Below are 144179 nucleotides of genomic sequence, written 5' to 3' on the forward strand. Positions count from 1 at the left end.
AAGGTAACCGAGAAAGTTCTGTCGCTTTTTCGCCCACAACCTTCGAACATCGATATGTCACCTAAGACGTACCTGGAAGAATACAAATAGTCCCATCAGCATCGACAACCTTTTGCCATCGTTCTGGAAGGACATGGATTCCATCGCGGTAGAACAGCTGATAATCGGATCGTACAATGTCCGGGGAGTATGGCGGATGCAGTAGTTTCCCATCCAAGGCATAGAATGGTGTCCCGGGTCATCCTAGCCTCGTTGGGCTTAGAGTTGTCCTGTAACAGGAGGACCCTTTTGCGATTCAGAAGGGCTGGCTCCAGAGTTTTGAATTGTTCTTGAATACAAACCAACTGCTGACACTACACAATTGCATTGATGTTCTCACTAGCTGGTATCAGTTCCCGATGCACGATGCCACGAGCATTTCACCAAACACACAGGAGGACCTTCTTTTGGTGCAGTGCTGGTTTCGGTTGTTTTTGAACCGGTACATGGGATGCTAACCAATAATGACGGCGCCGTGGAGCTTCGTACCGGACCCACTTCTCATCATATGTCAACACCCTGTCCAGAAATGACTCCTTCCTGAGACAAGACAACAAAGAAACACAGGCATCCGCTCGCGTTGCCTTCTGGCTCGGATTCAATCATGTGGAACCCATCGATCCAACTTGTAGTGCTTCCCAAGTTGATGGAGGTGCTGCGGAACGATTTCTTCACTCACACTGAATTGTAATCTTAGTTCCTCACATGTCTGGCCACTGTTCGCCTTAATGGTTGCCTGAAGATCATTTTGTACATGTGTTGGTCTTCCGGCACGTGGCGCGTCTTCCAGTGTTTCATCAACGTCTTTAAATTTGTTAAACCACCGTTGCACTGTCTGCGTAGTCACGACACCCTAACCAAAGGCCTGGAAAAGTCCCTTGCTATAGCGGCGTTTGACCCCAGTTTGAACTCATACAGCATACGTATCTTAGGGTTCTCTGTGGAGGTCTCATGTTCACTCTGTCCTTATGCAAGTTCACTGTGTAACTGAATTGCCACAATCAGGTAGTATGTTGGGTATATCCACACCAACAACTGACCTTCGCCTTATCTCCATTCGCATTCAACTCACGGTGCGAGGGCCAACTGAACCCAGACCTCCACAAAAAGCGATAGAACTTTCTTGGTTACCTTTATAATATTAAAGTTTCAAAAACTTCGCCGAGTAACTTTCAAATACTGGAGGTTGCTGAAAGTCGAATAAATATGACGCTTACTATACGATGGCTTTTAGCGTCCATGTACAAATATATATTTGAGGTTTATTTTGTTAGACATGTGCCTATTAAAATAACTCGCATGTTATGATGGGGAAAGAATCTTGACATTTTTGCTATCATGGTTCCTAAATGGTTAAATAATTTTTCCATTCGAAACTTTGTGTACCTATCGGCTATACGTATAGTTCCAGAAAGTTGGAAATATAATAATAGGAAAGTTTTCCATATTATTTTGGTTAACTTATCTTTATGCTTTGATTACGGAAATCAAGCGATCACACAAGAGATAGCCTCTATTATTAGTAACTTTTTCTACTTGATGTTAATCACAATGAAAACTGTGATACATGGGAAATGCACAAAGAGTAGTCTCCCTTTATAATTACAAATGGAGGGGTAGATTGGTACAGAGCAGTGAGGGCACATTGGTCCGTACCAATCCACCCCACATGCATGTGTACTAATGTGCTCCAACCGAACTTCAGAAACATTAATTCCTATAACTGAAAAATTACTCCACGCAGGGCAATTGAACATAAATGAAATTATTTGTAACGAATTACACTTTCATTCAACATATATAAGTTTTCAAAAATTCAGTGGTTATTGTGAATATAAGCTTACAAAGACATAAGTGAAAACTTACTTTTGCTCTAAGAAATCAAGTTTTTCTCTGTACAGAGACAAGAACACTGCGTCCATCCATCACCTGTGCCTCACGATGTCCGTTTGTCACCAATGTTGCCAACACCAAACTGTTGTCCATTTACCTCTTCACAGTGAAAAAATATCTACCTCGTACATATGTGCCCCGTGTACCAATGTCCCCCCTCTCCCCTATAGTGTAGCCAAACCCAAACTATCACTTAACTCAGTATAATGTGCTTATTCCGTAAAAAAAAAAAAAAAAAAAAAAAAAAAAAAACGAAAACGCGATTTAGGAGCCGTTCAAATTTAGGAGCCGTGACGATAAGCTAGATCAACAGATTTTATGAGCATATTTTCGTATAAATGCTTTCTTTATAAATGGTTAATCCTAGAAGATATATTTTCAAAATGAATTTTATCTATAAACTAATTAATAAAATCTTTAAATGTGTTAGAATGAAGATACATTATCCAAATCAACATTATCTGCGAATTCTCTTATAACATTTTTTGACAATTCTGAATATTCACAAACTTCTTTTCCAATTAATTTTATTTGCAAATTGTCTAATAAAATATTTTGATAATTGCTTCCATGATATGATTTTCCAATTGACTATGTGTTATATTTACGTTGAACCACTGCTCTTCAGAGTGATTCTAATATTTCATGTGGCAAATCCATAATATACCTACAAAGAATATGGTCTATAATACAGGTATATTCTTTTATTAGCTTTTTTAATTAAACAAATGATCTAACATAATAAAAATTCTAAAATTAATTATATTTTCATTATTATAATCGTAACAACTTAAATTATCACATACACAATCAAATACAGCTTGAATAAGTAATACTTGTTTAGTACATAACGTATTAAACGCAATTCTTGTAAATTCTGAGTGTAAACATAACTTAAATTCATATTTATATATTTAAAAAAAACAATTTTTTTTAAAACATTCTCTATAATATGCATGGAAAGACATTGTGATTTAATACATGATAACCTTAACTAATTCATGAAGATCTTAAACTATTAGCAGCATAATGACAGAGGCAAATATTGTTAGAAGAAAAACAAATACTATCAAAAGAACAAAAATGATGGTAAAAGAAAGATATATACCAGAATCAAATTGGGAAAGTAAAAGTGAAATTGAATCCACCAATGAAATAACGGCCATGATGAGCTAGATTTTGAAGTGCATTTATGCTTAAAAACAAAGCAGATTTATATTGAATTATTATTTATTTTGATGGGATGTTCTCCTGGAAATCTTATTGTTAATACAACGCGTTAACAAACGTAACTCTTCAGAGGGTCATATGAATATTAATTCTAGTATTAGAAAACGAAATGCATAAATGAGTTATATTAGTAGTAGCGTTAGAAAAGAAAATACGTAGAAAAATGAGATCAGATCAAATAATCAAAGTGGAAAACAAGAAGATAATGAGAAGTTTAAGTAAATATACTGTAGTTGAATGTAAAACATGTGTATAGAAAAGGAGGTAAAAGGTTATTTCCGATTAAAGAGCTGAACTGATTGATCGTACTAAACAATATGAAGACGAAGAAAACAAATTAACACTTAGGCAATCATTACCGTTTAAACAAGATGGATTCTTTACACGTAAAATAGCAAGAGAATTATCAAAATTAAAATCAAAACATCAAAATGTTATTTCTATATAAAGAACAAATTTTTGAAGAGCCCAAAGTGAATGCTGAAACATTATCAATAAAAGTAAAACGTACAAAAATCGCATTTAAATCAAGGTAAGAAACATGGAGATTCAAAACGGGCCATAACAAATCAGAAGATCGCCAGAACACAGAAAACAACATCAACTTATCACCAAAACAAATTACAACAGATTACAACTCCGCTTAAAGAAATATAGTTCGTTAAAAGCTATTTTATTGAGTTATCAATATAAGAAAGGAAAATAAATTCAAAACATTTACTTTAATACTGAAAATCGAGAAATATATCAGTCAACTGATTTAAAAGTAGTAGTTAAAATTATGAAAGAAGCATTAAATACAAGAATGAATGAGTCCCAAGTTAGAGGCTCTGTCTGGACTATTATGAATATTAACTTCTTACACCTAGTAATTGTTAAGTATGCGCCATATAAAGATCATACATAGAACTACCAAAACAAATAATGAATAAAAAAGCTGCTATTAATACAAAAAGATAATGAAAAATATTTCTTATATTCAATATATAGAGCTTCATATTCTGTCATAAAATCTCATGCATATCGAGTACTTAAAAGCGATTAAGAATTTAACAACTTACAAGATGAATTAAAATATACACATTTTGCTGTAAAATTATAATATATTGCAAAATTGATAAAAACACGATATATCCACTGATGGTTACGCATATGACAAAGATATTCTATATATCACACGCAAAAGAAGAAAACAATCATGTTAATTTATTATATTTGGTCTAGGAATTAATTCGTGCGGGTGGACAAGAGATGGCGCAACGAACGGAGCGTTCCACAGTTCCGTGTATCCACACATGTGTTGCGAACCCCTGTCATCGCGTATCGTTCGTAGTATAGGGCAGTGGATTAAAGCGTTAACAACACCAGTTTGTAGTTAAGTGAACATGGCGCAATTTGTGCCTGATAAAGTGTTTTTGCGGGGTGTCCTGCTGCATTACTTTAACATGCAGAAAAGTGCGACTGAAAGTCATCGTATTTTGGTGGAAGTCTATGGTGACCATGCTCTAGCTGAGCGAACGTGTCAGAAGTGGTTTGCACGGTTTAGAAGTGGTGATTTCGGCTTGGCAGACCAAGAGCGAGCTGGACAGCCAAAAAAATTTCAAGACGAAGAATTGACAGCATTGCTCGAGCAGGATTCGTGTCAAACGCAGGAACAACTTGCAGCAGCATTAGGCGTTGATCAAACAACAGTCTCCAAACGCTTGAAAGCCATGGGAATGATTCAAAAGATGTCACATTGGGTTCCACATGAATTGAAAGACAGAGACGTTGAAAGACGAAAAACCATTTGCGAATTGCTGCTTCAACGACAGAGCAGAAAGGGGTTTCTGCATCGAATTATTACGGGTGATGAGAAGTGGATCCATTACGAGAACCCTAAACGAAAAAAGGCCTGGGTGAAACCAGGTGAACCAGGTCCATCACAACCAAAACGAGATATTCACTGTGCAAAGGTTATGCTGTGCATATGGTGGGATATGAAAGGTGTGGTGTACTATGAGCTGCTGCAACCGGGTGAAACTATGAATGGAGAACGTTATCGACGACAATTAATGCGTTTGAAGCAAGCTCTGGCCAGAACACGACCAGAATGGGAGAACAGACATGATAAACTTATTGTTCAACATGATAACGCTCGCCCACATGTCGCAAAACCGGTCAAAAGCTATTTAGAAAATGTCGGATGGGAAGTTTTACCCCACCCGCCGTATTCACCAGACGTTGCTCCTTCGGACTACTACTTGTTCGATTGCATGAACAACGATTTGATTGGACAGCGGTTTACTTCTTCAGAAGATATCGAAACATGGGTCTCTGACTGGATCGCTTCCAAGGATGAGGACTTCTTTCGCCACGGAATCCGTACATTGCCTGACAGATGGGCGAAAGTGGTGGCTAGCGATGGACAATATTTTTCTTAAGGTATTTATGTATTTTGTGTTTGTACTACAGCTTCAATGTGTGCGTACCAACCGCACGAATTAATTCCTAGACCAAATATATTAAAGAAATAATAAGTCATATTACTGTTGGATTAAAAGTTTGATCAGATTAGTTTTCCCTCAATTAAGTAAACAGAGGGAAAATACCTATGCAATAGGTGTTCATTCTAGATTCACTCACAAAATGCATTAGGTAAACATGAGGATCAAATAAGTAAGTAAAAATTGAAATGCCAGAAAAAGATACGTTAAATTTAAAAACTATCAATATACAATGAAACTTGATCATGATCAAGTTAAACATCATGATCATATAAGAGAATGGTCTGTTGCTCCCGTTTCTAATATTTGGAATTTAAAAGTTGAGTCTTAAACTTTGTACCAGTTATAATACATAACTTGACAGGATGTGACTCTTATTTGTTTATAAAAGAACGTGATTGTAAGAAACAGTAGATCTAATATCTAATAATGAAGAACAATAAATATATTATTCAGTAAATGTGTAGGGACTATCAAATTAAAATTTATAAATTAATTTAGATTAATGGCTTCTAGTATAGAAGGTTGTCATAAGACTTTACAACATAATAAGTGGTTCATACATAACATTTCTATCCTGATCAAGAAAAATATAAACTCGTAATAAGAAAAGATATTTATCCATACGATTATCTTGATGATTGGATTACATTTTTAAAAAACAATTACTACCAAAGGAACAACTCTTCAAAAAGCTTAGAAACAGAAATTAGTGATAAAGATTATGAATATGGAAAGATTTGTAATAAATTTAAGGTCAAAAATCCTGGACAATATCATGACTTATGTTTAAAGACAAATGTGCTATTAACATATGTATTCGAATATTTTAGAGAAATGGGTATATAAGTTTATGGACTTGATCCTGGTTGGTAGACGACCGCTCCAGATATAGTAATCTTTAAAATGATAAATATAGAATTAGAACTGTTAAATGATTATGATATGATATTAATGATTAAGAAAGAATAAGAGAAAGAACTTAGTAGCTACATGTGAACAAGATCAAAATATTTATTTAATAAATCAGTCTCTGGGAGTATGTCGATTTTAGATTTGTCAAAATATTTAATGTATGAATTCCATTGTAATGTGATGGAACAGAGATAAAAGGACAAAATAGAAATATGCTATACAGACACTAGTAGTTATATTTATTATATTCAAACGAAAAATTTGTACGAAAATATGAAAATTTCTATTAATTACTTTTGGATATTGAGGATAATTAATTATTGCGGATAAGTGATTATCCTCTAAATAATATATATGAACTACCTCAAATAAATAAAAAAATATGCTGAAATGAAAGATGAAATTGGAGAAACAATTATTGAAGAGTTTGTCGGATTAACATAATAAAAATGTACTCAATTAAAGCTCAACAGACCGTTCAAACAAATAAAAAAATTAAAAGTAAATTTGATAAAGAAAAAATATAAAAAGCGAAAGTGTTAAGAAAAATGTAGTAGTATACAAAGAGCTCACATTTAACGAATGTAAATACTGTTTGTTCAATCAAAAAGAATATAAGATGAATTTAATTAGCTTTTAATTAAACTGAATTTAATGAAGTTGCAGTGAGGTCATTATAAAATAGGACAAAAATAAATGTTACGTGTAATATCAAAATTATCTACTTAAAATAACTAAATTAAGAATTTTGTTAAGGATTTAATCCGAAAATCTTATAATCATTCATAATTTAATCTAACTTAATATCATATAATTTCTCGCAGTATTTTCGTAAAATATGTTTATGTAATTTTATACATAAATTCACTTAAAAATAGGTTTTGGGGAAGTTTGGCCCAGTGCAACAAAGTTGTATATACTCCCATGCCAAACTTTAGAGAAATATATCAGTCAGGGGGCGGGCCGACAATCCTGGCCTCTGGTTCCAACAACCGTAGGTCCTAAGCTATAGACCAGAGCACAAAAGTGACCTCAATTGCGTCCTTATTACTGGTGAGAACATCACGCACACGCACGCACGCACACACACATACACAACCATTCTACACACAAAACAAATCACTAGTAAACATTTCTTATATACTATGTGACAAATGCAGAAATATATAGATACTTATCAATTTGATGGAAACAGCTGATAAAGTGCAACTTACCAGAATAATATGGCGTTGGATCACTTTTGATTCTCAGAAAGCTCTGATGAGACATGGAATCATAGCAAGTCCTGAACGGTAGCAAGTGGAATTTCACCAATTCTACGTGCAATAGATCAGTCAGTTTCGTAAGAGAGGGTAGAGGAGAAAATCTGCACCGGATTCGTGCCTCCAAAAGCCCACATATGTTCAATTATGTTCAAACTCGGAGGTTTGGAGGGCCAGGGGAGGTGGTCAACTTCATTATGATGTTCCTCAAACCATGCCGCAACAGCTCCAGTTGTGTCAATGAGCACATTGTCATCCTCGAACACGCCATAATTTCCAGGAAACATCTCGAATATACAATGCTAATGGTTCCCTAGAATAGCAACATAATCATAGGTAGTGATGTGATCCGTAAGCGCCAGTACAGACCCCTTTGAAAACTAAGCTGTAGCAGACCACTGCATCAAGAGAGACCGCCATGTTTCACGGTTGGGTGGAGACACTACGAATTATACGCTTGAGCAACCACCATACATAAACACGATCCGTGATTTGAAATAAGGTTACGATGACTCATACGACTATGCCACACATTTCCATACATCATCAGTTCATGATATATGTCGCGGCACCATTGGCGCCATGCTAAAGCGTTGTAATCTCAAAGCTGTTATTTCACGTGTGAGACTTGATCCCGTATGTTGATGTCACGTAACTTAGGGCAGACTGTGATTATTGACAGAGGCTGTGGGAGGTACTACTTGAATTCTTCCGTCATTATCCTGCAAGAAACAGTTTTCTTAGAACTTGTCATTGTGTACTCCTTGTACTATAGGCACATGATGATTGGGCAGTAAATGGCAACTGTTTATATCAGGTAGTAGAAAAAGTGTTGAGTCTTCTGCATACAAAATAACTTCAGTGTCTCACAGCTTAAGACATAGGAGTCGTAGCGGGTGGGGCTTAACTTCATTTGACAGCTGGTAGTTGGAGCGCGCGAAAAGTGTTAAAATTCTTATAATCAGACGTAAGGTATTGCGCCATGAATACGAGTGAGCCTTCTGCATAACTGGGCTACATTTTACAATTTTAATTCGAAAAGGTACATATGCCCGATCAGAGCTGTGAACACATTTATACTGTTTATGAGCAAAATACGTTATCAAAAGCAACATCCAAAAAATGGTTCAATTGTTTTCGTTGGAAATTTGTATATCCAAGAAGCTTCAATAGTTGGCGGTCAATAGTTCAATACTTCTAGCAGTTGGTGACCAATCACAGGGAAAGTCGACCAAAAGGGTATGTAACCAATCGTGGCGTCGCCAGGGAACTAAACAGTGTTAAACGATTAAGGGAAAACCGAGTACAAAAAGAAGCTCGGCGTTTGGGTGTCATGTGATCTAGCTCAAAAACATATACTCGGTCGAATTTCTATCTGCGAATCTCTATTAAAACGTATCAAACACGAACAATTTCTGAAGGGTTGATCACGAGTGATAAAAAATTGGTACCCTCCGACAACCATGTGCGAGAAAGATCGTGCTCGAAGCGAAAACAAGGTCGACAGGTTGTGTCAAAGGGAGGTTTGGAGGGATTGGAAAGGCAGCGTGCATCACGAGCTGCTTCCGCCTTTCAGAACGATAGAATCAGATTTGTACTGTAGTACAAGTGTATCAAGCTAGTAAAGAGAAACGGCCGGAACTGGTTAACAATACGCATGTCACATACGACAGTAACAACGTCAGACTACATACAACTTTAATACTCACCGGAATTTGAGAGAATTTGGCCCTGGGGTTTTTAATGTGTCCATCGTACGACCCGAACTTAGCACCGTCAGACTATCATTTGTTTTAGTCTCTACACAACTCCCTGAATGGTTTTAAGTTAGTTTCAAAAGAGACATATGAAAGTCGCTTGCATTTTTTTTTTTTTTTTTTACCAGATACCACAGTTCTATAGCGACGAAACTATGGTGTTGTCGTCAAAGTGTTAATCGTGATCGAATAGAAGATCGTCGAACAAAAGATATCATATACAGTTCGATGTTATTTTCAAATCACAATAAACGTATTCTCAATTTTGACTTCCGAAGGCTCAATACTGTTCAGACAACCTGATATCACATTCAACATACCACTTAAAAAATTGGACATGAATTCAAGATGGCGAACAACGATTTCATTTGGCCAAAAACTTAATTCCCAGCTACAATGATTATTTCAGTAATTTTCCAATTATGTCTCATTATCAAATTGTGTCTGATAGTTGACAAATTCCATAGCACTAGTTAGAGGTCATCTGCAAACATTTTGCAATAATGTTTGATGTAGTCTATCTACGTAAAATGTCAAAATTACGAAGTGTTTATTTTATTTACTATTTTTTGTATTTTCTTTTCTTAATTGTTTCTTTTTCAGCTAACTCAAATAATACTGACTTATAAAATAATAAAAGAATTTTCCAAAAAATACATTTCGAGAGAAGAAGAACACACTGAAGATGATGAAGAGATGAATGGAGACGATGACAGCAAAGAGGAACAGAAATAACTAAAGAATTGATTGGACCAGAGGACGTAATTGGCGATTATGATTAAAGGAACGTAATACAGAATAAATATTTAGAGATCTAAGTGCAGACTTTTTAGTCTCTAATAATCTAAAAATGTATGTTAGTATTTTGAACCTGAATAAAATTTAAAAATCACTACACTAAACTGTCTTGCTACCATTTTGTAAAACTGATGTATGAATCGTGCAATAATTTAGAGTAATTTCCGAAATAAGTATTAAATACTATCATAAAATGTATATATTTTTCCAAAACTTCCTCCAAAAGAAACTTGTTTCATTACTAAACTATTATTTTAGAAAGAAGTAAATTATACCATGTTGTAGTTACCAATAGAATATTTATACAGGGTGTCTCAAAAGTCTCCCGACATAGGATAACTGTTATTATCAGAGTTACAATAAAATGTACGGGGGGAAACCGTCTTCAAATATGTTTTCAATCTAAAATGAATGTTTTTTTTTTTAATCGGACGAGCCGTTTGGACGTATACTCTTTATGCGCTCAATGTTAAATGAAATTGCAACGTTGCCATTTACCTGGACCCACAACATAAGTGAATGAAGTTACTGTTTGAAGTGGGGGCTGGTCATCTATACGTTAGCGTAAAAGACATAACTTCGTTCCTAACTGCCGTACCATCAAAGTCGACCTTTATTCTGGACAGTTATAGAAGACGTATGATGCACTCCACCCACAAATATTCGGCATCGATGACCTGAAAGTGTGTCCTGCTGCAAAAGGATAACGCAAAAACAAATTTGACTCGAAAATCAAAGAAAAATTCAGGACCTTGATCGTATCGAACTGACGCCACATCCGGTGTATAATCCTGACTTTTCTTCTTCGAATTACTAACTGTTTCAGTCCGTGGCGCACTTCCTGAAATCACGATCCTTCACCAGTCACGAGCTATACCCTCCATTCCAAAAGAAACCGAACTTTTGAAAACAAACAGTACCACTAGTGCCATCTGTTGTAATATTTTACCGGTAGATGGCGTAGTCCCTCATTGACAACTGGTATAAATGTCATGACATTTGGATGCACGGCAACAAAGTTATTGCGTTTCAACTGTCAGTGTGTTGTGTACATCGGTCGGAAAATGAGTTTCAAACAGCGAGCTGCAATTGAGTTTTGTGTTAAACTGGGTAAAACTTTTAGTGAAACGCACCAAATGCTACAAAATGCATATGGTGATGAGTGTCTATCCCGTACGCAAGTTTACGAGTGGTTCAGGCGATTCAAATCGGGTAGAGAGACGCTGGATGATGACGAAAGATCAGGCCGTCCCAGAACCGGATTATCGGAAGAAAACATCGAAAAAGTGCGTGAATTCATCAAACATAACAAAAAATCGTCGGTGAAAGTTATTGAAATGGAATTAGGCATTCCTCAAACAACCGCATACCGCATTTTGACCGAAGTTTTGGGCCTTAAGAAGGTTAATTCGCGGTTCGTACCACACAAACTCACCGAAGACCAAAAAGTTGATCGAATTGCGCATTGCAAAGACATCGTTAAAAGTGCTCGGCAGGATCGAAACTTCTTGAAATCGATTGTAACTGGTGACGAGACGTGGTGTTTTGAATATGAGCCCGAAACAAAGCGGCAAAGTGCTGAATGGAGAGCGCCGGATGAAGAACACCCAAAAAAAGTCGCTTGGTGAAGTCAAAAGTTAAGGTGATGCTGATTTGTTTTTACGATTCAAAAGGAATTATCCACAAAGAATTGTTCAGCCCGGCCAGACAGACACTGGAGAGTTTTACTTGGGCGTCATGAAGCGTTTGCTGGCAAGAATTCGTCGTATTCGGCCCGAATATCGCGAAATCGGCAGTTGGACTCTTTTGGACGATAATGCACCATCACATCGTTCGCGACTTGTAACTGAATTTTTGGTCAAAAATCACATTATTCGGTTGCATCATCCGCCCTATTCACCAGATCTCGCTCCGTGCGATTTCTATCTGTTCCCGAAACTGCATTTGGCGATGAAAGGAAAGTGGCACGCATCGATTGATGCCATTGAGAAGGCGACGACCGCCGTCCTAAAGACCATTCCAATAAAGGACATGGAGAAGTCGTTTGACAACTTGTTGGAGCGTGCAAATATGTGTATCGATGCAGAAGGGGAATACATTGATTAATAAAAATGATTTGTTCCAAAATGTACATTGCTTTTTTTTTTTTAAACGTTCGGTTTCTTTTGGAATGGAGGGTGTATAAACAGCATGATTCGCTTATTTGCCTCTAATGACAAGACTAATGGGGTTTCGATATGGAATCGAGGAACTGATAGGAAGCTTCATGCAGTCAGTCCATCACGAGGAACTATACATTGAATGTTAACCTGCTTTCTTTGTATTGTAATAAGTATAGGTATGTTGAGCATCACGAAATTGGAAGGCTTATGACTCATCTTTCTTTGAACGAAATAGTGATGCATGTTTGGAAAAAGCTCATCCAAATAAAACTTTTTTTTTTTTTTTACTAAAAATAAATTGACCATTACACTATATGAAAAGATAGAGCTTCATGTCTAGGTTCATGCTTCATCTAGTCAGCAAAAGTTTTTGGTGGCCCTACCTCAAGGCCCAGAGGTGCTTAGGACCAATCTCTGTAAATCATGATAGCGCTATATCTTCATCAAACCTCAAATTTTGGGAAGAATGCATAGGACCACCCCCTTATATTTTGAAAATTTCCAAAATTTGGTATGGTAGTATAGGACCGGATGTACCTCTGTAGGTTTAGGTGGCCCATCTCTTTCCCTTTTAGGTAAAAATGCCACAAATGTAAATTCGAAGGCTTTTGACCTAATATATTTTTTTTGATGAGGCTTTATTAGGTCATATGGCAATATGATTTAGTACGGGGTTTATTCTTTTTCATCGGACATGGGTACATCGACACACCCCTCCTAAATTTCGAGAAGGGAATATAGAATCACTCCTTAAATTTAGGAATTGGCAGAAAACAAAATTTAACAAATATTCTATAGAATTTGAAAGTGAGAATGAAATCTTTGAATTTAACGTCCCGCGCCTATAGAATTTGAATATAACCTCTGTAAATTTGGATGATCTTACCTATCCGTTTCTTTGGGTAAAAATTGACAGAATATTCATATTGTCATGTATTCACCAGATAGTAAAGTATTGACCTAATTCATCTCTGATGAGTCTTTAATACTTGTATGGTTGAGTACAGGGGTCTAATCTCCCATAGGACATGACTACACAGATGATCCTTTCTCAAAATTTGAGCTAGTCTTAAATTTTGGAAGAGATGTTGGCCCACCTCAAATTTAGAAATTATCAAAAAGTAAAAAAATTGGTAAATATTCTCCAGGATGGGGGGCGCGGAGGCTCAGTGGTAGAGCGTTCACCTCCGGTGCTTGGGGTCCCAGCTCGCGCCGTGTGGACTTTGTGGTGGACAAACACCGTGCTCGTGGGTTTTCTCGGGGTTCTCCCGTTTCCTCCCACTTTCTTCATTCCACCATTTCACTCATTTCTCATTATCACCGTCTCCTTTAGCCTAACCGGCATAACTGTGGGACGTTAAACTTAAAGATTTCATTATTCTCCAGGATGCAAACATATAATTCTGTAAATCCTTCTATAATTAAGAAATATCAATACTATACGTAAGTAACACAGGAATTTTTAATTTTGATGGAAAATTTAAATTAATATGAGGCGGAATTTTGAATATAGTACCTCAAGTTTCACTGACACTTTGATTTTTGAGTACTACTGTACAGTAAGTGCAGGCTCTAACCATCAGAATACATGTCTGCTTTGTGTCGTTTTGATCACTGGTATCTTATGACATTTTTTACAGTGAAAATACTAAACGTGTTTCCCTTTGGTAACTCAAACGCAGTAACGTAGCGTGAAGTTTTGAAATGGGTAGGTTGAAATTAGATTCGTAGCTAGAGGGTGGCTAGGAGGGGCCCAGTCCGCTCAAACTTGCACTTGTTTGTTGTATGTATAAATGAGTGTAAAGCGAATTCAAGTTACCCAATCTACCTCCCCCCCACACACACACACAAAACGATCCCGCTCTTATTAAAACGAACACGTCTTATTGTTCTAACTACGGACCTGGCTGTAATGCTTGATAGAAAAATGCTGATTCATGCAATATGTTCATCACATAATGCAAGAAATATTATAAGAGTGGTTCTGCTTCATACTCTCCTTATATATTCGGTTCCAATTTATTAGACAGTCAACAGATTACTAAAAAATTCCAATCAATTATTTAAAGAATGTAACAAATGAAGTAATAAGAATTTCATATACTGTTTCAAAGAAACAAATAAAACCGGATATATGGCTATATTAATTGTAAATTCCCGAAATCATACACACAAATTGAACTACTTCATCCACAACAACACATATCAGCATACTACTGGAAAACAGTGGAGCAGCAGCTCACAGTTAATTGATGATTTTTACAGAAAAGACTACTTTTAGATTGAAAGTATGATTTAAAAAAAGAAAAAAAAACTACACCTCATCTGAGTATAGTATCGATCAGTATCGATCTTCGAAAAACTTACGGATAGCAACGCCAACGTAAAAAATACAACAAGCAATTATAACTGCTATGTTAATTATCACCAACTAAAATGCAAATTTTACGCTGTGATAACGCAAACCAGTACGCAATAAGGTCCCTGATATATTAATACTATTCATAACAACATAACATTTTTATTCTCTCTCTCTCTTTTTGGACAAAACTTGTTACTGAATGCGAGCTTCTAAATTTTTCGTAGTCTCTGTTCTGTAGTTTCTTACAAGACCGCGTCCTGTCGATTTTGTTTCCCCAAATATCCGAAAGGCTAGCCTTTCGTCACCATTCGTCCACTTTCGTCGCATCGTGTTGATTTGTGTATTGCTTAAATAGTTGGTCTGCTGAGGGTGGCGGGAAAGTGATTGTCACCGCCCCATTCCTCTAATTCCATGAGAAAAGCGGAAGGCTAGCGGCCGATAGCCTTCAATGCGTTCTTGCAGAAACTTCGCTTCAACTCGCTTGATGTTTAAGCAGCGTTTTATAAAATAAATCCATTTTAATAAAATTAATTGTATCAATGTCCAAAAGCAACATGTCAGACTGATGTATAAATAAATAGATAGGCTAAGCCTTATAGCCTTAATGGACACTACGTACCTGCTCAAACGGGATATTTATATATCAATTGATTTACTCCCGAATTTTATAAAGTATGCGAAGTAAGTTTTAATTTTTCAAGCGCTTAAGTAACTATTTAAAAAAAAAAACTCGGCTATATTAGTGTTTGTTATTTTTTTTTTACATTATTCTTCAAACTTTTAACACATTTTGGTAACAATATTTTTTGTAACACATTATTTCTCTTAATTTCTAAAGAAAATTTAAGATAAGGTAAAACTGAACCCCATCTTCTGAAAATGGAGTTAAAATTTTAATTTAACGTTCATGGTTATTATCTTTAGGGTAAAGAGGATGGATGAATAATAAGAGAGAATGATTATGAAAGAATTGGTGGAATGATAATGTGGGAGAAAAACGGGAGATCTTTGGGAAAACCGATGAAGATGATGGTCCACCACAAACTTACCAGCGACCTCTTGCACCATATGTCAACGCTGTACCACTAAGCTATACCGTGCCCTCTTAGCTATTTGCTTGTGTATGTCGCAAATCGACAACGGTGCTAGAGGTTGGACAGCAATGCCATTGCTTAGAAACAATTTGGTTAGCATAAATAGGTAGGGAAAATTAAAGTATTTATATATCCTATAGCGTCCATTACCAAATATAGATAAGGAAAATCTTATAGTTTACAATATTTATAAGACGTTTTACGTTAAAAAAAAATTCTACTGGTTTCTTTTGTTATCATAATTAAAGCCCGGAATTAATGGCAAAATGCCATAAGTGCCATTATTGCAGTTTTCATGGTATTTTCAGGAAAAGTGCAATTTCACAATTTAGAAGCAATTTGTTGCCATTGTCACAGGTTTTCTCTTCCACTGCTCTTTATTTACTCATGAATGACAGCATACAGATCTGAGTCGCTCTTATCTGGTCAAGCGATCCCGGTGTCTGATGATAACTGGTCTATTCCCGTTGGAATGTGAGAAGTGGAGGGGCGGGAATGCTAGTGCCTATTCAGTTCTTGGAATTTTGAAGCAGTGTTCGGTTCTTGGAATGACAAACGAAGATGCTTACTTTCAAGAAGTAGCCAAGTGGACAGTTATTGTGAATCTTAGGCGTGCGTGATACAGAACTGGTATTTATGTGCGTTTCAGTATTTCAAGATGCCGAAAGTTGCTCTTTCTAGGCAACAGAAGTTGGAAAAATTTGTAACTTCAGGCGTACTGTGTCTTCAACAGATGGTTCTGTACTGTTTTGTAAGTTATGTGAAACTGTTGTTTCCGCTGAAAGCGTTATTTTGTAACACACCATATATGCACTGCAAAACACAATTCTGCAAGGACACGCAAATCAGTTGGTGAAAAGTTCAGAATATTCTTGGAACAGTTACGAATCCCGCTTCACGTACTAACAATTTTGTGAATGATCTGTGTGAAGCTCTAATTAACGCGGACATTCCTTTATGGAAGTTAGAAAATGTTTCTTTTAGAAATTTTCTCGAGAAATACACAAAACAAAAAGTTTCAAGTGAATCATCTTTGAGAAAGACTAACGTTGATAGCGCGTACAGCAGAACTATTGACGATATCCGTAAAAGTGTTGCTGACAGAAATATATGGATTTCAATTGAGGAAATTTGCGATATTCTAGGATGTTCCATTGCCAACGTTATGGGAGGGAAAGAAGGCACACAAACATTTTTGATTGCATCAGAAGTTCTGGAAAAAGTAAATGGCACACCAATTGCACAGGTTTTTACAAAATCGCTGAGTGTTCTGTGGCCAGAATGTGTAAAATACGATAAAGTCCTTGTTTTTGTCAGAGACGGAGCTGCATACATGAAAAGTGCAGTAAAAGCCCTTAAGCTTCTATTCCCACGTATGCTGCACGCCACCTGTCTGGTACACGCGCTACATAGAATTGCAGGGGAAGTTCGTTCTCATTTTCCTGACGTTAACCTTCTTGTGTCAAATGTGAAAAAGGTATTTCTGAAAGCTCCCTCGCGAACAAGTGCGTTTCGCGAATTAGCCCCTGAACTTCCGCTTCCATCACAGCCTGTCTTAACGAGATGGGGTACATGGATTACAGCTGTTTTCTATTATGCTAATAACTTTGAATCCATCAAAAGAATCATTGATACTTTTGATGAGGATGATGCGTCTTCAATTAAGGTTGCTCGAAGTTTGCTTAAGAAGAATTCCTTCATTGCAACACATTTTGCAAAGTTACCAGATGCTATTGCCAAGCTTGAAAAAAAGAACAGACTCTCGCTAGTTCTCTGAAAATCTTCAATGATACTCTCAACGATCTGAGTGTTGTACCTGGTAACAAGGGCGAGTATATTCGGCGTGTGATCGTGTTGTAAGTGCTAATCCAGATTTGGGAAAATTGAAGGACATCGCTAGTGTTATGGAAGGTGATGCTGATACAACTGTTGAGTGACATGGATCCTTCCCAAATTACATGTTTCAAGTATGCTCCAGTGACATCTGTAGATGTGGGATCATTTTCACATCTAACGCGATTTTTTTTCTGACGGGAAACAAAGTCTTTCCTTTGAAAATCTTAAAAAGATGTTAATAATTTCAGAGAACAAAAATGTGAAAAACTTTTCGTAAGTGAAAATGAACTGCCAGTGTAGTGTAAAATGACTTCATTTTAGTATTTCTTGTGTTTTGAATGTTTGTGCTAATGTAACCGCGTGTGAATAAAATGTGATAATTATCGTTTCATTGTTACTACTGAAGAATGGTGAATGAATTGTTAGATGTCGTCCCTCCACGGGTTGCACAAGTTTATAGAATTTTAAGTGGTAAGTACAAAGTGCAAAATGAAACTTTTAGTTCGAATAGTAAACAAATTATAGCCTATTATAGCTTTTACATATGTTAGTATCTATTTTTCCCCAAAGTTCGTGATTGCTTGTTTATTTTATTTTGCCATTTTTGGGTGTTTATTTTGCAATTTTGCCAGTCATTTTCGGGCTTTTATTTCGCCATTAATTCCAGGCTTTAATCATAATTTGTAAGAAGTATCAATATACTCCACTTCTACTCAAAATTATTTTGTCGAGCATGAACCTCTTAGATTAAATTAATTCCCTAATAATGAAAGGCGCGTAAGAGCGACTTTAAAACCATAATATACATGAATATCAGCGACGATGCGTTATTTTTGCAAACATCAACATGTTGCCTCCGCTACTTAACAAACAAACAAACAAAAAAAAAGTAATACATTGAATAAAATGTTTGTCTTCTATTTTCTGAAAGACTAATTACTATATGAGACATTATTCAAATTAAACACTTGATTTTTTTGGTAAAAAAATTATTTTTATTATTATTTGTAACAAAAATACTTCAATTTGAAACTATATATTTAAAAAAGAAACCATTAGCTTATAGTACAAAATCTGCTCTGTATAATTATATAAATTGTATTTACGGTTATTGAATCTAGATTTGTAAGATGCATCTGAAATTCTAGATATCACATACATTTTAGTCAGGTCGATGGATGCAAAAATTGCTCGTATGATGATAAAAGAATGAAACGTGGTACAAATGTTCCAAATACTATTCTGAACATTTGTAGATGTGGAGCCATCATGAAATGTATATACCATAGCAACGGTTGCTAGACAACATAATTTCCTTAACAACCGTCACTGTTACTTGTATTTAACATTATTTCTTATTATATTCGTTCCTTTCTGTCCCTGTTGTTTATTAAATACTAGTATAATCATTTTCAGATGTGAGCAACCATTGTGAAATGTATATACCATAGCAATGGTTCCTAGACAACATGATTTCCCTATCAACCGTAACTATTACCTGTATTTAACGTGTATTTCTTATTATACTTTCCTTTCAGCTGTCCTTGTTGTTTATTTCTGAACATTTTCAGATGTGAGCCACCATTGTGATATAATAGGAACGGTTGCTAGACAACATCATTTCCCTTCCAACCATAACTATTACCTATATTTAATGTGTATTTCTTATTATAAACTTCCTTTCCAGCTGTCATTAATGTTTATTAAATATCATTCTAAACATTTTCAGATGTGAGCTACCATTGTGATGTATATATAATAGCATCGGTTGCTAGACAACATTATTTCCTTACCAACCATCACTATTACCTGTATTTAACGTGTATTTCTTATATTTCCCTTTCAGCTGTCCCCGTTGTTTATTTCTGAACATTTTCAGATGTGAGCCACCATTGTGATGAGTATATATAATAGCAACCGTTGCTAGACAACATAATTTCCCTAGCAACCATAACTATTACCTGTATTTAACGTGTATTTCTTATTATATACAGTGGAGTCTCGTTAATTCGAACTTGGATAATTCGAACAGAAGTCCATTCCCCTTGAAAACTGCATTGAAACCAATAGTAAAAAATCGTGAATAAATCGAACTTTTGAATCTATGTTTTGGATAAGTCGAAGTAAATACAGTTGAAAATTTTTAATGTTGGACAGATGTAAACAGAGAAATACAGTTTTAACGTGTTTTCAGTTATCCAGATGCATCCATAGGGAAGAGTAATACAAAAGATAAATAGAAAATCTATGTAATGATAAAGATGAAGGTGAGTTGGGGAAGAAGTAAAGATAGAGAACGTGTGCCAATTCATCTTGTTTCAGAATTGGTTGAAAATTTAAGATGCATTATTGATAAAATCAACCAACTGTTATTAATATCGTATTCCACGCAATACATGAAATTCGAGATTTATTGACCGTGCAAAAACAATCAAAATTAAGCTAATGAGGTTTTCGACTTCTTAAAAGTGAGAACAGACTATTCAAATTGTTATTGGTGTTTAATTGTTTAAGCTATTCAGTGTATGTTGTAGTGTTGTACGTAAATATATTTTCCATTGCACACGTAGTTTGAATTATGTGAAGTCAATGTCGTTTGTTAGTTTGCCGTATTCGATCACGCAAATAATAAGCTGCAAGCTGCTTTAAAGGCAAAGTCTACACCATATGAATATGTTTCTGATGCACAGTACTTTCGTTTGTTTGCTGTTATATATGTGCAAATGAATCTTGTTGGATAATTCGAATTTTGGATAATTCGAAGTTTTTTCGTGTCTCCTTGGACTTCGAATTAAAAAGTGTCCACTGTACTTCCCTTTCAGCTGTCCCTGTTGTTTATTTCTGAACATTTTCAGATGTGAGCCACCATTATGAAATGTATATACCATAGCAACGGTTGCTAGACAACATAATTTCCTTACCAACCATCACTATTACCTGTATTTTTACGTGTATTTCTTATATATATTTTCCTTTCAGCTGTCCCTGTTGTTTATTTCTGAACATTTTTAGATGTGAGCCACCATTGTGAAATGTCTATACCATAGCAACGGTTGCTAGACAACATAATTTCCCTAGCAACCATAAATATTACCTGTATTTACGTGTATTTCTTATTATATATTTCCCTTTCAGCTGTCCTTGTTGTTTATTTCTGAACATTTTCAGATGTGAGCCACCATTATGAAATGTATATACGATTGCAACGGTTGCTAGACAACATCATTTTCCTAGCAATTATAAGTATTACCTGTATTTAACGTGTATTTCTTATTATATGCTTCCCTTTCAGCTGTCCCTGTTGTTTATTTCCGAACATTTTCAGATGTGAATCACCATTGTGAAATGTATATACCATAGCAACGGTTACTAGACAATATAATTTCCCAAGCAACCGTAACTATTACCTGCATTTAACATGTATTTCTTGTTATATATTTCCCTTTCAGCTGTCCTTCTTGTTTATTTCTGAACATTTTCAGATGTGAGCCACCATTGTGAAATGTATATACCATAGCAACGGTTGCTAGACAATATACAAGGGATGGATAAAAAGTAATGGCACAGTTGTTATAATTTATAATTGACTGTATTAGAAGGGAAAATACGTTCTACATTTCTTCAATGTAATCACCCCCCATGTCCACAACCTTCTGAAACACGTATGGAAGGCGCCGTACTCCGTCAGTACGTTGTTCTCTGGCTATGTCTCGCAGCGACCGCCCTACGGCATTGAGGATGGCCTGTCTGGTGTTGTATCGTTGTCCGCAAAGTGGTTGCTTCATCTTGGAAAACAGGTCATAATCGCACGGACTCATATCCGGCGAATATGGTGGATGTTCCAGAATCTCCCTGATTGGGGTCCGTGCCAAAAGATCAGGTCGCTTTCTCCGAAGTGCGGGACGCAGATGGTGTTGCAAGAACGTGCAGTAATATGGCGCATTCACAGTCTGCCCTGCTGGTACAGCATGGTGCAGGATAACCCCTTGGACATCATACGCCACTATCAACATCACCTTCACTCCTCCCTGACTAGGGCGCACAGTCTTTGGCCGAGGGGAACTGGGATGCTTCCATTCGTTGGATTGGCGCTTCAAACATGGTTCGTAGGATCGAACCCAGGTTTCATCACTGGTAACGATCCTGCTCAAGAAATTGTCACCCTCCCTTTGGTGGCGGTCCAGCAATTCTTGTGCAAGTGCATATCGGTACCATTTCTGCACCTCGGTAATGACATGTGGAACCCAACGTGCTGCAATTTTGCGAAAACCCAAGATGTCGTTCAAAATGTGAAGCACAGTTTTATGGCACACCCCAACCTCTGCCGATAACTCACGCGCAGTCCACCGTCTATCCACGTCCAGCAAGGATGCAAGGAGCTGAATTGTCATGTTGTCCACTGGAGGTCGTCCAGAACGTTGGAGATCTTCCACGTTCTGTCTGACTTCACGAAACACTTTAACTCATCGAGCTACGGTGTGGTATGGCAACGCTGCATCACCAGACTTCCCGCAGTCTCTGAAAACATTCTAGTGCACTACGACCACGTGCCACTTCAATTTTGATTTACGAACGCTGTTCATCTTTAGTGAACATTGTGTTTAGAGCGCTTCCACTCGCGATACCAATTTGACGCCACTGCTCTCGTTGACTGAGTGACTCAACAGCGTTCCCACTCACCTAAGTTCCTCAACTGAGATTGTCTTCTCCGGTGCTGCCACCTCGCGGTTCTCCGTCACTAGACTGGCGCGTGCCGGCAGGGTTGCCAGTACTTTTTATCCAACCTATGTAATTTCCCAAGCAACCATAACTATTACCTGTATTTAACGTGTATTTCTTATTATATATTTCCCTTTCAGTTGTCCTTGTTGTTTATTTCTAAACATTTTCAGATGTGAGCCACCATTGTGAAATGTCTATACCATAGCAACGGTTGCTAGACAATATAATTTCCCAAGCAACCATAACTATTACGTGTATTTCTTATTATATATTTCCCTTTCAGTGGTCCTTGTTGTTTATTTCTAAACATTTTCAGATGTGAGCCACCATTGTGAAATGTATATACGATAGCAACGGTTCCTAGACAATATAATTTCCCTAGCAACCATAACTATTACCTGCACTTAACGTGTATTTCTTATTATATACTTCCCTTTCAGCTGTCCCTGTTGTTTATTTCTGAACATTTTCAGATGTGAACCACCTTTGTGAAATGTATATACCATAACAACGGTGTTAAACATAATTTCCTTAGCAACCATCACTATTTCAACCATTATTTGTATTTATTGTGTTTTTCTTATATACTTTCCTTTCAGTTATAATTGGTCTTTAAACGCTGACACTTTCTATTGTTTTTAATTTTTTATTATTATTATTTACAGGTGACTAGCGTATAGAACTTATAGACCAAGATTCAAAATGGCAACTGACTGGTCGAAATGTGCCCTATGTCAACTTGACAGCAAAGAACCACTGACATGCCCTAGTGATACAGGTTACAAAACTATAGCAGAGAACATTCTTCACTTTAATGAGCTTCAGTTCATGCCAATCCAAGTAGATATAACACGATTGAACTATGGTAACGGTATTGAGTGCACATTCAAGGAACAAAAAGCTAAGTGGCATAAATCGTGTTATTTGTTTGTTATAATTCTCGGGGGACTTCCTACAGAGATGACATGCTACAAAATGTTGGGTCGTTGGTTGGAAGGTAGTGGCTGGATAGAAGCTCTCCAAGCAGCAGAACTTGCTACTCCTGGCATTGTGGAATCATTTCTCAAAGCATCCCACGTTAGACATACCCGACATGCACATCAAGTTACTGCATGTGCACTGTATGTACTGTTGAGGAAGGCATATGATTTGTATGTACATCGAAACCATCCCTGACGGTCCGGCAGAGAGTTTTAATACTTGGTGTATACAGCAGAAGAATGAACATCCACAGTTCCTGTACTGGTACACAAATCTCGAACTGGAATTACTTGTGTTGGCATTTGTACGTTCATTGCGTACGGGTAACTTCAAATTGTATACAGATACACTAACTGAACTGACACCTTGGTTCTTTAGCGTGAATCATACGAATTATGCTCGTTGGATGGCAGTTCATGTGAGAGACATGTGCAGCCTTGACAGTACCCATCCTGATGTTACTAAAGAGTTCCAAGAAGGTAAGTTTGTAGTGGCTAAGTCCCAGAGAAAATTTTCTCTCATTGCTATTGATCAGTCATGAGCAAAATAACGGGCTCGTGAAGGAAGATGGGGAATAATTGGTTTGACACAGGATTCCGACGCTATTTTACGATGGGCAGTAGCAGGCCCACAACTTATCCGTGTTATTTCTGAATTGGAAATATCCATGGTAGGAAAAACACAATGTGTTCACGTACGAAACCATGAGCAAAATGAGTCTACCCAAAAGTTATATGCTACGCAGGTGAATGCACTGGTCAATGTGATAAAGGGCATGGGGAATCCATTTGAAGAAGAAAGCCAGGATCTCCTGAGATTGCATTCGAAAGATGTAATGAGCCAGCGGTCAATTGAGTGCCTTAGAACAAACACCAAGCATATAACAGGTAAGATTACGAGGAACAAAGTGGTGCTATTCAATGAAGACTCATATAACTCAAAAGTAGCAGGAGCGAAGATGAGCCTTCTCAAAAGTGAGTCATCTTTATTTGCAAGACTGTATATTACATGCCAGAGAAGAGACAGTGACTTGGACAATTTCTTCAGACATGAAAACCATCCATTTCCGCCACCTCTCTCTTCCTATGGCCAATTACGTTTGGGAAAAAAGTAGGATCTTGTGGCCTGTCTTGAACATCATGCACAGAATATTTGCAATGTAAGACCAGAGACTGATGTGAGCATTGTAGATGGTACTGTACTTGTGAACATTCTTAGACCTGAAGGATGCAAGACGTTTGGTGACTACGCTGCAAAGGTATTTGTTCCACATATAAAAAAGGAACAAGATAAGTTTCGACATGTAGATATTGTCTGGGATCAATACTTTGACAGCAGTCTCAAGACAGACTAGAGAAAATCGTGTTAAAGGTAGTGGTCAACGGAGATGTGCAGAGGCATCAAGCCCCATACCAAAGAACTGGCAGCAGTTTCTTCGCTTGAACAGAAACAAGACCGACCTGTTTAAGTTTCTTAACAACGAACTAATGGCAAGTGCATCAGTTGAGCAGCATCTTGTTGTCATCGATGGAGACAAAGTGTGTTGCATACCTGAACGAGACACGACCAACATTGCACCCTGCAATCACGAGGAAGAAGATTCAAGGATCATAGTGCACGTTGCTGATGCTGTCACTCACAGATTTTACAAGATCATCGTTCGCACTGTGGATACTGATGTAATTGTTCTGGTGGTATCAGTTGTACAACAGTTAGAAAAAATAGAACTGTGGATTGCTTTCGGTACTGGCAAGGACTTTCATTACATTCCAAGTCATGAGATATGTGCGTCACTTGGCCTATGAAAATCCTTGGCTCTTCCGGTGTTTCATGCCTTCACAGGCAGTGATACCGTGTCCCACTTTGCCCAAGTTGGAAAGAAGTCTGTGTGGAAAGTGTGGGAGGCACATGAATTTACAAGCACGTTATATGAGTTGCACAGTGCACCTGAGCATATATCTGATGAGACCGAAGCTTCCCTGGAGTACTTCACTATCTTGCTCTATGATAAAACAGCAACTTGTACCTCAATCAACGAAATAAGAAAGCTTTTATTCATACGTAAAGGTCGCGAGATGTCATTCCTTCCTCCCACGAAAGCTGCCTTAAAACAAGACATCAGGAGGGCAGTACTACAAGGTAGACATTATTGGGGATGCTGTACTCTACCATATCGTCCTTTGCCCTCTCCCGCAGACTCGGGTTGGACTTGTCCAGAACAGTGGAGGCCCTTGTGGACAAACTTACCAGAAGCAAGTGAATCCTGTCCAGAGTTACTACAATGCAGATGCAGGAACAGATGTATAGACGGTAAATGTGTACGAGCACATCTGAATTGTACCATCTTATGCAAATGTAGGGGAGAGTGTGACAATACGTGAAGTTTTTGTGGAGGTATGAAAAATGGTTGAATGAGGACAGATCATAATTGTTATATGAGAGGAACATAGTTTTGTATTCGATGTATATCTTGTTGCTTTCTTTATTTTGTTGTGTAGAAGATTTCAAGATTAAAAAGGAACACAAAAAAGACATGGAAAGATTCTAAATATTGAAGAGTGGCGAAAGAGCGTCGTTAACAATTTTACCTCCAAATAAAAACATCAACAGTGTAATATCATTTGGATTTAAAATATATTATAACATTTGAATTTAGACATTCAAGTTTATATGAATGAGCGACAAAAATGTGAATTAAATTACTAGTTTATATTCCTAGCAACTAAAAATGTCTTCTATTGGTTTACTCATGACATTAAAAATATACTTGCAGTAAGTTATGATGTTCTGCAACATAGCATTATCCTTTCCAGATTTAGTACTTAGGCTGAATGACAGTTATTTCTCAGATAATTTTCTATTAGCAACTATCGCTAAACAACATGCTGTATCCAATGGCTCCACCACTGAAAATAATAAGTATATACTGAAGAATCATTGTGCCAACTTTCGTGCTTTTATCACTAATATATAGGGTGGCGCACGAAATGATCCACCATTTGTTTTCTTTTTATCGTTTCACGGGAACAAGAAATCGCAATGTACTATTTAGAGCAGTAGCAGTACAGTTTGGAGAAACAGTTGAAGAAGAAATTGATACCTAACTCACCCTGCCGCCGCTAGAGGGCTAGTTGTCAAGATGGCTGACAAGAGCAGACTGACCACAGAGCAGCGCTCAACAATCTTAGTTTTGTTCCATGAATCAAAAGTGTTATTGTTGCTCAAAGACGGTTTCGAGAGAGGTTTAATACCCGATGGGCTCCCTCCAACAAAATCATCAACAGACTGTATGAAAACTTTCAGAGGGAAGGAACAATATTGGAGCCAAAGCGTCCTCGACACAAGCCTGTGTGTTCGCCTCAGAATATTGAAGCTGTTAGAGTTGCAATGCAGAGGAGTCCCGGGAAGTCGACAAGGCAGCAGTACAACTTGGCATATCAAGCCGTTCGGTTCAACGAATTCTGAAGAGTGATCTCCATTTTTATTCATACAAGATGACCGTTGTGCAACGACTCACAAATGATCACAAGCAGCAGAGATTAGTGTTCACGCAATGGGCAAAGGGTAAACAACGAATCCTTCACAACGTTTGGTTTTCTGACGAGGAGCATTTCCATTTGGACGGAGTGGTCAACAAACAAAATGTGCGTTTTTGGGCCAATAAAAATCCACGGTTGATTCATGAAAAACAACACCACGCTCCCAGGATTACAGTATGGGTTGTAATTTCCAGTCATGGACTGACTGGGCCATTCTTCTTCGAAGAAACAGTAAACAGTGAGCGGTACTTGACTATGCTCTGGAATAACTTTGTCCCGCAGTTGCTTGCTACTGCTTTGCCCATCAACACGCAGTGGTTCATGCAAGATGGAACCAAACCGCACACACTGCGAATGTTGTCTTGGATTTCTTACACGAAATTTTTCACATGCGCGCTATTTCTGATCGGTTTCCAGGCCGGATTCATGCTGGACAATCTTGGCCACCTCAAAGTCCTGATCTTAACCCATGGGATTACTTTCTGTGGGGATATTTGAAGGAAACGATTTTTCCGAAACATCCCAACAATTTGGTAGAGCTCAGACGACTTCTTGTTCAGGCTTGCAGTGAAATTGATGGAAAACATATGTCGTCGAGTAGTGAATAACCTCAGTGTTCGATTAAATGCAGTTCAGATCAACAATGGCGGTCACATTGAACATGTTTTGAATTAGAACATTTCTCCACAGTACACTCTTTCTTGTGACGTGCATTTCCTTCTGTTCTGATTGTGAATAAAGATTTTATTTAAAAAGAAAATGGTGGATCATTTCGTGCGCCACCCTGTATATATATATATCCATTCTTCTCTTTAACTGATAAATTACTTTTATTTTAATTTAATATTGTACTACATTATAGCATGATATAAGCATATCTTACTAATACAGAACAAGTATCGTTCCAAGAAACTAAATCAATTTTAAATCAATTTACCTTAATAGAAGTCATGTAACATCACTAACAATAGCACATTTTTCATCAAAATTGAAGTAGGAGCATTTGTGAAATACCTTCAGAAATATCACAACTATCTTTGTTTTAAACCGAAATTAAAATTTCAGTGGTTCAAAGCAAACTGAATGAAGAAGAAAATTAAGAGTTAAGAAGTATCTAACATTGAAATCAAAATTTATTACAGCGGCACGTCGATTTTGTATTTAGAATCATAAAAATAAATAAATAAACTTTCATAGTAACATTTAGCTTAATATTAACTGTGGTTATTCAAATATACGTACATAATATTTCTATGAGTACGTCAATTTAGTAGCAGAAAACAATTACTTTATTAGTAACAGCTTAATTATATTATAAACTATACAGATACACCAATATTAAACAACATTTTATTAATTATTATTATGTTCTCACTTATTTATATATAGCATTATACAGTGGAGTCTCGTTAATTCGAAATATTGGATAATTCGAACAGGAGTCCATTCCCCTTGAAAACTGTATTGAAAACAATAGTAAAAAATCGTGGATAAATCGAACTTTTGAACCTATGTTTTGGATAATTCGAAGTAGATACAGTTGAAAATTTTTAATGTTGGACAGATGTAAACAGAGAAATACAGTTTTAACGTGTTTTCAGTTATCCAGATGCAGCCATAGGGAAGAGTAATACAAAAGATAAATAGAAAATCTATGTAATGATAAAGATGAAGGTGAGTTGGGGAAGAAGTAAAGATAGAGAACGTGTGCCAATCTCATCTTGTTTCAGAATTGGTTGAAAATTTAAGATAAATTTTTGATAAAGTCAACCAAATGTTATTAATATCGTATTACACCCAATACATGAAATTCAAGATTCATTGACCGTACAAAAACAATCGAAATTAAGCAAATGAGGTTTATTTCTTAAAAGTGAGAACAGAATATTCAAATTGTTACTGGTGTTGATTTGTTTGGGCTATTCAATGTATGTTGTAGTGTTGTACGTAAATATATTTTCCATTGTACACGTAGTTTGAATTATGTGGAGTCAATGTCGTTGTTAGTTTGCGGTATTCGATCACGCAAATAATAAGCTGCTTTAAAGGTAATGTCTACACCATATGAATATGTTTTTGATGCACAGTACTTCGGTTTGTTTGTTGTTATATATGTGAAAATGAATGTTGTTGGATAATTCGAAGTTTTTTCGCGTCCCCTTGGACTTCGAATTAAAAAGTCTACTGTAATATATTTGGACTTCTAGACCACAGTCCTTACACATTTACAGATTGTACTTTATTCTGTAAGTTCATTTTATTTTAGACAATGGTCATCAATTTGTCTAATCTAATTTGCATTATACAATTTCTGGAGAGGGAAACATACTTTGTAAGAAACATAGTTATTATACAGTAATCTTTACTAATGCAGCAGACCAGGCTATGCTAGATTACAAGAAGACTACGGTACGTGTACTGTATTATAACTATTATTATAAAGCATGTTTCCCTCTCCACGCTCATTAAAAGCCCATTAAGAAACACCAGATTACTGGATAGGCACAACTAGTGAACGGCCGGATAGTAGCGAGTTTACTGTATATTGAAAATGTGGTGATACACTGTAACAGATATTGTTACTTCGTACTTTAAGTTTTCTTTGAAAAATAAATTAAGACTAAAACTTCCTTCAGTTAGTGAACAGGTCTTCTCGGGCTAGCAGCCAGGTAAATGCTGTTATATCTTGCGACGTTTCGAGGCAGCATTTACCTGGCTGCTAGCCCGAGAAGACCTGTTCACAATACGTCGCCAGGAAAGCTTCAATAGATACTTTCCTTCTGTTTGTTAGGAACTAAGCGAAATTCACATTCAGGCATTCGCCCCGAATAACAGGAAAAGGATTATTAAGGATTGCCAGCAGTGAGAACTATTCTATTACATATACTTTGCTTACTACATAAGTTATGTAATTTTTTCTTAAATCGTTATGAAACGTCAATGTATAACAGGCAAGTACCTTCCTTAAAGAAATAATTATGAGTTTTAGGAGTCAATATTTATTATTATTATTATTATTAATTTATTCTCATTACGTAACACTTTCATCAAATCACAGAGTAAATGTTATACTTCGAAATTCTACCATGTTCCCATGTTTTGTTTATGACAAAATGCCAGTAATTTTACGAACATTTTCAGGAACTTATTTTTAATTTACAAGGATTAAGTTTCAAAATACTGAATTAGTGCAAGATACGTATACAGAAATATAATAAAAATAATGTAAGTAAGAGTAAAGTAATTACTTCAACAATGTGTCTTTGGGAGAAATTAGTATCTAGTTGTAATTTCTTACGTTAACAGAACTTTAACTTACAAACCACAATGATTATTTTTCCATGCCTTAGTGAGCAACACATTTCTGACAAGTAAAGTTGTTCATCTTGATGATGGAACCATAGCCTGACATTCTGCTTCACTGCATTGTCAGAATCAAAATGGAAGTCCTCTCAGGTGTTTCATAAGTTCGGAAAAAGATTGAAATCTGATGGAGTCAGATCTTTATTGTTTGGAAGATGAAGTGTAACAGAGTAATCAAGGCGCTGCATCTTCTCTGTTGTTGTTGCAGTAGTGTGAGGGCGAGGTTTTTTACTTTTTTTTTCTGAATGAGAGGCTTGAGAAGCTTTATTTGTGGACGAACTCGTTGAATCCGTGCTTTCAGTTTTTTTGAGAATATTACAGTACTGATCATAACTGATGGTAGTATCCTGAGCATGCCCGGATTGGCCCGCCCAGACAGGGGCCACATCAAAAGGTAGCCAAATGAAAATTTTAATAGAGAGAGGTCAGGAGGAAGAGAAACAAATGTGGAAAACGTGTGCGACAACTAACATTCTTGTGAACAGTCACGGCAAGGTCACAGCGGCAATCTGCATACATCAAGCTCTTTGAGGGTTTCATTAAAATTCTGTTGCGACTCACGTCCCCTTAAAGTAAGAATGGGCTATGCCAGCTTCAGTCTCATGTCGATGCAAGCAAAGCAATAGTGAAATCCAATACGCTTCCTATTACGAAATATAAAAGGGAGCTGAAAGTATAATGGCCTCACAATACAATTCTTGAGAGTTTAGTTTCTTGACCCAGTAAAAATAATAATTTGAAACCGAACAGAACGAGATCTGAAATTACTTTCGTTATTTATGATATCACAGCGTCGCGCCGTCACCTCTATAACAAGATCCCATGCTTTTGGCATTGTTGAGTCACCCATGAATGTTTACTTTCATCTTTCAGTTGCTGCCAATTTTATCAGCCAAAAAGTCGTGCCGCGGTCAGTTATTCAAAGTCTGTAAGGTAGTGTATGTCCTTATTGTGTTGTTTCGAAAATTACCATGGAACGGAGGTTAGTGCTATTGTAACGAGTGAATTATAAATTTGGACTTCTTGAATCTACAGGATTGATAAGTGAAAAAATATTAAATTCTTTGTACGTAGGTATTTCTTTTAAATAAATCTGTGGCTGCTGTTGAATCCGACTTCACGGTTTTGTTGTGTATTTATATATTGCTATTACAGTAAAAACTGGATATACACATAAATTTGGAATAAATTTACGTAAATCGAAATGAAAATTCATTACACCACTTTCTGGTAGCAGTATTAAGATTTACAAATGATAATTTCTTTCTTGTTCTTTTACCACATCGCATCCGTAGTCGGTAATTCCATTACGACACCCTGTAGGCATTCCACCCAATGTGCGTACTTGACATAGTTCGTGGACCACAAGCGCTTACCGATATTCATGTACTTACGAGAAGATTTTGTCATGCTTGTTCCGGGGGTATATTCCTCCCCTCCCCCCCGAAAAGTACTTCGGGCTACGTGCAGGGAGCGCTGTTTTGCAGCTTATCATATCCTTTGTTCATGAATACCGAAGCCGCCCGTGCTGACTTTAAATTAATTTGCTTGTAGTTCTTTATCAACAAATTACAAATTTCAGCCATCTTAAGGCGAGATTCTATATATCTATATCTATCTATATATATGCTAATGATTACTGTCTGTGTTGTTTTTATAAATATCATTACATATATATCCTGATTCTATACTATGATCTTTATGATATATTGTACGGTGTGGATACTAAAGAAATGTGTGCTTTATCTAAGATAATAGTGTGCTTTTATTGTGGGAAAACAGTGGGCAATTGGGGTAGTGGTGGTTCGGGAGGATTGAGAATTCGGGGCCAACACAATATGTCACCCGCCGGGGCCAATTAGTAGCCAAACCAGCCCTGATCCTGAGACAGGACTTTCACATGCACTATACCATGAACGTCCTAGAAGATTGTCAATATGACTTCGCCTATCGATGCTACAACCTTTTAAACTGTTCGATGCAGGCGATCCTTTTGTGACATATACCATGGAGGAGCTCTTGTTTATAGGGTCTAAATGTATACTCAAATTTCATCACCTGTGACAATGTTCGAAAACTCATTGTTTTCACATTCATGAGCAACTGTTTGCCACTGCCCATTCTGGTCTGTTTCATAGCAGTCACACACTATGCACAAACTTTTCAGTACCCCAGATCTGCGAATATCGCCTGCACTTCGTCCCGTGATATGCCATTCATCATGGCAGGTTCTGCTGTTTGATGAACTTGTTTTTTTGAATCAGTTCATCAACCTTTTGAGATGTTTTTCATCCGCTGCAGTGCGTGGCTCCCACTTCGTTGTTTGTCAACCAAGGCAACGTTCGCTCCTATGGGTTTTTCTGTACGACCACAAACAGCCCAATGTCTTACCGTAGTTATGTGTACACAGTCCTCTCCACTGGTCTAGTGGCTAGCGCGTGTCTCTAGTCCCAGGTTCGATTTCCGGAGAAAGAGCACAAAAACTTAATTTAACAACCATTCACTTTTTTTAATCATCCGTTTCCTTTAGCTTAAAGGGAATAACAGTGGGACGTTTTAAATAAATAAATAAATAAATAAGTTTTACTTTACAATCCGTCGCGTAAACAACCGTCATTCCCCGTTGCATATCAATAGGCGGGAGACACTTTTGCTGTGTGAAATTCGTTCATAGCACGCTATTTAAGTCACACTGACATAGTATTGTTGCATGCCACCATATTTCTTGCTAAGCTCTTTGAAAGCAGTGATAAGCAATTTGGAACTAGCAACATGCCAAGAGAAAAGTATTAATACAGTGGGATGGTGCTCAGAATCAATTTTAATCGTTTAATCCTAGAAAACAAATGAGAGCCATTAGTTTTCAGCATGGCTTCGTACTTGTAAACATCATTGTGGCAAAGTCGTTCATTAAATTAGCCTTTGTTAGACGGATGTATGCTACCGATAACTGTTTACGAGGGCTGTCTAAAAAGTATCCGACCTTTGGCCAGAAAAATAGTTGCGAATACCTGACAGATTTGAGACCCTAATCCCCTTCAAAGTAGGCCCCTTGTGCTTCCACACACTTAGCCCACCGATCCTTCCACTGCTGGAAACACCGCTGGAAGTCTTCTTTTGGAATGTTGTTCAGCTCCGTCGTCGTGTTCCGCATTATGTCTTCTCTACTCTCAAAACGGGATCCCTTCAGAGGCGTCTTCAATTTTGGAAACAACCAGAAGTCACAAGGAGCCAGGTCTGGAGAGTAGGGAGGTTGGCGAACGGTTGTAATTCCATGTTTGGCTAAGAACGTGTGGATCAATTGGGATGAATGTGCTGGGGCGTTGTCATGATGGACGTGCCAGTTCTTCGCTGTCCACATGTCTGGTCTTTTGCGCCGGACTGCGTCACGGAGTCGCCTGAGAACATCTTGATAGTACTCCTTTGTCACTGTTTGTCCTTCCGGTGCGTACTCGTGATGCACAATTCCACGGGCATCGAAGAAAACAGTCAGCAACACCTTGATTTTGCTTCGCACCTGCCGCGCTTTCTTCGGCCTTGGAGAATCGGGATGCTTCCATTGAGACGATTGTTGTTTTGTTTCTGGGTCGTACCCGTACACCCATGACTCATCTCCAGTTATCACGGAATTCAGATACCCAGGATCAGTGTTGGTGGTGTCCAGAAGGTCCTGTGCAACGTCAAAACGGGTGTCTTTTTGTTCCTGAGACAACAACTTGGGTACAAATTTAGCAGCCAAGACGCAGCTCATGTTCAAATCGTCACGCAAAATTTCATGTGCAGAATCTTTACTCACTCCAACATCTTCTGCAATCTCCCGCACTGTCAAACGGCGATCTGCCATCACCAAATTTCGCACCCGCTCAACAACAGCTGCATTCCGAGCAGTTTGGGGCCTGCCGCTACGCTGCTTACTCTCGACTGATGTGCGGCCATCTTTGAATCGGTTGAACCATTGTTAATTTGTGTTACACCCATCGCATCTTCTCCAAACACCTGCTGAATCTTACGAATTGTTTGGCTTTGAGAATCACCCAGCCTTTGACAGAATTTGATGCAGTATCTTTGCTCAATTCGTTCAGTCATCTTGCGAGAAACACTAAATCCGACGAACACTACCAACAGCACCTCACTTCGCGACCACCAGCTCACGACTGGCACACGCGAACGCGGTGAAAAAATTCAAGCATGCGCATTAAGGTTCCTCCTTCCACCGTGCACGGTGGCGCCGCCTGAGAATCACTACTTTGCGTGGAAAAAATTAAGGTCGGATACTTTTTAGACAGGCCTCGTACACAAAAACAATAAATAAATAAATAAATAAATAAATAAATAAATAAATAAACGGAGGCATTACTTTTTAGTATGTCTTCGTAAATAAAAGCCTGCCTTTAAACTTAAATGTCAGAATATCTTTCAAATTACTTGACTTCTCCACAAAATATCATTCATAATTCTATCTCATACAAAGTCAAAACCTATATTATTTACATATGCATAACACTTCTTTACTTTAACTTGTATCCGCATACTCGGAGTAGGATTCCCATCCCAGAGTTCCATATTTACACTAAACAAAACAATACTTACGCCACTTGATCGTATTTTACAATGAACAAAATGACAGATGAACGTGTATAGCTTTTCTTTGACAAAATCTTGAGTTCACGCCTGTGCATATTACTTCATACCTCTTACACGAAGAAGACGAAATTTTAAATCAAGAAGACAATTGAGTCATGTCTCTCAAATCAAGTAGATAATTGTAAGATAATCGGTATTCAATTTCTTCAAAGTCTTAATACAATCCTCCTCTTACTTTCTCTGATGATCTGCTACGAACGGAATTATTCACTTTTACTTTGACATTTAATTAAGGACAATTGAGGCAGCTTTACAGTTGAAAGGTAAATAAATAAAATAACTAGAATTAAAGTCTTCATAAGCATTATAAAGAATAAGGAAAGATTTACATTTCAATTTTTCTCCGCAAATCCTTTATCATAATTCTGTACATTTTTCCATATTTCAAAGGGTCTCTGAAGTAGGAACATTTTCAAACCAGTTATACATTTTGACGTGAACGTTCAACAGTATTATATTTATTTTCTGATTAATTTAAACGTCCGCCATAACTATCAATTGCAAGAAACTGATTTTCGGGGACCTCTCACTATCACTTCTAGATTGCAAATAAATACAGCGTATAATACAAGCTGCATTGATGGATTAATCAAAGGAATAGAATCAGTTCATTCTTTACTTAACGCCTTATAAACAATGAAAGCAAAAATATTATTTTCTTGAAAGAAGTATCCATTAGTGTACAGCGTCTTGAATATATCCATTACTTATACATAATAAAATTATATTACTATTTGATTAATTATTGCCATTTTTTTCTCTCTATTATAAGAATCAAACAAACATTAAAGAAATAAATACTGAAACCATTATTGAGATTTCAAAGATACGAAATTCATTCCTTATTTTCATCATATTTTGCTCAGCAATCTCAAGTACTTAACAAGTTTAACATTTTGTCTTGCACTAGCGTCTGAAACTGACTCTCGTACTACTAACAGTTTACACAGAAGAAATTATTTCACAGTCTTTAATGTTAGGCATACTGGTAAATGATCAGTCAAATTAGTTAAAGCTGTTACTGCACAATAACCCATGATTTCTGTTTCCGCTGAATCTCTATACAGAATTCGATCCACACGCCTCCTTCCACCATATGGCTTTGGTTTAACGTGGCCCTCACGGTCAGGTTTTGCCAAAGAGGTTACTAAATCCCATGTGTGCATCTAAAAGAAAAATCGAATTTGTTACGTTATCATGCCAGTAATATTTCGATCGAAATTGGACATAGAATCCAATTACTAATTTCCCATATATGCGACTGAAATGGCTAATAAACACCAGACAATGAAATACTTTTCTAATCGTACTCTTCGTCTATATCTACACATATTCAAAACAGTCTCCCTAGCAAAACTTAAGGCGAATCAAGTCAATTTGCTGACTGTTATAAACCGAATAACTTGTTAAATATCATCAATAGACATTTCAGTCATCAGCAAATTTTCTACAGGTCAAATAATGATTAAAATGGCTGGAAGATGAAACCAGTAATAGTGCCGATCGTCAACGATTGACATTCCATACTCATGTTTCAACATGCATGAAGAAAGAAAAAACTTTTCATTAATTCAAAAAACGAGATAATCATATACTACAAGATGGCAGGCTCTGATGGAAATGCAATTTATCGTATACAACAAGTGCACTATAACATAGTCACGAATATCCATGACGCCAGCTATGGCAGTGTTCGATGTATCTCACCTAATTGATGTCCTTAGCTTCCCTTGCAGAAGGCTCCGTTGAAGAACTAACATGATCTTGTTCCATTCCTCTTTCACAGGTTTCTAGAGTTAACTTCAGTTATCACACGCCTCTTTCCCAAAACTCTTTTAAGTAGCCCAAATCTAAGGAGCCCACCGGACTTGCGTCTGAAAACTTTATAGGTATCTTGTTGAAAGGTATGACCTGTATTCTAGTAGCATTCTCCATATCCTGGTAAAATGTGTCAATTTTGAGGTGTGTGATGAACCTTTGTCTTCATGGATGTGGACCATGTATATGTAGTTCCAGTATATTTCTGATAGCTCATGTTCGTAGATCGGCCTGAGGATCTCCCCTTGATAGTACTGCGAGTTGATTTTGCTGTTTTCCATCCTGCGAATCTTCGGTTTGCCTCGGTGACAAATGCCAGTACCCACCCAAGAACCCTTTCGGGAAAGCTTCTGCATGCTCGGATCAACTTCTTGACCCGCCTCGCGTTTTGTCTCTTTACATGATGATTCATGATTTGCCACAGTCGAAAACTACATCCGCCTCATCAGAAGTAGTGAGGCAATGTCATCTTTGGTTTGTTAGGTACCACCAGATACATATTTATATATTGTACCCCTGTGCTCTAATTAATTTGCCGCCCTCTCCCGAAAACGACCAGTTTTTGGGATCGCTGAGATGAATAGGGACAGTACTAATTTAATTCAACTTCAAGGTCATACTCCAATTTCCAGGGAGGGGGCGAGATTTTAAAAGTAATCGAAAACGACAGATATTAGTGTTGAATTCAAATTCATAGTTTTCGAGGTCGCTGAGTTTAACGGTATCAGTTTTCATGAAGTTCAAGTTTACCCTCGCCCCTTGGGATGGGGATGGGGAAGGATGACTTTTTAAAAATACTCAGATAAGCTAGCTACTAGCGCTTGCACGGGACTCTATGGGTTGCTAGTTTTAAATATTACTTTATTGTGAATCTTAAAAATAATTTCAAAATTTTACCGCCCCCTAAATTCTGCCGCCCTGTGCTTGAGCACAGAGCAGCACTTACTTAAATAGGGCCTGGGTACTGCTCGTAGATCTTCCGAATGTCAGACTTGCATTCTCTGGGAGTTCAGTGGTAGAGTGCTCACCTTCCCTGAAGAATCCAAATGGTGGTCCCAAGAATTATTGTACTTCTAGGCTTCTCAAACAGCACCTTTCACCACATCAAACTGTTTCTGGAAAGCCTCCAAGCAGGAGTGGAACAGTATACTCCTGGTACAGCTACAAAGAAGTTTGGTGCAATGGAAACTGCGATGTTGTATGATGATCCATACCAGTGATTATCACATCAAGCATGATCGATGGTGGCGGGATGGAATATCTTAGATAAAAAACAACTTCAATGTATTCGAATGGAAATGGATCAGACTTTGTAAATGCAATCTATCGCAGTTTCTAAATGTGAAAATTTTAATTTCATAGATAGTTAATTTAAAGCATAACTATACTATAGATGTTCTTCATTATTAAAAAATAGTAACTGAATGAGAAGAACAATTTTAGTTTTTTACTATAAACATTGGTACACACAGCATTCGTCCAGAAAAATAATGAAAAATTTCTAAGAAAATAATTTCCAGAAATCCAAGATACGGCCATCCAAATAGTTATATCAGTAGTTTATAATTGCATTGTAAATAATATGGGCCAGTGTTACATTTATGAAACAATAACGCATAAAGATGCAATGACAAATCTAGGTAGAAATCATTCCCCGCAAAGATCTTGTAGGAGTACACAAACGTTCTTATCGAAATATGACAATTAGCATTTGAAGTCAAAGATAGCAGAAGTATGAGACTAACTTTCTGGTAGTTATATGTTTTACTTTACAGAGCAAGGTGGCTTTCGTAGAGGAAGAGGAATCAGAGACCAAATCTGCAGTATGCGCTTGATAATAGTAAAATCATCAAGAGAACCCCGGAAAAGCATACACATTTGTCTTATTGATAATATCACAGTATTTGACTGTGTAGATCATGATGAACTGTAGGAAGCTCTTCAAGAAATAGAAATACCAGAGCATTTGATTTGTCTACTCAAGAACTTGTACTCTGCCCAAGAAGCTACAGTGAGAACTAGTTTAAGATTGAAAAAGGAATCTGACAAGGAAGCACACTGTCATCTTATACAAAATATACTTTGAGGGAATTAGGTTGAGTGAAACAAATAGATATTAAAGTTCAGGAAAGAAACATTAACAAACATAGATATGCAGATGACACTACTCTATTCGCAGAAAGTGAACATGATCTGAGAACCCTCTTATTGAAGGTGAAAGAAAGGACTGCAAAAGCTGGCTTAAGATAGAATATCACGAAGACCAAGCCCATGGTAACTCAACCTAACACCAGAAGTAATGGAAGTGGTAATCAATTTTATCTTCTCGGATACGATAATTTTAGATGGAGATGGAGCGCCTTCGTCGATTTTTAAATGTCTCTTATGGTAAAAGAGTGCCACTTTCGATCTATATTCATTAGGCACTTTTTCCCCCTTAATTTTATATCTATTATCATATCCTTCAGTTTGTCGGTGTATTATCGTACCATCCTGTACATTTATATGTCTGACTATATTATATATATATATATATATATATATATATATATATACCCAAAATAAGTACATACTGAATATACTAAGTACATATTCGACATTTAACCTGACACAGCGGCCTGAATATCGGAATAGGAGCCCTGAAAAACCCACAGACAAAACCAAACAAACAAAATACGTCTAAATAGAAATAAAAAAAAAAACCTAAATAGAGATAAGAAACTTAGCATTCAATTAAAATTATATCGTTATTGTTTCATTTATAGCGAACACCATACCAATACGTCAGCATCCAGTACAAACATCCTTCTGAGAGAATCATCTATCAGCACTTCACGAAATGCTTTTGCAGAGTTTAAACTTTTATTGAACAGCATCATTTGTCTGAGCTCTGTACCGATTGCCCACTCATGATCTTCTCCTGGCTTCACAGCACAAATATCTTTATATTCACGGAATATTGGATGAAGCTGAATATCGAAATCCCCTGTAACAGATAGAACAATTCAATGCACAACGGTTTGAAAAATATGTAGTTTGTAACAGAACTAAAAATAACACACTTTAGAACTACCGTAGAAGTAACACAGCTTTAAGAAAAGTGGAATTTTGGAGGGAAAAAACTTATATAAAGTTTAAATAACGAAAGAAATGAAGAACCTATACACTTTTTTAATAGCTAGTTTAAATTACTAAAGTTTAAAAGATACCATCGTGAGATTCTATAAGAGTTTGGTTTGGTAAGAATTCCAAAGGTTCTAAACGAAATCCCGCTCGACCATGTGGCAATTGCCAACGTTTTACTACTTTTTTTGCTAAGAATTCTTACACTCTTTAAATATATAGTATCTTGAAAAATTGTACTAAAGTTCTCACTTCCACATAGCTGAAATATCCCCAGAATATAAAGAAATCTGTATTTTGCTTGTGTACCACCAACAAGTTGTGAGCTACGATGTGTGTGTCGGAATAAAAACTTGCAGCAGAAGCTACAGGTATCTGACGAATAATGCATCCCAGTCGTCGACAATATATTGTTAGTGCCTCCATGACCATTTTAATGTGCAGCTTTGTGAATTTATAAGAGACTGAGGTTTACCACTATTTTAAATATAACATACAAAATCAGGGTGGCCACTCATTTGGAATTTCAAAATTCCCTGACTTTTTCCTTACTTTTCCAGAAATTTTCCCGGTTTTCCAGAAAATTTCTAGAGATATCTAAAATTGGTATATCATTGTTTTTCAAAGCTTAAACAGAAGCTACAAGTGAAATGCAATGTGGACTAGAGGATCATTATTAAAAAAAGAATCACAAAAAACACTAGCGAAGATAAATAGTCTAATTTTAATTACTTACTTGCCTAATTTTCAATTCACGTCTGTGTTTCCACTCCACTGTAACCAACTGCTGCACAGAACGAGAAGAGGAATGTCTATCCCTATCGCCTTCCAACCTTAAGCTTAATACTAGTCACAAAAGTACACACACTTACAGTCCACTACTAAAACACAAATTTCTGGAACGAACACTTCTTTACTGAAATGTTTTAAAACCTCAAATCACAGACTTGCAGTTCACTAAAATCAAACTGAAGTTAAGACCACATCCACTTAAATGTTTTAAGACCTCAAACCAATAATCTCATCATCAATTGCAGATAGTTTCTCCTTGACATCATTCAACAACTTCATTTTCTTCGCCTCGAGTTCAATAACTTTATCCTTAATGGCATTTCTCTTCTTCTGGTTCTTCTCTTCCTCTTCTTGATTCCTCAGAGACTCAACATATACAAGGTCTGTATGATAAGTAATGAGACTCGCCGCGCCGCGGCGCGCGTGTCGCTGGAGCGGGTTTGTCGGTGATGGAGGATGTAGGGGGGGGTCCGAGCAAAGCAACGCACCGCGCGTCAGTTGGCTCCGAGCCTTAGTGGAGCGCGGACAAGCCTTGGACAAAGCCCTTGTGAACATTCTTGTCACGGCGGAAAATCAACAAACATGGAGGGTTCCATCGAACAGCGTTATGCGATCAAATTTTGCGTTCGCCTGGGGAAAACGGCTACTCAGACGCTTTCTCTCATCACGGAGGCCTACAAAGAGGAAGCCCTATCCAAAGCCCAGGTGTTTCGTTGGCACAGTGCGTTCCGGAACGGCCGGGAAAGCGTTGAGGATCTGGAGAGGGCTGGACGCCCGACAACAGTGACTACGGACGAAACTGTGGCAAAAGTGAGGGATCTCCTGAACTCAGACCGTCGATTATCGTTGAGATTGATTGCTGATGAACTCGATATGAACCACACAACAGTGCACAAGATTGTGACGGAACAATTGGGAATGAGAAAAATCTGTGCGAAACTGGTGCCGCGAGTGTTGACTGACGAACAAAAGCAACGACGTGTTGATTGTTGTCAGGAACTGTTGAACCTCATGAACAGTGACCCTAACTTTGAAGATGACGTCATAACAGGTGACGAGTCGTGGGTGTTCCAGTACGACCCTGAAACGAAACGTCAAAGCGCGGAGTGGCACACTCCTGCGTCCCCGCGCCCCAAGAAGGCCAGAATGTCGAAGTCAAAGGTGAAAACAATGTTGATTGTTTTTTTTGACAATGTGGGGGTGGTCCACAAGGAGTTTGTACCCCAAGGACAAGCCGTCAACGCCGCCTTCTACAAACAAGTCCTTGAGAGACTGCACAGGAGCGTCAAGCGGAAAAGACCGGCGATCGCTAGCCGGTGGAAGTTGCATCACGACAATGCCCCTGCCCACACCGCCTTCTTAGTGACCTCCTTTTTGACCCGGATTGGGGTGGAAGTCCTTCCACAACCACCCTACAGCCCAGATGTGAGCCCGGCCGACTTCTTCCTCTTCCCGAAGCTGAAGCCACGCTTGAAAGGAACCCGTTTTGCAGACGTCACAGCCATCCAAGCAGCCGTGACCACATTTCTAAAGGACATGCCGGCTGCTGACTTCCAGGGGGCGTTTGCAGCGTGGAAACATCGATTGCAGAAGTGCATCGACGCAAGAGGAGAGTACTTCGAAAGCTTTTAAGTCCCTGTACAGATCAGATCAATAAAACAATGTTTCCAGACCTGGTCTCATTACTTATCATACAAACCCTGTACTCCATGAGCATTGCGGGCAGCATGGACAACCCTCTTTGTAATTGGAAACTTATCAATATCACCCACAGCTGAAATTTTATCATGTACCTGCCTGCGTGCAATTAGACTCAACTCGCTTTGATTTTCAATTAAACATTCTTTGTTGATTGAAAATCCCCTCTCCACACTAGCATTTCCATGAGATAAAATGAGGAGAAATTTCACAAAATCAGTCATATGTATTGAGCATGCGCCTAAATGCAGCATCTCCATTCAATGGTCATCTAATCTCTTACTTTTCCTGTCATAAGTCCTCATTGCTTCCAATACAAGAGGATTTTTAGCAAAAACTTTGAATTCATCTTGGATTTCATCAGCTAATGTTCCTGAAATCCAATTCTTGGATACTACAATTTCTAGGGAATTGGACAATCTCTTTGCAGCTACAGTGTCATCCATAACAAACACATTTGGATCCAGGAAAGAAATTGCTCTTGTCAGGTTGAATTTTAGAGGTGACCTGTCCATTATTTTCAGTATGAATTTCTGACATCCTGCGCGATAGTCTTGTCGAAATTCAAGAGTCTGTCTATCCGATACGGTATTGGCTTTTCGTATAGCATCCTTTGATGTGTACCCAATGTTTACAAACTTGGCTGGCTTTAAGTTTTCGCTATTATTGAAATCAATCTTAACCAATGGCCGGCCTTCCAAAACACTATCTTTCACAAAACGACCTGCAACAGACAATACTATGGCCTGGAGCGAGTTGTAAAGGAAAGGAGCTAATGGAGCTTCTCCCTGAAATTCACGCAAGAAAGGTTCAACAGTTTTTGCTAATGTTGTGAAAAAGCCAAGTTTGCACCAAGCAGGTTATCATTTGTGAAATGTCTTACAGTATCAAAGCTTTTGCACTGTGGTACTTTCTTCTCAACAGCCCACTGTACGTATTTCTTTACGTTCGGTAATATTTCCATCGTCCTGGAAGCAACGTCTGAATTTTCTGTCCATCTAATGCTGCAAAATTTTTTTCGGAAACACAGAAGACCCTGTGCATCTTATGTAATCTGCACGACGAGCTGGAACGTCTTTGAATAAATTATAAGACACCCTTAGGAATTCTTCTAATTTCGAACCTGTTGCTTGCATGGCAGCTTTAAAAGCACAATTCATAGTATGCAGCCCACTACTTCCAATATCAAGAAGAATTGGACCTGAAGGTGAACTTGCAAGATCTTTCTGCAGATCACTTAAAAATTTGAAGTTAACATGTGGGACATCCATCGAAACCTGAACAATTTTCTTGAGGTCCAAATCTAAGATACCATTCTTGAAACTAACTTGAATGTCTGCTGACGTTGAATGTCCGAGGAACACTGAATTTAAATATCTTGCTGACACTTGGTTTCTTTCATTGTCCCAAAACCGAATCGTAAGTTCCATTTGCTGCTTTTGCGAGACTTTGTTAAGGCTTTCATCAAACCCAATAACATAATGCTTGCAAGCTTCTATTTCTTTGAGAAGATCACCTTTAAAAAGTCGTCCAAGACCATGAACGATAGTATAAGCTAACTTGGTACGTTGTAATTGCATCTTACTACAAATTTCGCTATCAGGGAACATGAGCTTGAAATTTGTTGCCAGTCGGGAAGCAGATCGGAATGACAAGTGTTCCATTACTGCCTGCAAACACCACAGAACTTCAGCTTTAGTTACAGACTCAGACACTAGAAACGACTTCATAACATTAACATGTTTATTTTTAATAGATTCTTCGGAAGCCACCAGCAACTCTTTACTTACAACCAGTTCTTCAGCGGGACAAGAAGGACCTGGATTCTGACCACTACATTCCACTGCATTCGTTTGCTGACAAAAAGTTGTTATCGGCCGAGTTACTAGAGAGTTCTTCACAGCTGCAGTGTGTTTTTTGCCTTCCATGTGGCTAATAATAGCCCGTTTCCCCATGTTGCTGAGGCTAAAAGTATTTCTGCAAATCTTACAGAATGCAGCATTCCTGTTGTCCTTCACAGCAGAAAGACACAATGAGAAATTTGGGTTGGACAGCCAGTCGTTCGAAAAAGTAGCTTTTTTAGACATGATTGAGACGCAAACTGAAATGAAAAATAATAATAATATGAATATGAGTGTACAATTCATTCACATCAGAAATTAATATATATAACAACATCAATAAAATAAGTCTATTGTTTCTCATTGCTCAACGTTGTTACTGAATTTGGTATACCGAAAAAGTTAGTTAGATTAATAAAATGTCTTTAAGCGAATCCCAAAGCAAAGTCCGCGTAGGAAAATACTTGTCCGCAAGCTTTCACGTTGAGAATGGCCTGAAGCAAGGAGACGCTTTGTCGCCATTATTATTCAACTTTGTCCTGGAGTGTGCTATAAGGAAATTAAGGGATAGCAACCAGGGCCTAGAGCTAAAAGGTGTTCACCAGGTTATGGCATATGCCTATGATGTAAATCTGATTGGGGAAGATAAAGGAACAATAGAACGAAATGCAGAGATTTTATTAAACGCGTGCAGGGAAATGGGGTTAGAAGTAAACGCAGATAAAACTAAATACATGGAAGTTCGCCGGAATCGTGATAATGCAAATTGCAAATGCGTCAAGATTTGGTACCCGTAGCCCCTTTAGCTTTTAGTCTGTGAATATTTTGGGTACAGATAGGCAGACAGACACGCGCATTAAATATATAGATGAGGCTTGTTTTGCCAAAGTTATTTTGAAACTGGGAATTAATTAACAACTTATATTTTTAATTCCACGCACACTATTATATGTTATTACTGTTAGAAAGACAGTAAATACTACAAGCTTATGCTGCGACATTTAAACAAATACTTTTGCAGCTTCCCGAAACATGTTCGTTGCCATTAGGTACAATTTTCGCTTTCTTGGAATACATCAAAACTCAACAATACTTAGAATCACTCCCCACTTCAGTTATGTAAAATAATTCTAAAACCTAGAATTATGTTGAATTCACTAAATTTAATTGTATATACAAAATTGTACCCCTAAACCAGTGGCGTATGCTGGGATTGTGACTTGGGCTATCACTAGACCTAGCAGATTCAGACAATAAGGTAGTTGATTAAATGTTAACTTCACTAACAGTGTAGTCTTTTCTGTAGTTGTTTTATTACACATTTCGAAGAATTAGCACTAGCAACTGTCTAGTTCACTTTAGATATGGGCTTCAGTGATAGCTTTGATAGCCCACAATATATGCTACTGTCCTAAACTCGTATATTACACTGCAAAACAATGCCGCGTCTTTGACGTGGGAGACCCGGGTTCGATTCCTGGCGGGAGCTCATGTGGTTCGTATTCCACGTTAATCAGTAGGTCCATGTCTCATATAGCCCCACTGCTGAATGGAATGTTAAACTCAAAAAAATCAAATCAAAATATCCTTTACTAGTAGAAAGAAGAAAAGACATTTTAGGAACTGTCAATTTTTGTGCAATTAAAGAATAACTTGTGAACAGTGTTTCTTCCAGACATGTTTTTTGGGGAGCACTGCCCCCTGAAGCTCTGAGAGTTCCCCCCGAAGGAGACCAAAATAACAGTCTATCATATAATAATAAACAGAATAGTACCTGCAGTGCCCCTCCGGAATACTAAGTGTGCCCCCGGAACATTGTTTCTGAAAGAAACACTGCTTGGGAAGGATTTTTTTTTTTTTTTTTTTTTTTTTTTTTTGCGAAATTTTATCTCAATTAGTTCCAAAGCGGCTGACTAACATATCGAGCCCTTGTAAGAAGAAATGAAAGTACACTCGAATTGTGGCGTGCTAATAGGTTAATTTTTGAGCCATTTTTCGTGGTAATTAAAACGCAATTCTTGTAGCTTTCTTAACTGCACGGGAAGACAACAAATACGTACTCACGGAGTGGCAAATATTTTATGCCACCATTTACAAAAACTTATATTTTCAAAGGAAACTATATACATTAATGGGTCATTTCACAAAAGTGGAGGGCAACTGCTCCCCTTTGCCCGCTCTAATCGCCGCCCATGAATCAGCCATCCGTTATTATCTTTACATATTTAGAAGCGAATAATTTATATAGGACGAATCAACATTTACGCAATGTTACAATCAATATGCATGCTTATTTCCTCAGACCAAAACAAATCTGTACTAGAATTTAGGATCGGAAAATATCGAATGTAACGGAAACTCGAATATGAACAATGCGCGAAAAGGTCGATAAACAGCTCAAAATTACAGAAAATAAATCCAACCCATCGCAGAAATGTCGTTTTACATAATATTTACAAATCATTGACATTGGAAAAATTCATAAAAATTACCAGTGTATATTTTATCACTCCTACGGGTGGTTACGCGCATTAACGAAAACTGACACGTTAATCATACATAAGGTATACACAATAAATTCACACACCACGACAGGAACCTTGGGCAACTCAGAGACACGAACCCCTAAATCCCAGTAAAATTATTGTTTTTAATTATTCTTTTGTGATTCCAGGCCCCCGGGCATTTGTCCCCTATTCCCCTTCCCCTGTCGCCCGCCCTGCAAACTCGTAAACCATTATTAAACACAAATCATGTGAGTTATACGGCAAAGAAGTCCATGTGTTAAGAAAAAGAATTACTCGAAAACATGGTATTTTGATTCAGGCTCATAGCTAGGAAATGACCAACGGAGGTGGAGCCCGCACCCTGCGACAATCCTCAACTACCTTGACTGAAATTTTCATTTCTTTTTTAACACTACAGTAGTCGCATGAAATTGTTGAAACATGAGTGCTCGCGCGGATTACGATTGTAGTCCATTTTATAAATATATATATCTTAGTGGTTATTCAATTGCTATTTTTTACATTATTTTTGTGGGTTTTCACAAGCAATAAAGAACACATTTCAGTGCAAACTTGTCGTTTTTTAATGCACAAAAAGAATTAGAAGCCAAAACTTTAGAATGCGTATGCAATTTACTATATTTTTGTAAATGTTCGTATATTTTCTTGCTATTTGATTAAAAATTGAAAATTAAGAGGCAATTTGCATTTAGAGTGTTAAAACCTGTTATAAAAATAAAAAGATTTTGTTAAATTGTTTGCAAGTTTAACTTTTACACTTGGAAACAAGGTCAAAAGTAGGCAAAATTTTGGGTGTTTCAGTCATAAGGGTCAGTGCAAAGAGTGTGCTTGTGGTCAGAGCAGATGCACTTACTGCACCTGAAACATCTTGTTTTTTTTTTTTTTTTTTGGGGGGGGGGGGTACTCTTGTTTCTTCATCTTCCATAAAGAGGTTCGATAAGTTCCATAGCCACAGATTGCAGGAAGTCTCTACGGTTGATCATAGCATCATTGTTATTTGCTGTGAAAACAATGAAAGGGTTTACTCCAGCAACGTTTAACTCGTGGAAGAAGAGAGTGAGTGGCCATCTTTGCGAATTCCTGGCTTTATCATACTGGCGACACAATTTGTCAAATATGCCAACTCCAAATTTAGTGTTGTTCTATGGAGTAATAACTATGCAGTGTAGGAATGATGTTATAACTCTGTGTTCGCGTATTTCTTGGGTGCACTGGATCAATATATCATGTGGTAATTCTGCCCTTTCCAATGTAAAATTCTCCGTGAAACCTGTCTTCCTGGATAACACCGTTCCTTTCTTCATCTTCTATTTCTTCCAAATCGTCACTACCACTTTCTTCAGAATCACTACTTGACAACATCGTCCTCTATTTCATCTTAGTGTTCTATACTCAAAACACTTTCGTCGTCACTTTCAGTTTCTGTTACCCACTGTTGTATCTATTCTTCTTCTGACCTTTTAAACTAACATATATATCGCGTTTATTTGAGCGAATAATGTGAAATAATACATTCAAAACGAGAACAGTTAAAACCTTAACCAGAAAACAAACTATCACGTCAGTACTCGCACGGATTACAATAGTAGTCCATGCCAAAATAACAATCCATATAACACCAGTGCGTTGACTTTGGGTGCTATCACTAGACTAATGGTGTTCTAGAAATGGGGGAGGAAGGTAGACGACCGCTCAAGGTCACAAGTGTTGCCAACCCTGAGATACCAGAAAACTGAAACCTACTGGACTACAATAGTAATCCGCGCGAGCACTGCAGTGTTAAACAAATATATGTTTAAAAAAATAAGTAGTCAATAATTCTTAGTTATTTTCTTGGAAAAACACCATTACAGAATTTACATAAAATCGGTTTAAAATTGCAAAATTCAAATCAAGAAACTGTTCTACTCATTGTCTGCTTATTATTCGTTAATTTGCAATCAAATATTTCTCCTGATTTAACAACAAATATGCAATACCTTCACCAGCTGTGCTTATTAGCAACCTCTGTCATATTGCACTACAAGGTTATGCTATCGTTCTTTGATGTCACAAATGAATGTCACAAAAGTACAGCAAAGAACTCGTTTCTGATTGGTTATTAATTTCGGCATTTCTTTGATCTAATAACATATATTGTTGGCAAGCAATAATTCCATTGTTGAAAACAGTAAATTGAAACTTTCAGTTAAATATTATTTTATAATGTAAAATGAATTAAAATATAACCATATTGAATTAGAAATGAGTAGTTATGTGTAGATATACTGAATTTAGACCGAAATCGTTTAAAATAAAGATATTTTATATTTGAAATTAGGCCTATTATACTGACGTACAAGCCCTTACAAATTGTTAGTATACTTTTATTTCATAGTGTTGTTTTAAAACTCTTATACAGCTCACACACGAGCGATAAGCTGGTTTTTCTTATTGTTCATTCACAGAATGAGCAAAGATCATCCCACATGCAGTGTTGAATTCAGGGTGCCCCAGGGGACATTTCCCCCGAAGATAAAAAAATCCCTTCCCCCGGACACATGAGAAAATTCACAAGATATTAATACTGGTATGATTTTCTCCAACATATCCATCCAGCATTATCCCCCCCCCCGGAGTAAAGTTTCTAAATTCAACACTGCTCACACTGGTTTTTCGCAGACCGTCAACTTGGCGGCGTAAAACGGGCGGAGGGGGCGCGGAAGCGAAAAATCGCATTTTTTTCTTTAGGAAATTATCACGAATTTTTTGCGACCTTAGTTTTCAAGGTATCATATTGAAATTTTGCATACGTATTCTGTGGACCCTTGACTATTTTTCATGGAAATATGAAATTTTCATGCTACGAACCAGAGTTGGCGTGGGTCAATGAAAACTTGACCCACGACCCACTGTGACCCACCATGACCTACCACCCACCGTGACCCACTCTGACCCACCACCTACCATGACCACTCTGACCCACCATGACATACACCCACGGTGACCCACTCTGACCCACCACCCACCGTGACCTACTCTGACCCACCACCCACCGTGACCTACTCTGACCCACCGTGACCCACCACCCACCATGAACCACCCTCATCCACTTTGACCTACTCTGACTAACCAAAATCCATCGTCATCAACTCTGAACACGATCCACGGCCTCTTCTGAACTGACTAAAGAGTTTACACTTGTAATAAAACAAGACTGTGAAATTGTCACTAATCGGAGTTTGAATTTCTAGTCAATCACTCAAGCGCCACTCTGTTACAATAACGGTGGATCTGACCTTTACGATATAAAATGGTAAAGTGTTTGTCAGTGAGGAAATTGAAACAGTTCGAGGTGGGGGGAAATTAGTGTGTGCCTAAAATATACTTGTACTAAGAGAGTATTCTTGCAAGTGTTAATTTCTGAACGCATTCCACAAGAAACTTCTATTCGCAGGAAAATACCCCTGTACAATATGGAAAAGGTTATGATTTCTCAGTTTACAGTATTTTTCTCACAAAAGAATTGAAAAATCAGTTGTTCATAGGGTATAAAGATGCTCGGGTACCCTATGTAAGAGCATTTCCATAAAGTATGCTCATAATTGTAATTTGTGTAATCACTAAAACACCACGTTAAATTTAAGTTACAAATATGCATAATTGCAATTATTATGAATATTTATTCAAAGTAGTTTACATAACGCAAAGAAGAGACCTACTAAAAATTAGGTACAAAGTTGAATAACACAAATAAACCATTAGTAATACAAGTATACATTTTCCGTAACTCGTAATTTTCCACCTTAAAACAAATCTGAAATCGGATTTATTTCCTCTTGGTAACTTTTTCGCGGTAAATCATCCGCAGCGGAATGATGTCCATCCTTCAGCCAAGAAATAACTAGCTCGTCTACTTTGAGCATGTCTAGCAGTGGGCCATTAACATTGATGAGCAACAAGTTAGACAATGTTTGAGCACTTAGTCTATTTCTAATATCAGTCATCTGTAAATTCATAAGGGGAAATCTCCGTTCGCACTCTGTCGTGGAAATTTATAATACTTCTACCCGATTTCTGCAACTCCTCATCGACAATCTACTTGTTAGACTTAAGTCTGATAATGATTTTTCTTGATCAGGTTTGAAATACTCAGCAAGAAGTATCATCTCTCTATCACCATACAACATCTTTCCCATATCGACCATGTCAGTTGGCAATGTCGACCCATGTAGAACAGAAACTTCATCTACCACGCCTTTGATAGGGAATCTTCTAAATAAATTATCAATTAAAGCCTGATAAACTGATTATTTCCTATTTGTTTATAAATTTAATTTTTGTAATTACACATGAAGCTTTGATACCATTACCAAGTTTCCTCCCCCGTCAAGAAAGCGAAAGGGAACGAGGTCCCTGTAAGTGTTCAGAGGTAAATGGGAATTTCCCTCCTTCAACTTCAATTACCACACTGCTGTTTGCCATGTGCCAAATTACGAGGAATTTCAATTAAATTATCATAGTATAATTATTTCCTTGTTGAATTACCAATACTTTTCAGTGGAAAAAAGGATGAAATTTCGAAATTCCAAATCAAAGTAAGTAGACCAACGTAAAAGGAAAAAAAAACTGTAAAATTTTTCATACAATTATGCGTACAATCCAAACTTCAAATTTCCGTGTAATTAAGCTTACAGTACAAATTTTATGCCTGTTTTTCTCACAACTTTATGGGTTGGTTGTCCTGTGCTGTAAGCGCTCCATATAATAAACATAAGATTCAGCAATTGTTATAGCAGAAAGCAATGGATATATGAAGGCAAGCACTGTATTTTTTGTTTCTGATTTTTTTTTCTTAAATAACATCGATCGTTTTCGATCCTTTTTACAAACCAACTCCCTACAAATTCTCCATATATAGAAAGTTCCCCCTCCCCCATATAAAGGAGAATTTAAAAAATGCTAGGACACATTCTGTTTATTTCGGATCCTCACTACCTCCTTAGGATATTATGCATTATAACGAAAGCAATATAACATCCTAATTTGGATTAAGGCCTAACTATTTACCAAAAGTAATTTGATTTGACTTTGCAATTTGACCGTGATGATCAGGCACACATAGTTACATTAAATTTTTTATATTATAATTTATTTATACATTACAGTGATTCAAACGTGTATTTTTTCCAGTAGCTAGCTCTAAAAACTCACAGGTCTCGAAAGCCAAGTTGTAGTGTAAGTCCTATTGCTATTATTACTATTAAAAATATCAATATCCAAAAGTGCCTGAAGTTATTTTTTCACTTGGTTAGATATACCCACCTCAGGTAAGTAGACAGAAACAAGTGGAAAAGGAAGGGAAATGAAGGTCTTGAAAGTAAAGCCGAAACAAATTTACCAGTCTTCAGAAGATACTGCAGTGCAGTCTACAATGCAGTGAGGAGAGGGTCGGTAGATCATACTGAGTCGGTGGGTCGCAGTGGGTCACAGTGGGTCATGGGTCGCAGTGGGTCACGGTATGTGGTGGGTCACAGTGGGTCACATGCTGTTGACCCACTCAGAAAACTTGACCCACTTGATCCACTCCATCTCTGCTACGAACCCGTCATCACTAGCTCAGCATATATTTCACTATGTTGTAATTGAACAGTACTATACATCAGTCACGAACAAAGGCGTCCACAGAAAATTCCGCAGGGAGGGTGAAGAATACAAGCATCCTTAATAAGTATAGACTTTTAATTTGAAAGCATAACTTCCTATTATAGAAATTATTATTAACCTATGCAATTTTCCAGTGTGGTCGATTGACCCTTCGACCCCCCTCTGTGGACGCCCATGGTCATAAATATCGTGAGGAATTATGTATTTTATTAATACCCAACCCCCTTGCACGTAACTAAAAGATACCGTCTTTAATGGTCACACAGGTCTACATGAAAGAATAGTTAGGCCTATCTACATCCTTACTGCAAACAGTGTATCACAAAAATTCAGTAGGCACACCTCTATGGCTCTATAAAGTTACGTGTTTTCATTACTAACAATTCAAAGTACTCACAAAGCTGAACACAAACAAAAAAAATAAATAATAAATAAATAAAAATAAAAGATAAATAAAAATAGATAAATTTATAATTTCGCTGTTGTTACAAGCCACACGACGTGTGATTCCCCTCTCACACGCAAACATAAAACAGCACAATCGTGATTCGTATGTATTCTGAGATAACTCTTAAGGCTTCATATATTTTTTAATAACTGCATATGCATAATCTATCTTTACTTACCTCCTTAATCCTCAACCTCTTAAATCCAGCTGCCGGATCACAAGATCCAAAATACACGCGTAGCACGTTTAAATACCACATAATTTCACACAAGCACACATCAATGCGGCGTAGCTAACGTATATTATATATATATATATATACACACTGAACCGGATGATGGTTAGCGCGTGTGCGTACGATGCACGTAGTCCCGGGTTCGATTTCCTGTGGACACTCAAAAGTTTTCGTATTGGCCCAGAGAGTATGAAGAGGACGGACTTCAGTGTAGAAAGCCGGCATTAACAACTTTAGGTAGGCCCGTGTCTCAAAGGTTTTGTCGTGCCAGCAGTGGCGTGCAGTGGTTATGCAACCGGGGAACAGGTCGACATATATAGGAAATATTGTGTAACAAAACAACGGAACTGAAGTAAATGAGCACTAATAAAATGTGCTTTTAAGAAATTAGAAAATTTTGTTTGTAGCTGATTTTTTTTTTTTTTTTTTTAAGAACAGTAGTACATGCAGTAGCGGAATTGGGTGTAAAAACTAGGGGGAGGGGAATGCCATTACTTCCAATTGGTGGTCAAAAGGTCAAATATCTGTAAAAAGCATAGCCAATTAATCGTGTCGCAAAAAGCACTGCCGCCACTGAGTACAAATGCATGTTCAATCCACACAGTTTTTGATTCCACATAGAAATACACGCATTAACCAAAATTCCACACATTTTGTGGAATTCGACACACATTCGGAACTCTTCCGGCAGAAATACTCAACTACCGTTCAGCCTTTATATTAATCACGTGACTACCAAAACGGGATCCAGGGGCGCAGCCCCGAGCGAATTCTGGAAATCGAGCAGCCATCGAACAAAACAAGTGTGTTAATTACAAAATGGTCCCGATTTCGCTCCAGCTCAATTCATGGGCAGCACTAAATGACAAAATATGAAGAAAGTATGCGCAGCCCAAACATGCAGAGCTAGATAAACGAAACCTGGAACGAAGGAGAGATCTGGGGGCGAAGCCCCCAGCGACCGAAGCTATTTTGTATATAAATAAACCGGCTAAATGACTAGGAATACAGCAGAACGTAAATTTTCCCCCGAGTAAAAATTCCCGGTTTTTCATCAAAATTCCCTGACTTTTCCAGAATTAAAAATTTCCCTGACTTTTCCCGGTTTTCCAGGTTTTCCAGGTGAGTAACCACCCTGAAAATACATAATGTAACTGATCCTTTTCCCTACAACACGTTGTTTTAAATATTATTGTTTAGAATTTATTAGTAAAAGAGGTTAATAACTACAGCAATTATTTGAACAAAAAATATACAAAAAATTGCAAAATAATTAAATGTCAAGGGAAAAATTTAAACCGATTGGAATTTTCGGGCCCTGTCAACACTCCTCGAATTATTTTCATCATCAGTAATTTAATTATGAAGTATAAGCAAATACGATATAGCAAACCTTAAGTCACTTATAGTGTATACCAGCCGCTTATATTGTGACCTTTCTCAAAAGATGAAGTCACTCGCAGAAAGATTGCATCATTTTATAAAAACATCTCGTTTCTTAGGTAAAAAGACTTCCAGAATGGATGGATGGATAGATAGATAGATAGATAGATAGAAAAGTAGATATAGATATATATGGGCTGTTTCATTTCAAATCATACAATGGGTGTCCATCGACCATTTTGAATTCTTATGAAAAAATATATATTAAAGATGGACATGGCCATAATACAGAAACAAAATAGTTTTGGTCTCTGATGATTTGCAACAGTTTGCAGACACTTAAAAAATCACCACAGATAGTTACTTCTGCAACAAAGTGAGGAATTGGCATTTTGAAGGTATTATTAAGAAAGAATAAAAAGTGCAAGAAACCTTTCTTGTTGTTTATTTTATACTATGTTTTCAACTCTAAAGTGAAAATTTCAAAATGAGACTACTTTCAAAAATTAATATCTCAAAAACCCATCTTTGAATTTTCATAAAAACTACACAAAGCATGCACACAACATTGTTCTTCAATCCTGTGAAGACATACTTGCTAATATTTCTCTGCGAAGAGAGAGATGAATTTTTATATTGCACCTTACATAAGTTGTGAAATAATAATAAAGTAGTAAACAAAGTGGGATTGGCAACACTGCTTTTTATTTAAATTCCAAATCCATGGCGTTTTATCAACGTAGTAACAATGTAAGTAAATATATTGACCAAGAACAGTTCGATAAAATCTAGTGTCAAAAATATGTGACTGGCAAACAATTAGATTATGAAAGGGGTCTGTCACGCTCACATTCGCCGCATTCAAAGAGGCCATTGCAGCTAGGAAAAGATCAAGTACATCAACAAGTGATATTTTGGTCTTGCACTTTGATTTTGCAAAGAGCTGGATGGTTGTGTTGCAGGAAGAGATCCAAAGTTATCATTGGCAAACATCCCAAATCTCAAAAATGAAATGAAATTTTTGAATTTTACTCCCACGATTATGCCGGCTAGGTTAAAGAAGACGGCGTTGATGAGAAATGAATGAAATGGTAGAATGAAGGAAGTAGGAGGAAACGGGAGAACCCCGAGGAAACCCACGCACATGGTGTTTGTACTGTACATCACAAAGTTCACTTGGCGCGAGCTGGGATCGAACCAGGGACCCCATGCACCAGAGGTGAACGCTCTACCACTGACACAAATCTCAATATTCACGTGTGTTGGATACTTTTATGGTACCACACATAGCTTTGCAGTAGTCAGTAATGGCGACTCATGAGAGTGCACATGCAGTATGTGCTGTCTAGTTGATCATGGGTGAAATATCTGCACTGTGTGATGGACACGCGTTTTCTACGCAGGTATTTGTATCTGAGAGTGCAGCCTCCATTTTCAAAAACAGATTTCAGTTATTTTAGCCACAACACACGAGTGACAACGTTACAAGAAAATGGCTATTTTCAGCTACTGGCCATGGAAAAGGCCCCTGTGGTGGTGTAGGCGGTTTAGTAAAACACTGTGCAATTAAATTTAATCAGCAACATAGCCTGTTGATGCAATTAGAGATGCAAGAGAATTCGTTGAAATTCTCTCTACATTCATGAAGAATACAACATTTCTGTTTTTAGACAAGTGTACTGTCGAAGAATATCGTTCAATTAAAAGGAAAGAGTACGTGAATGTGAAACCGGTGACTGGAATTCAGTCCAGCCACTTTTGGATTGCATCACATGAACTTTCCATTGCCAGAACTGCTGCTCACACAAAGAAACCTCTTATTTTTAGTTTCGTATACTGCAGGGCCGGATTAAGGGAGAGGCTTAGGGGGCCTATAGCCCCGGGCCTCCACTCTGATCAAAATCTCAACTAGCTATCTAAAAAGAATCATGAAAATACAATCATCATCATAAAATCAAATATGACCAAAAATATGAAACATATTCTCTTAACTTTCCTACTGTATTCACAGAAATGTATTTGGAGAAGTCAGCAGGGGCCACACTTTTTTCTAGCCCAGGGTCTCCAGATGGGTTAATCCAGCCCTGGTATACTGTGATGGATTTGTGTGTACGTGATTTTGTATCATCTGTATTAGACAATCAGTGGTGGGTGGGACAAATAACGCACGTATCATTCAAACTGGAAGATGTTACGATCTCACTTATGACTCCACATGGTACTTCAACTGGTTTATAATGGCCTTCAGTGCAAAATTTCTATAGAATTTCCGGAAGAAGTGTACTACTCAAGATGGATTCCCTTATTCCAACTGGACGCTCTCCTTGTCTACACAAATTTCCAGCAACCCAACTAAAGCTTACAGAAGACGTTTTCGCACAACTGTGATACACTGATGAGTGTTTACATAAAATAAATCTTAGTAATTACTGAACCTGTTCTTGGTCAATATATTTACTTACATTTTTACTATGGTGACATAACACCATGGATGTGAAATTTAAATCAAAAGCAGTGTTGCCAATCCCACACTTTGTTCACTACTTTATTATTACTTCACAACTTGTGTAAGGTGCAATATAAAAATTCCTCTCTCTCTTCACAGGAAAATATTACCAAGTCTGTCTTCACAGAATTGGAGAACAATGTTGCATGCATGCTTTGTGTAATTTTTATGACAATTCAAGATGGGTTTTTGAGATATTAATTTTTGAAAATAGTTCAATTTTGAAATTTTTCACTTTTTTCATGCTAAATTCTCACTTGTGGTGTACAGATAGGAAGGAAATAATATTTTTACTGTAATGTCATGTTTCCATAGTACTTATTCCTAGCATAAAATAAATCTTGTGTGTTTTCATTTAGGCTCAGGAAATATCCGAAATATGTGCACAACAAAAATTTTTCCAAGTTCAACAAATTTGTTACGGTTTATGTTACACCTCTAATGTCTGTGTTTGGTATGGTTTGGAAGAGTTGAAAACATAGTATAAAATAAAAAACAAAAAAAGGTTTCTGGTACTTTTTATACTTTCTTAATAATACCTTCAAACGCCAATTCCTCATTTTGCTGCAAAAGTAAGTATCTTTGGTGATTTTTTAAGTGTCTGCAACACTGTTGCAAATCATCAGAGACCAAAACTATTTTGTTTCTGTATTCTGGTCATGTCCATCTTTAATATGTATTTTTTTTCATAAGAATTCAAAATGGTCATGGGGTACACATTTGGCTATCACAGTACGATCTGAGATGAAATGGGCCATATATATATATATATATATATTGGAAACTTTACAATATTTTCTAAAAACATGAAATAAACGTGAATCTACCTTGGACGATACGACTAGTTTTCTTGAAGATAATTTTATATATTACACATAACATCTACACAAAATTAAGGGAAAAAATAATTAAAAAAAAATAAATAAATAAAAAATGAATAATTCCACGAAATTGATAGCACCATAAACGACAGTACTCTAAATCTCCATAATAATTTTCATTTATATAGCAACTACATGTCTGCTATTTTGATCTTCTGATGATGTAAACATTATTCTACTATTCATTGCCAGGACAAGCTGAATACTGAAGACAAACCAAGGAATTACGAAGTTCACAAATTTTTGAAAACCTCATATTTGCGTACTGAACGTTTATAAGGGTGAAAACGTGGCTATGGAATAGACATTATGTAACTTAAATAATTTAGGTAAACTTAAATTCTGTATGTGACTTAACTTTTGTTTCTTTTGTTTTTCGTTTCTTTCAATGAAGGATTTGAGCAACAATGATTTCTTTCATCACATAGTTGGTGGAGTTGATGTGTTATGTTTGGGTAGACCTGAAACAGCTGTATCATTATTCTTAGTATCTCGGATTTGTTCCTTGATCATAGTTTCAATGTTTCGTTTTATCATGCCAATATTCGTTTCTGAATATTCACATTCCGCCTTTTTGCGATAGTTATCCTTGAAGCAGTTTTTGTATCCAGCTGTTTTTTTTTTTTCTTCTAGATTGCCGGTCAATTTTGTGGCAACTTCAAGTCTTTTCCTTTTCCATTTTTTTAATTTTATATATTTACTAGCATCAATTCCCCGCTTCGCTGGGCTAAATTAAGAAAAAATAATAATATGTTTCGATAGTCAGTCACTTTTTACTATTACTAAAGCGCTCCTTGATATTGGTCATTTTCGATTATCCCCTCTCCTCCCCATGTTGCGGGCTACGGCATCAAAAGTGTCACTGTTCATCTCACCGACGCCGAAAAGCATGAATTCGACACTGATATTGGTAATTTAGATTATATATATATATATATATATATCTCCCGTCCCACAATTTTTGTGGGGCTGAATTTGGATTTAAATGGCATCAGAAGTGTCACTGTTCATCTCAGTGACCTCAAAAACTATAGATTCGATCACTTGTAAATGTATTTCCCCTCCTTTAACTTACATCGTCAAACTGATATGACAAAAATCATCTCATGTTCGAACTTAATCTAGGTTGAAAATTTGATGAAGATCGGTCCGGTGGTTCAAGAGTTACTAAGTTTTATTTATCTGCCCCTCCTACCTCCTCCCCTAAGTTCCATTATCAAAGTGAATAGATAAATACCATCCCAGGCCCGAACCTCATCTATGTTGAAAATTTGATCGAGATCGGTCCGGTTTTTCAAGAGTTGTTAAGTTTTATTTATCTGCCCCTCCTACCTCCTCCCCTAAGTTCTATTGCCAAAGTAATGTGATAAAAAAAACACCCCAAGTCCGAACTTCATCCACATTTAAAATTTGATTAAGATCGGTCCTGCGGTTAAAGCGTGATGACGTCACGAAGACGGGCAGTTTTATTTTTATTCTTTTAACATATATCTCCCCCTCCCCTAGGTTCCACCGTAAAAGTGAAATAACGAAAACATCCCAGGCCTGAACCTTATCTATGTTGAAAGTTTGATCGAGATCAGTCGGGTGGTTCAAGAGTTATTAAGTTTATTTATTTTCATATATTTCCCTTCCTACCCTCCCCCGCACTTAAGATCTACTGTCAAAGTGAAATGATAAAAATCATCCCAGTCCCGAACCTCATCTACATTGAAAATTTGATCAAGATCGGTCAGGTGGTTCAAGACTCATTAAGTTTTATTTATTTTTTCTATATCCCCCCTCCCCACCCCTAAGTTGTACCGTCAAAGTAAATAGCTAAAAACACTCCCAGGCTAAAAAGAAACAAAAAAAAAAAAAAGCCAGAACCGCATCTACGTTGAAAATTTGATCGAAATCGGTCGGGCGGTTCAAGAGATTAAGAGTCACAAACATAGTCACTTTCAATTTTATAATATAGATTTATTCTGAATGTTAAACCGGGCTACAGAAGTAAGACTACTCATTTCTGTTGTTATTTGTTTTATTAGATGTTCTATTCTTTTTTAAGATGGTATGAGCTTCCTTTTCCTTTTTTATAATGTGTTTTGGTCGTATCCATTTTTCAGATCCAGCTCAAAAATATTTCTTAATTGTTGCTGAAAACTTTGAATAGAGTTGTTAGCTGTAACTCGAAGCACCATAGACATTGATTTTATTTTTGTTGCTTTATGTGTGTGAGAAATAACGACAAGTGTTAGATTTCTTCAAAAGATATGTGGAAAAATTTGTTGTTTCTTGAAATGGCCAGACAAAAAAAAAAAGAAAAAAAAAACTGCAACAACTGGATTCTATTCTACGGCGAACTTTATTTGGTGTGTATGTTGTTTAACTCTTCTAATAAAACAGAGAAATTTTCCTCTTTTGTAGATGATTAATGTATACATAATGGAAACATGTACGAAATTTACGCCTACTTTAGCTGAGAATTTTTGCTTCAAATCTGTTCATAATAATGAAATGAAATTTTTTTAGTTTTACATCCCACAGTTATGCCGGTTAGGCTAAAGGAGACGGTGATGATGAGAGATGAATGAAATGGTGGAATGAAGAAAGTGGGAGGAAACGGGAGAACCCCGAGAAAACCCACGCACACGGTGTTTGTCCATCACAAAGTTCACTTGGCGGAAGCAGGGTTTGAACCCGGGACCCCAAGAACCAGAGGTGAACGCTCTACCATTGAGCCACCGCGGCCCCCTGTTCATAATAATGTTCGCTAGTAGAGGAAAATGGTGGTTGTACATGTTCAATCCATCTGCTTGTTGGTAAGATTATTGGCAGAATGATAAAGTCAGATAAAATAGAAATATTTGAGGAGTCTTGCAGAAAGATAAAATATAAATATTTGAAGACTCTTGCATATAACTAAATTTGCAAATGAACTACACCAGTAAATAATTTTGAAAATTGACATATATATGTATTTGTCCGCATCAAATACCATACGACATATTCATAATATATAGAATAAAATGGAACGAAATGATTTTAATAAAGATAAAAGTTATATTCCTAATTTCTTTAATTTTTCACTGCCATTCAAATCATTTTTAAGAATGTTTCTTAACTAAGTGAACAAAACCAGTTTTTTAGATATGGCCCACACAAAGATTTAAGTACGATTTATATAGCCCTTATACGTTTGACAATCTGGTCCGGCTAGCTGAAATATGTAATAAATAAATTACTATTACACTTGGAACGAAAATATTCATATTTTCCAGGTAAAAATTGTATAATAGTAACAAGTGATGTGATAATATTAGTAACTTTATACTTTTAGTAATATATGAAACGGAACTACTTATACCTGGAGACATATTGTCTGCATTGATATCTCCACATATCACATCAAAATTTACAACATCTCCTTTCTGAAGAGTTTTCTCGCGAAATTGTGTTACATATTTTAAAGTTTCTGATAATTCATCCATTATCACAGGGTTCTTCTCCTGAAAAGCTTGGGTGTGTAATGTAGAAATGTACCCTACGTTCCTACTTCCCGACTTTTCATAATCCAACAACACCTGTAATGGAAATAAATTTTCATAATTACAACTATGATACAAACTATATAAAGTGAGTCGGGTAAACAAAAATCGGCATTTATCCTGTAATCAATTCTAAGTGTTATGTATATACAGGGGTAGACAAAAAAATCTAAAAACACTTCATACAGGACACTAAGTTTGGTCCTCCACTGTACAACGCGTGTTGCGGTTGCCGATCGTTTTTTTTTTTCAATGTATCATGTGGACCTTCCTCTTCCGTCAGCAGTAACCCGTTCACCTGAGAGTGTCGTGGGGTGAAAGTGGTGCGGCAAATGGGCGACCTGACATACCTCCAAAGAGGCATGATCGTTGGTGCCCGTCTGGTTGGAGCTTCAGTGGCAACAGTGGCGAACATTGTGGGGGTATCGAAGGGCACTGTGTCCAATGTCACGAGGGCAAACGACGTCTGCAAAGCACAACAGTGGTCGAAAGACAATCCTGTCAGATAGGGACCGGAGGGCATTAAAACAGATTGTAGCAGCTAAAAAGAAGACCACTGCAATTGAAAATTACGTCTGAACTCAATTCCGGCCTACAGAACCCTGTTTCATCGAAAACAGTGCGACAGGAACTTTATAAAATGAAAATTCATGGCAGGGCCGTTATCGCCAAACCCCTGGTCACAGTAGTAAATGCGAAGAGGCATCCAGTGGTGCAAGGACCACAAGGCGTGGACTCATGAGCAGTGGAAACACATAATGTGGTCCGATTAATCGACCTTCACCTTGTTTCCGACAACCGGTCGTGTTTAAGTATGGAGAACACCGTCGCAAGCCTATGATACAGACTGTCTGCTCCCAACTGTAAAGCATGGGGGTGGTTCTGTTACAGTATGGGCAGTGATATCGCGGTTTTCTGCAGGTCCCATCATAGCCCTGCATGGAATGATGAATGCTAAGGCGTATGAGGCCATTTTGGGAGACCAGGTTCTACCCATGGCCTAAATATTGTTCCCTGATGGTGATGGCATTTACCAAGATGATTTGGCACCCTGTCACGCTGCAAAAACGGTGAAATCATGGTTTGAGGAGCATGACCAGGAGCTATCACACCTCTCCTGGGTCCCACAGTCACCAGATCTGAACATCATTGAGCCATTGTGGTCTGAGTTAGAAAGGCGTGTTCGGTCTCATTACCCTCCACCAGCATCCCTTAAGGAACTGGAGCATGTTTTGGAGGAACAATGATACAAAATTCCACTCACCACGATTCAGGAGCTGTATACGTCCATTCCACATCGGATCCAAGCTGTTTTGGACACAAAAGGAGGCCCCACACATACTAGGTATGGTTTTCACACTTTTGCAAACGTTTTAGATTTTTTTTTTACCCAACTCCTGTATCTTACCAAGCAGTGTAAAGTTCCACAATTTATTCGCAGTTACCTTCTAGTGTATTCGTTTTCCTTTGTCCGTACGTGGAATGAAGACTGCAGACAGGAACAGAACTTGGGTTGTTATGAACAAAAACCTTACAAGAATTTATCTCCTATCAGTGCTGCTATCTTTCCATTTTGACACTTACTAACTGGCATGTTAAATACTACGAAATAGAGTAGTACAGTAGTTACTTTTAGAGCGCATGATTTTTTATTTTATTTTCCTTAGTCGATAAGCAAGTGTTTACAAGGGAAACGAGATGTTATCAGTAAGTAGCGGGAACTACTACTTCTCCATGCAGTGCTCTAGTCTTTACATTTATTGTCTGTAAGTTATATATATATTAGTACATACCATAAATACTGTCCCAAATTTTGAGGGTGGCTATACTTCCGCCCATACAAGCGAGCGACGTCAAGAACGGTATCGCGAAGCGTGAGTCATTGCTGGATGAACTGAAAAAGTGTAAAGGTGTTAGTTGTAACTATTCAAGATGGAATGGAACGAATGAAAATCATATGTCCGTAATAGCGTTGCACAAGGCAGACAAATCACCAGAAGAAATTTTCTAAACCTTCCAGAAGTTGCAAATTAGTAAAAAATTCGTTTACTGCACCATCCACCGTTTTGTTGAGACTGGAACTGTGGAAGATCACCCCGCCCACGGCAAGGAAGACCACGCACAGTACAAACATTGGAACTTGTGAAAGCAGTGGCGGCGCGTGTCCAACGCAATCCAGTTAGGAAACAGCCAATTATGACTCGTGAGCTAAAGATATCGAAAATGTCGGTCTTGCACCTAGGACTGCATGCTTACAGACAGCGCAAAGGATATCTGTCAAATGAACTAAAACGCAAAATGCTCCTAAAAGCAAAGCGTTTGCTTAAGCGTCACGTAGCAAATGGGCATTGTTGAATCCTTTTCAATGATGAAAAGATTTTCAGTGTTGAGGAGAGTTTCAATGCCCGAAATTACAGAATATATGCCACATCCTCTCGAGGATCCAGAGGGGTCAGTATCCTGTTTCAGTCATAGTGTGGTGGGTGTGAGCGATGAGGGCACAACGGAGATCCATTTCTGTGAGAAGGGGAACGAAACGTCAGCCAAAGTGTACCAGGAGACAGTGCTTGAGAAACTAATCAAGAATCTCACCACACTCTGCAATGGACAGAACTGGAGCCTCCAGCAGGACTCAGCCATACTCAGCTATCTTTATGTGCCATACTTAAACAGAAACATACTCATCTATCTTTTATATAGGCAGGTGGTTTGTTTCACACAATTTCACACTCATATAGATATTTGACTTTCCATATGCAGATGTTCGATGACACAAATTACATATACCTGGGTAGTATTGTTAGTAATGATATGAAGTACAAACGTGAAATAAAAATCAAGGATAGCAATGGCGAAGAAAGCCTTTAGGAGGAAGAAAAGTCTATTTTGTGGGACCTTGAATAAAGAGTTTAGAAAAAGACTCATAAAATGCTTTATGTGGAGTATTGTACTGTATGGGGCAGAAACATGAAAATTACGCAAACGTGATGAAAAATGACTGGAAGCTTTCGAAATGTGGGTGTGGAGAAGAAAAAATGAAATGAAATCTTTAAGTTTTACGTTCCACGGTTATGCCGGTTGGGCTAAAGGAGACGGTGATGATGAGTGATGAATGAAATGGTGGAATGAAGAAAGTGGGAGGAAACGGGAGAGCCCCGAGAAAACCCACGCACACGGTGTTTGTCCACCACAAACTTCACTTGGCGGGGGCTGGGATCGAACCCGGGACCCCAACAACCAGAGGTGAACGCTCTACCACTGAGTCACCGCGGCCCCAGGGTGTGGAGAAGAATTAATTGGGTCGAGCTGAAAACGAATGACAGGATGTTAGAAATGGTAGGGAAGAAAAGGATAATTTTAGATATTATTGAAAAAGATATAGAAACTGATTAGGACATTGGCTAAAGGAACTGTATCGTGAGGGACGTGCTATTGGCAGGAAAGAGAGGAAGGGAGACAAAGGCTACCAAATTCATGGACGCTATCAAAAAAGAAAAATACGTGAAGACGAAGAGGTCAGCTGAAGACAGTGGAGCATGGAAGCTTCTTAGTTGTGGCAAATGACCTGCCAATAATGGCAGAAAACCTATGATTATGATGATGTATATTAAAGTACATAGAAATAAACCTCGACCAGTTCTCTTTCTTCGATTTGTTCCAACACATTATCCTACAGCTCATGAATCAACAGTCCAATTCATTCATTTGTCACTTCTTCTTTCCTTTATTCACTTTGTTTCTTTCCATTTTCTTATTATTGTTCTATTATCTCATTCCAGTTCTTGGTCACTTTTCCAATCTACCTTAAAACTCGTTTTCTTACAGTGTTTGTAAATACCATTTTTCTCTCTCTTCAGCCTCACATTGTCCCTATGTTGGTTTACTCTTTCTTTAAATTTATTTTCTTCTCCAATGTTATTTATATATATTTTATATTGTTACATTTATAATTAGTTTTAGTATTTATACTTTTGTTAAACTACGGTTATATGTGTTATGCATCAAGGAGGAGGGGGGACAAGGAAAAAGATGCCTAGTATCAGTATTGAGGCACATGTTTCTCAGAATAAATACAAGTCATAACAAAAAAAAAAAGAAAGAAAAAGAAAAGAAAAAAAAGTCCTTTCAATCGTTCAAGTCAATACGAGGAAAGGCTCGTCTATATAGCTCAAACGAAACGTTGGCGAACATAATATAATTATTATACATTTATTTATTTGTTATAATACTACACAGAAGAATCTCTCGCAAAGGGCGAAGTTAACAAATGTATGATGAAAAATATTGTATCAAATGAATACGTTGGAGAAAGGGGTAGACGTAGAAGACTGAGTACGCTTTAAAAGAAAAAGGAAGTGAGAAGAAATATATTTATGAACAGAAATGAGAAGAAATATATTTATGAATAGAGATGCAAAAAAAGCCGGCTTTTTTGAATCGATGGTTTTTTGCACATGCTTTTTTGGAAAAAAAAAAAAACGAGAATTTTGGAAATTTTGGCTTTTTTCATTTTCATGATTTTTCTATTTAAATAGCTTTCTTATATTATACTCTAAAGTTAAATAAGATTTCATGACCTAAATGCTATATTTCGCTCTGGAATTCACCCTCATAATGGATGGAATAAATGTTTTATGAATTAAAGTAAACATAAAGTACGTAGTATTTGAGGGCAACTGTAGATATTTAACTGTATTTTAACTTATGAGTTATCGACATTTTTTCTTTTCTACATTTCTTTTTAGTCATCCGTGTTTCATTTCCTAGAGATTAGTAGGCCTACTCTAGCTTCTAGCACATAAGTTAAACTTACGTTTTTCAATATATCTGTCAGAGCGTACGTTTGTCAGTATATCTGTCAAAGCGTACTTCCACATTTTTGTTATACTGTAGCTGTGCAATGATTTAGCAATAATCTTCCGGATACAAACTTGAATACCATTTTATACAAATAATCAATAGCGGATTCAGAAAAGTATTTTGGGAGGTGTTTCTCTGCTTAATGTTTGTTTTTTCTAAAATTTCCGAATTTTTATTTGGGAGTTTAGAGCACAAGCATAACTAATATTTCGTTTTGTTTGTATATTCAGCAATAACCTTCCGGATACAACCCTGAAGACCATTTTATACTGATAATCAGTGGCGGGTTTAGAAAAGTATTTTGGGAGGGGTTTTTCTTATTAATGTTTAGTTTTTCTAAAAATACCAAATTTTTCTTTGAGAAGTTTATGACTAAAGGCATAACAAATATTTCGTTTGTTTTAGAAATTCTGTAATTTCGGGGTACAAGCTTCACCCGTAAAACATCCTCACCCTAACCCCCTTCGCAAATCCATCACTGCTGGTAATTAGTAATAACAGAAGTCGGCGAGAACTCATAATACACGCATTATCTCTACATTCACAGATACAATTAAGAAAAACTTTTGTCAAAATGGTCGAATGCGGGGTTGAATCCCGGACTTCCCGATAGAAGCGCAAAAGCTAACCACTCACTCATGGTTGTTGTGCTTAACTTAAATATATTCTCTCTCTTTATGGCCTATGGAATCCGAAGGTTCAACGCCCCGTTCACAAAAGCTCTCCACTGACTTCAATCCTTAGCCAACTGAATCCAGTTTTTATTTTGTATTCCTATTTCTGCGAGATCCATTTTAATATTGTCCTCCCATCTGCACCTAAGTCTTCCTAATGGACGTTTTCCAATTGGATTTCCAGTTACAACTTTGAAAGCATTCCTACCTTCTTCCATTCTGGCTGCATGATCTGCCCACCTGAGCCTCCTAGACTTGATGACCGTAACGATGTTTGGTAAACCGTATAAATTATGCAGTTCTTCGTTATGAAGTTTCCCTCATTCCTGTTCCTCTTGGGTCCAAATATTCGTCTCAGGATTTTATTTTAAAATACTTTCAGTCTGCGTTCTTCCCTCACGCGACCATGTTTCATAACCATAAAACACAACAGGCATGATTATCGTTTTATAGATTTTAAGCTTTAAATTCCTCGACAGAATTCGCAACGACACAATACTTTAATTGAATAAATAACACGAATTTCCTGATTTCAGTCGACATTTAATTTCTTTGTGGATGTGATTTTGGTCTGGTGATATTGATCCCAGATATTAGAAAGTATTCACTTTGTCGAAAGTATTATTTGATATTTTAACGCATCCATAATTTGCCATATTACGATCCCGGTGAACTTCCATGTTTTTAGTTTTCTCTGCATTTACTTCTAAACCAGTGTCGCTGCAAGCGTTTAATAAGGACTCTGCATTTCTTTCTATTGTTCTATCATTCCCTATTAAATTTACATCATCAACATACGCCGTAACTTGGTGAATACCATTCAGCTCTAAGGCCTGGTTGCTATCTTTAATTTTCCTTATAGCGTACTCCGGAACAAAGCTGAACAATAATGGCGATAATGCATCCCCTTGTTTCTGGCTATTCTCGACGTGGAAGCTCATGGACAAGAATTTTTCTGCTCGGACTTTACTCTGGGATTCATTTGAATACATTTTAATTAATCTAACTAGCTTTTTCGGTATTCCGAATTCTGTAAGAATGTTGTACAATGTTTCCCTCCTATCCGAGTTAAAAGCAATAAACAGCTGATGTACTGGGTAACATATTCCCATCTCTTTTCGAGTATTTATCGAATAGTAAATATCTGGTCGATAGTTGATCGATTTCCCTAAATCCACACTGATAATCTCCAATAATTTCATCTGCGTATGGAATGAATCTTGTTAAAAGAAATGCCTCGATAATTATTAAGTTCAATTTTGTAGCCTTTCTTGTGAATTGGAACAGTGATTGATTCTTTCCACTCTTCTTAAATGTGATATGTTGAATTCCTATCGTTAAAAATTCAGAAACCTTCAGGACTGGGTAAACCGTGATGGTGGTTATAAGTCTAGGAAACCGCACGATCACATAAACAGTCTATTACGCATATGATCCATTAACAGAAAATTTGGTACTTTCCCGGTTCTGAACAAGCTTAAGGAACAGTCAGTGCATTACAGAATTCGGAACTTTACCGATTTTGCAGCTTCCAAGCACCTGATAGGTGGTAACATTATTACGTGTGTGATCAATGAATGAAAAATTTGTTCGAAATATTCATACAATGTATATGAAAGTTAAAACTTAAAAATTTCAAGAATGTACAGAACCACCCGAAACCAAGCTCCTGATGTGCAACTTTTAAGATTATCATATAAATGTATTTCTCTCATGTTTTATTTTTTGTTTCAAAAAGAGGGTGTGTGATATTTTAAAGTAAAAATACTACATACAATTTTGCTAGTTATTTGTGTACCTTTTTTTAAACAAAAAGTACTTATTTTTGTGTATAAGAAGTTAAAAAATTATTATATATATATATATATATATATATATATATATATACCTGTATATATATATATTGGTTAATCCTTTGGAATTCATAATGTAAATATGTTAAGAATTTTAAAAAATCTTTTCGAAATGCATGGTTTAGTTTAGAGGTTCTATATTATTATCTATATCAACCACTAATCAAATGAGTTCTTGTGCTGTAGAGAAGCGAAACAAAGTCTGCTTTATCAATTTAAAGCAAAATTTTGAAAAAAAGCTCAAAATTTCCCAAGCAAAAAAGCGAAGCAGAAAAACCGATTTTTTTTTTTTTCAAAAAAGCCTGGCTTTTTCCGAGCCCTTGCATCTCTATTTATGAACATATATAACAGCTGAAAATGCAATGATTACCTGCTTGAAATTTTAAGAAACACTAACCTTTATACATAACACACCTAAAGAAGTAAAAACAGCATGTTTTTTTCGGTTCGAAAATGTTTTGAAATCAGCTTCTAGAATGGGGGTCCTGCTGGCAAACATTAACCCACTTCCTACAAGAGAAGAGAAGCAGTATTAACATTATCACAAAATTACAATTGATGAGAATAAACCTTTATAAGTAACTGGAAGATGTATACTATAGTGGGCAGAAACCGAATTGTCGTTTGACCTGCACTGCTCACTTTTAGTAACGTTGCCAAATCTTATTACATTGAAATCTGTTTCGAACTAAAATTATCAAAATGTACTAAAAACTGGGTTGATACAATGATTGAAGAATGTAGTGTGCTTATAATTTTATTTCTTCGTTTTTGCAGTAGATTTATTTCAACGTTACTTTGGCCATTGCTTCATTATTGAAGTTCGTTAATGCCAATTAACAGAGCACGTAAAGAAATTAATTTTTCGGATCCCCTGTAAATTTAAAGCTCCATTGTTCAAAGTTTCAATAAGTCCGAAACCCGGATAATAAAACAAGGTAAAATACATACAAACATTTTAATTATCACTGTGTTCTGTGATTTAAACACAATCCACTCAACACTATACCCCCGGTTCTGTATAATCTCAATGTTCCGGAGTATAATAAGGTCAAACAACACTTTATAAAATTATAGAAGGGTATTAAAACAACTGTACACACTTTTAAAAAATATGCGTTCCGCTCCAAAATAGCTATGGCTGTGTTGAAGGTGCTACACAGATCGCTTTCTTTTTCTGAGGCTATATTATAAGATGTAATGCGATCCATTCATCAAATGGGCCTACCTATTTGGATGAAATTATATTAGGTCGATGGATAAGATGAAGAGGCTTGCTTATGTATCTCCACGTAATCCCGATTTACCCCACATGATTTTTACTTCTGGAGACGCTGAACAAAATAGTATATGGTAAGAAAAAAATATCAGCTTCAGTAGCGGAACTGAAAAAGAAAATCGGAATGGCCTGTACAGCAATCCCAGTGGAAACTCCGACTAATATCATCCAGAATATACTTCACTACAAACAGAAGTATCTGAACCATATTACTGGAGACTAGGCATATAATTGACGACAAAGCAACATGTGCTTCAACATTTTAGTACCTGAAATACAGCGCCCTAATAGGCTTTTAGAAAGCAACCTTACTTTTCGGAAACTAGAACACAAGTAGAATCACGATATTTTAGCTCTTGATTTCAGTTCTTCGTAGTTGTTTCAAGCTCTGGCCAGAAATCCGTTCATAAATATCATATCTAGTTATTTTATAAGCCCAGGATATTCTTTTTGCTATGTCCTCTTCTTTAATCTGCAGAATGATGTAGTTAGCATTTTTCTAAAATAAAAAAACAGGTCATTACTATTTCTCTGGTATGCCTTCACTATCGTACTTTTTACGATACTCAAAAACTTGTTTATTTTTATTATTTCTTGTCCACATACACAGTAAAATAAATATATAAAAAATATAATTATTTTTCTTCGATGCCTAAAATGCTATCAAACCTTGTAAATTGCTACACAAATTTAAATTGACCCTTCAGTGTGCTAAACCTAAAGAAATCTGGAAAAATCTACAGAAGGTTGGTCCACATTTATGGAAACGATTTTGTGTCCCCTATGCTAGGGCATAAAGCCGTATTTCCACCAGCGGTTGTGCTCGATATGACGACCCTGATTATAAACTATAGCCCGACACCAAAGTTTCCATTGGAGTAGGCTTCTGTTCAGAGAAATCTGATCAAGTTTGGACCACTCCTCCTTGCAAACTTTCCACAAGTCAGTCAATGTGCATGGGCGACGTAAGGAAATCGCTCGCTTCAAACACCCGAAAGCATAAAAGTACATTTGTGCAGCGTCGGAAGACTTGACAGGGATGTCTGAATATGGGATAGCATGGATTCCAGTTTCACGCGCTTTGCGGGCCATGTATGACACAGTTGTTCGAGCCATGTGGCTGGCTGCTTTGTCTTGATGAATGAAGACTTTCGACACCTCAGCACCATACAGCGACGGAATATGCTGCCGGTATAATGGCCCCAGAACGTGATGTTGATAGTATGCTGCGTTAATTTTCACATTTTGTGCAACTCTATGCAGGGGAAGTTTCCCTTTATGGCAAAAACCTGCAACCACCATGAAGCCACGGGGAAAACTTTCGCGGCACGTGTGGACTCAATTGGCATGGTCCTTGGCATCCTTGAGATGATAGTAAATGGCTCGAACCCGTTTGGAGTTTGACAAATACATCCAGGCCTCGTCTAACGTGACCACATATTTCCATTTGTCACCCGCTAAATACCGTTCATAGAGCCGTTTGTAATGGACCCTGCGTTCCCGAATGTGTTTGGCTGTGAGCGTGTGAACACATGGCTTATGCTTCACTTGCAGGCGTAAATCCTGCCTGATTATTATCTGCACAGTTGATTTGGATCTTCTAACACTCCTGGCAATGTCTCTTTGTGGTGGCGGATTCTCCTGGGTCACCACTTGTGCACTTGTCGAACCACATGCATTATAAGTTTGGGACGGGGGTGTTTACGTGCCATTATGCGCACACCCGCTTCCTCTGGCTGTACATTTTTGTTGCGTTTGAGTACATTGGCAATACCCTTCTTGGAAATGGTAAAACCCTTGGACGAACACTGTTTCACAATTGCACTGTAACTGTATCCGATGTCGGAAAGAGCGGTGATGTACCCCTCCTAGAAAGGGGTCACTTTTAGAGGCATTTTACACTCGAAGCACTTTACTTCCTGCTACCGAATCCTCCACACAACTGGTTTCTGATTGCTCTGCTGTGCTTACTGTCTGTGCGATTCTAGCGCCCCTGGCGGACGTTCCACTTCGTTTCCATAAATGTGGACCGACTTTCTGTATTTAAAAACGCTGATATATTACATTCATAATATTTATCTATACAGGGTGGTTATGGACTGAGGGGGGACACTTCGGGAGGTCATTCTACAATGAAAAATGACAAATGTTCCTACTAATTCATGTCCGGCAATGAGCAGGTTAGGCGTGACACGTGCAGGGGGGTACCTATTCCTCCCAAGACCATAACGCATCTCGCATAACTCTCCTTATGTGTCGACATTAGGGAGAAAGCGTGTTGACAGCAAACAATAACGCCGTATTGGCAGATGTTGCACTGGAGCATTCTACCGTGCTCGGATCTCTGTTGCTATTTCATCCAACGGATGAGCTCCCACTAGCAAGGGGATTGGAATCAGGCCAACCAAAATTAACTCCACTCAGTAAAACCTATTTTGGGTAATTGAAAAAGTTGTCCTAGTCACCAAGATGAAATGATCTTTACACTCTTGAGTATTAGATATTCTCGTCTCATACAGTGTGTGGCGCTAACCGTCTGTATTGTGAAGTTTATTTTGTCCCATAGAGTATTTAACATATTCTTCTACAATGTCCAGAATATTCAGATCTCAGATATATATTCAGATTAGTGAACATTTAGAGATACCTAAAAATTTTGATCATGTTTTAAAGGATAATGTGGCCTTTAGTGACAGTATTCTCACTTTTATTTGAGGCTGGAAAAGTTAACGCCCTCTAATTTATATATATTCCTTGTTGTGTTACTATTATTACTATTTTTGACATACATTCTAATTATATATTTTATTATTTACTATTTTTTTTAGCCTTTTCACGTCCCGTTTGAGTTTCATTTTATTTTAATGTTTTATTTTTGAAGTGTTTATACGTGAATTTAACTTCTTTAAAAGTTTTATTCTGAATTTTTAATGCACAGAATATGTCCAACATTGGCTTTATCGTGACGAGGACAAATAGCCTTGTTATGGACCTCCCCATTAAATACCAAGTAATCAATCAATCAACCAATATTCACGACGCACCTCGTATAACTCTCTTAACATGTGCTACCACAAAAACAGTATCTATAAACTTTTCCAATGATTCCAATATTTCAAATATATCTTATGATACAGTCTTGATCAAAAGTGTTGGTTGTATTGGGATTTTTTAGCATCATGGCTATACGCGACGTGGACCTACGGCTTAACTTGGGATCCGAACGACACGAGCTCTTACCGGGAATCGAACCCAGGCGCCAAACGCCAAAGGCGCGAACGCTGAAATATTTATGAGAAAACTCGACTAAAATTTTCATTTGCTAACTAGTTTTTGTCCGCCTCAAATGATGCGCTTCATAAACCTCTTCTTGTGGGCACCTCTGATTTCTTCATATTTCTCTAATTTTATTCCTCTGTCTATTCACATTTACTTCTGTGGTATCTTTCTTGATTTACTGGTTCTTCGTAATTCATTATTTTTTATTATCCTTCCTGGGTATTACTTTTTCTCTCTGTTTCAATACACTCCTTTTCATAATTTTCTTCAACATTTTTACAGTTGAATGGTCAATAGTGTCTTAGTTTTGTTTTGATCTCGATAGCTTATGGTTTCATCCCTAGTTTATTGTTTCGGCTGCTCCCACTGGCTATTCCTTCTGAATTTAAATACAAGATCGAGTCATAAGTTTCGCAATAGTAGCATATGTGCATCTATTGCAGTGTGTCTAATCTGATCATAGTAGTTCAAGCTTTCATCAGTGTTCGCTAATACGGGATTACAAAAAATCAGTAAATCAACAGATTTACAGGGTTGCGTTCTGTATGTGATTTGAAAGTCACAACACACGAAGATGCAACAAAGTAATGCGGGAATCATTGCTTTATGGGTTCGAACTGAGAAACCCGAAACATTTGTTGTGAAAAAGGAGAAGTGGAAGTTGATCGCAGTACAGCAACCAGACGATTCAAGAAATTTAGCTCAGATTGCAAAGACCTCACAAATCAGCAACAATATAGTACATCAAAAACAGTCAGTTATGACGTCACAGGGGCAAATCCGATGATTAATACTCTGAGTTACGAATAGGGTTCGGTATCTCATAGGCCAGCATGGTTCGTCATATTCATGACTGGTAAAAGCATTTAGAACTGCCGAATTATGCCTCACGAATTGACTCCAGCTCATACACAGAGACGGGTAAATACGTACAAGAAACCCATTTAAAACCTGTATGCTTTGTGCAACACAATAATCTCTATTGTGAGTGTTACGCAGCTGTTGCAGTAACTTAACACACAAATAAATAAATATATAAATAAAAATAAAAAATAATTAAATAAGTAAAAAAAAAAATAAGTGATCGAAATATTGCATAACTTTTGGCTCAACCTTGTACTTTAGTTTGAATTTCCGAACGTTTCATTTTTCATTTCATCATCTTTGAACTTTTCAATATTAATTCTGTGTATCACGCATTTCTCCCACATTTCTTTGTATCACACACGTTTCACAATATCAGCTTCGATCAGATTGCGATCTGAGATACCAGCCTCAAACAAAACCTGCAAGTTCTTTAGACTAATTGGAAACCTTTCATGGATTATGTTACAATCTGATACGCCTAACCATTTACTAAGAATTTTCAGATTTATCTTCTCTCTTGCAATGGTTGAATCAATTTTCCCTATTGCAAGCTGTCTTGTGACAAGGGACTTCCATTTTGTTTTATTACAATATAGAAACGGAATTGATACTAAAAGAAAGATTATTTCTGATCATGGGTTCGTTCCTAAACAACGAGATCTATTTTGGTGGATATCATAGTGTTAGTGAGTTTTTTCGATACTTGCTCCTTTCCTCGCCATCCAACATCGTTCCATCCATCATTCATTGTCTCTTACTTACAGAACAATAATGGAGCGTTAAAGATCAATTTATTATGACGAGATGGATTTTCATGGCTGTGCCAGAGATCTAGATTCGATTTTCGGTGAGAATTCAATGGCTCGGATCCCACTTTACATTGTAAATCTACATGTTACATCATCTTCACTGATTACCTATCCTACAATTATAGCGTGATTGGGAACTATTACACGGGCTCTTGCCAAAAACTTAGTAATTCTCTGAAGATAAAGTGTTGAGGCATATTCAGCAAAGTTGTCTGCTTGTTAGTCGACAATGCTTTAGCCTACAAAGTCCAGAAAACTTTGAATGTTGTACAACGCCTCGATTACCCCTGGGTGAGATCATTCGAGCCCTCCTCTTCTAATCTATCTAACATTTTCTACAAAGGATAACAGTGAAATTTGAAAGACCGTTTGGAGAAGTGTTACTTTACAGAAGTGTAATTAATAATAATTTCACAGGCACTTTTTTCTTTGTATTTTTTAAGTTATATTTGAATATTTTTGTATCGTATCGTATTTTAATGTAGACTATTTCGGTTCATTTACTTAAATTCTTTTTTCTTATTTTTAAATGCATTTACTTCGAGGGAGGGTGGAAATGTCTTTGAATCACGCGATGTTTGAAACTGAATAATACCTAGTACATTTAAAAAAATATATTACGAATAATATAAAATCAGTCATTTATTTGTAATGCTAATTTTTGACAGTATAAAAATGAATGCCTTACATACTATAAATAAATTTTAATATAAGTTTTTAAATGATAGTTCGAACTACTTCATTAGTCAACACAAGACAGCAATCAGTGAAATATGCTATATGAGCAGTGGCGTAACTATAGAAGGGCCAGGCCATCCTAATCAAAAACTTATCCACCCTTCCCCTTCCATACACACACACACACAGAGACAGTGCCCTCCTTCTCACTAGTGGCCACGTTGCTTCTCACTAAAATATTGAAAAACCCAGTTCTGGTCAATAAATACTGTGTGTTATCAAACATTCAAAACTATCTTTTAACGAAAGAGAATCTACTGATAATCCCTAAAGTACCAATATTTGAGTTGACCACAAAAATAAGTAAATAAAAGAAATAATAATAATGAGGAGGGGGAGTTGGAGTATATCTATTCTATTATAAGTATAAAAAGTAGAAATGACTCCCTTACCATCACTCAAGCAATATTACTATATGTAGAAATGTAAAATTTGAACGAAATACTCCTTTTGCCATGAAAGCAAGAGTTAAGGACAGACTTTTGAAAATACGTATCCTAACAGGGGTAAAGAAAGGTTCAACTTATTGGCCAAGAGTAGTATGTCTTGCAGATCCCTGAGGTTAGGAAGATCTAAGTCGGCATATAAACTTACCATTAAAAATAACTGAGCATGTGTTCCAGTGTTTTTCCAAATTCCGTACCTAAAGGAGGAAAGTTTCTATAATATTAAATTTTTCCACCATTTAATCAGAAAATGTAAGATTCTCTTAAGACAGAAGTGTGAAATTTGCATTTGAACTATTCACTAAAAATAACTGGAAACGTGTTTCAGCGTTTTCGAAAGTCATACCTAAAGGCAAAAAAGGAGACAAGGTCTATAACTTTCCACTATTTATTAAGAAAATGCCCAGTGTAAAGATTCGCTTGAGTTTGGACTGTGAAATTCGGTATTCCTAACTAAAAACAAATAGAATGCATATTTCAGTTTTCGAAAATTTCGCTTTTAAGGCGGGAAGGAGAAATTTTATATTATCAAAATTTTACTCTCGACGCTCAAATCGACGTTGTTTCTCTCACCATAACGAGAAAATAGCTGAACTCTTCAAATGAAGTTTTTAAACTAGTTGGGTCATTCCACCGAAAACCAATGATTCACCACAAACTAGTTGAACGACCATTTTTAAAAATTCTGATAATTTGCACACATATTGATTGGTACACGTTTCTTAAACACTATGGTACGGTTGGAAATATCGGGTTCCATTTTGTATGCTCACTGTGGCCATATTTCCGATATGACGTGTAGCAAATCATGAGAAAAACTAGATGCATGCGAAATACAATATTTCAGAAATGAAAAGGGATATAGGTATGAGACAAACACCAGTGGAAAACTTGTAAAGTGATCTTTAATGCAGTGCTAAAAACTTTTTACCACTCCAATTTCAACTGTCTCAAATAATGTCACAGGTTACAAGTGAGCATCAGCCAAATTACCATTTTGAAGCCCTGAAAACTCTGGGAAGGAGTTATGCCAAAAATGTCATATATGGACTTCGGTGGACGAAATGGAGATTGTAGAAATGAGTAGTGATTTTATAAGGCAGCAAATATGGCCACAAACGAAAGTTTGCCAATGTTTCCACTTAAATATCTCTGGTGGGGAAGTGCAAAAGTTCGGAAATTTACGCTAAATGACCTTTAGTTCATAACGTACTTATGGTATATAATTAAAAAAAAAAAAAAAAAAAAAAAAAAAACACGGAGTTTTAGAGTTGGTAGGTATACACACTGTAACGTTAGAAAGTAACGTATAAAATAATGTCCAGATACAGGGCAATGGCATGTATTTCTTTCAGCTATAACACGTACAATACGTGAAAATGGAATTAAATATCACTAGAACTGTGAATATATCGTGTAAAGCACATTAAATGATGTGATTTAAATAATAATATTAATAATAACAAGTTCTACACATTGGACTGAAAATCTGTGAAAACGACAAATATTTATTTGCAATCATGGACAGTGAATTTTCATTATCAGATCGGTGTTAAAATTATATTTTAACTTCCATTTATTTCAGCACAAGTTATAGTTCATTTACACGTTCAAACATAAAATAATATTTTGTACTGACTCTTTCCTTTCATGAATTTTTTAATGAATAAACATACAGATTGTCCCTTCGTCTGCATTCCTCTTATCTGACAGCAACCTACCTACACTTGCTACATTTCATCGGCTTGCCTTCGATTCATTAAACTAGGAATTCAATTACCGATGCTTTGGAACAAAACTACAGAGACAATACGTCGTTAGACAGAGCTGACCAACGGCGGTGATGTTGATAAGAACTCTACGCGACATTTGATTTTTGGCATTTAAACTTTACTCATGTTTATAAGAGTAACGCACATAGTTGCGTATTCTTTTATCAACGCCAACAATGATTCTATTATTAGGAAGCGTTCGTACTCCGAGTCATTCCACGCTAAAGTTTATCCAAATTTTGTTGCTTCCGCTCTGAGTTGTTTAGCTGTCCATAGCGACTCTATTTCCTGAAGATGGACAATAATACACTGAGAGAATCATCAATGGAGGATCACCGAATGTTCCAGGCAAATGTAGGCTTTTACCTATCCTAAGTTCATTCTTTCTCTTTCACCCTCTCACATCATTTGTTTCCAATTGAAAAGTTTTCATTTGTTAAGCAACCCGGACCACGAACCCATTATCTCTGCTTTAAGGTTTTTGTTTGCAAAATCCTGGCATGCGCTTGTCACTTCTAAATTTTATTAATTTTATATTTGCTACGTCGAGCTACAAAAACTGATGAGATCATACTGCATAGAACAGTAAAATAGAAGTTACTAACAAAGCATAAAAGAAGTCCTAACAAGAACATGTGATTAATCTAATAACGTGCACGTCACTGCAAGTCTAAACATGACATCGCACTGCACTACTTATATGAAATAGCATTATAAGGAAAGTTTGGACACGCCTACCGCTGAATTCAGCTCATACCACCTCAGTACAGTGCTGTGTTCTGTGATGAACACTTGTGTTGAATATTGGGTGTATTAGATGAAAATAGAATACACTGTCGGACAATGTGTTCAAGAGGACTGTCATAAGAATACATATGGGAAAGCAAGTAGACGTTTTTAACTCCAATGAGTGAATTAAGTGAGGCTCATGAAGTACTTTTACAATTAAGAATAGGAAAAAAAATCCAAACTGTGTGTATGTATCACGAAAATAAGTTTCTTGCTAAATATCATCATCTTTTCGGACAAGTGTGTTGCAATCCTCTTCAATATCATAAAGGTAAAAAGAAAGAAGTCATAAAAGGATGTGCAGAAATAACGCGTAATCATCTGAAAAGGAAAAAAAAAAGGTGGAACTTAAGTCTTTGTCCAGCGTATTACAAAGCAATATTTGTCTGTGCAGATAACACGGAACCAGGAAGTGACCAAGGATGATTTACATAAAAAGACCCGAGACAACGTGACGTCATTTGAATTTAATCTCAGGTACCTGACTAAATGCTCGGAACTGATGAATCAAACTGTGATTTCTCACTTTTCGTATGCATAAAGTTGAGTATAATCTCAACTAGCTGAGATTAATCTCAAAATTTTGTGAACCACCTCATACCTAGTTCACTTGTCTCACAGTGTGTTAGAGTGGGTCGAAATGACTAAATTTATGGATGTGTCGCCAAGAAGAAAAGTGTACAAACTTCGAAGAGAGTCTGATGTGCATGACTATAAAAGTTTATACAGCTTTGAAAAACAAAATGTGCAATGGATGGCACAGCGTTTGCTTGGGAATTATGAGAAGATTATTTTTTTTCTTTCTTTGCTCTCATGTGTGTGTTTATCATCAAAATGTCAAACTTATGTTACAAGGAGCACATCTGAATGTTGACTTCCAAGATTTGTTAGAACTAATGACATGTAATATACGTAGGTACGAGTGTTTGATGAACGTGTCTTCTAGTTGCCCTGGCGTAGAAATTATTGATGATGGTCCAACGACATAAGTGTTTTTTTTTTATATTTATTTATTTATTTATTAGTATATTAGTATACAATTTACTAAAAAGCATATGTTTCTCAAACTAGCCCTCTGCCCTCTCCAAATGACGTTTCGTACGGTAGCGACAGTCAAGTCGATTTGCGGCTATGATATCCATGAAGTTCAAATTGCGCTTCACTGACCACTAAGACACATTGCTGGGACATCCTGCATTGCTCCACACTGTCAGCCCACGTCCATCTGTTTGCCCCGATGTCGCCGGTAGTGGTCATTCAGCACATGTGGGCGGCTACTGCATTGTTCCTGATGGGTCGTAATGCCTCCAATGCTTTATTCGGCCATCCTTGACATTGCGGAGCGAGAAAAGTTCAATACCCGGACGACTTCCGAAATCGGATATCCAATTCTTCTAGCACCAACCACAATTCATGTTCAAATTCCGATAATTCCCGTCAGGTTGCTACAATACCCTCACTACACTGCATGACGTTTCACTGTACTCACAGAAGTACAGCTAACAGCACTGAAACTACTCTGCGTTGTTCGACCGGACTTCCGCGATGTGCCTGTGCTATTAACAAGTTCCCTACCGCTATCAGACGACTTCTGGCTATAAAATTTAACGAATCGGGACTGGTAAAAAGGTGTTAAATATCAAAAAATACATAAATAAAATAAATTTTGTTTTTCAAAGATAAATTCTTACACAAATATCTACTTACAGGAGCTACACGTCACATTCATCAGAAAAGTGGCTGACCTTGTGTGTGCTTTCGTACAAAGGCACAAAGTAAGCCACAAATAATTCTGCACATCTTAAAAACTACTATTCAATTCATTAATAGAAGTGTATTGCACTTACCTAGAGCACAATAATTTACTCTCATCTGATATTCTCCAACGTCATATATAAAATAAGGATACTCTTTACTGAGATGCTTCATAAGAATTGAAGCATAAAAGCGTTCCCAAACCTCTTGCAAGCACAAAAAATCAATGAAAGGAAATTCATCCACTATAGCATCTTCCTTCGTGGGAGTCCTTTCCTTTCCTTCTTCTGTCTTGATATTAGTTAAGAGCTCCTCATTTTGTTTAAGTAACCTCCTTGCAATCTCGGAGGCCCTAGCGTGCGTTGCTCGATTATTGTTCAACCGAGAGATAATTTCAGGAGCCAGAAGAACATTGGCCGAGGCAAACGTAAATATATTTTTCGTTTTTGGTTGCTCATTGGTACGATCTGAAAAATTTTCCTTTTCTTGTGATGAAGTAGCGTCTTTCGGAAACTTCACATATATGTACTTCTCCTGGGGAAAAACTGTACACAAAACAATCCACAATATAATTCCTAGTATTCCCAGTGGCAACAATAGTATTACTAGAAGTCCCCACAAAAGTCCGTACAGAAAATAATCAACCAGCTTTGTCTGAGGAAAATGCTTTTCTGTCACGGTCGACACATAACAAGACAGAAACTGACTTACTGCTGTACCCCACAAAAAATTCAATATGTATGAAATTTGATCTAAATATTTTGCAAAGAGATTTCCATATCGATTGGACACATACATATTTATCTAAGAACTACGACAGCCAGAAGCTAACCATTTCATACTAAAAAATACAAAATTGTAGGTTTGTGGACATGTAAACATCTATTGTACTATTGTCAGCACAAGGTTTCGGCGGTGCACTAAACATAAAACTGAAGAAATTCGTTCGTCTTCTAGCCTGGATTCAGCTAATAGGTTCAACACCTGAAAAGAAAAGAAAAATTTATGTTAATAACACACGTGTTAAGTTCCAAGACGGAACTAAAATTATAGTGCAATTACAAATTTCCAAATATATATATATATATATATATATATATATATATATATACTATTATTGTTAAGCTCTCGTTGAATGGTTAGCCCGCCAATTTTTAGTTAAACATGGTCATGGACTATAAATTAGGGATGGACAAAATCGGTTTTCCTAAAAACCGGAAACTGGTTTCTATAAAAACCGAAACCCGAAAAACTGACATTTCGGTTCTCCAAAACCCGTCTGTTTTTCATCGAAGCCGGTTTGGTTTTCTCCAAAAACCGGTTGGGTTTTTCATTGAAACCGGTTTCGGTTTTCTTCAAAACCGGTTCGATTTTCACCAAAACTGGTTCTATTTCTGTGGAAACGGAATCGGTTTTTGGAGAATAATGAAACACTATTCTGGTCAGAAATAGGACAAATTTTAGAAAAAACGGAACCGGTTTTGAAAAAAACCGAAACCGGATCTGGTGAAAAACCGATAATCGGTTTCGGTGAAAAACCGAAGCAAGTTTTTTGAAAATGTTCAAAAACCGGTTTCGGTTTTTCTAAAAACCGAAAACCGAAAAAACGTTTTTTGTGCCCACCACTACTATAAATCTATGAAGCTGTAGTATAATATGATTATAATATTGCTAACCAATCTCCAAGAATGAAATAAAACGAAAATTGAAACGATGATTGTCACCAACTAACAAACTAGTTATTCCATCTAAAACAATAAAGTATTTATTTTTATTTACTGTATGTACTTGTATATTTATGTATATAATTAAGTAAATTATTTATCTGTTCGTCTTCTTTTGGTTTTTAGATTTATCTTATATTTCGGTTAACTTTTTCTGTTATCTTCTGTGAGGAATGAAAAATTGGACGAAAATAAGATTTTCCTATGGATTACATCCTTGTGTTTTCTGTTCTTCCACATTCCTGGTTCTTTATCCTGTTGTTAAAACTTTCCTTGAAAACAGCACTAAATTCTTCCTTATAAATCTTTCTTGTATTATTCAGTACTAATAATTAAATAACAAGTAAAATATAATGACCTTAAATATAAAAGCACACTATTCACATCTTCCTGTATCTCCACCTACTATTACAGTGTTCTTAATCTGAGTCCACCTTTTTCCTGTTATGAGTTCATGAAACCATTAAATATTAATAAGTAATTTGTTTAGTAGTTCGTTGAATTTTTGTGCAGTGATTTATTGTATTGAATGATTTGATCCCATAACTTAGCTAACACTCCGTTATCATGATTTAAATATGGGTTCCTGAACCTAATAAAATATATTTCATGCATAATTCTTTCTATTTGTGAAGACGCCTTGTGAAGTACGTTTATCTTGTTTATGGAATACTTAGTTATCATTAGATGTCTTGATACGCTTGACACTATTAGATCTTGTTCCTTTGAATCTCTCAGGTGCCCTTTTACCGTCCTTTGTATATTTCTTTTAGTCATGCCTATGTAAGTATGTTTATACTCACACATCACAGAGTAAATGCTTGAAAAGGATTGATTTTCTAATGTTTATAACCTGTTAAATATTTTCTCTAAATTTATAGGTATTTTTGTGCTACTCCTCCCCGATAAACACCACCTTTACGAAGACACTTATGTGTCGGGTGGGGAGGATTGCGTGCTACAGTGAAATTTAGAGCTGTGTCGGTGGTAGTTCACTAACAGAAGGGCCACCCCTACCGAATTGGTCTAAATGGAGTAGCCAGACGAAGAGTGTTCTGGGAGAAGGTAGCAGTTCTCCAGTAGCCAAGTTGGCGGAAATCATAATGATTGGTACGGCAACTTGGACATTAGTCCCAGTCGTGGTCAGAGTGACTTTAACGGCTGGGATACTGCGGGGTGGAAGGCGACGGGAAACCACCACTCTATGTTCCCTAGTTTGCTGGCAGCAAAAAGAGAACTTATGAACAATGGTCTTTCGCAGGTCAAAATGCAGTTCCGAAGGTAAAATATCCCCCCATTCGGATCGCCGGGAGGGGGATGGCTTGGGAAGGACTATTGGACGAGAAAGTAATAATGGGGTGAAGACAGACAGAGAAAGAAAGACAAGGAAGAGCAAAAGGTTTAGGATAGGGACATGGAACGTACGTACTATGTTACAGGAAGGAAAATTAGAAAATCTTAAAGAAGAAATGAAACAAAATAATTTAGATTTGGTATGAGTTTGAAGTTAGATGGGAAAGTAATGGGGTATTGAACAGCGAAGGATATAGAATGTTCTACTCAGGTAATGAAAAGGGCGGTTATAATGGCGTAGCAATAATTCTTGGAAAGCGCTTAAAGGAGAAGGTAGTGAAAGTAGAATTTATTGATGATAGAGTTATGATGTTAAGACTTAAAGGAAAAACGAAGGATCTAGTGGTGATACAGACATATGCACCGACGACTTCGCATGCAACTGAAGAAGTAGAGGAAAATTATGAGAAAATAGAAGCAATTATAGATAGGGAGAAGAAGGGTGCATGGATAATTCTAATAGGAGATTTCAATGCAGTTGTGGGAGAAAAACAGGAAGGTAGTATCGGAGGCAAATATGGTTTAGGCGAAAGAAATGAAAGGGGAGAGGGACTGGTGAATTTCTGTAGACAGAATTCACTAGTAATTGGGAACACACTTGGTTCAATCACCAATAGATGGCGGAAGATATCAGATAGACTATGTTATGATTCAGAACAGGTATCAGAATAGCTTAAAGAACGCGAAGACCCTTCCCGGGGCTGATATTTTCTCTGATCATAATCTTGTGCTGGCCGATAGATATTCAACTGAAAAATGTAGGCAGAAGAAAAGTAGGTAACAAAGTGTTGAATACTGAAAAGTTGAAAAACGAGGAAATAAGAAATCTTTTCGTTAAAAAATTCGAAGAAAAATGTTCAAACGAGGAAAGAATAGGTGCAGGTAGTAACACACGGTGGGAACATATTAAACGTTGCTTACAGCAGGCTGCAGAAGAAGCAGTCAGTTATCGCAAACACAAAACTGCTAAGAAACCATAGGTTACAGAGCAGATGTTGCAGAAAATGAGGGAGAGGAAGATGTGGAAACAGATTGATACAGAAGAGGGCAGAAAGATGCACAGAAAGTTAAATAATGAATTACGAAGAGAAACAGACAGAGCGAGGGAAGAGTTTTACAAAAGAAAATGCGAGGACATAGAAGAATTAGAAAGAGTTGGGAAATATGAGGAAATGTACAAGGAGGTGAAATCTATGGAATTTCGGAGGAAACAAGGGGGTATTATGATAGCAGTAGAAAATAAGAATGGGAAGGTAGTCAGCAAGAGAAATGAGGTCATAGGAAGGTGGAAAGAATACTTGAAGACATATGAGAGTAGGGATAGACCGTGTAGCCTAAAAATTGAAGTAGAAAATGAAGTAGGCGAGGATGATAAAGGATTTAATATTCTTAGGGATGAGTTTGAAAAGGCTATATCCGAGATTAGGAATGGAAAGGCAACCGGAATAGATAACATACCAATCGAATTCATTAAAAATATAGGAGACAAGGGAAAGAAAGAATTGTTCCGACTATGCAATGAAATATATGAAACAGGAGAATGGCCAAAAGACTTTCTGAAAACGATCATGATACCGATGGCTAAGAAATCGAACCCAAAGAGATGTGAGGATTATAGAACTATTAGTCTCATATCTCATGCAGCTAAAATTCTGCTCCGAATACTGAACAGAAGGTTATATGAAAGAACAAATAAAGAAGTTGAGGAGGAGCAGTTCGGGTTCAGAAGAGGCAAGAGCACAAGAGATGCAATTAGATTATTAAGGGCGATCGGTGAAAGAAAAAGGGAAAGAGGTGTATGTTATATTTATTGATCTAGAAAAGGCTTTTGACCGCGTGAATTGGGAATTGTTGTTGGGAGTTCTAACGAAGATAGGGATGGAATGGAAAGATAGAAGACTCATAAGAAACTTATACATGAACCAACAAGTAAGTGTTAAGACAGAGGAAGAACTGACGAAAGAGAGTGCAATTGGAAGGGGAGTTCGACAAGGATGCTGCCTCTCGCCAACACTATTTAATATCTATCTAGAAGAGATAGTGAAAAAGAGTTTACATGATGGTGATGGCATTTCGGTAGGAGGTAGAATGATTAGATGCATAAGATTTGCAGACGATATGGCGCTTGTTGCAGAATCTGAAAAGAAAATCAATAAAATGTTAGAAAAAAATAAGAAAGGGCTTTGAAGAATATGGGATGAAAATAAATGTTAGAAAGACAAAAGCCATGGTGATTGGAACGAAGGGGTCTGTGTCAAATATAAAAGTAGGAGGGGAAAAAATAGAACAAGTGAATAGTTTTCGATATCTGGACAGTATTATTAGTAATAACATGAAGTGCGAACGTGAAATAAAAGCAAGGATAGGAATGGCGAAAGAAGCCTTTAGGAGGAAGAAAAGTCTGTTTTGTGGGACCTTGAATAAAGAGTTGAGAAAAAGACTCATAAAATGCTTCGTGTGGAATGTTGTACTGTATGGGGCGGAAACGTGGACATTACGTAAAGGTGATGAAAATCGACTGGAAGCCTTCGAAATGTGGGTGTGGAGAAGAATGGAAAGAATTAGTTGGATCGAACGGAAAACGAATTAGAGTGTGTTAGAAATGGTGGGTGAGAAAAGAACACTTTTAGATATTATTAGGAAGAGGAAGAGAAACTGGTTGGGGCATTGCCTAAGAAGAGATTGTATCATGAGGGACGTCCTAGAGGGTATGGTGGCGGGAAAGAGAGGGAGGGAGCGAAGGAGACTACAATTAATGGATGATATAAAAACAGAAAGATCATACGCGAAGACGAAGAAGTTAGCGGAGGGCCGTGGAGCACGGAAGCTTTTCAGCTGCGGCAAGTGACCTGCCAATAAAGGCAGAATACCTATGATGATGATTTGTGCTACTCTAAATCCATATTTTTGTTCTTTTTTTCAATTTATGCAAAAGACTAGGTCATATAGGTAAGACTATCCACTCACTCATTTTTTTCCTCATCTTTGCTGTTTTTTCTTCCTCTCTGTTGCTCTTATAGATCTTTAATGCCTGAGTTTGCCCATTCGCTCATATCAATTTTGTATCCTTAAACCATATATCCCCTTTATTTTCTTCGGTTGTATACTCTTAATATCCAAAGGGATAGACGTAATTATATCTACTATATCGATAGAGGCAAACTTGAATTTGTTGGCATTGACTAATGATATAGGTCTCTCTCTAATTCATAATTGGTTTTATGGTATATATGGTATATTTCAAATCCTTTGTGCTATTTACAGATTTGTACTTAATCATTAACTTGATAATCGGAAAAAAAATCATTACCGATTAAAGATGTATTGTTTTCTATATTTCTCAAATTATATATGAAGTGGATATTGTACATTTTCTTCGGCGAACTTCAATCCTTCCCAACGGTTTTCATAGCAGTAATCTGCAGGTTTTCCAAAATTAATGTTTTGACCTCAATTCGCCTCGAAGTCTATGTACTTGTATAAATATACAAGTACATAAATAAAAATAAATACTTTATCGTTTTAGATGGGAGAACTTGTTTGTTCATTGATGACAATCATCGTTTCAACTTTCGTTTTGTTTTATTCTTGGAGATTGGTTAACAATACTATAATAACGGGACAGGACGTTTGGGCGCCGCCATTTGGGCGCGGACGTTTTGGCGCTGCCGTTTGGGCGCCGGACGTTTGGGCGCAAAGCCGTTTAGGCGCCAGACGTTTGGGCGCGAGGTACATAGTAAAAATCACAATTTACGACATATAAAGTAAGCTAGGCACTGAAAACTAAGCGCCAATCAAGATATGTACATTTCCTACACTTCTATCTTTATCTCACCTCATTTATCTGTATATTTTCTATCTCTATCTTATTTATTCATCTAAATTAAATAGTTTAATGGGTTTGTGACATTTGTTGCCTAACCTCGTCATGGATTGATTTTTCTCTTGTTCACGATTCTTGTAATTCTGATCTAATTTTTGTATTATATAAGAAAGCTAGGAAATAAAGGAATCAGACGAACTGTTAATTTTCTTAATGTTAATTAAAACATATTGATTTAATTTTTGTATTTTTTTAAAGAAAGTTAATAATTACATATTTATGAATATTAAAATTTGTTTTCTTTCGTATTACGTTTGCCAAACTCTTCTCTTCCTTAAGTCCAATAAAGAACTACCAATAAAAGATTGCAGCGTAGTCGCTAACACTCTCGCCTTCGGTGCGATCGGTCCCGGGTTCGATTCCCGGTGGGGGCACTCGGTCGAAAAAGTGTAAAACTCTTTTTCAGACCAGCCACCCTGAATGAGGTTTTCCTGGGTTTTCTTCATTCACATCAGGCAAATGCCGGGGTGGTACCTAATTTATAGGTCCAGGCCGCTTCCTTCCTTCCCTTTCCCCGGATAGTGTGCTCCCTCAAACGTGACGGGCTAAATGGCCTTAGATGCCGAGAGCCCAGAAATCTAAAAATCCTATATCTTAATCGAGTTGAGGGAAAGATATTTTGCATACATGGTGTGTAAGACATATTTTGCATACAGGATGTCTAACACATTGAGTTTAGGAACTGTAGTATGCCGTATTTCTGGTATCACTTTTTTTATTAACATTCCAATATAAAAATCAAAACTTAACACACATTTTTTTCGTACCATTGTAAGCATTTAATCTGCATTAAAGAAAGTGGCGAAAGAAAAAAAAACAACGATTTCAAAGTGAAAAATAATAGTTAAGTGTACATATATTGGTCATTTAGCCACTAGAAATGTGTTTGACATTCACACTTATTGCGTAACTACAGTAGAAGGCCTGCTTTAAGTTTTTTAATGGAATAGGCTCACTATGTATGTAATGCAGTTAATCATATGTAGTCTGGTCGACTTACATTTGGCTTGAAAAGTTATCAAATAAAAAGCACACTTAACTTTCATTGAAACTTAAATTTACAAAATGTAATTGTTAATTCAGTTTTTATAATTTTGAAATTCCAGTATTTCTAGTATGTAAAACAAAATCCAGTATAATTCAAGGACTTCCACTACAGTAGACACCTTGTGATATCTTGATTCGAACTTTGTACTCAGCGCCTAACATAACGACTTTTTAACTCGCGCCCAAACGTCTGGCGCCCAAATGGCTTCGCGCCCAAACGTCCAGTGCCCAAACGGCGGGGCCCAAACGTCCGCGCCCAAACGTCACGTACCGCTATAATAATGATACTATACTACAACTTCATGGATGACCATGCTTACCAAAGATTGCCAGGCTAACCATTTAACCATAAGAAAGCTTCATTTTTTTTAAATAAGATTAAACCACTTGCTTTTAATAGTTCTTCGTTTGATGTGTCAAAGAGGCTTGTCGAACAAGAAAGGTTTTTGGTAATTCTATTATTGGTGAAGGGGTTATTTGAGATTTATTTCATCCCTGGTTTTTGTCTGTTTCTTTACAGTGGAGCGGTAAGTTTTAAATTTTGTTTACAATCTCAAACGACCACCTCTGGTTAAAGAATAGATCAGCGAGTAGTAATGTAAACTATGCTTTACGCCAAGTACAATATGAATATCATTGTCACTTACTAAAAGAATAACAATATGAAAGTGACAGGACGCGTCAAATTTACTGAAGTTGTGAGCGCCTACTATATTCTCAAAATGCATTTTCTATTGCTGCTGCTATATATTCCTCCTCTCAAATTTTAATCATTCTTATACAGGCGGTACTCTTAGGTTATAAGGTAGTAAAACAAATAGAAACAATTCAAGCTTACAAAGAAAATTCGTTATTGCGTTGTACTCCCCTTAAGTTGATGATAATTTCTGAAGAGACAAGTATGACATAAATTTAGTATTTCTAATGATTTCCTTTAACACCCGGAAAACAAAGTGGTAGATAGTCCGCTGGATGACATGTGTAATTATTTTGTTCGGTAGACACACATTGAATGCCCGGCAAGAGTACTTAGAAAGAAGTGACTAGAAACTAATTTCAAACTGCGGATCTCTTCGAAAATGCTTGATATGGTTCATGAATAATATGAGGGTCATTCCGAAATTAATGCCTCCTATTTTTTTATGTTGATTTTGTATGTCCGTGCCAGATGTCGTTGGTATAGTGCTAATGCTTGAACCTTCCTCTTATTTGCAGCTGGTCCCGTTGTTCTGCGGTAGTTGGCGCCAGCATAGCAGTGTTCCAAAATGAAGCCTGATATGGACGTGGGCTCATATAAAACAACCGCAGACAGCTCATATAAAACAGCTCATATAAAACAACTATGTGTGATTGAATTCCTCGCTGCTGAAGGAATTGCGCCGATTCAAATCCATCGACGCTTGGTAAAGGTTTATGGAGACGATACAATAGACGTGAGTAATGTGAGGCGATGGGTACAGCATTTTCAAGCTGGTGAAAAGGGTGTTCATGACAAGCCACGGCCCGGTCGACCCTGCACAGCTGTCATCCCTCGCAATGTAGAGCGTCTTGATCAACTCATCCGTGCTGATCGCGGATCACGACCAAAGAATTGTGTACAAAGCTGAATGTCGGCTGTAATGCATTGGAAAAAATGTTAGAATATCAAAGCTGTTAGGAAGTGGTTAGCCTTAGCTCGTTCCGATTTTTACAAGTGCGGCATGCAGGCTGTAGTTCATCGTTGGCAAAACTGAATAACGAATAGTGGGAACCATGTGGAAAAATGACAGTCTACAGCTGAAATTTTGCTCTGTTTAGCTGTGCTGTTGTGATTTATGTATCTCCATTAGTTTCCATGAAAAAAAATAGAGGAGGCATTACTCCCAGAACAATCCTCGTACAAACAGTAAAAAATATGGGAAATCTAGAAAGTAAGTAATAATAGTATTTCCAATTTATTTTTTTTTAAAGTAAATTAATAGGCTGTTCTGAGTTTTTCTTACAGTCCAGAAATCTATGGGCACGGTTATTGACTGGCTGGCATTTATATTCTTGTATCTGGGATACAGGGATCATTTGGTGAGGACAGGACAGATACCCACAAGCGGGTTTTGTAGCGCAGGTTGCGCCCATCAAAATATTTGGAATATTTCATTGAAAATGGTGCAATAAAACTGGAGAATGGTAAATTTGAGATGAAATAATGGTGAATTTGAACGAGTTGCACCAGGGTTTGAAAAAAAAAACAACCCACCTGGGCCCAAGTGGTTTTTTCGGGTATTTTCGGGTTTAATTAGGTTTTTTCGAAATATTTCAATGTCTTTGGGGTAAAAATGTTAAAATATGATTTATATTTTAAGACTGTCATTGTTACAACTTGCAACAATTTTCTACTCACTGCTGTTTTGAAAAAATGGCCGCCATTTTGAAATTTTATATTGGATAGCCGAAAAAATCTATACAGCAAATTTAGAATGTTTTGTGCTTCTACCCTCAAAATTTCAACTTAAAAAGTCCGAAAATTGCGTCCTGTAGCATGGATACCCGCTATTTTGAATAATGGCTGCCATTTTAAAATTTTATGCCACCAAAATATATATAGCTAATTTAATCTCTCGTGTTTCTACTTTGAAAATTTTAACTTGAAAAACCGAAAACTGCTCTTTGTAGCGTGGATATCCGCTAGTTTGAAAGAAAAAAAAGAAAGGGCGCCATTTTATAATTTTACGTTGGTATGCGGAAAAATCTATACAGAAAATTTAGTGTGTTTCCAGCTTGTATCCTATAATTTAAAAGACCAAAAGTTGAACACTGTGTGGTACAGGCACACAAACGAACAAATGTAGATCGAGTCATCCCAGGAGCCTGTGACGTTCGCCAAATATGAATACCAAATAGCTATATTAATTTAAGATGTCTTATATGAAATAAATTATTATTTTTCAACGTAAAATAAAAGATTTTATTGTTGAAGTTCACTTTCGATGCTTTGTGCGTTCAATTACGGGAATTTCCCAAGCACTTGTTGCAAGACGGTTTCCTAAAAATTAATTTAAAACTATTAACAAAGATAGGCCTATAATTCATATTTTATTAAAGTAAATGTTTCAAAATGTCATAAATGAAATTAAATATCTTCCAGCATAAAATAAATAGTTTTATTGTTGAAGTATTCACTTCCGATGCCTTGTGGGTTCAATTGCGGGAATTTCCCGAATACTTCTTTCACGACAGGTTTTCCTTGAATATGCAGCTTGCTTTACTGTACATCGAAACTTCCATTAATACTGAAGTTTGAATTCAGCACTTAAAATATAATGCGTTACATAGTCTTGGGAGCTCCGAGCATTAAGGTTACTTTTCCCTTCCCTTCTAGAAGTATTTTGCTTTTCCGCCACCAGATGCTCAGTTTTTCAGCTAGCTATGGGAAGTATCGCTAGTGGGAAGAACTGAAAGATCGTACTGGTCAGTATGAATGCGTCCAGGAAATCCTCTGACTGAAGTATCCACACTTGAAGTGGGCGGGGGAGGAATCCAACAGCTTATTATTACTTTTTTTTTTCGTGCACCTGCAGTCTGTTTACAAGCCGTGTTCAGCTGCAGGGCAAAACCTCAACCATTGATGGGTAATCTTTTCTTTCTACAAGCAGGAATAGATTTTTTTTGAAAGAAAAGCGAGAATTAGCATAAGGTTATTCGCATCGAATTTCGTTTATGGGTTTCTCCATAACTTGTGTTAAGTTTTCTTTCGTCCGTTTATCACACAAAACTTTTTTTTCTTTTCTATTGTTACCAAAATATGAGATAAATACCGTTAGTTTTTTGTATACAGAAAGCTAACAAACAATACTAACACTTTCTTATAATTATCAGTACTATATGATTTTTTTTTCCTGAAGTGTATGATGCATGAAAAATGGACAGAATAAATTTTGACTGTCGCTACCCTTTTGAGTAGAGAGAATGGTGTGGCATAACTAATGGGCATGCAGGGCCCGCAAAGCTGGAAGGTCCAGAGCAAAAAGAGGCACATTTCAGTTTCGAAGTTAAACGTTATAATGTTTTAGGATGTTAAAATTATGTGATGTTGCAACTATATCTCATTTTTTACCTGTGAAGACGGTAACACCTGACAGATAATTCAGTAAATTAAAAGTCAACAAAACTAATACTGATCAGCGAAAACATTGTGACCACTTGATACTTTTCGAACGAAATCACTGGGCTGAGATAAGGGCTACGAGGAATAAAAACCATGTGCTAGACTGTGACAGGAATCTCACTTGATTAGTCAGTGTGGTGCTTGTGCGTTGAGTGGGGAAGTACAACGATATATCAGGGATGAATCCAGGGGGCGGTCGGGGCAATTGCCCCCGCTTCGGAATAGGATTTTTTATTTTAAAAATAAAACTTACAGCCTCTTCATATTTATCCACTGCAGTGGCGCAACTCAGTGGAGCAACTGCTTGTGAAGCATTGCTTTAAATTGCTGCCTTCGTTTGCTTCCACTGCAGTTGCTTCCACTAAAACGGTTGTCGCCACCGACCGCTCTCGAGCAACTGTCTCGAGCAACTCTCAGTGTCTTCCACTCGAGGAAAAGCATTGCTTTAAATTGTAGCCTTCGTACGAGGACAATGAAGTGGCGGTCACCGCACAAGGTTGCCAGTGTATCTCGATGCCAATGTATGTATATGTTGTTTAAAAAAAAAAAAAAAAAAAAAAAAAAGGTGCTGAAGAAAGAAAAGAAGAAAAGGTGCTGATCAGACGAAACATGCACACTTGATCTTTCCGTGCCTGCCCTAGTCGCGGGTTTACTACCCCTCCCCGATGGGGGAAATTTTTAACACAATAGAAAATAATAATGAAAAACTTATTTTATGCATACCTTTATTTCGTTTTAGTAAAAATTTTAATGAATTTTCATTTTACATATGTTGTGAAGAAAGACTTTAATTACTATACATTCACGATCTTTTCTTGTTGTTTGAAATAGTTACAGAGAATGATGAGTTTTACGATATGCGTTGGCGCAATAATGAAATAAATTCGTTTTGAATTTTCGCCCGTAATAATTTGAATATTCCAACACTAAGAATTTCATTAAAGGGAATAAAATAATCGGATTGCAAGGGCGCCCATCAGGAGGGGCAAGGTGGGCGATCGCCCCCCTAGAGGAAATTGTACTTCAGAATATCGAAAATCCAATAGAATTTTTACATTAGTTACAGCAAAATTTGAAAGTATTTTTGAAACGTCGCTTATATTGCCCCCCTTGTAAACCACAACATGGGCGCCCTTGTTGGATTGTTGAACTTTATCTAGATTTATATTGTGACAAGGTGTTGAAGAGCACAAGGAAGTGCAATACACCATAATTACCCACCTCTTCGCTACTGTCTACTGCAAGTAGAACGTTAAAATTCTATTTAGCTTCGACGACCAATGATTAACGCCAATAGACTTGCTAAATCAATTATTATTTGGAGACTGTTTGACTTCTGTTATTATTATTATTATTATTATTATTATTATTATTATTATTATTATTATTATTAATAATAATAATATATTTTTGCACTTTTCTTCGTCTTGCTAATTAAATTTTTATTCAAAGTGTTCCCCTCAAAACGTTGCGCCCCTAGACTCGGGCCTAGTGGTAAATCCAACTCTGCCTAATCGTTTATTATGTTTTGTTCTTTGGGTATTGGTCATTTATATTAATCACCAGATTAGCAGCCACCCCTTATGCCAAATGAATCATTTCTGGATACGTTTATAACTATTATTATTATCACGTAACGGGACTTATAATATTGTATTCTTAGTCCGTCCGTCCGTTACTCCTACGATAACTCTTGGACAAATACCAAATTGTTATATTCTGTTTTTGCAATAGATGTGTGGAGCGATTATGGTATCTCGTCCGAGTTCGTTAATGGAAACGATTAATCAACCGGACGTGGTAAAAATCAACCATTTCCGGTTTTAACGTTGCCATTATAGAGCGAAAGCCATAATAGATAGCGAGAAGGGGTTTTCTCAAATCGATTAATTGTTCCAAGAATATCTTCCATGTCCATCCTTAATACTGTATTAAAACCGGAAGTGGTAGAAATCCAGTACGACTTCCGGTTTCAATATTAATCTATATAAAGAAAACCGATAAGAGAGCAAGTTCGATTTCCTTGGAATCGACTTAGCGTTTTAAGAATAGTTCACATGTTCTCTTTTAACACTTTATTCAAATCGGTAGTGGCAGAAATCAACCATTTCCGCTTTCAGTGTTGATCGCCATAGAATAAAAACGATAATAGGTAGCGAAAAGTGTTTTTGTAATCAATTTAGCATTTCAAATATATGTACTATCTCCCCTATTAACCCTCTATTTAAACCAGAAATGGCATACATCAACTACTTCCGGTTTAAACGTTGATTACTATAAGGTAAAAACGGTAATAGGTAGGGAGAAGCGGTTTTCTGTAATCAATTGTGTCCCAAGAATAATATTCCATGTCGACTCTAATCTGTTTACTAAAACCAAACCTGGTACACATGTACCATTTTTGGTTTCCAGACTAATTTGAAAAAAATATTGGCACGCTCCACTTTATTGTCTTTACAGAATTACGTATTATTATTATTATTATTATTATTAATTATTATTATTATTATTATTAATAATAATATTATTATTATTAATATTATTATTAAATCATTAAGGAAAGAAGTAAAGGACGGAAATATGTTGTTGACAAAACCAAATATATATTGATGGGATTCCTTGTGGCTAAATGCTTAAAACTTTGCGCCCTTGCAGGAGTCGGTTTCGATTTCCGGTGGCAGGTACTGCGGTTTGTAGATCTACGTCCCATGTAGCCTAGTAGCGTAGGTGTTGAAATGACGTTGAACTCTAAATAATTAAAATGAAATGAAATCTTCATAAGTTTTACGTCCCACGTTTATGCCGGTTAGGCTAAAGGAGACGGTGATGATGAGAAATGAATGAAATGGTGGAAACGGGAAACCCCAAGAAATCCCACGAGCACGGTGTTTGTCCACCACAAAGTCCACACGGCGCGAGCTGGGATCGAACTAGGGACCACAAGCACCGGAGTAAGTAATAAAAATATATAAACAAAAATATTGGTAAGTGGAAGAGTATTACCTGCGTCTAACAAAAGAATATAAATTGAGAAATTAATTACAAAGTTTATGTTGACTTTGGAGCTGCAACACCTCAAAAAAAAAAAAGTATGAAAATAATATGCATATGTATATAGTGTGAATGACAGCAAATCTTCCTCTAAGGCAGATCTCTTAGCAGAAAGAGAGTCGTCCTGTGAATCCTCAGGAACCTGTGAATAGGATGCACGGACATTCGTTTTTTCCCCCTACGTTTCTTCTTTTTGAGCAGCAAAATAAGAAGAAGTGCTTGCTTACTATTAACAGCCATTTCTCAAATTGGAATAACTTGAGACGGTGGAAATGCTTCTACGAACTACATGAACCGGATAGTCGCCGAATGGACACTGAAATCACGAACCATAAACGGCTGTATGTGTGTTTCTGCGTGTTCCATGTATTTCTGTGTGTCCTGGCAACACCACTCATAGTTTGGGCAATAAAAGGGGGGAGAAACAGAAAATAACAAGAACCCTTGGTACCTGCTGTCGGTTGCTTGTCTTTTCACAATCAGTGGCGCAACTCAGTGTTTCCACTCAGTGGCCGCGAATGAAGGGAGGGTTATCCTAAGAATTTTCACCTTTGTATTATAAATGTTAAATAAAACCTATTGACTTCGACCCCCCCCCAAACATTCAGCCTGGATCCGCCCCTGCGATATATCAGAGTTTATTAGTGTAACTAAATGGCTGGGAGCCTTATTTCGGAAAGATTGCGACTTGTCGTGTTTTCGCAATCTGCCGTGCTTAGTATATTTCAAAGGTAGAAATTAAATCTTTCAGTTTTACGTCCCACACTTATGCTAGTTAGACTAAAGGAGGCGGTGATGATGAGAAATGAATGAAATGGTAGAATGAAGACAACCCCGAGAAAACCCACGAGTACGTTGTTTGTCTACCACAAAGTCCACACAGCGCGAGCTGGGATGGAACCAGGGATCCTAAGCATCGGAGGTGAACGCTCTACCACTGAGCCACCGAGTCCCCATATTTCAAAGATGGGAAAAGGACAGTGAAATCAGCATCGAACCAAACCATATAAAAACTGGGGCGACCACACCTTATTAAAGATGTCGGATGTCGTACACTCTCGAGGATGGTACAACAGAATAGGCGAAAACTATAGCCCAATATAATAATAATAATAATAATAATAATAATAATAATAATAATAATAATAATAATAATAAATTATGTGCATTTTTCATATGAGCAAGTAGTGATTCATAGATAGAACATAGAACGTGAAAACTCTCTTCTCTGTAGATTTTTGAGTGTTTGGGTGTCTCATGAACGTGGAAAGAGGGGTCCCGTGATCTGGGTCTAGATCGGAGCAGGCTCGTATCCATGGGGGGTCTGGGGGACGGTCCCCCCAAACTTTTCACGGTAGACTGGCAAATGAACTATAATATGGTTGCATCGACCCCCTCCCTAACTTCAGCCGGGCCCCCCTACATTTTTGGGCTGGCTACAGGCCTGGATCGGAGTCCCCTATGTTTTAGTTTCCCAACTTTTCTCTCAATATTTGGTCAAGATCGCAATGTTTGAGTGCCACACCGGGAATTAAACCCTGGACCACGCACGCCGTATCATTCTCGCTAATCATTTGATAAAACTCAGGTTAGGGTGTTACTGAATTACTTTTGGAATATGCCATTTCTCAGAAGGTAAAGTTCAAAAGTATTGTGACATAATTAAAAAGCTCATTATCAGCCACGTATTCTTCCCTCTAATATCTCTAAAAGTTTTCGAGATATCATATGTCAAAAATGATTGAAACATTTGAAGAAGTTAATTTAGTTACTCGAATAAGATAGTGGACTTATACATACATGATTAGAATTGCTCCAATTTTTATTTTTATTCTTCTTTCTCGTAAAGAAACACAAAATCATAATTTGAACCATTTTGGTAAATTTTTCATAATTTCACGCACGAACAGCCGTTTCTTTCTTTATGTTTTGAACTTGGGACTTATATTCTACTTGTCACCTATCGGGAAAGTCATATAATGATATGGGTCCCATAGCTAGAATATATTATGCGACAGAAACAATGACAATTTTTGTCATTTCATCTCTCAAGATCTGTTAAATGTATTGGACGACATCGGTTTTATAATACGAATAAATTTTCCGCGACAAGGTGCAAATAGTAGTCGTAAGAAATGACAAAAGCTGCCATTGACTTTTATAGTGTGACTGATGCTTTTTCGATCATGGTCTTCCCCTTAAATTTTGTAAAGGACAACATCATTTTAATTAGCTTTACCTAATTTTCTAAAGCCTCTCATTCGTACCTTAAAAGAAAATTTATATTTTTTATGTAAAAGAATTCAGGGAATGCAAATTTATTCAAAATTCCTTTACAATTGAAGTCGGCTAAATAGATATTTCTTAGTTCTTTTGTCTTTACTTGTTTCGGAATTTTTCATATCAATACGATCAGCTCCCAGAATTATTTTAGTTCCCCGGTAAATCCATTTACAACAAGATCCAAACTGCTACAATATTAATTTGGCTTCAGAAGAATCTGCATATCTCACCCCTTTGTTACTCTCTATATATCCATCTACTACGTAAACAAGAACCAGCCCCCGAAACGAAAACTTCTGAAACACTGATCTCGATTAATGCTTTACATTGTACTTGAATTTAGAGCACTATCACAAAATAATTAAACTTGAATCGATTGAAAAATGGAAATGAAAGCTGTTTATAAGAATCATTTTTTAAAAAATTACTTTAGGTATTCCCTGTTCTTTGTAGGATTTCAAATATTGAATCATTTGGATCATTTGAAATAATAAAAGCTGGAATACATTTCAAAGGCAAATAATTTATTCCGAGCTAATAAATTTGTAAAGAAATTCAAAAACTGAGTTTATATTTTCGAGACACGAGACGAAGACATTTCACAAAACTTCTCGTCTCGTTAAGTGTCTCGCCTCAAAGGGTCCTGTCTCGTCTCGTCTCGTGGCAACACTAAGAGAGTCTTACGCATTCTCTTTCCAAGAAAATGAGCTAGAAACTTGAAAAACATATTCAGTTAATTGTTATCATAGAATATACTATGGGAAAAGCCACCGATGTGTAGAAGGTGATAAGGCGGAATTTGTTCTTACGGGGCCCTTGGCGAGTTGTCGCCGTGGGGTTCTATTATTTGCATTGGAAACACTGGTTCAAAAATATTTTACATTTTATATACATACACACACACACACATTGCATGGAGCCAGGGGCAAGGTCCGGTTCGCCCGCCCAAAAAAACACTTCTGGGAGGTGGGGTGGAAGCATTCTTGAAACAGAGATATGCTAATCGTAATATTCTGAAATAGGATACTCCCCGAGGAATAAGTAAATAAATAAATAAAATAAATGTTTATCTTCTGTATAATTGGAATATTTTAGTGTCTCAACAATGAGATCCGGGTGATGCTGCGCTCCTGGCGCGAACAAATATTCAGTTTGTAAATTTATTTCGAGAACTTCTCGTTCCCTAATAAATGTTTCCTCTCTCAATTTGTACGTACGCTAGCTTGCCTCAGACGCAGAACTTACACAGAATTTCAACAGAGTTCAGAGTGCTGTGTCTACTGTGAACCACAGGTCAGTTATAGAGGCTAGAGGCTTTTAGAGGGTAATTCTAGGAACGCTGTAGGGGATCATCCCGCCTCGCCCGAGACAAAAGAAAATCTGACGGCACGAAACGGAATCAAGTGGTTGCAAAGCAGGCACAACAATGTTCTGTATGAAAAGTTTTTTTTTTTTTTTGTTTTTTTTCATTATTCCATTTTACGAACAATAACATTTAAACTTGACTTCTTCTCCCTTCCTCCCAAGGAAACCAAATTTAATCGGAATTGGGCCAGATAGTTTGAGCACGAATAATTATCGTTATATCACAACCCATACTGAAGTATTACACATGATTTTGCAGGGGGCTTGTTAGCCCTTTATAATCAACATTCACCATTCCATAGATGTTTCCATCTTACATAGGTAAGCAAAGTTTGTTTAGTTTCTTTTAGCAAGTATGAAAGATAAAGTTCACTGTTTATTTAAAACTAGTAGCCTCCAACAACAAAACTAACAATAATATGTACAATCGACATGTACCATTCCCTAGATATTTCAAAGGTGTGCCAAGTTTGGCCAGTTACTGGTAGCAGATATGGAAGATGAAGTTGATTGTTTATTTAATAATGGTGAACACCAACAACAAAACTAATAACAATATGTGAAATAAACATGTAAAATTTCCTAGATATTTCAATCCCAAATAGATATGACACGTTTGGTCAGTTTCTGGTAGTAAGTGTGGAAGATAAAGCTGATTCTCTATTTTATAGTGGTGGCCTCCAATTTACATGTGAAATCGGGGACGCGGCAGAAGTCCTAAAAATCTCTTGTGGCGCTACCATCGCGTCCGTAAGAAGAATACTGTCAATCTGTTAGTCAAAGTTTTAGATATACTGTTACAAATTACAGAACCTTAGTTCTTACAAGCTATTTGTATAAATACATATTCTATCGTTCTGAAATAATAAATAAATAAATGAAGCCTATTGTTCTTTCTTGCTCTTTCCATGATATATTTCTATGTTGATATTTCTTTTATTTAACAATGGTGACTCACCAGCAACGAAACTAAAAACAATGTGTCAAATCTACACGCACCATTTGCTAGATATTTCAACCGTAAATGGGTGTGCCAAGTTTGGTAAGTTTCTGGTAGAAATTGTAGCAGATAAAGTAGATTGTATATTTAACAATGGTGTTCACCAATGATTGTTTATTTAATATGGTGACCCCCAACAATGAAACCAGCAACAATATGTGGAATCGACACGTATCATTCCCTAGATATTTCTGTCATGAATGGGTGTGCAAACGTTAGTTAGTTTCTTGTAGAAAGTATGGCAGATAAAGTTTATTGTTTATTTAACAATGGTGACTTCAAACAATGAAACTATCAACAATATATGAAATCGACACGTACCATTCCCTAGATATTTCAATCGTAAATGCGTGTGCCAAGTTTGGTCAGCTTCTGGTAGAAGTTTAGCAGATAAAGTTGATTGTATATTTAACAATGGTGGTCTCCAACAATGACACTAACAACATTATGTGATATCGACATGCACGATCGCTTGCTATTTCAATCGTAGATGGGTGTGCCAAGTTTGGTCAGTTTCTAGTAGAAATTATAGCAGATAATGTTGATTGTATATTTAATAATGGTTTTCTCCAACGATTGTTTATTTATTATGGTGACCCAACAATGAAACTTTCAACAATATGTGAAATTGACGCGTACCGTTCCCTAGATATTTCAATTATAAATGGGTGTGCCAAGTTTGGTCAGTTTCTAGGAGAAAGTATAGCAGATAAAGTTGATTGATTATTTAACAATGGTGGCCTCTAACAATGAAACTAATAACAATATGTGAAAGTGGCACGCACCATTCCATAGATTTTGTAACGTCTATTAAGCAGACTGTATTCGTTTTTGGGTAATTTTTGAATTATTCATGTTATTTTTGATTGTTTTAATTTTATTAGTTGTGTATGTTAACATTGGTGACGGTGGCGCCATCTACCGTGTTAGAAACAAACTATTTACCTTACGCTTACCTTAGGAACTAATAGCGCACATATTAGTTTCTAAGTGAAGTCTTGACCCGACTACGGTAGGTCCCATAGTATTGGAATTATGGACCTTGAAAGTTCATTTTTTCATGTTTTTGGCAGCCTATAACTCCGAAAGGAAGCATTTGTGCACCCAGGTTGGTCTATACTTTTCGTCTTATCTTGGTGTCAGGTGTCAGGTATTACGTCCCAAACGTTGTCGTGTGATGTTTTGAAACACCTTAAATCAGGAAACTCCTACCTTAGCCATCGGGAAAATCTTGTTATTGCTTTGTATGTAAAATTTGAAGGTCAACGTATCATAATCAGTATGTTAAAACTGAGGTATTAAATTACAAAGTTAGTATGTAGATATCATTCAATAAAATTAACACAAAGTCCAATACAAGCTAAAGTTGGAAACCACGTAGGCAGTCGATCAATTTTTCCAATTTGTATCAATATATTAAAGATACTGATTATGGTTTCCTTATAAAATAACAGATATTCAGGCATACAATTTGGTTTCGTTCCGTATGTTTAAGCTTAACATCCTTATGTAATACCGAGGTTATCAATGAAAAGACTTTAGCTTAAAGTGACATCCGAACCGCTACTTGGTTTACACTTGAAAGAAGGGTTGTGGTTCGACCGAGAATTGAATATGGGACGTCTTGATTAAAAGATGAAAAGGAAATAAAACGAATGCAGATGGTTTGATATGTGGAAACGTCACCATGAAGTTCACACGATTTAAAGCATTTTTTTTTTTTTTTTTTTTTTTTTTTTTTTTTTTTTTTTACGAGGTGGTTTAAACCAGCCAACCCTACTACGAAATAAGCCAGGTGACCAATTTCTTTCCATTTTTCGCGAATTTCCACATGAAAATTCTTTAAATAGCTTCTTGGGTCACTAATCTCTTGATTAGATTGACGCACCTTTACAGTTTTCCCTACCCTGAGTCACATTTTTATTTCCTTGTTTTTTTTTTTTTTTTCTACCTTACATTTTGCATTTAGTCAATGTATTTCAATCGCGACCTTCCTCTTGGTATACTTCCTTCTTCCATTTCCTCCATAGCCAATAGTATCTTTGCTCCATCTGCCATAGTTCGTCTAATAATTCTATATCTTCTTACAGGGGATATGACCATTTTCGTGTATATATATATATATATATATATATATATATATATATATATATATATATATATATATAATTTTGATGGAATATGGTGTACGCCTTTCTTAGGCTTCCCAATCATATTCAGTGCTTGGAGTTGAAATGGGTCACTAATCAATAAGGAGGGAGTGAATTTATACCTATCCCCAAGAAATCACAAATTTATGGAAAAGAGATGTTTTGTTTGAATTTACTCAGAGGGAAGAAGATAAATTTAACCCTCTTAAGAAAGCATGTTTAGGGATTTTTAAAAATAACTGGTTTATGAAACATTGAGTATACTTTATTTTGTATTTTCTAATGAAAGCTATTGCTTATAACTGACATCACTCAAGGGCAAGGGACCAAATTTATCTAACTTTCATGTTTCATGTTGACTTGAGTCTATACTACTACTATACTACGGAAGGTATAACGTCGTTGGCTTCCCGCGAAAAGTTGTAGTGACGTTCACGCGGAGTTGCCAGCTTGGTTACTCGTGGCTCGCTGAGCGCAGCAGATGGTTTCGACATTTCTCTTTTCCTTCCCATCTTACATGCAATATATATATATATTAAAAAAAAAAAACCTACATTGCAGGTTCGACAGCTTACTTTGGCATAATTTTGTTTAAAAGAGTACTCAATTTTCATTTATCAGTTCAAAGTAGAATAAAATAATAATTATTATAATGTAATAACTTCATATACCCGCAAAGCCATGTGAAATTTTAATGAATGAGTGTGTTTTCTCTTTTCTTAGTACTTTGTGACTCCACCAATGTTTCAATTGGCCTTTGTCTCTCGTGATGTTAATTTTATTTATTTTATTAACTTACTGAGTTGTTCTGTAGGTATAGAGTAAGGAAGACGATGGACATGACACATGTACACGATAGAATCATGCTGAAATATGAGGAAAAGGTATTTCCTCGCGCACGGTGCTGATTCACCGGGGATTCAGAAGGGATAGGCTGGGGTTGAATCTAGGATATTCTTTACAAGAAATGTGTGCCGTAAACTGAGCCTTCTCCGGTGCCAAAATAAAAATAATAATTAGACCTACCTGTTGTGACAGACTTTGGATACCGTCCAAATCACTATTGCCTTCGCTTCCGTCGTTCGTCACATCTGACGAAAGGTAAATGACGAGCTCTTCTACAATGCAGTCTATCAATGCATCCTGTTGCCAGTAGAATTGTTCAATTTTTATCACATGTGCACACGCGCTTTCCGACCTTTCGGGTGTGATAGTTTTAACTACTTCATGAAATAAATATTGTACCCTTGATTTTGTGAACACAGTATTGTGTTAATCTGAGCCCATATAAGTTCAATTGGATTTAAGTCACAGTGGTAGGGAGGGAGTCTTAGAATCTCGTGTCCGTGCTCACTTGCAAGAGTGTCTATTTCATATTTTACAAATTTTTCTCTGTTTTCTTTAATCATATTATACAGAACTGTCCGTAACATATTCTCGAATGGTATGTTGTGTCGCGCTAACCACTCTTGCATTTCTGCTTTTCTTGCGCTAGACGAGGGGGGGGGGGCTATTTAGTTTGCGCGAATGTACAGATGCATTGTCCATGACTATCACTGAACTCGGAGGAATGTTCGGTAGTAATTGATATTCAAACCATTGTCTGAACCTATCAGCATACATTTTTTCATGATAGTCTTTCGTAGATTTCGAAAGGAAAATCAAGAGTCCATTGTCAACAAAACCGGTAGAAGCCCCAGCATGGACAACAATAGGTCCTTGACCTTTCCCTGTTGGTACTTTTAGGGGGAGGTTTATCGTTGTCTGAAACCCACACATTTTCCTTCGTGTGGTGTGTGTTAACCCACATTTCATCGAGGTATACTATATGCTTTCCCTCCTCAATCGCTTGTTTTGATTTTACGAAGATATTGACATCTCTTGAATATGATGTCTTCCCTTTCGATCAAACACTTTCTGCCATTATCTGCTTTTTTGTACTAAAAACCAATGTCTTTGACAAAGGACCTCCCACTTTTCTTATGGAAAGTGGCTTTCGGCTAATGTTATTGAAACTTCGCTGGTTGATAGTTCTTAACAAGTGGATCAAAAGTGTCAATGGGCACAAAGACCGAAATCCACTCCTTCCCCCAAAAAACCGCCTCCAATTAGCTGGGGGGGATTGAACTGATTTCAGCATGTAAAACAATTTGTTGTTTTAATCAACTCAACAAGGACCCCAAACAACCACATGTTAGACTATCAAACTACCCCACTTGACACCGCCCTTTGCCCCCCACATAATTCCCCCCCCCCCCCGCGAATTACCTTACGAATGTTCCATATTACTGTAGTTTATAGTTGCGCGTATGTGTTGAAATACCTACAGTTTTGGTCTCACCGACGATATAATGGGTTTCACGTATCACTGATTACGAATCTGAGGTGAGAGTTCTAGAATTCAAGATGGAGGATCAATATAGCGGATCAAAACACGAAACTCCTGAATGTAGCCACAAATAGCTGTTTACTAGGGTATTTTGGGTCGTTGGTTACGAATCTGAGGTTAAAATTCTTGAATTCAAGATTGCAGATCCAATATGGTGGATAAAAACGTCGAAGCCACAAATCGTAGTAGACTAGTGTTTTTAGATCGCTGTTTAAGTACGCAACATTCCTTGATACTTCAGCCACCATGTAGAATTATTCTGCACCCTTGCCCTTTACCCAAACCCACCACAGGTATCTTAATGCTGAACGGTGTTAAAATAATTCATCAATTATCTGTTCATTATTTTCATCATTTCGGTTTGCAGCATCTAATGTGGTACTTAGCAATGAGTCATCGGGATATCTAATATTCTGTAAATGTCGTGCATGGCCTAAATACCACAAGACACTTGCAACGTGCGCACATGTACCTAATGTACGAGCACCGCTTTGACATGTACAGTAGTAACTTTGAATAACATTTTGATGATAATCCTGGTCATCTTCATCATTGGCTACATATGCTATGAAAGCTTGATGCTTAGTTGCATTGCGGAACCTTGAGTAGAGACGTATGCGCAGGAATCCCGGTTCAGTTACGTTTTCGTCAAGCTGGAATTGCTCATCCTAATCTCGTATTAGTTTATCTTGGACGTAAGAGGATGAGAGATCTACTTGATATGTGCCTACAGTCAAATCTCGTAAGTAGTTTAAGTTAAGTACAGAGAAATCAATTAGGCCTTCATCATTCAGCGGTACCCATTGACATTTCCTTCTAATAAGATTATCTACCTCCACTCTTGCTTTAACAACGTTCCGCATGATTGACCTATTTCTCATTTCTCTAGCTAATTCAATGGTTGCATCTTGCATGAAAATAACGGGATGGTATCTGTTCAAAATAGCTCCAGCTATGCGATAGAAACTATTCAGTTTCTTTGCATGTTGCAGATTCAACGTTTGTGCTAGAAACTTAAAAACAGATCTTAGATGCCCGTTTCTTGCCTCGACTATCCATCGACTTTTAGTAACTAGTCGAGAAGTATTCGCATGTTCTGTTGATAGTTGTCTTTCACGTGGTAGTAGGAGTGCGGGCATTCTATGATCAATTCCTAAATATTCCAGTAAAGGAATTGCATCGCGGTATCCTCTGTCTACTAACACAATGACCAGGATTATGATCAAAATGTTATTCAAAGTTACTACTGTACATGTCAAAGCGGTGCTCATACATTAGGTACATGTGCGCACGTTGCAAGTGTCTTGTGGTATTTAGGCCATGCACGACATTTACAGAATATTAGATATCCCGATGACTCATTGCTAAGTACCACATTAGATGCTGCAAACCGAAATGATGAAAATAATGAACAGATAATTGATGAATTATTTTAACACCGTTCAGCATTAAGATATCTGTGGTGGGTTTGGGTAAAGGGCAAGGGTGCAGAATAATTCTACATGGTGGCTGAAGTATCAAGGAATGTTGCGTACTTAAACAGCGATCTAAAAACACTCTAGTCTACTACGATTTGTGGCTTCGACGTTTTTATCCACCATATTGGATCTGCAATCTTGAATTCAAGAATTTTAACCTCAGATTCGTAACCAACGACCCAAAATACCCTAGTAAACAGCTATTTGTGGCTACATTCAGGAGTTTCGTGTGTTTGATCCGCCATATTGATCCTCCATCTTGAATTCTAGAACTCTCACCTCAGATTCGTAATCAGCGATACGTGAAACCCATTATATCGTCGGTGAGACCAAAACTGTAGGTATTTCAACACATACGCGCAACTATAAACTACAGTAATATGGAACATCCGTAAGGTAATTCGCGGGGGGGGGATTATGTGGGGGGCAAAGGGCGGTGTCAAGTGGGGTAGTTTGATATTGGGGTCCTTGTTGAGTTGATTAAAACAACAAATTGTTTTACATGCTGAAATCAGTTCAATCCCCCCAGCAACTTGGAGGCGGTTTTTTTGGGGGAAGGAGTGGATTTCGGTCTTTGTGCCCATTGAGACTTTTGATCCACATGTTAAGAACTATCAACCAGCGAAGTTTCAACAACATTAACCGAAAGCCACTTTCCATGAGAAAAGTGCGGGGTCCTTTACGGATAGACCAAAGCGACCCACTGAAATTTATTTCAGCATTTGTCCTCACATGGATTTCCTCCATGCTTGGAATATTTTTTTTTTTTTCATTGTACATTCTCAAAATAAGACGCCGCAATACATCTTTATCAAAAGAGTCTATATTTGTTTTTGTAGCAGGTTTCTTTCTTTGCTTGGGGTTCGTAACGGAGAGACGCGTGCATCTGCTTTTTTTTCTTCTTCTTCTTTCTTCAAGAATTGTCCTAATACAAGTGGGAAACAAACCTGTTGCATTTGATGTTCTGTCCATCACCGAGCTTACAGAAAGAAATGGTCTATTATTCCGAGCAGAATCAAACTCAGATTTAAAAAAGTTATAAATTTTTACCACAATTCTCGTGCATCGGAGCGGAGAGTTCTTCCACGCCATAATCCCACCAAAACCAACAAAAGTACGATGCACAACGTTCCTGTAACAAGGATAGTGATAATACTTTCTATTCCGAGAAGTAAGAACTATTAATTCACTTACTACAAATGTAACAAACAAAAAGGAAACAAAAATTAAAACACACACGCACTATATCAATCACTCTTATGCGCACCACCGAAAACAAGCGGACATTGACACTTGAGAGTTGGTTGACACTGTGCGTGAAAATAGAAACTGAATGACCTTGCGATGAGTAAGTTTGGCAAATCTGAAGGGTGGTGATTGGCTGTCCTCCTACCACACCACCCTTTTCTTTTTTTTAGTAGTGACAAACAGGTCCAAGCGCGTGAAGGCAACAACGTTATACCTTCTGGACTTTAATAATAATAAATTTGATTTTCAAGGGGCGAAGTGTGAAGGTAAATAATTATACTGATGGCTTGGATGAACATAGGTGAAGGGTAAGGCAAGGTAAATGTCAAATTAAAATAAAAATAATAATAATGACAAACATTTCGCTTCCTTCCAGGGTGGATTGATTTAAATCACGATTTTAATCAATATTTAAATCACTTGATTTTTTAAATAAAAATCGTTGATTTAAATCAAATTTCGAAATAAATTAATTTAAAGTGAAAATAAGTAAAATCCCGTTTCTGTTCTGTTATTTCGATTATGAAAGATAATAATCATAATACAATTAGACTGAAATGTATGTACAACACAGTATGAAAACGAGTATCATGCAGAGGATGATTAGGAAAATTCCCGTTTTGAACGGGTAACGGGAGAATCCTGCTTTCTTGTCTTCGTAACATAGGGTTTTTAAATCGTTAACTATTCCAACGGAGAAATCACCATCGACATTTAAGTCAAAAATTCTTTTATGTCCACGTCTATTTGTTTGTTTCCAGATAATAGGGGCGTATTTAGAGGGACCCGATCCCCTTTCCGAAACAAAAAATAAATAAATAAAACTTTAGGCGAAATTTATGTACTAAATACATAGAACGAAGTTCCTTGGGATCGTAATACGGCAAATTTTGGATGCGTTAAAATATCGACTTTTGATAAAGTGGATTCTTTCAAATATCTAGGATCAATATAAACAGACGAAAACGATATCTACGAAGAAATTAAATGTCGACTAAAAGCAGGGAATTCGTGTTATTATTCAGTTCAAAATCTCTTGTCACGAATTCTGTCCAGGAATTTGAAGATTAAAATATATATGCTTGTTGTTCTCAGGGTGTCTAGCAAGCAAGCATAATCAAATTCCCTGACTTTCCCTGACAAAATTATAATTTTCCCTGACTCTGTCATTCTTTTTTTCTTAGTAACTCATGAAAAATAACTTACATTTAAGTGATGAAAATGAAATCTTTGAGTTTTATGTCCCACGATTATGCCGGTTAGGTTAAAGGAGACGGTGACGATGAGTAATGAATGAAATGAAGAAAGCGGGAAGAAACGGGAGAACCCCGAGAAAACCCACGACCACGGTGTTTGTCCACCACAAAGTTCACACGGTGCAAGCTGGGATCGAACCAGGGAACCCAAGCACCGGAGGTGAACGCTCTACCAGTGAGCCACCGCGCCCGTAACTTATATTTAAAGTGAACTGTAAGTTTCACCATTGTTTTTATGCTTATACAATATTCTACAAATGTACAAACGAACCAATTCATTTACCTGTAATTTATGACTATTTTAGTGGCATTTCTTCACCCCTCACAGCCTGGGAAAGATTTTTCCCTGATACACAATGAAATTCCCTGACATTTTCCCTGACCCTGCAAATTCCCTGACTTTCCGTGACTGGTAGACCCTGCTTCTGTATGGTTGCGAAACATGGTCGCTTACTATGAGGGAAGAACGTAGACTGAAAGTATTTGAGAACAAGATCCTGAGACGAATATTCAGACCCAAGAGGAGCGGGAATGGGGGAAACTTCATAACGAGGAACTACATAATTTATAAGGTTTACCAAACATTGCTAGGGTCATCAAGTCTAGGAGACTCAGGTGTGCAGGTCATGTAGCCAGGAAGGAAGAAAATAGGAACACTTTCAAATTCTTAACTGGAAGACCAATCGGAAAACGACCATTAGGAAGACATACGTGCAGATGGGAGGACAATATTAAGATGGATCTCACAGAGATTGGAATACAAAGTAGAAACTGGATGCAGTTGGCTAAGGATAGAAGTCAATGGAGAGGTTTTGTGAAAGAGGCATTGAACCTCCGGGTTCCATAGACCATAGAGTTAAACAGTTAATTTTGGGCGAAATTTATGTACTTTACATGTATTTCGTGCCGCTGGGTAGTTTCGATGTTTTAAAAAATATACTCCTGCCAAATATCAGGAACTTTCGTGAAAAGAAAAGTGTCATGTTGATAAACGCTGCTGTACGTTTTTTCCTTAATGCTTAAGAAATATTGTTTCGGATTGAAATAGGTTAACGATTGAGAATTAATTCGAAATTAAACCAAAATACTTTCACTTAAATGGCATAATTGTCATTTAATATTAATTCCTAATGTGTTTTCTCCAGTTCACGACTTGTATTATACGAGGAGAAAGATTTGATTTAAATCAAAAAAATCAACAAAAATGATTTTTATTAAAAAAATCATGATTTTTTTCCAGCCTGCTTCCTTCTACAATGCACAATATCACTAGTTTACTGAAGTTTACAAAAAACAACTTAACCACTACTAGAAACTGAATCCAGTACATGAAATATGAAATAACCGTGCGGTTTTCGTTATTTTAGTTTCTCCATAAGCTAATTTCCTTAAAGTACACGTAAGTAATGAGTAAATAATTTTAACTAAAACTGGAGAGAATCCTTTCAGAAATTATTAAGTTTACTCTCTTGAGCAAAGTTCGTTGGTGTGATAAATAATAATAATAATATTACAAGTTCTGTTAAGAAGACTCATCAGCGCAATGTAAACTGTCAAATTATCTAAATACAGAATGCGAGTTCTCTTCACTAACTTCTAGGCTCAGCTAAAATCAGATCAACTGCCAATGAGTCATTTTCTGGTAGAGACTAACATATTTATTTATTACTAACTAATCACATTTCAGATACAGCTGTATGCAGACAGGTGTATACCAAGATAGGAGTAGGACGCCGAAAGGGTAGAAGTGCGCTTTACTTAATGTGGCTCAAAATATTATAGTGAAGTGCATGACGTTTTGGACATTTAAATCTATAATCATATTAGCAATATCTATGCAATTCTTCGGCATACGCCAAGTGCAGACTGCATTAGGATGTTAACAGTCGAAAAATTACCATAAAAGAAAATTTTGAAAAGTGGCGACTATATACTTAATCTGCACGAAAAATCTAACATTATACTCTGGTAACTATCTGAGACCCCAAGCAACTAATATTGCAAAAATTAAAGAGTAACTGACCTATATTATGTACCTTCCATTTCAATTCAGGCAGAGCATGTACCATCACCATCTCAGATATTCTTGAAACTTTTTTTATATATGGTTTTAAGACTTTTTTTTTTTTTTTTTTTTTTTTTTTGTCAAAAAAAATTTTCCGTCAAGTAATGGGCCATTAAGGACGGGAAGTGCAATTTATGCATTGTAGAAGACTTGGAAAATGGTCAACTTCGGAGCCCCACCATTCAGGTATGGAGACAGGTAGAGTTATAATTCTCGTTGTGGTATGTATATAAGGACACAAACTATATTTTACTATAGTTTGGTTTGCGCATGCGTATCTTTTTGTACATAAATTAACAAATGAACGTCGGTTTATCTGAAAAGTCGAAGTTTGTAAACTTTCTCGAGCACTTCCGGTTCGAATTTTAAAATTCTGTTTTCACGGTTGGTAAGACCTAGTCACCCACTTTCTGAAAAAATTTTATATCGCAACCGTTCCGTCGCAAAAAATTCGAGAAATAGTTAAATTTTGAAAAATCGCCATTTTCTCAAAAACACCGTATTTTAAAATTCTGAAATTTTGCCAGATGGTTCAATTTTACATGAATAATAAACACACCAAATACCATTCTCGACCAAAGCTTCATGAATTAACTACAGCCTTTTGAAGTTAGCGAAATTTCGTTAACTTTGATGTCACAGTTGGCAACACTGGAAACAATAAAAGTGCAACCATTTGATGATGTTTGTGATTTACATTCATTAAATAAAGAATAAAAATTTTTCCTGACTGTTTCTTATTATTTTGATCAAAACTGGTATCTGAAATAGTAAAATGAGCCTCCCTCCTACTCCTTAGTTTTCTTAATCCGAAGTAATCTGAGGTGGAAATTATGATTACGAAACACACAAATTGTAAGTTTACTTGAAACGGCCATCCAATAAATTCTGATGATCTATAAAAAACCTGAACTATTACCTAAGTGATGATTTGGAATGCTCCAGACAAAGTCCCAATAAGTGCGATGTCTAGAGTGATCGAAAATGGACAAAGTCTAAAAAGGTCGAAACGTTTCCCTACGCGTTCCAGCAAAGAAATTTTGGACTTTTTAAACAGAAAATTCCCAGCGTAAGAATGGGTCACTCGAAATTTTATAGTGTTCGACCAAAGTGGGTCAGTTCGCAACCTGCGAGGGAAGTGTGTATGTGTGTATTGTGTAAATTTTAAGTTAGCTGCTACTGCGTTGCAACAAATTAAAGGTGCAGCCAGTATTGAAGCTATCATGAGTGACTATTTTTTTTAGTAGAAAATGACAGCTGTCTTCAAGAACGTGGTGAATCTTCTGGAGTGGAAGGAATAAGTGTGGAGTCTTTAATTAATGATCGTGAGGAAAATGAAAGTGTTAGGTATTCCATATAGGAAAACAATGATCTCGTTAAAAAAAAAAAAAAAAAATGCCACTTTCTGTCATCGTATCGTACGTTGCAGGTTTAACTGTAAGAATTGTAATTCATGACTACATCCAGAAAATACAAAAAGAATTAATTGCTACCGAAAAACATCGTATAAAATTTCAAGATTCAAATTCTATTTTACTTCACGTGGACTTCATTAAAAACTGGACTGTTATTCAGTAGGTGAAATTCGTAGTTATCACCGGAAAAACGAGCAAATTTCCATCTTTACGGCAGTGGTATATTATGAAACAACTGACAGTTTTGTTGAAATAAGCGACGACAAAATACACAATTAGCTCATGTACTCATAGCCATAGATAAGGTTTTAAAAATACTTGAGAAAAAAAAAAGAGAGAAAACAGAAAAAGGTTCGAATACATGAAAATAAGTGTCTACATTTCCCAAACCGTGTCAGTGAAAAAGGTAAAAAAATGGATACAGAATATTTACAGATATGGATACAGAAAAGAAAGAATACATAATCTATAATATATAAATTCTTGATTATGATTCCAATACAATACAAAGAATAACGATCACAACACAATACAATGGTGCTGCATCTCACTTTAAAAATCGCTTTCAGATGTTAGAGATGAGACCGGTTCGATAAGTCACGCTTGGCTTTCGGAAAATGGTGAAGTTTTTATGGCAGTAACGGGTCACCATGAACTAACTTTATGCCTCCCCCAAAATCGAGCTTCTGCAATTCAAAGTGTAGATTTAAGAAGTCTGCAAAAAGGAACTTTTGTTACATGCATATACGATAACCAGTGGTGAGTAGCAGAAATATTATGAATAATTCATGAATTACGTGAAGTTGAAGTGCTATTTATGCTTCCAAATGGACCTTCAAGAGGGTACAGGTTTTCCAGAAGAGCATAAGAGCAGCGCTGGGCCGCCAAAAATCAGCCCCCGGGGCGAGAGTATACGACGTCGTCCCAATAAATATATTCCACGTCATTTTTCCTCTATTTTTCCGCCCCCTTTATTTCGGCACCCGGAGCCGTCGCCCCTCTCGCCCTCCCCACGGTACGGTACTGCATAAGAGAAGTGAAACGAAGTGTTTTTGTGACTGTCGACAATGTGCTACGAGTTGTGGGTGCACTAACACCTATTGGAGCATCTGACCGGTTACATGCTGTTAGCGAAGAAAACACCAAGCAAGCAAATCATGTGAAAAAAAAAAAAAAAAAATCAGTGAAATTTTGTTTCCGAAGACCATTTCAAGTAAGTGAACTTAAAATTTGTGTGTTTCGTAATCGTAATTTCCACCTCAGATTACTTCGGATTAAGAAAACGGATGAACAGGAGGAGGCTCATTTTACTATTTCAGAGAGCATTTTTGATCAAAATAATAAAAAAAGCCAAGAAAAAACTTTCGTTCGTTATTTAATGAATTTGAATCACAAACATCATCAAATTGTTGCACTTTTAGTGTTTCCAGTGTTGCCAACTTTGACATCAAAGTTAACGAAATTTCGCTAACTTCAAAAGGCTGTAGTTAATTCATGAAGCATTGGTATAGTATGGTATTTGGTGTGTTCATGTAAAGTTAAAATTTCAGGATTTTAAAATATGGTGTTTTCGAGAAAATGACGCCTAAAAATAGCGATTTTTCAAAATACAACAATTTTTCGAATTTTTTACGACGAAACGGTTGCACACAGAAGCGATTTAAAAAAATTCGGAAAGCGGGTAACTAGGTCTTACCAACCGTGAAAACAGAATTTTAAAATCCGAAACGGAAGTGCTCGAGAAAAAAATTCGCAAACTTCGACGTTCATTTGTTAATTTATATGCAACAAGATACGCATGCGCAAACCAAATTATAATAAAATATAGTTTATTTATATCCTTATGTACATAAACTCAACCTGTCTCCATACCTGAATGGTGGGGCTCCGAAGTTGACCATTTTCCAAGTCCTCAACAATGCATGCGGGATTTTTTTTTCGACAAAAAAAATATGGGTCCCTTAAAAACATGTCTAATTGCTATAAAAAAAAAGTTTCAACAATATCTGAGATGGTGATGGTACAATTTTATTTTATTTTTTCTTATTTTTTTGCCTGAGTTGAAATGGAAGGCATCATTAATACAATGATAGCAGACGCTGAACTATCCCAGCAGACAAAAAATAAAATCTAGAGAGCAACGCGACGGGGTCTCTGAGACCCCACCAGAGTAGTTAAGGGTTATGTTCGTAAACAGGTTCATACTTTTTTTTTGCAGGACTATATTTCTATTTATTATTTTATTTCAGATGAAGCAGAAGTTTGGGTGCTAGTCAAGATTAGGCACACCACATTTTAGAAAATTTACAAAATGTAATTTGTAAAATCCAATACTCTGATTTGAGCTGATTTCGAGTTTAACGTCCCTTTCAGAAGCGAGGCTATATGAAACGGGATCTACTACTTAACGTGGAATCCGAACCACATGAGCTCGTTTCAAAATAATTACATCTGCAGAAATGAGGTACCTTACGGTACCAACGAAGCCCACTTGTGAACCCACCTACTTTTGCGTAATAATACATTGTCAATTGTTCAGCATCAGTAAGTACTTTTTCGAAATTCATCGTTGTTCTAACCGAAACCCTAAAGTTCATATGCGAACTTGAGACCTATTGTGCCAATGGGTTTCTACCAGTTCCGGTTTTAGTAGATACTTTACAATGGAAATGATGTGCGTTTTCGAGACAAACTGTCCTTTCTTCAAAATAATCAACAACAAATGTATATCAAACTATTGATTTTGGCATTTAATCTAAAGTTGTACGTGGAAGGAATAGGGCGTATCCCAATTTTGTAAATATCCCTTTATGACTTTCGAAACATACATCTTTTCTTCAAAATGATCAATAACAAACGAAAAACGAACAACTGGCTTGTTTCGAATCCAAATTTCAAAGTGGGGAGTCAGTGTGAAGTTGGCTCCCAATCTTTATTTTGTATATATTTCTTTATACTTTTCAAAACAGACTATTTCTTGTTCAAAACAATCAATAACAAACTATTGATCTTGGTTTCGAGTCCAAATTTGAAAGTGGAGGGTCTACTTCACAGACGTTAACATTCGCGCTTATTAGTGGCCATCTAGCACAGGTTTGTTGTTTGCACTATTGTTTCTATGGCATATGCTCGGATACTCTTTTTTTTTTTTTTTAATTTTTCAACAACTATTTCTACTTGGAAGTCAATAAGAAGGTAGTCAGTGAAAGAATTATTACTTTCAGTAGCGTACAAAGGATGTGTTTGGGGGGCAAAAATTACAAACAAAAAATATATAAAAATAAAAATATATAATAAATTACAAACATCAAAGTACCAAAGTACATTGTCGGACCTCTTTAGGGGGCCGGCCCCTCTGGCCCCCTATATCCTTTGCCACTGATTACTTTTCAACTATTATTTTAAGTGATGTGCCTAAATTTTACCTACATAGAAGTGGTAAACTCACCCTTGCACTTCTTGAAATGTTTTAAGAAAAAAAAAACATAATTTTCAAAATATGTAGGTAAATATGGATAGAAACGAAAGTATCTTCGAACTTAAACTATAAATTATAACAATAACACAAGCTGACACACTATTGCCCATATATACACCACCACTTTTCAAAATGTTGGCACTATGACGTCATTTCTAACATTAGTTGCCTTACACTGTAGCCAGACTTTTGATAGGATGACTTTTAATGATAAGCAGTCTTCTTCTTCTTCTTGGGAATTGTTTTGACTGACTCTGAGTTTTCTGGGCAGTTCAGTTAGACTCAATCTAAAACCTTACGAGCAGTCTGTGTTGTCACACTTGGTACAATTGTACCAGATTCAGCCCTTTTTGTCATTCATCGGCCCGATGGTACCACGCTTGCATTTTCAGCCCCTTTTGTGAAAAAGTTGGTACAATTCTACCCAATTCAGCACCATTTAACAAATATTGTCACATTTTCAAAAGTTCACGTTACTCATATTGCGTTGGACTCTTAAGGGTCTTCACTACAGCGAACAAACTACCGCTAATTTTAGAGTTTTTCTGTAATATCTTCAAAACAAATAAAGATGTTCGAAAAGCAGAAACGTAGTGAACTAGACAATACGATTTTGCATGTGATACCTTCACCACAATTCACCTATCTGCTTTTGGTAAGCCGCTATTTACAGAATCCGCAAAAAATACTTCGCCTTATGCAGAGTCGTTTTGACGTACGATTAGCGTCATACTAAAAACCTGACTACTGCAGGAAACTTATGTTAGTCGAACTCTTTAGTATGGCTCTAATCACGCGTCAAAACGACTCTGCATAAAGCCCATTAAAACTAGCTACACTTGCAAATCGTAAGAAGATAGATAAGTTGTGATAATGGTATCACATGTAAAATCGTATTGTCTAGTTCACTACGTTTCTGCTTTTCGAATATTTTTATTTGTTTTGAAGATATTACAGAAAAACTCTAAAATTAGCGGTAGTTTAATTTCGCTGTAGTGAAGACCCTTAAGAAATGCTGGTGTGACGTTGCACCGCATGACGCTACAAACTTTATGTGGAAAATTCGTAATGCGAACTATACCGGGAAACAAATGACGCTAGATGGGCACATCCGAGCCGCGCAGGAAGGAGACGAGAAAGGAGCAGATCCGGGCAAGATGGCGTATAATGTTCTACACAATAGAGCGTCATGCTCTTCAATTATTTCAATTTAATTTTTAACAACAATTTCAATTTTGGACATAATTTAGTGCATTACAATTTTTATAGTGTTATACATATTTTTTTTTGTATGTTCTACGCTTCTGCCTTCCTTTTTAATTCACAAACTAGTGGAGAAACAGAACTATTTGAAACACACCAATTCGTCCATTTTGGAACGGGCCATCTTCTACAATTCCATTAACAACAAAAAGATTTAAAACAATTCTAGTGAAGCAGTCAACTTGGCCTTATTGCTGTGACTTTTTAATTATAAAATCTCCCGCGAGGGAGATGAATAGAATAGAATAGAATAGAAAGAAGCAGTGTGGTGGAAATTTTAGCTTGATTTTTTTTTTAAGTATCAAATGTTGCACATTCTGAAGAAGACAAGCGGATGCTGAAGTAAGTTTATAATTTATGTGTCGTAAGAATAATACTGTCAATCTGTTAGTCAAAGTTTTAGATATACTGTTTCATATTACAGAACCTTAGTTCTTACAAGTTATTTGTATAAATACATATTCTATCGTTCTGAAATAATAAATAACTAAATAAATAAAGCCTATTGTCCTTTCTTGCTCTTTCCATGATATATTTCTATGTTGACAAAATTTTAACAAATTTTAACTTCCTACCAAATGTAATTCCCAGATCTTTCATAATGTCTGTTTTTCTCTATTTCCACACCATTGACCTCATATTAATAACATAATAGTGTGTTTTAGTTATGTACGTCATAAATTTTGCTTTCCTTGTGTTGTTTTGAAGTAAATTATTTTTAGTTATATATTTCTTGTACAGAAGTCTTTCTGTAGCAAATAATTGTCATACTCGTAATTAACTACTTCTTACTCGTTATCATTATTAATAATAATTTTAGCGTTACTAACGTAGTTGTTACCGTTGGAATTAAATACGTTCATATTGGTGTTGTGGCAACTACTTACCACTGAAATGCTTTATCGAATATTTAAGTCTGTAGTTTGTAGCAGGGTGAACATAGGAGTTAATGGCTTATAGCCCATAGTGCGTCACTGAAATTTTAGAGGATCTTTGAAAAGCAACTTAATTGAAATTAATGAGAAAGATATATTTAAAATAAATTTATTTAATACAAGAACATTGCGTTTAATCAATTCCGCAACCACGGTTGAAGAAGGGATGTATTAAAGTACGAACCATTGAAATAGTGCAGAAGCAATAGCTGAGTTTTTTTTTATAAATATATATATAAATGAAAGTATACTAAAATGTAACTAACTAGACTAGAAATGAAAGAATGTAACTATATATATATATATATATATATATATATATATATATATATATATATATATATATATATATGTGTGTGTGTGTGTGTGTGTGTGTGTGTATAAATGAAAGTAACTATATTTGTAACTTAACAACACTTGAACCACCAGACTGATCTCGACAAAAACTTTCAACATAGATGAAGTTCGGGCCTGAGATGGTTTTATCATTTCACATTGAAGGTGCAACTTGGAGGAAGGAAGTGCGGATATATATTAAAAATTATCGATCTTAGTGTCGAACCCATAGTTTTCGGGGTTGCTGAGATGAACACTGACATTTCCGATGAAGCTTAAATTCTAATTCAGCACTGCAACTTGGGGGGTGGAGAGGAAGATGTATAAAATGATCGAAAGGACCGATATTAATGTCAAATCCACAGTTTTCGGGGTCGCTGAGGTGAACAGTTACACTTTCGATGCCGTTTAAATTCAAATTTACTCCCCCAAATTGAGGGAGGTATATAAAAATGATGAAAAATAATCGATATTAATGTGAATCCATAATTTTCGAAGTCGCTGAGGTTAACAGTGACACTTTCGATGCCGTTTTTAAAAAAATAAATTTATCCCCGCTAATTGAGGGAGGGGGAGGTATATTAAAATGATGCAAAATAATCGATATTAGTGTGACTCCATAGTTTTCAGGGCCATTGAGATGAACAGTAACATTTCCGATGCAGTTTAAATCCAAATTCAACGCAAGAAAGTTTAGGGAGGGGGAAGGGGGTGGTATATAAAAAATGATCGAAAATGACTAGTGTTGAATCTATAGTTTTTGGGGTTGCTGAGATGAGCAGTGACGCTTTTAATGCCGTTTAAACCCAAATTCAGCGCCGTGACCTGGGGACAGAGGAGAGGGGTATATATATATATATATATATATATATATATATATATATATATATATATATATATATATATATATATATATATATATATATATATCGGGTGTTGCAAAATAAGTATTACAACTCTTGGGAGCTGATTCCTGCCACTGAGACAAGAAAAAAAGTTCTCTTGAACTTTCGGTTATCCAACCTAATAGGGCGGGTAAAAAATTCACTGAAGAAGTCATACCTGCTGTATTGAAGTTTGCGTGTTGCACAATCCTACCATACACGCGCAAGGAATTCCCCAAAGGAACGTAGGGAGTCCCGGATAATCTGTCAAATGAAAATTGATCTAAATGGATATGAATTGGTAGAGTTTCTACCAGGTAACAATAATTCGTTTGTATTAAGTCGATATCTGGAACAAATACAAAATGGTGGACACCTTCGTACCCGTTGTGTGTGGTTGCATAATCGCCAGGTACGGATGCTGACTAACAGTGACTTTCTGAGTATTAAGTGTAGCGAATTTGTACTCAAATGCTCTAGAAAGACATCTGGAGTGTCAGTAGAGCACAACAGATGAAGCAGGGTGATTCACATGTGTGGAAACACTTAACGAAAAATGCCCAGAAATGCACTCATACTAAGTAAACGTGAGTTCAAAGCACCAGAAATGTAAGGAATAGCATCAAGAACATGAAAGCCATTGCGAATTCACCAATAATATCCCATTAATCCGATGCAATATGATGCGCATGGTTGCATACCGATAAGGATGCAGCAACTGAGTCCCGGTTGAAATTGTGCAAGGAGACTCACAAAGAAACTGGATAAACTAAATGAATGTCACTAGTGGGATCCAATGATCGATATTGAAATGTGGCCAATGTGTGTGTTGATATCAACATGTAGCTAATGAACAAATGTCAACATGTCCCATTACTGCTGGGACACTGTCCCACGTGCGAAAACTAGGAAAATAACGTTGTACATTTTGCTATTACATCTGATGGACTTTTTGGTAGAACGTAACTAGAACACGATTGTATCAATGCCTTCTTTGTTTGGGTCATTGTCCCACAGTCGACACATATGAAAAAAAAATCGTACTCGAAATATAGGAAAATACCTCCAGAAATTAGTATCTTACACACAGTGCACGTGCCAAGACAAAGACGAAATTAAACCAATTTCGTACAGTAACACTACTGCTGGAACACCATACATATGGTAAATAAAACGACATGAGAAATAGGAAGAAACGTCTTAAAGCTCTAATTGCTTACAACTGTCCAGTAGGAATAACAAAATGAAACACACAAGCATGTCGGGAGGCTGTACAAGAGCGCTTGCCAATCAAAGTGGGTACTCCTCAAAGAAATGAAAACAGAGAAAGTGAGGCTCCCTAGAAACCTCAGGGCTAGAGCGCTCGTTTTTGCTCGCGTGGTCGCGGTTTACAATCATACTGGGAGCCCACGCCCTCAGATTCAAGACCCGTGTAGTTATTTTCCTATTTTTCGCACGTGGGACAGTGTCCCAGCAGTAGTGAGACATGTTGATATTTGTTCATTAGCTACATGTCGATATCAACACACACATTGGCCATATTTCAATATAGATCATGGGATTCCACTAATGATATTCACTTAGTTTATCCAGTTTCTTAGTGAGTCTCCTTGCACAATTACAACCAGGCCTCAGTTGTTGCATCATTATTGGTATGCAACCGTGCGTATCATATTGCATCGGATTGATGGGATATTATTGGTGAATTCGCAATGGCTTTCATGTTCTTGATGCTATTCCTTACATTTACGACGCTTTGAATTCACGTTTACTTAGTATGATTGCATTTCTGGGCATTTTTCGTTAAGTGTTTCCACACATGTGAATCACCCTGCTTCATCTGTTGTGCTCTACCGACATTCCAGATGTCTTTCTAGAGCATTTGAGTACAAATTCGCTACACTTAATACTCAAAACGTCACTCTTAGTCAGCATCCGTACCTGGCGTTTAGGCAAACACCCACAACGGGCATGAAGATGTCCGCCATTTTGTATTTGTTCCAGATATCGACTTAATACAAACGAATTATTGTTACCTGGTTGAAACTCTATCAATTAATATTCATTTAGACCAATTTTCATTTGACAGATTATCCGGGACTCCCTACGTTCCTTTGAGGAATCCTTTGCGCGTGTATGGTAGGATTGTGAAACATGCAAACTTGAATACAGCAGGTATGACTTCTTCAGTGAATTTTTTACCCGCCCTCTTTAGGTTGGATAGTTTCCGAACTATTGGCATCCGAAAGTCATTTTCCCACGCTTTCGGTACCTTGTAGATCCGAAAATATGCCCGATAGCCGAAAGTTCAAGAGAACTTTTTTTCTTGTCTCAGTGGCAGGAATCAGCTCCCAAGAGTTGTAATACTTATTTTGCAACACCGAATATATATATATATATATATATATATATATATATATATATATATATATATATATATATTGTAACATACTTTGTTTGTTACAGACAAGTTAATAGGCTCAATGTGAATATCAGATTATATTACTCATATTATTATCGCAATTTTATAATAGGGCAATTTAAAGTATCCTTATGTTTATTATTCTTTCGCAAACATGGCGTTGAAATGCAGATTTTGTTGTTTAGACGTTGGTTCTCTTAGTAAACTGCTCTTGAGTTTGTTTATCAATGTTCTTCTTCTTCTTCTATTGAGTCGCCCATAGTAGGAGTATATACAGGCATAGGAGCATTACGGAATTAGGCCAGTCTTTAACGTTGATTTATAGTTCAAATTAAGGTTGTAGTATTCTTTCTTACTATATATTTTGTTTATTAGTGTCTATATTCTCTGCGAATTATCTTTATTTTGTTTAATAAAGCTGTAATAAAAGTTTCACCAAAATTTCCAACAGCGGGAAAGAGAGAGAAGCGAAGCGGTGAAACGACTGTCTTTATATATACTGTGTACTCTAAACTACGCCGGACAGAACTAGTGTTTCGAGCTTCCTTTCTTTCGTGAAAAGAAATGTAATTTGTGATGTATTAGAAGCTATTTCGTCGTCCTATTCCATATAATAAGATTCTCTAAGGAGCATAGTTGCTGACAGAGATATAGTTCTTTCTAAATTGTGGACGAAAAGTGAATAATTTGGATACGAAAGTGGAAGTTGATCACGCACATGGTGATTCTTGTGTAAGCTGAACAATGGCGTAAAAACTAATTATTTCTTCTTCTTGTAGCAGCACTTCAGGTAACGTGACTAACTTTAAGTCTATCTACAATGACTATTCTGCATGGGAGCCTTGAAGTAAAGTGAACTTAACCTTGTTTTATTGGAAACTTCAGTAGTAAAACTCGAACTACTAAAGGTCAACGGATATATCTATATTTAGTTCAGTTAAATTATTCTGGGACACGAACATACTGAATGAAACTATTCTTTCTTCGTATTAGCTACAGTGGTTTATCAGAGTTAAAATAAAATCTGCAGTTGTTTATTAGAGTTGAGATAACGAAAGCACTGGTGTTCTTCAAAAGTACAAATTAATATTTGTGAGTACGAAAATGTATAGTTTACGAGTGTATCTTATATACGGCACAATGTCCGAGTAAAGAGTTCCTATGGGGGAAACCTTCTCCCATGGGGGCCCAGCCTGTGCACAGCCCCGAATAGTCTTAGCCAGCCCTCTCATTATGTAAGTCGTAAGTAGCGTAAATCTCTCTCTCTCTCTCTCTCTCTGTTGTGAAGTTCATTAAGTATTGAGTTAACCGTATTAGAAATGTATCTAAATATTTTCTATTAAAGCTTCAGTTCACGTGAAATTTCATATAACATATAACACACACACACACACACACACACATATATATATATATATATATATATATATATATATATATATATATATATATATTGATGGTATTTATTAGTGCTTCCTGCTATATGTGTTAAAAGTCCAAACGATTTCGTAAGGTTGCCATTTTACAAAGATTGTCTGAATAGCATCTATAATTCTCCATAAGTTTGTCCGCCTTCGGGTTATCATATGTTACGGTAAACGAGCTGAACATTGTTCCTTTTATATAAGATGGCTGATTTTCCTAACTACGTTATGTCGAATGCTGTTTGTTCAGTAACTGTCTGTCTATAAAAATATAAGCATATCTCGTCCAATATTTGTCTAGTTAATATATATAAAAAGTCTCATCCAATTGTCCTTTATGAAGTGTGTTATATACTATCGTGTCCATTGTCTACCTAATCCAGTGTCTAGTATTGTCTATTATTACTGTCCACCTAACTTGTCCGCCCGGAAGGGAATATTATTATTACTAAACGTCCGAGTCATTAGTTGCTGTGTCTGCCCAGTGGATGTTTGGCTGTACACATTATTATTTGAGTTGCTACGGCATATTAAGTTATGCGAAATGTATGAACAGGAGTTCTATTATGCTGAAGTGGTGATTAAGACGTCAGGTGTACTATATTGGACTTCGTATAAATTGTATTACATTATATTTGATAGTAAAATGCGCCCATGGTTGGTGCTGCCGAACGGGGATGTCCGCAAATATTACCTCCGTTCCTTTATTGATTGTGTTTTGGCACCTGAACTGAACCGGAAGCGGTAACACTTCTTTCAGCTGACGCTCTCGCAGACGAGAATCACTCTGTTCTGTTATTATGTCGTACCTATGACGAGTGATATGAAGTCCTTAAATGTTATGTAACTTTGTGTGACGGCAATATAATTGTTTTTCATTAAGTGGTGTGGCGAAGTGTCAGGTAATAGTTTCTAACATTTACAGTACAATCTATTTCTACTATTGGTTTATGGACAGTTCTATTATAAGAAAAAAGAAGTGAACAATAAAATCTGATAATGGTTGATATTGTAAACAAATTGGATATGAGATTGACAGACAGAATTCTAAATGTGTTCTCTTGAAGTATTTTTTTTCCCACAATGTTATAATACTATAATGAATATACTGGCACCTTACGTTAATTGTAGTAGTGTGGTTAACTACCACACCAGTCTGAGTTGAAGCATTGTTAATAAATTGTATCTGAAAATGAATTTTTTTTCAAAGTACTTAATATTATATAACTAAGGTAAAATATTCATATATACATTCATGTTTAAGCTGAGATTTATTAAAGGAGTTGAGTGGAGCTATTACTCTCCCTTCTAATCTGCATCCACCGGAGGTAAGTTTCTGGTTCTTCATTCTTTTTGTTTCCGTTTTCGTTTATTATTTTTCCGTTGCGCGATAGATTCCCTTCTCGATTCCCTTCGAGGTTGCTAGGACTTCGAATCAGGGATCAAGAAGGTGAGTTCGAGGGAGGTGGTCGTTACGTATTGGCAAAAATAAACCTTCCCTTGAACTAGGCTTTTAGATTGTAGCAGTCGTTAAAATTTTTGGCGAACCAGCCAAGGATTTTTATAACGGTAGGATTGTGGATGGAAGGAGAGAAAAAAAAACAGAGAGAGAAGAGAAAGAAAATGAGAGTGAGGCAGACTGTTCGGTGACGTGCACTGGTAGGGTTACTGGTGTTGGTTTCTCCCTCTGTCTTAGGGAAGTATTCTGTTGTATTGATATATACATATATATTGAGTGATATATTTTGTGATAGTGTTGTTGTGTACTTGTTAATATGTCAACGTCTGAGCGAATTTCGGTTGGGGGCAGTGTTGCTAGCTCCGAGTCTGATAGAGAATACGCGTTCTGTAATCAAAGTTTTAAGTCTGTAATACCAGAAACTGCTGAACGAGAAGATTCAGTCGTGTGAAAAGTGTACCCGATGGTATCACTTCCGTTGTGTTGGGATAAAAGAATCCGATAGCATGTTTGAACTAATAAGTCGGGATTCGTATCAATGGATTTGTCAGGGTTGCCAACCCTCAAATGGAAATGGGAAAATCGAAAAATCTTTTGAAAATGGTGGCTTGGTTAAGTCCAACCAAAATGAAGAACAAGATGTTCTAAAATTCCCAGTAGTTACCTCGTCCCCTATTGGTGGATCAGAGAGTTCAATGGAAATGCGTTTATTTGCGTTCTTACAAGAAAAGTTCGGTGAACAACGCGCAGAGTTACAAAAACAAAATGAGAAACTGGACAACGAACGCGCAGAGTTACAAAAACAAAATGAGAAACTGGACAACCAACGCGAAGAGTTGCAAAAACAAAATGAAAAGTTTGATAGGCAGCATGATGAAATTTTGATCTTAGCTGAGAAAATTAACGAAGTCAAATTAGAGGTACACAAAGAAATAGTTGAGGAATCGAACAAACTACGCGGACAAATAAATGTGATAACTGCATCTCAGTTAGAACAAGAGGCTCGACTGCAAATTGTCGAGAGTGACCTCTTGAAAGTAAATCAAAAAACGGAAGAATTACAAGGTGAATTGCGAAATTTACCTGAATTAGTTGATATTAATAGCAAGGATATAATTTCGATTAAAGAAGGCTATGAAACTACTGCTACTATTCTCGAATCGGTTTGTGATGAACAGAGAAGCTTAACTAAAAGAGTCTCTGTCTTGCAACAAAAACTCGAGCTTCGTTATGAGCAGCTTCAGAAGGAAATTAAAGAAGCTAGAGCGAAGTTTCCGGTTTCGAAAGAAATACATATTGAGACTGAACGGGGAGACGATAGTGTTGCTCCTAAGAGAGTTTGCTTCACAGATGTCCGAAAGGATAGGACGTCTGCTGAAAAGAGTAAGTTTGATTATAGTGATCAGCCGACTTCACATTCGGATGGAATGTTATTTAATGGCGCTACTACAGAAACTAATACTTCTTGGTTTTCTAAACCTATCCCTAGTGTTCCGACGATGAAGTCCCCGTTTAATTTAGATACTTTTCCAAGTATTGGTAGAAATACCGTGCCTGTCTTTGGCAATAGTAGTTCTCCGGTCTATACTATGTTTAATTGGAATTCGAGTCATTCGACTCCGAAATACTCATCATTCAGTCAACCCAGTTGGGGTAGTTCCATTAGTAATCCAATCAATCCTTTGAGTCAGTGTTCTACACCTTTCTATAATGTGTCCAACTTAAGTCCTTTTGACAATGGTTCTATATGGGCTAGAATTCCTAGTCAGCAATATAATTATGAATCTAAACAGATCTCATTAAAAGATCTTACTTTTTTCCTACTTTTGGTGGAGAAGTTCGTCCTGGTGCATCCAGAGCTTCCTCAGAAATTTTAAACGTTGTATAGATAGGTATTGCGTTTCGGACTTTGAGAAGATTAGAGCTTTTCAAAGTTGCTTGCGAGATGGAGCTGAAGTCTGGATTCAGTCTGTCCTACATGAAATCCGTTCATTTGATGATTGTATCCGGCTATTCAAAAGTCAGTATTGTAATGAGAAAACCGAGCTGATGCAGAAAAGATATCTCCAATCTTTAAAGTATGACAAAAATAAATATTCCTCGTTGCTAGAATTTTCTTGGTTCTTGGTTGAAATGTACTATAACATTACCGAAAACCCTAACTTTCAGGAACTTTCAGGTTTAATTTTGGGAAGTTTACCTTACGATGACGTAAGATTATTATCTGTTAATCCAAGTCAGAACTTAGTCGATCTGATGATTCAGATTGGGAACTTGTCCTCGATTACCGGTCCGCGTACCGAGTTCGAACCTCCTTCTAGGAAGAGATCATTTATTAAACAGGCGAAGGTTATCAAAACTAATCAAAATTTTAATCAGAATAAAACGGTTGATAGCAGTTGTCAGACTGAAAAGAGGAACCCGGAGTATTCTCAGAACTTCAATAATTATAATAATAATAATTACAATCAAAACTCGTTTCGAGGTAATAATCGAAATCGACGATTTAGAGGAAGAGGAAATCGATATCGAAATAATGGAAACCGATACTACAATAACAATAATAGTTATAACAACGATCGAGTAGAAGAAAATGATGGATCTAAACAGATGTCTAGCAGTAACAGTGAAGGGTCTCCGAATTCGAGAGAACAAGTAAACAGTTCGGAAAACATGACTCGCAGCTGCCAATGAGAAAGGGGCAGGCAAGCTGCGAAGGACAAGACCCCTTTCGAAGTATTTGTACAGTGACCTCGTCGAACTCTTCTGATTCTACAAATCCGTTTCTAGAATTTTATGTTAATTTTGTAGTTGAATACGATTATGTCTGTTCTTCTGAGTACTATTTTTCCCCTTCACCCATAATAAAAGGAAATATTGCTGGCATAGATCTGCGGTGTACGGTGGATAGCGGCGCTGAGCTGAACTTGATGGATTGGGAAGTATGGAAACGTTTAAAATTAACTTTCCCAGCCGCCAAGCTACATCCGTATACTAGACTCACTTTGGGAGCCTTTGCAGGAAAAGAAAAATTCCAAGTACAGGGATTACAAACTTTTAATTTAAATTTTCAAGGTCACTTTTTTGAAACTCCTATATTTGTGATGAAATACTTACGAACTGATATCATCTTAGGATGTCCGTTCCTAGATAAATTCAATGGTATTATTGATCGAGGTAAAAATGAAGTTAGACTTCAAACTTCGTCTGGGACTCAGATTTCCTTACAGACCATAAGGCCTGAAGTATTATTCGTTGGAATTTCTTCGAATCGTGTTGAAGTCTCTTCGCCCAAATGGCCAGTTCGAGCTATTGAACGGACGAATAAAAACACTTCTTTAGTAACTTCAACCATTGAGGAACCTCAACAGTCAGTGAAGCAGCCTATGAATTTTCCGATGAATCCTGTTGAACATTATTCGTCAGAGGATCCAGAGCCTAATATCTCTGAGGTTGAGATTCAGGATTATGTTGGGTCGAGAATCGATTTAGATGAAAATTCGAAACGTTTAGCCAGTATTCTGTTGAAGTACCGATATTTATTTTCGGAGTATCCTAGACGGGTGCGTGCACCACTCTATAAAATTCAATTAATAGATGAGAAACCGATAGTAGGACCGTACTATCCTGTTCCCCAAGCACTTCAACCTGCTTTTGAGAAAGAACTTCAAACCTGGATCAAGCTTGGGTTAGCTAGGGAACAACCTTCTCCGTATCGTAATCCGATACACTGCGTACGCAAAGCGTCAGGAGGAGTACGTCCAGTTTTAGACCTCCAAGCTCTAAATCAAAAGGTTTTGGCGCCTAAAATTCAGGTAGAACCTATAGGAGAAATTTTGAACCGCGTAACCAAGGCGAAATATTTTAGCTCGTTCGACTGTTCTTCTGGATACTATGGAATTGGGTTAGATCCCACATCACATCCATGTACTAGTTTTGTATATGCAGGTCATCAGTATGTAATGTGCGTATTACCGATGTATATCAAAAGTGCACCTTCAATTTTTCAGAATATCATGTACTCTTTCTTTGATCAGACTACTAAATCTTTTGCCAAGGTCTACCTAGACGACATTTTAATCTCGAGTTTTTCTCTTGAAGATCACTTCGAACATTTAGAAAAAACCTTTGAAATCTTTGCTCGTGCAAATTTTTCATTAAATTTTCGGAAGTGCCAGTTTATCCAGCCTGAAATACATTTTCTCGGACATATTATCAGTGGAAATAATATCAAGGTTGATCCTCGACATAATGAGCCCATTCGTTGTTTCCCGATTCCGAAAACCAAACGGCAATTAAGAGCATTTTTGGGTTTAGTAAATTGGAGAAGAAAATTCATAGCTAATTTCTCTGCTTTAACATCTCCTCTATACGACTTGTTAAAAAAAGATAGGAAGTTTGTGTTCACTCCTGATTTATTAGAGTTATTTTACAAACTAAGAGAACTGGTGAGTCAACCACCGGCTCTAAGCCAGCCTGACTTTTCGCTTCCATTCCATATTTTCTCAGATGCCAGTGGAGAAAATTTAGGAGGATTTCTTGCGCAATATCTTGAAGGTGAATCGTCCCCAGTCATTATTGCTTATGCTAGTAGAAGGGTAAAGCCACATGAGCTGTCCTTGTCCATTTTCCAACTAGAAGTATTAGCAATTCTCTTTCTTTGCGACCATTTCTCGCAATATATTCTAGGTCGTCCGATGGTCGTACATTGCGATAACGCAGCAGCTACGCATGCGTTTACCATGAAAAGTTTAGATCCTAGGACTACTCGTATTCTTCTAAAACTTCAAAGATACGATCTACAATTCCAACATGTGTCATCAGAAGACAATTTCATTGCCGATATACTTAGTAGATATCCTCCGGAACTTCCTGGAGATAGTACCCATCTCTCGGTTAACTTGTTGTCTAATCTTGATTTTACCTTCCTTCATCGTGAGGAATTCTTACAGGGTCAATCCGAAGATCCATTTTGTCAAAAAGTTCGGGAATCTCTCGCTAATCCATCTGAAGTCTCTGACTTCGTAGAACATAAAGGTCTTTTATATCGTAAGAATGTTCATACAAATCAATGGGTTCTCATTGTGCCACAAGGTCTGGTTGATAACATTGTTGAAGCAGTTCATCTGCGAGGCCATTTTGGAGTGTACAAATGCTTGTCAGTATGTCGTAAACTTTTCTATTGGCGTAACCAGCGAAATTCTATAAAAAAAATATGTGAAAGATTGCACTCGTTGTGCTGAGACTAAGTTCGCTAATCGGATCATTGCTAAGGAAGCATGTCAAATAGAAGCTCAAGCTCCTCATGATAAATTAGGAATAGATTTGGTCAAAAAATTACCTTGTAGCAATGGATATTACTATCTTTTGTCGATTATTGACATTTATTCTAGATTTGTTGTCTACCTACCTCTTCGCACAGCACATGTTAAAGAAATTATTTCTGTCCTCAAGCAAAAATGCTTTTATTCTTTTCCATACCCTCGGGTAATAATATCGGATAAAGGTTCACAATTTACCTCACGACTCTGGAATTCTTTTTGTCATCAATATAATATAAAACATCTTCAAACGTCTAGCTATTCGCCAAATGTGAATGGAGTAACTGAAAGGTCTCATAAGGAAATTAATCGAATTCTTCGGTTCGAGTGCAATACTCAACAAACCAATTGGAGTAAGGTCGTCAAAATGGCTCAAGATCTTCTGAATCATTCCATTTGCAGTAGTACTGGAAAAACTCCTGCGGAGTTATTCCTCTCGTATTCTGCTACAGAAGCATTTAAAAGATCGTTCCCGTGGCCTCGTGAACTACAAAAGGAATCAGAAGCCCGGAAGCATATAGTAACTTCTATATGTAACCCTAAGAAAGAATGTCAGAAAATAAAGCGAACTGGAAGAGAAGTGAAATTGAAAGAAGGAGATTTAGTGATGGTTAAGACACACTATCTTTCTTCAGCTGTTAAGAAAGAAACTTCTAAGTATCTTAATTGTTTTATTGGATCCTTTTTGGTTCATAAACTCCTAAAGAATTGTGCAGTTCTGCATAACTTGTCTGGTGAGTCTGTAGGTACTCAAAATTTCCAAAACTTAAAGATATTTGATTGCTCTCCGAATAAGCGGAAAGAATTATTATCTAATTATCCTTATCAAGATTTAGTTTAAATAAGTATTGTTTATTATTATATTTATAATGTTTGTTCAGTCTTCATTTCTTGAAGTGTCGAGTCATAAATTTAAAAGAAAAAAAGATTTTTTTTCTTTTTCCAAGGCTCGGTGAGAACTGTAACATACCTTGTTTGTTACAGACAAGTTAATAGGCTCAATGTGAATATCAGATTATATTACTCATATTATTATCGTAATTTTATAATAGGGCAATTTAAAGTATCCTTATGTTTATTATTCTTTCGCAAACATTGCGTTGAAATGCAGATTTTGTTGTTTAGACGTTGGTTCTCTTAGTAAACTGCTCTTGAGTTTGTTTATCAATCTTCTTCTTCTTCTTCTATTGAGTCGCCCATAGTAGGAGTATATACAGGCATAGGAGCATTACGGAATTAGGCCAGTCTTTAACGTTGATTTATAGTTCAAATTAAGGTTGTAGTATTCTTTCTTACTATATATTTTGTTTATTAGTGTCTATATTCTCTGCGAATTATCTTTATTTTGTTTAATAAAGCTGTAATAAAAGTTTCACCAAAATTTCCAACAGCGGGAAAGAGAGAGAAGCGAAGCGGTGAAACGACTGTCTTTATATATACTGTGTACTCTAAACTACGCCGGACAGAACTAGTGTTTCGAGCTTCCTTTCTTTCGTGAAAAGAAATGTAATTTGTGATGTATTAGAAGCTATTTCGTCGTCCTATTCCATATAATAAGATTCTCTAAGGAGCATAGTTGCTGACAGAGATATAGTTCTTTCTAAATTGTGGACGAAAAGTGAATAATTTGGATATGAAAGTGGAAGTTGATCACGCACATGGTGATTCTTGTGTAAGCTGAACAATGGCGTAAAAACTAATTATTTCTTCTTCTTGTAGCAGCACTTCAGGTAACGTGACTAACTTTAAGTCTATCTACAATGACTATTCTGCATGGGAGCCTTGAAGTAAAGTGAACTTAACCTTGTTTTATTGGAAACTTCAGTAGTAAAACTCGAACTACTAAAGGTCAACGGATATATCTATATTTAGTTCAGTTAAATTATTCTGGGACACGAACATACTGAATGAAACTATTCTTTCTTCGTATTAGCTACAGTGGTTTATCAGAGTTAAAATAAAATCTGCAGTTGTTTATTAGAGTTGAGATAACGAAAGCACTGGTGTTCTTCAAAAGTACAAATTAATATTTGTGAGTACGAAAATGTATAGTTTACGAGTGTATCTTATATACGGCACAATGTCCGAGTAAAGAGTTCCTATGGGGGAAACCTTCTCCCATGGGGGCCCAGCCTGTGCGCAGCCCCGAATAGTCTTAGCCAGCCCTCTCATTATGTAAGTCGTAAGTAGCGTAAATCTCTCTCTCTCTCTCTCTCTCTGTTGTGAAGTTCATTAAGTATTGAGTTAACCGTATTAGAAATGTATCTAAATATTTTCTATTAAAGCTTCAGTTCACGTGAAATTTCATATAACATATAACATATATATATATATATATATATATATATATATATATATATATATATATAGAGAGAGAGAGAGAGAGAGAGAGAGAGAGAGATGGTATTTATTAGTGCTTCCTGCTATATGTGTTAAAAGTCCAAACGATTTCGTAAGGTTGCCATTTTACAAAGATTGTCTGAATAGCATCTATAATTCTCCATAAGTTTGTCCGCCTTCGGGTTATCATATGTTACGGTAAACGAGCTGAACATTGTTCCTTTTATATAAGATGGCTGATTTTCCTAACTACGTTATGTCGAATGCTGTTTGTTCAGTAACTGTCTGTCTATAAAAATATAAGCATATCTCGTCCATTCGTCCAATATTTGTCTAGTTAATATATATACAAAGTCTCATCCAATTGTCCTTTATGAAGTGTGCTATATACTATCGTGTCCATTGTCTACCTAATCCAGAGTGTCTAGTATTGTCTATTATTACTGTCCACCTAACTTGTCCGCCCGGAAGGGAATATTATTATTACTAAACGTCCGAGTCACTAGTTGCTGTGTCTGCCCAGTGGATGTTTGGCTGTACACATTATTATTTGAGTTGCTACGGCATATTAAGTTATGCGAAATGTATGAACAGGAGTTCTATTATGCTGAAGTGGTGATTAAGACGTCAGGTGTACTATATTGGACTTCGTATAAATTGTATTACATTATAATTGATAGTAAAATGCGCCCATGGTTGGAGCTGCCGAACGGGGATGTCCGCAAATATTACCTCCGTTCCTTTATTGATTGTGTTTTGGCACCTGAACTGAACCGGAAGCGGTAACACTTCTTTCAGCTGACGCTCGCGCAGACGAGAATCACTCTGTTCTGTTATTATGTCGTACCTATGACGAGTGATATGAAGTCCTTAAATGTTATGTAACTTTCTGTGACGGCAATATAATTGTTTCTCTTAAGTGGTGTGACGAAGTGTCAGGTAATAGTTTCTAACATTTACAGTACAATCTATTTCTACTATTGGTTTATGGACAGTTCTATTATAAGAAAAAAGAAGTGAACAATAAAATCTGATAATGGTTGATATTGTAAACAAATTGGATATGAGATTGACAGACAGAATTCTAAATGTGTTCTCTTGAAGTTTTTTTTTTCCCACAATGTTATAATACTATAATGAATATACTGGCACCTTACGTTAATTGTAGTAGTGTGGTTAACTACCACACCAGTCTGAGTTGAAGCATTGTTAATAAATTGTATCTGAAAATGAATTTTTTTTCAAAGTACTTAATATTATATAACTAAGGTAAAATATGCATATATACATACATGTTTAAGCTGAGATTTATTAAAGGAGTTGAGTGGAGCTATTACTCTCCCTTCTAATCTGCATCCACCGGAGGTAAGTTTCTGGTTCTTCATTCTTTTTGTTTCCGTTTTCGTTTATTATTTTTCCGTTGCGCGATAGATTCCCTTCTCGATTCCTTTCGAGGTTGCTAGGACTTCGAATCAGGGATCAAGAAGGTGAGTTCGAGGGAGGTCGTTACGTATTGGCAAAAATAAACCTTCCCTTGAACTAGGCTTTTAGATTGTAGCAGTCGTTACAATATATATATATATATATATATATATATATATATATATATATATATATATATATATATATATATGGCCAATATCATAGTCGAATATATTCGTTTTTGGGGTTGCTTTGGTGAACAGTAACACTTCCGATGAGTAGATTGTGGGACAGTTTTCGTCACTCATAAATATTCATGAGTGGCGATAATTTTGACATGGTAGCAGTTGGTAATACACGGCCGGTTGACAGTTTGAAGAATGCGTACACCTTTTTTCCGCATATTAATGACACAGAAGAAGTACGATAATGTATGCAAGTGCGGCCGGAGGTTGTATAGAGAACATGACACATAATAAATGTTTTCCGGTGAAAAGAAATGTTAATTGGACAAGCAGAATACAGAAAGACCTTTCGGAAATAAAATATGGAGATCACACACGTAGAACAATTTAATATATTAATATGCATGACATGTAACGCGGCAGCTGTTGGAGAAAATTCTGGAATTTTGGATCGTTGGAATGGGATATCACGTAATGGACGAAGCATATTAAATACCCAGTGTTTTTTTTTTTTTTTTTAGTGAAAAGGAGTTATAGATTGGTTTTAAAGCATGGATTTACCGAAACCTTTGATTTTTAGTACAAGAGGTGAAAGTGATTTTGCAGAATCGTCATCTTTGCCGGGGACAGAGGTTTTATCCCAACCGCTGGTGATCCCGCACTTTCCGCCATTGGAAACAGAAGTTACTCCATCTAACTTGGATGTATTACCGGAAACAAAATTTTCATCCCAACCGGTGGTGAGCCCGCAACCTCCGCCACTGGAAACAGAAGTTACCCCGGCCAACTTGGATGTATTACCGGAAAAATAATTTTTATCCCAACCGGTGGGGAGCCCGCAACTTCCGCCACTGGAAACAGAAGTTACCCAGGTCAACTTGGATGTATTACCGGGAACAGAATTTTTATCCCAACCGGTGGTGAGCCCGCAACCTCCGCCACTGGAAACAGAAGTTTTCCCATTACTTGATGTGGATCATAAAATAGAAGAATATTCCCCTACACCCTCACCAACAGTGAGTAATTCCCCGGTGGAGAATTGGGAGTTGGAAGAATTTTTCAATTTACCATGTGAGTGTACTGTGGAATGTACATCATTGGATTGTATAAAAGACTGTATAATATACTGGAAACCAGACGATATATGTATTTGTTTTGCTTGCGGGTTCGGAGACAGCAGTCAATGGACACATGATTGGTGTTAGATACGGAATCTCTTGAACGGAAAGCTATAGATCAGGCCTGTCCATGAATTGGCTCCCGGGTCCGAAGCGTGAGCGAGCACGAGCGGTGATAAGAACAGGTGAGCACAGGTGTTGGTAGGTCCGCCCCTTTCACTGCATCCGATAAGTGTTGCCAACCACACATGATGGTAAAAAACCTACGGCCAAGCCTGGTCACAAATTCTCACGATGTTGAAGCATTGAGCAGACGCAAGCGTGAAATGTGCAGGTGTGCTCTCCCCCTCCCCATTTCGAAAGCAGTGACGCGAAAACACTGCAGGAAATAAAATTGGTACGTTTTTTGATCGAGGAAGACGCATGATAGAGGTTACAGTTAGCGTCGAAGTAAGTAACAAATGAACAAGAAAGAAAGAAAGAAAGAAACTAATATTAAACATGTCAGCTTACAGACGTAAAAACGACTGCAAAAATCGGAAACGAATTGTTTCAGGCCTTTTTTAGCTTGCTTACACAATTCGTGACGTTGTATTACATTATCACTCGGTCTGTAACTTGTCACTCGCTTCACGTTTGCTAAGTTGTGAACGCCTTTCGTTGCTAGATTGATAGTAGAACGACGGGAGGTTGACAATACGTAATAATAATAATAATAATAATAATAATAATAATAATAATAATAATAATGCGTATTATTTTTATTATTATTATTATTATTATTATTATTATTATTATTACTAGTAGTAGTAGTAGTAGTAGTAGTAGTAGTAGTAGTATTCGGACCAAAGAGGGATGAAAATGGGGATTGGAGGAAATTCATAACGAGGAATTGCATAGTTTATACCGCTCACCTAACATTGTTAGGGTCATTAAATATGGAAGGTTCAGGAGGGCAGGCCATGTAGCCAGAATGGAAGAAATTAGAAACGCTTTCATAATTTTAACTGAAAACCCAATTGGAAGAAGACCACTAGGAAGACCTAGGCGTAGATGGGAAGACAATATTAAGATGGATCTTGCAGAAATAAGAGTACAGAGTAGAAACTGGATCCAGTTGGCTAAGGACAGAAGTTAGTGGAAATATGTTGTAAACGCGGCATTGAACCTTCGGGTTCCATAGGCCATAGAGTTAGTTAGTTAGTTATTATTATCTAAAGGAAATGTTCAAATGTTGTTAAGAGACAATTACACAGAAGAACTGAGTTCCGACCAAACACTAATTTGCCGGAAGGAAATTCCAGTGCAGTCCAGCCCACTTTAAGCGTTATCCGTGCAATCCACGTTTCATGTTCAAGACATTGGGAATAATTGTTCGTATCATTCAGTTGGAACGTTCCCTTCCGAGTTTACGCTGTTACAGTAGGCCTACAACATCGTGACTTTCAAAGTCAGTCAGTAACTATCGAAGAAAGAGAAGCGTGTAGCTTCAGTCGCTGATATGATTTAACATTCTTTTTCACTTTTAACAAGCCACCGGCAAGCAACCAGCCAGGGACAATATATTTTTCCTTATTAAAAAGACACTCCTTGTTAAAAAAAAACTAATGGTACTTACTAATGGTCACTTTTAAAAATGGAAAATCTCTTTGGCTCTCTTAATATTTTGTTTGATTCTTTGCGATCAAAGTAACTTTTAAAGTGGAAAAAATGAAATGAAATCTTTGGGTTTTACGTCCCACGCTTATGGCGGTTAGGCTAAAGGAGACGGTGATGATGAGTAATGAATGAAATGATGGAATGAAGAAAGTGGGAGAACCCCGAGAAAACCCACGCACACAGTGTTTGTCCACCGCAAAGTTCACTTGACGGGGGCTGGGATCGAACCAGGGACCCCAAGCACCAGAGGTGAATGCTCTACCACTGAGCCACCGCGGCCCCACTTTAAAAGTGGAGTAACAAATACTGTTCTTCCTATTGATAGTGTAATAGTGGCTTCTAATCTCCACAACCAACCCCTTGCTAAGCCTATTCGTACACACATACATGCATAAGCTAATTTTCTGGAGATAATACTTAGATAATTACAAAGAAGTGCTACAGTATCTTTTTTCGTATATATATATATATATATATATATATATATATATATTGAAAACTGGTTTTCCATTGGACAAACTGGCAAATTTTTATAAATGTAAGCGATGGTTTGGTTCCACTACATCCTTCTTTAACAAATGGAAAGAAAAAAGAAGAAAAGGAACGTACATAGTTTATCATTTGATTCCTGTTACAAGTTTGTGTTGTCTATATTTAACGGTTACCACATTGTAAAAAACACTATACACTAAATGGCAATCGGTTACCATACATACTTTTTTTTTTATTTGGTAAGCTAGTGATTACCGCCAAGGTTGACAACACTTCCGCTCCTCTAAGGACGAAACCCGAAGATTCACGAAGCACGAACAACGGTATTTGCACGTAGAATGCTCGTGAGCGTTCACGAGGAGAGTTTCCACTATCTGCTCGCCGTGGCCAGTAGGTGTGGGATGGGGATTCTGCGCCACCTCATCATTTCCAATAACAATCTAGCACACCATCAATAATAATAGCGCACTCCTAATAACAATAGCGCATCCCCCTACCTCCAAATAACTTCTAAACTACCCCTAATAATTTCTACCGCACTCCCTATTTCCCAAATAACTTCTATCACCATATCAAATAACTTCTATCTTACTCATAATAACTTCTAATGCATTCTATTACTAAATCTAGTTACAAAAAATCACTAAATCTGGTTACAAAAAAGTCACTAAATCTAGTTACAAAATCACCAAATCTAGTTACAAAATCACTAAATCTGGTTACAAAATCTAGTTATAACCGGTTTTGACTTCAAAAATCACTAAATCTAGTTACAAAATCTGGTTATAACCGGTTTTGACTTCAAAAAATCACTAAATTTGGTTACAAAAAATCATTAAATCTAGTTACAAAAACAAAAAATCACTAAATCTAACAACATTTAACAAGAATGCGCCACCTCATCATTTCCAATAACAATCTAGCACACCATCAATAATAATAGCGCACTCCTAATAACAATAGCGCATCCCCCTACCTCCAAATAACTTCTAAACTACCCCTAATAATTTCTACCGCACTCCCTATTTCCCAAATAACTTCTATCACCATTTCAAATAGGTAAAAAAAAAGTTTCAACGAACTCAGTTTCCACGAAAATAACATAAATCTACCATTACAGCACAAACATACATTACAGGACAATTATAGCAAAAATTTACTACAAAACTACAGACAACTTACACACCCAATATTACACAAAAAAACTTACACATTTACAACTTACACAAAAAAACTTACACATTTAACTTACATACTAGATACTACACATTTACATCTTATACATACATACAACTTACATACGACTTCGATACAGAACACCAGAAAATATATTTAAATAGCTTACATCTTACAAATTTTATAAATATTATTCGTTCAATTTACAGTAGTTGTGTTCAAAAGTGAGTAATATATTTTTTTATTTTATTTAATAAATGAGCGTTGAAAGTAATACAATTTATTCTGTTAGAGAATTATTAGGTAAAGATAAGACCACCACAGAGAGGTTTAACCAGTGGCTTTTGTTGGAAAATTTATATAGCGATAATTTATTAACCGACATTGGGAATATTATTTATGCAAAAGACGAACCAAGATTAGATACTTTACAACCAATTACGCCACCATTTTGCGATAATATTATGTTAGTTAAAATTTCTAGTTGGGAATTATGCTGCGAAGGTCAGAGAATAAACAACAAATTTCTAATTAAAAAAGATGCGTGTAGTTCCTTTAATACATTTATACGATCTAACTTTTCTGAATTTTCTTTAGCTTTACATGGTGTTAAGGCTAAATTACCTTTCTTTTTAAATTCTTCTACTAAACGATCTAAAGGTGTACAACAAATTGTGGAAAAATATATGGGGGACATAACCAAAAAGTATAAAGACCCAATTGTTATCCCATATAAAGTAGAATTAGCCGATGTACCAGTACAAAAATTGTTGAGTCGCTTACCACAAATTTTAGACCGATTACAAACAGAATATTACTTCCTTTTAGACTTCGACATTACACAATATTTTGCAGGTATTTTTATTAAGAGGGAAATGGAATAATATCTTATTAATAATTTAAATTTTAGGATGGAAGGTTCTATAACGAGTTTAGAAAAGAATAATCCCATAATTACAATTTGCAATGACGATGACACTGTAGGTATTGATTGTCTTAGATGGAATAGTATTGGTTCGTCTACAAAGATTTATAATAAGTTTATTTGCCAAGTAACTTCTCCAGGTGTCGTTAAAACACTTGGCAACCACATTTTAGATTACATTAATTGTCCAGATAAACGATTAAAAGACACCTTCCAAAGTAAACTAGCACAGGAAAACGGAATAACCAGATTAGAATCTACTATTTTTAACTATTTTGATGAACGATGGGGTTATACTAAGTGGGATCCAATACAAGATTGCTTAGATTTAATTACCAGAAACAAAGAATATTTTACAAAAGCACCATTTTATAAGGTACCAATTTCTAAAATGTGGACAAAGTTAACAGACACTTTACAAAACAGTTGCTTAGTAGTTAATAAAACACAACATCTTTTAAGTTATGCATATTGGGGGAATTTACATACTAAGAAATTAACAGGTTTCCAAATAACATTACCGGAAAACAAAGATGCTCAAGAAAAGTTAATAATGTTTGTAATTTCTGGATTTAGCTTAAATATATTACCCATAAATTATGTTATTGTAAGTGAGCACGAGAATAATCGCATTTCTATACAACAAAAGTGCTATTTAAAAGAGGGAAATACATATTTTACTAAAACCTCTTCTCTTTTTTCTACCATTTCCAAAGACATTGATCTTGCAAATATTGGTTTAGTGAGTACAAATAATGTCTTACCAGATGTGTTTAGAAAAAGATTTAATATTAACAGTCGTTTGTGTCCATTTACTGTACGGGAAATATCTCCACCTAATATTGTTTATTTGCAGTGTATTAAGAAGAGGTCGAATGAGTTGGAAGAGTTAAGAATACAACAAATGCGCACAGAGTACCATAATTTAAATAAGAAAACTGTAAAAGAAAATAAAGAAAGGTATTTAGAATTATTAAGTACCATTAAAGAGAGAGAACAACAAGAATTGGAATTAAAGAATCTGTTTAGCAATTATTGGCAAGAATTAGATATTAACAGTTCTTATGCTGTATTTGCATTTACTGTTAAGGAGGTAAAATCATTTAAGTATGTTGGTGCATTAGTATCTAAAAAAGAATCGGATAAGTGTGTTTGTTATATAAAAGGAAAGCATAAGAATCTATTTCTAGAATTATTTTATAGTGTAGATTATTTAAAGAAGGAAGGTTTTTGTTTTTTAAAGTGCAAGAAATTTACAATTATTTATTATCCAAACCAACTTAATTTTGCCTATTTAGAAACTGGTGGTGTAAGTACTTTTAATAATTACACTTTTACAGATATTAAATGCGTTACTACCAACAACGACATTTTTAAATATAAGGATGAGTTTAAATGGGACCAAACTTTGTTAGACGAAATCGATACTCTTTTAATGGGGAAGATCAAAGGAAAAGTTAAAGTAGGTTGTTGTCGTAGATTAGAAGGATTACAGGATGGACAAGAATATTTAATAGAAAGTATCCGATTAATAGAATTTAGAGGAAAAACCCGATATGTTTTACAATTTGCAGGTTTGTCCGATTTATTTATTTCTAATTATTGGTTGGAGTACGAGTTACATAATAGGAAAGTTGATTTAAATTTAAAGTTTAAGATAAAGTTGGGACCTATTAAGAATACACCAAATAGAAATAAGGAAAGGGTGGTATTTACAGCTGTTTAGTGTAAAGTGTATCCTAATTTAATTGGATGTGTTTAGTGTATTATGTAGCCTAATTAATTGTGTTTAATTATTAAGTATTTTATGGACATATTCCATAAAAACATAAAATAATATAGTATAATATAATAATATAATAGTATATATAATAATATAATAAAAAAGAAAATAAAAATATTGTATGTACTCTAAAGAGGATTATTTACATTATATTTATCTAATTCGGGATATTCTTTATTTATCCCCCTCTTTCTTTCTATATATCGTTTAATATAATCCCAACATAAAAGTAAGATACATGTATAGTGTTGTGTATGTTCTGGTTTATTTCTTTTATAAACATAATATTCAAATAATTCCTTATCTAGTTTAAGATTTAATTTTTCTAATGTTCTGTTTTCTAATTTATAATCGTACAAGAAAGTTTCTTCCATTTGGTTGTTTGTGTATTTATGGTGTTCAATTATTGCATCTTGGTAAATATAATAATCCATGTATTTAAAACAATAACATAATTTTCGGTTTTTTAATGTATTATCCTCTAATTTGTGTTTGGATAAATATGCTCTAACATTTTCTTTATTTTTCCCATAATAGTACCATGGTATGCTTATCTGTTCTAATTCCATTATTTTAAACAATTTAGTACTTTAAATTTTATTTCGTTTTTTGTATTGGATTCTGACAACCGTGTAGGTTCTAATTTCTAATTCTCTAATTATGTGTGCTTATTTTCTAAACCTAATTTTGTGTAGTAAAATCCATAATCTTATTTCGAGTCAAATATGTATCTAACTATTTATCTAATTTTATATGTGTTTATGTTTTTCCTATAAAATAAATGGACGAAGTGGCACGATTATTGAACTCTTTACATACTTCTTCCAAACAATTTTTACCAATTAGAGACCTCCCAACCAATAAACGATTCTTAATTAAACATGTGGATTTGCAAGATACACGAATAGGAAGAAAGATAATTTTACATATTTCTAAATATCTCGTTAGTTTGCCAGATCGTTATTTAACCCTAGTGGATTCTAAATTGGCAGATAAGATTAATAATAGTAAGGAACGATTATATTTTGTTTATGAGGGGAGACAAACATTAGGTGCGAATAGGAGTTTCCATAAAATTATTTTTACTACATCTAAAGATGAGGAGAGTGATTTTTCTATAGATGAAGATGAATACGACGAAGTAGATAATCTAGATAAAACCCCAACAAAAGCAGAAAAGAAAAGAAATTCCTCTAAATAATAATGGATGGTTAAATTAATAAAATAATACCATATATTAATAATAATGGATGGTTAAATTAATAAAATAATACCATATATTAATAAAATTAATAAAATAATACCATATATTAATAATGGATGGTTAAATTAATAAAATAATACCATATATTAATAAAATTAATAAAATAATCCCATATATTAATAATGGATGGTTAAATTAATAAAATAATACCATATATTAATAAAATTAATAAAATAATGCCATATATTAATAATAATGGATGGTTAAATTAATAAAATAATACCATATATTAATAATAATGGATGGTTAAATTAATAAAATAATACCATATATTAATAATGGATGGTTAAATTAATAAAATAATTCCATATATTAATAAAATTAATAAAATAATACCATATATTAATAATGGATGGTTAAAATTAGTAAAATAATGCCATATATTATTAATAATGGATGGTTAAATTAATAAAATAATACCATATATTAATAATAATGGATCATTAATAAAATAATACCATATATTAATAATGGATGGTTAAATTAATAAAATAATGCCATATATTAATAATAATGGATGGTTAAATTAATAAAATAATACCATATATTAATAATAATGGATCATTAATAAAAGAATACCATATATTAATAATGGATGGTTAAATTAATAAAATAATGCCATATATTAATAATAATGGATGGTTAAATTAATAAAATAATACCATATATTAATAATGGATGGTTAAATTAATAAAATAATGCCGTATATTAATAATAAAAAATAACACCACATAATAATAAATACAATATCCTATGTCCATACCAATGTCTAATACTACCATAATGTAAATATTTTGTCTAAATAATAGATTATATTATAATTGTTATTATAATGTAAATATTTGTCTAGATTATATTATAATTGTTCTATAGTGTAAATATTTTGTCTAAATAATAGATTATATTATAATTGTTATTATAATGTAAATATTTTGTCTAGATTGTATTTTAATTGTTACTATAATGTTAATATTTTGTCTAAATAGTAGTAATAATTGATTATTTTATAATTGTAAGTATTGTATTTTAAAAGTTAGTTATGGTCAAATATTTCTATAAATTACATTAGTTAGCGCAATAGAGGAAAGGAAAACAGACTAAGATGCAATAGAGGAAAGGAAAACAGACTACGATCCAATAGAGGATAAAATTCTTGGAAATCGGTGGCTCAAACAGCTTATGTTAGCTTTTGTTGGATCAGAATAAGTGCCGCAATAGGATGTGAGCAGGAGACCACACCCGTGTTCGATCGCCTATTTAAACTCCAGACAAGAATCCCAACCTCCATTACAAAGTTTAACAGAACAGAACCAAGAGAGCACGGAAGACGCAGCAGAAACCATTTAAGAACGTCGCCTCCAAGCAAATAAATTGTAGAAAGAAATGCCTAAATAAAGTTAGAAAAGTATTTCCCCAAATAGGTAATATAATCGTTCCAATTAACGTATATTAATGTTCCAAATTAAACGTATATTAACCTTCCAAATTAGCGTATATTAATGTTCCAAATTAAACGTATATTAACCTTCCAAATTAGCGTATATTAATGTTCCAAATTAAACGTATATTAACCTTCCAAATTATCGTATATTAATGTTCTAAATTAGCGTATATTAATGTTCCAAATTAAACGTATATTAACCTTCCAAATTAACGTATATTAATGTTCCAAATTAAACGTATATTAATGTTCCAAATTAAACGTATATTAACCTTCCAAATTATCGTATATTAATGTTCTAAATTAACGCACATTAACGTATATTAACGCATATTAACGTATATTAACGCGCATTAACGCATATTAACGCA

General features: G+C 36.4%; 2 protein-coding genes across 3 annotated transcripts; both read right to left on the reverse strand.

Moving 5' to 3' along the window:
• Positions 1–34804: 34804 nt before the first annotated feature.
• Positions 34805–116269, reverse strand: LOC145666558 (sphingomyelin phosphodiesterase 5-like). 2 transcript variants are annotated; one of them, XM_081733895.1, is made up of 6 exons: positions 116134–116269; positions 80726–81617; positions 69297–69409; positions 61332–61548; positions 39679–39887; positions 34805–36249 (listed from the first exon to the last, which is right to left on the reverse strand). In XM_081733895.1, exons 2-6 carry the CDS (start codon positions 81429–81431, stop codon positions 36040–36042), a joined length of 1455 nt encoding a protein of 484 aa, XP_081590021.1. In that variant the 5' UTR covers positions 81432–81617; positions 116134–116269; the 3' UTR covers positions 34805–36039. The 2 variants fall into 2 exon arrangements, with proteins under 2 accessions (XP_081590021.1, XP_081590019.1); XM_081733893.1 differs by lacking the exon at positions 116134–116269 and adding an exon at positions 115930–116125.
• Positions 42152–54057, reverse strand: LOC145665762 (uncharacterized). The gene is made up of 2 exons (XM_081732891.1): positions 53156–54057; positions 42152–44615 (listed from the first exon to the last, which is right to left on the reverse strand). Exon 2 carries the CDS (start codon positions 44599–44601, stop codon positions 43513–43515), a length of 1089 nt encoding a protein of 362 aa, XP_081589017.1. The 5' UTR covers positions 44602–44615; positions 53156–54057; the 3' UTR covers positions 42152–43512.
• Positions 116270–144179: the final 27910 nt, after the last annotated feature.

This window comes from Thermobia domestica, chromosome 12 (assembly GCF_964235325.1).
Source record: "Thermobia domestica chromosome 12, izTheDome1.hap1.1, whole genome shotgun sequence".
NCBI lineage: Eukaryota > Metazoa > Arthropoda > Insecta > Zygentoma > Lepismatidae > Thermobia > Thermobia domestica.

Bases quoted from the DNA above. Each gene is read 5' to 3' on its own strand.
- LOC145665762 (XM_081732891.1), bottom strand. From the start codon at position 44,601: ATGTCTAAAAAAGCTACTTTTTCGAACGACTGGCTGTCCAACCCAAAT.
- LOC145666558 (XM_081733895.1), bottom strand. From the start codon at position 81,431: ATGTATGTGTCCAATCGATATGGAAATCTCTTTGCAAAATATTTAGAT. The intron at 39,888-61,331 runs GTATAAGTAGTT...TATCTGTTACAG, and splicing joins TGCAGACAATATGTCTCCAG to GGGATTTCGATATTCAGCTT. The intron at 36,250-39,678 runs GTATGGTGTTCG...TTTTTCTTTTAG, and splicing joins TACTGGATGCTGACGTATTG to ATGCACACATGGGATTTAGT.